Source organism: Haemaphysalis longicornis, unplaced genomic scaffold (genome assembly GCF_048455015.1).
Source record: "Haemaphysalis longicornis isolate Haplotype H1 unplaced genomic scaffold, Haemaphysalis longicornis Haplotype H1 scaffold_1, whole genome shotgun sequence".
Taxonomy (NCBI): Eukaryota; Metazoa; Arthropoda; class Arachnida; order Ixodida; family Ixodidae; genus Haemaphysalis; species Haemaphysalis longicornis.
This window is the reverse complement of record NW_027526203.1, coordinates 438,049,579-438,152,025: the sequence shown is the minus strand read 5'-3', so window position 1 is coordinate 438,152,025 and position 102,447 is coordinate 438,049,579. Positions and strand designations below refer to the sequence as shown.

The 102,447-nt window shown below is 48.4% G+C and overlaps 3 protein-coding genes across 3 annotated transcripts; 1 reads left to right on the top strand and 2 right to left on the bottom strand.

Annotated features, from left to right (window-relative positions):
* Positions 1-1,141: 1,141 nt before the first annotated feature.
* LOC144162116 (uncharacterized) lies at positions 1,142-17,816 on the bottom strand (the record flags this gene model as incomplete). Its single annotated transcript, XM_077692610.1, has 4 exons — positions 1,142-1,367; positions 1,554-1,923; positions 14,515-14,726; positions 17,456-17,816. Coding segments are annotated over 3 exons (837 nt in total), but the record flags the coding sequence as incomplete, so codon positions are not given.
* A 28,583-nt stretch (positions 17,817-46,399) lies between these two features.
* On the bottom strand, positions 46,400-60,847 carry LOC144155807 (natterin-3-like). Its single transcript, XM_077687483.1, has 3 exons — positions 60,723-60,847; positions 53,444-53,649; positions 46,400-48,395 (listed from the first exon to the last, which is right to left on the bottom strand). The coding sequence occupies exons 1-3, from the start codon at positions 60,736-60,738 to the stop codon at positions 48,147-48,149; spliced, it is 471 nt and encodes a 156-aa protein (XP_077543609.1). The 5' UTR covers positions 60,739-60,847; the 3' UTR covers positions 46,400-48,146.
* A 26,148-nt stretch (positions 60,848-86,995) lies between these two features.
* Positions 86,996-98,994, top strand: LOC144155809 (uncharacterized; the record flags this gene model as incomplete). Its single annotated transcript, XM_077687484.1, is given in 2 exon segments — positions 86,996-87,161; positions 98,801-98,994. Coding segments are annotated over 2 exon segments (210 nt in total), but the record flags the coding sequence as incomplete, so codon positions are not given.
* Between the last annotated feature and the right edge of the window lie 3,453 nt (positions 98,995-102,447).

Sequence of the window (102,447 nt, the reverse complement as noted above, 5' to 3'; positions counted from 1 at the left end):
CGAAAATCAAATGGCGAAGGCATAAAGTCGGAGCCGCTGCAAAGTGAAAGCTTCAACGATAAAAGTGCAAACTGCATGCGAGTCGAAGTCCAAGCTGAGACGACCGTAAACGAACCCCTCACTAGAAAGCTGGCCGCTGTTGGAAACGGAGACCAACCCTTCCTAAAAACAGAGCGACTTTTAGAAAAACTCATTTGAGAAGCACTAAACACCATTAAAGTATTAACATGAATTGACCAAAGATTAAAACCTGTATAGTATACTAGCAAGTGTGATTTTTATACATGCCAACATTGTGGGCATTAAGGAAAAATAAAACAACACGCCTTCGTTATTCTCACTGCTCTCGCGCAGCACCGAACTGCCCGGCGGAGAAACACTGCCCACAACGGGTTCCAGAGCGAGCCACGTACGACTCTCGCCGCGCGTGTACATCCTCAGTCTCTTCACAGGGAAGGGGTAACTTTCATAGTACAGGCGGTTATTACGCGAAAAACCACGATACAAACACTACACTGCACTACGCACCTAGCCCCTGGGGCATACACCCGTCAGCGTGTGCCCAGACCGTCTACGGGTGGCAGTTTGCGTCCGCCGGCGTTGGCCGGCCGCGACACTCGCTGAAATGGATGAAGGGGGCTCTCTGTTGCCGCTACACATTTAAAGCCACTGGACTCGACCTGGCGGCATCGGCGCTCGTCCGGTGATCTTAGACGGCGCAAGCCGTCACAACACGGACGCGGGCGACCCCGCCAATGCAACGGGGGAATGCCGGAGACTCGCCGGACATCCTAGATTAACGCACTGACGCAATGAAGGCATGCGCAAATCGACACAGGGGGTGCCGTGACCCACGCTGGTGGGAAACAACGGCCAATGCAAGAACGGCCGAAGGGCATTTGCGTACCCGTGGGATCGCTGTGCGTCCCAAGGGTGGTCTCCCCGGTAGCCTCTCTCGCGCGTCCAGCGTCCCCCGTAGGTAGAGGAGGGAGGCACTCGAGGAACACCACGCTCGCCCCACTAAGGATGAGGGAGTCGCTTGCGCCTCCTCGCCCCGAGTGCAGGGGTTTGGTCCCCACATCATCTTAGTAGGAGTATTATAGCAAGGACAAAAGGAACAAAACATACACCGGAGAGAAAGTGCAGAAAAAGTAATAACGTAATATTTTATGAGTCCACGTAATATAACATAATAAGCATTCAAAACATCAATTCAAACTTTTATTCTGTTCCAAACAAATTATAGGGCTCTTGAAAATCGATGTTCATGAAGCCAGTTTTTTATTACAATCTTATTTTCTTTCAAACCAAATTTCAAGTGTGACGCGCGCACTTAAAGCAACCCGCTATTTTTGAAGCTCGGTATTAGGCAGTTATAGAATATCGTTGCCGTGTTTACGTTACCGTTTACCGTGTTTGCGGGAGTAGACTGCGCAGCGTGAGAGTTACCGCGAACGGTAACTTACCGGCACAGGCTTCACCATCGCCAGCGCTTCCGGTAACACGGGAAACGGTAACGCAAACACGGTAATGATATGCTAAAACTGCCTATTGAATCCTAACGTAAAACAGCTAGACGCTGAGGAAAGAGGAACAAGCGCGGTCGTTTTATTTGTCGCACGGATCACTGATTTTAGGCAAGAACTAACGTTCCTGGCATCACCGTACAGAAGCTGGGAAGTTGACAGACTTGGAGACCAGGACCTCGTATTCCGTGTACTTGAGCTCCTTGCCTTCGTAAGGGATGTACAGGCATTTAAGCGATGGGTGCACCTTGCCGATGGTGATCGTGTCGTTGTGCAAAAGGCGGCCGATGTAGAGACGCTCTCCAGTCTCTGTTTTGCCTCCCTGGATGGCTCCAGACGGCACGGATCCGTTAGACGCCGATATCCACTCAAACTCCGTTCCGTCAGAGACGAGAACCTGGGAGAAAGAGTAAACCGGGGATTGCGCAAGCGTCATGTTTATGAAAATGTTTAGCCACGACGTATAGACCATTTCATGTGTTAATCTTTCATATGATCAGGCCATGCTCTGGGCTGTGTTGCGCATGCGCAGTTACATCATCCTGTCCACTGCGCCAATCATAGATCCGCTAACACAGCCCCCTGGTAAAATGGTTGCCCCCAGGACGAAGAAATTAAAAAACGGCCGAGCCCACACAAACGTGTGGGTCAACAAATTCTTTTACTAAGTGGCACCTGTTTCGGTTTCGGTTAACAGCCCTGGGTAGTCGCTGCGAACGCTTCCGAGACTTTATTAAAGACGATAGTCTTTCTTGGACTACTTAAACCCAGAAATTTTGGTCTGTCTGTGAATCGATTCAGCCAACCGGCCAAAGTAGTACAAGGCCTGCGCAATAGTCTTATATAGTCACAGCTAAATCTACACGTCTAAGTCCGGTGTAATGTTCATACTTGTCAACATTGTTGAAGAAAAACAAAACATTACGCGAATACAAGACAACAAATTAATAGAGAAGTGATATTTGCAGTGTTCCTTTATAAAAAATTATATTTGCTTGATTTTTGCGAAATTAAATATTTCATCAACTGCAAAAAAAAAAAAATTCACTCCGCCGTCGCCTGCTGTCGTCCGCGCCACTATAGCTTCTGGCGTCATATTAAGAAATCTACTGGCAGCAGTTATGAAAGGTTCCACTAGATAGGTTCCACGTTCTGCTCGGTACGCACGTGAAGTAGGGCAACGTGGTTCTATAAGCGCTGAGGTAGGGCGCTTCGATTCACGCGCGTCTCCGCCGTACGGCAGCGTTGGCATCGAGACACCGGGCCTGGAGCAGTGGAACGCGGTAAATTTAAAATGATCTAAGCAAACCTTTGGCGTCTTTACCTTGAGAGGAGCGCGACGCAAGAGGAACAACATGAGAGGTGAGCGGGAAAGCGAACGGAAGCATTTACTTGGCAAAGGTCGATAAAGACTATCGTCTTTTGTCGACATTTGCTACGAAATGAGCCGACACGCGGCCAATTTTTGGTTTCGGTTGTTCACTCCCTCATTTCGCCACCAGGGGGCGAGAAATCGCACATTAAAAACGGTGCCCCAGCCGGCTTGATCACGCTAGCCGCCTTCAAGTCAAAAACTGATATTTCTTCTTGCTATTCTCGTATTTTCAGAATAACAAGCGTAAGGCACGACTTGCAGGACTTTGGAAAACCCGATCGGCTAAAAAATACACCCGTTCCCTTCGTGTGCGTTCCGTCATCACGCTTGAAAAATGCACCCACACATACGTGTGGGCTGGGCTTTCGTCGTCACGAAAATTTTGCTGGACGGTACAGGGTGGCAGGCTCGTGCACTGCAGCGCTAGCAATAAATAATTTTTTCTTGCTTTCTTGTTATCTCATTTCTTCGCGGTTTTGTGCTGGCTCGTTGGTAATGTTTTCTCTCGCCTTAACCTTGAACTAGTTACTTAATTACCTGTGATATTAATATTATTATAATTACTAATTATGTTAAAATCTCACCGCAAGCAGGATGGCATGCTCACCGCTCCTCCTGTTTCAGATTTCCCTCATCGGTGGTTTGATCTGCTTGGCTCCCTGGCCGTTGCAACGTGGTTTCATCGCCTCGCCGCAGCACTGGGCTGCCGATGTGCCTGTTTCGCTAAGTTTTGTCACCACCAGCACCGTCATCTGGCAACGCGGGACGAGCAACAGTACTATAGTGCCCACTATATTCTAGGCACTATAACAGTGCCGAATCAAGTGGCGCGGGAGATAAAAGGCCGGAAGCAACGATCCCCCTCAGGCACTTCACCGCAAGCAGGATGGCATGCTCACCGCTCCTCCTGCTTCAGGTTAGATATATGAACTTTGCTTCCTGTGCTAGGAGTAGTGACTACTGTTTGCTAGCGGTGTCGTGCCCAATAGACGTTTATGAACAAATGAAATGGTTGTTGTGCTTGCCTTCACGGAAAGGTTCTGTGGACTTCATGCGTTTGTTGTTGTCAGGGGACGTGGAAACAAATCCCGGCCCCACTAAGAAAGGTGGTAGTCTTGACAAAGATAGCGATTCTAACACCCTCGCCTCTGTGTTAGAAACTGTGCGCCGAATCGAAGCAGGGCAGCAGACGATACTGAGCGAACAAGCGATAATGAAGTTAAACACCTCACTGAAAGGATTGTTGCCCTTGAAACTAGTGTCGCCTCTCAAAACTCTCCAGTGGAAGGCACTTCTAGTAATGTTTTACACACATTAACAAACCAATTACAGACGGTTACGTTAAGGTGCGACGATGCGGAAAACAGAATGCGACGTTCTAATCTGCTGTTCTATGGGATTGATGATGACGAGAACGAAGATTAGCTGCATCAGAAGAAACAATTATCAAACTTTGCACAGATAAACTTGAGGTGCCTAGCACGAGCATTCAATTCGAACGCGTTCATAGGCTTGGCCGTTATTCCTCCGACAAACAAAGGCCCATAATCGCGAAATTTTCCTTCTACAAAGATAAGCAGAAAGTTCTTTCATCCGCATTTAAACTTAAAGGGTCAACCGTGTCGATTGACGAGGGTTTTGCACCATCTACAAGATTAGCATGGCGCAAACTTGTCGAGTTTGCAAAAATACGAAAACAGAAATTTAACTTGTCTGTTGACAAGCTGCGCATGGGTAAAGAGACATGCGTGTATAATCCCGATTCCAACACTGTTGAGTTTTCATCAAGATAGCTAAAAAAGAGAACATGTTCACATGTCCCCAAGCCGCCTCTGTCACGTCCTACTAATCCTTCTTTAGCCTGCTGCCTAAACAGGATTATATTTGTTCTTTTCTTGAGGACAGCGACACTGATATTTTGGCATTAACCGAGACGTGGTTACATGACCAAATAGGCAATATCGAAGTCCTTCCGGATAGATATAACTTTAATATATACCGACGGGACCGCCGCCAAAAAAGGGGCGGTGGTGTTCTTCTTGCAGTTAAAAAAACAATTTCATCCTTCGTCATTGAAACTGAGTCGCCTATAGAAATAATCTGGGTTTCTTGCATGACTTCAACTAGTAAAATCTTAATTGGTGTTTGCTACCGTCCTCCCGATGCTTCCAGTTCATGTATTGATGACTTGTTTGACAGCATTAACCTCGCTTTGAAGAAATATCGGGGGCATGAAGTTTACCTTCTTGGAGACTTCAATTACCCGCAAATTGATTGGCCTTTGTTGTTATCCACTTGTAGCAGCTCAACTGATTTCTTAAATTTAATTCTGGACTTTAATTTCTCTCAAATTGTAGACAAACCAACCCGGGGACCTAATGTTTTAGATTTAATTTTCACCACTGCACCTGAAACCATAGGCCCGTTATCTTATTTCGGTGGATTTAGTGACCACAAACTAATCCAGTTAACCATTGAAATGCCTACTCCAGAAACAGGATTCAGTAATAAAAAAATTCGCGATTATAGCAGAGGGAATTACGTTTGCATGAACTCTGATTTGGATGTCTTTCTTAATCAAGTTTTTCTGCCCACATTTAACGACCGTAGTGTGGAATCCAACTGGCTCCTTTTTAAGCACAAATTGTGCTCGTTAGTCGATAAGTACGTACCCCTAATTAATATCAGTAACCACAAAACTAACCCATGGTTTAATAAAAATCTTCGAACATTGAGAAATAAAAAGAAAAGATTGTACAAAAATGCAAAGAACGAGCCTTGCGCATCCTCATGGAAAAAATACACCGATTTCCTGAAAGTATATAAGCTGGAGTTAGACCGGGCCAAAACCAAGTACTTTACACAGGATCTTCCTTCTATTCTGAAAAACAACCCTAGAAAATTCTGCCGTACCATTTCCCCTTGTGTTGATGATAATAAAATCTGCTTGTTTGATAACGACACTCCCCTTTCTGATGAATAGTGCGCATCCGCCTTCAACTCATTTTTCACGTCTATCTTCACCAAAGAATATCATACCAATGTGCCCATTGTTAGTGACCTTGATTGCCCTTTTATGGAGGAAATTTATATCACCCCTGAAGGAATCGTCTCTCTCATTAATAATCTAAAAGTATCCACTTCTAGTGGCGTTGATAACATCAACAATAAGATACTAAAAAACACAGTAAACGTCTCAAGTCAAATATTATTTCATATTTTCAAAGTCTTTAATTTCAGGCCAGCTACCCACAGATTGGAAGATAGCCAAAGTCATTCCCGTATTCAAAGATGGCAATAAAACGTCACATGAGAACTATCGACCCATTTCATTAACATGCATCTGCTGCAATTTACTTGAGCACATCATCGCATCGCACATTTTCAGACACCTAGTGAAAAATAAGTACTTCCACAAAAATCAGCATGGCTTCAGAAAAGGTTTCTCCTGTGATACCCAGTTGCTTGAATTTTCCTCAGATTTGCATTTCAACTTAAATAATAACCAGCAAACAGACTGCATATTCCTCGGCTTTTCTAAGGCATTTGACCGTGTTCCTCATTGTCGCCTCATTTCTAAATTATCAGCTCTCCGCATAAACTCATTAACTTTATCATGGTTGCGAAACTTCTTGTCGCTTCGCCAACAGTTCACCGTCATGAATGATTCTTAACTGTAACTGACGTCACCTCAGGGGTACTTCAAGGCAGCGTCCTTGGTCCATTACTGTTTTTAATTTACATTAACGACTTGCCCAATAACATTTCATCATGCGTGCGGCTTTTCGCAGACGACTGTATCATTTATCGTGTCATTAACACTGCCCAAGATCACATTACCTTGCAAAAAGACCTCGACCAAATTAATTCCTGGTGCGTGAATTGGCAAATGATGTTAAACACAACTAAATGCAAAACTATCTCCTTTTCTCGTAAGCATACTCACTCTGATTTCACTTACCATGTAAATAACGCAGCAATATCACGAGCCACTACCTACAAATATTTAAGTATCAATTTCACTTCTACACTTTCCTGGTCCACTCACATTACTTCAATCTGCGCAAAAGCATCTAAAACTTTGGGACACCTGCGTCGTAACCTGCGTAACGCGCCACCAGCCATGCGCAAATTGTCCTAGTTCACATTCGTCCGCCCGCAGCTAGAATTCGCCTCATCTATACGGTCAACTCATCAAAGCTACTTAATCTGGTCGAGTCCATCCAAAACAGAGCCGCCCGTTTTATTTCTCGGAACTCTAGTCGCAATTCAAGTATCACACAGATTAAAATTGACTTTTCATTACAACCACTACAAGTTCGTCGCATGGTCCCTCTTTTGTGTTTGTTTCACAAATACGCCCATAGTGATAACCCATCCCCGCTCCCCCTCGAACCCCCTTCACGCGTCTCGTCACGTTTACATAGCCAATTCAGCTTAGCGTATCTATGGGGAAACACTTGCATTCAATTCATCGGCTCTACCTCGCGCCATATCTCATTGGAATGAACTTCCGGACGCTATCGCTTCTATAACAAACCATGACAAATTTCGTGAACAACTAAATGCGCATTTTTCCTAATCTTTTTACTTCACATGTGTGCTTCCCACATACTCGATAACCATGCTTTCTATCTCTGTTTACAGATTCCTTGAATTTTTCTTTTGGTTTGAGTGTTTATGAATTTTTGAGGGTAACTTTTCATTAAACATGTATAATGATGTCCTGTTAATCTTGTTTTATTTCCCTTTTAGAATGTGTTGGCTATATGCCCCAAGTTCCTCTTTTTTGTATGCCCCCCTTATCCTATGCTCCACTTGAAGCCTGTAAGGTTTTTATAAATAAATAAATAAAAACTTCATTCTTATTTATTTTCCCAAAATCCTATTTATAATATAGGTACTCCTGAAAACAAAATAAAACTCATAAATAATACTTAAAAATGCAGATTTTCTGCGCCTGATGACGTTTTTAAGGTATTCTTACTAGGCGCAGATCATAGGAATAGATGTGTGGGTTTGTTTTCTGCGTGAAATACTCTGAGCTTTCCATTTTCTCTTGTCGAAACATCATTAGGAAGGTGTAAATACACAAAATTTAATTACTTGGGGCCATTTTTTCTAAAATCTTTTTTTTATTAGGAAAGGCTTATATATAGCCAACATGTTCAAATTTAGGGGTTTAAGGCGGCGAAGTTACATCCGGGCCACGAGACGCGTGGTAGTGGAGGGCTCTGGATTAATTTTGAACCTCTAGCCATTTTTAACGTGTGCCGAATATCAGTGCACAAGCCAAGTATTTTCGTGTGCCCATGTACCTGCACATGTAATCAATGTAAATCTCATTGTCATCAGCGTCATTAGCATATTTCAGTTCACTGAAAGATAAAGAGCTCTCCCATTGGCTTAAAACCGCTCTTGTCCTTCCGTTGCTCTGATCATTATATTATACGCCCCGAATATTCTAAATTCCCCCTGCATCCCATCCAGTTAACTGAATTAACTGGCTTGCCCTACTTCTATGCTCGTTATGTGGTAGCCACAGTGTTACCGCGGTTGTTAGGGGTTGTTACCGTGGTGTTACAGGTTGTTAATTCACCTCAAACATGACCATCCCAAGTAATTTTGTTTTCCTTAATTTGAACTATGATATCTTCCGCCCGAGCTGTTCTTTGACAGAGGACAATCTATCGGTGGACATCGGCGAACTGATATGCACGGAAAAGAAAACATATCGTATCCTCTGGAGGCCTTGAAACAAGTAATTAAACTCAAATAAAAAAGGCGTGATCAAACCCGGCATGTTTCGAAAGGTTTACTGGCATTTATTTGAAAAGGAGTGTGGTGTGTGCATGGTGTGTGACCTTCTACAACTCGGGCGGCGTGTTCACTGCGTGAAGACGATTTCATCGTTGGTCGTTCTTGCGTATTAGCAACCTGTTGAATTGCCTTGAAGGCGTTCATGCGAGCCCACATTCCGCGCTCCCAGTGCGGCCTCTAGAAAGGGGAATGGCAGGGAGTGTGGCAGCCCCTGTAAGCCACGCAACCAAAGTTCAAGCAGTTATAAGCTCGAAATAATTCGCTATCCCAAGTTTTCGCTCGTCCTCCGGCTGCTAGCGCGAACATTTCAGAGGTCGAGCTGCTTTCCACTCCGTAATGCCCAGCCGGCACATGCGCAGTGCTTTCCGTGTCTGTTTTTCATCGCTACCATTTGATTATAAGGTTATAATGCTGCCACAAGCGTTTGAGGACCAAAATACCCCTTTCCGTGTTTGCGAGGGTTGAAATACCGAGAGCCAGTGCGTATCGTTCACACAAGCGCACCGGACGAGGTCCTTTGAGAGTCGGATATAAGTTGTGGAACATGAAAACCGAGCGGTAATTTGCTCGAAACATCTCGCTTTGCATGAATACCCTATTCCAGTCAGTGATGCATTTGCTTCATAATGAAAAGAAAATCTTCACAATCCTGCGCCGCACGCGGTAGCTACAGCACCAGGGCCGGACGTTTACCATATATACTGACAGTAGAGAGGTGGTGGCAAGACTCAGCGACATCCCAGTGGTCGGATTCACAAGCCAACTCGTCAAGACAATTGCGAAGAGCCTTACCACGCGGGTAAGCTGGGTCCCGGGACACGCGGGCGGCGGCGGGAACGAGGCCGCCCACGCTATAGGCGAGCGACGAAGCAAGTATCCGCTCCGACCCATCACAACCTGTTCCCCTAGCATGGCACGACCCTGACCCTGCGGACGGCGGAGCCGCCACCAAGCAAAAGAGCAGGATGAAGCTCCGTGCCGCTACACCCCCTGACGCAAGACCCCTGCCAAGAGAACTTCCCAGGGGGGCCCAAGTCCTGGTTCACAAAATAAGAGTCGGGGCTGCTCTTACGGAGGACATGCTCGCAAAGTGGCGGGCATACGTTCCCCGCCGCTCAAGACACCTGAGAGAACCTCCAAAGAACTTCAGAGGGATGACCATCGGGGCCTACTCCTCGCGCCACTCGTCAACGAGGCCCACAATGCAGCACATGCTGTGGGACTGCTCGGGGATCACGGCGAAGAGAGAAGCCAATCTTCCGCCGAACATCGAGACCTAGCCGGAATGGGCATCGCCTCCTGTGGACAGGGCTCACCCAAAAGAGACTCTCATGTCCCTGTGGACTTTCGCAAATACTATGGGGATACACAAGAGGATGCAGACACCCTCACCTCTTAACCGCCTTCCTCATCCCCGACGAGACCTTGAGTCAGTCCTTCCGTATAATACATAATAATCATAATACGTACTAAACGTTTTTACACACTTATTGGCTGAAAAGTACGTAAAAATCTTGTCCCATCGCACACACCTTTGAAAGGCGTTCTGACTAAAAAAACGGTGTAAGGATGAAAAAAGGTGTTCTTGGGAGCACCCCAAAATAAGGGTGTTAGGCTGCTTAACACCCAAAAGTAAATGTGTGAGCAGCGAAGTTACGCATGGTAATGGGAATTGGCTTTGCTTGCTACACGATACACAGATACAGTAAGAACGCACAACAATCGCACTTTCCCCACACATGAATCAAGCAAGAAAACCAACGGAATGCACGGGAAGAGCCGGTATATACTTATGTTAACTTACAAATACGTCTGCACTCCTTGATTTTATAGCCAGCACAGGAAAGTCATACGTTAGAGTCGGTGGGCTTGTCGCAAAAATCAAATAGTTTGGTCTAATTGGAGAATTATGCATTTTAATGTCAGCATATACAACACAACATGCAGAGTTGCAGAAACGTTTTAATCAGGAGCCCTAGAGGGAAAACCGCTGTAGTAATTATGTCCAATAAGTATGAAATTATATAACCTATAAAACACATATTCCACACCTTTTCAGCTCCCTCCAACAGGGGTGTTCCTTATTTCGCCTTACTTTTCCATGCGGTCGTGGCACAACAAAAAATACGTGTGAACACCCTGCAACATTTTTATAGCTTTTGGAGGGATAGAATGCAAAAAACAAAAAGTTGTGTGTGCATTCGGTGCACTCAATTGTTCATACCTTTCCAAAAAAAAAAAGTCTTTTTTTATTGATGAGAGGAACCCATTATTAGACTGAAAATAACGTGTTATGATTCTACTTGATTTACGTCAATTTTTAAGTCTAATCAGTACTAACAAAGACAGAATGTTCAAGCGACTAACATTAATTGTACCCCTGTATAAGTATCGCGCTGCAACTGCTGATATCACAAGGATAGTTTCATCCAGATATCTAGGAAGCCGTACTACTTCGAAATAAGAATCTACGGGGCTGGACTTGAACATTTTCTATGAGCGGGGGAATGTTTTGTATCACACGGTGTTTATATCTATGTATGTGTCCTTATTTATCCATAGCTGTAATCAAATAACAAACACCAATTCCGCACCCTTTCAACACCCTATAGAAAACCGAGGGTTTAGGCTCGCTACGCACTATCGCTACGGATGCGACAGTCAGTTTTTTTTTTCATTATGCTAAATGCTGATCTCGCTTAAGTGCGAATTGTTTCATGATTTATTAGAAATCACACATGAGATTTCACTTCTTGGAGCAGAGTGCCGGCAAGCAGTCGCTGCACTTACAAAAAAAAAAAAAAAGGCAAAAAGGAGACATTCCGAGGCTTTTGAGCGAAGTACGGGGCCGTATGGAATTTTATACCGCTGACGCTGAGGGATCGCTCCCATTTCTTTGAAGCGAGATCACATGCAAGCGCGGCTGGCTAAGTCGTTCTCAGTTCAATACAACGTTTGCATTAGAACCGCTATGTTCCCCAGTTAATTAAAAGGCATGACAACCGCGTATTACAAAGGTCGATTGGATATTAAAGGTTGATGGCCTCGAGTTCGAGACCCCGGCTATGAAACGTGTCGGAATGGATTGTTGCAGATTTCTTGGATATGCACAGGAGTCCCGCACAAGCGGAATTTTGTAAATTCGACCTTTATAAAAAAAATCGCCGCTAATCGGATTATCGACCGTGTGACTCAGCGGTGCAGCCACCGAGCTACTCGTGCGGTATAACTGAAACACGTACCAGCATGCAGTGCGAACACACATGCGCGCACGCACACACGCGCGCACGCACATACACACACGCACGCATGCAGACCCTGCGGACCCCGAAGTTTCTGGCTCATGGTGGTTTAATTTTCACCCACTTTATATCACCTTTTCCTGCTGCTTGCACTGCCCTGCAGTACCATTGGGCAAGGGATGGATTATATGTGGCTGTTTTCTTGCTTCGAAATAACTTCTTCAAATTTGCTCGGTGAGAGTGAGGGGTCTTACGCCCATACATTGTGGGAATTACGGAGGTCCGCCGCGGAGGGAAGAGGGGGGAGGTCCTTCTCTCTCCCTGCGGCCGCACGTGTCCCCGCCGCGGCAGGATGATGGCGGGGGGCGCTGCCGACTCCCTGACGGGACCGGTTTTGCACGGGATCTCCGGGCGGCCTGGTCCGCGGCCGATGACGGAGGAAGGAACTCTTTGGATACCAGCCACCATAGGTAGGGGCCGTATGTACGTGTTGCTCCCTTTTTTTTGGCCTTCCTTTGTCCGCCCTCGCGCCTGTCTCTCCCGTGCTGACCAAGGTGGTTTTGGCGGTGGTAGAGCGCGCGCCCGACGTTCCTTATTTAAGTTCAATCAGGGTTGGCGATTTCCGTGTCCTGGGTGTTCCTTGCTGTTCGCTGCCGCTACGCCAAGTTGGCGGTCCGTGGCGGCGTTCAGTGGAGCTAGCCTTGCCGCCGAGTCTCGAGGGTCGAGCTTGGTCGCCGTAAGAACCCTTGTCCCCCCAACATTGATCGAAGGCTTTGCATGTCGTCCGCCAGCTGAGCCCTGGAAAGCATTAACTCTATGACCCACGGAGGGTTTTGAGTCTTGAGATTCAGTATAGTCCTAGGTGGAATAAATTTGCTGTACGAAAAAAACGGTCAAATTTTCGATAGTCCATTCTGAAAGGTGCGCGAAGCGCATGCAACGGGGATAAATTACTGCAGCATAATGTGGATTAAACGGTTCATAACTTCTAGTTTCTCTGTGACGCAAAACCACCCTCTACTTCAACCAGTCAATTCCATCGAAACAAATTGCGCTCTCTCCAGATCGCAATGCGTTTGAGTGCTCAGATGAATACACAAAAGCGGAGATGGTTACATAGGGTGGTTTTAAAGCGAATGGGCAGTCACAATTTCAATACCGCTAATGTGAAGCTGCCATTTACCAGAGCCGTTCTAGCAGCCTCCCCACGTTCTCAAAAACCATCTTGAAATAAATTTTGAGCCCCGTACTTGACTTCCAGGATACAATTCCGACCGCACAAGATACATTTGAAAGGATGCCAAATCTCGGTTTAAATACTATCGTCTTCAGTTTTTATTTTCACGTTCGTCTGGACAGCATTCATTTAATGCATTCATTAAAACAATTATAATCCAACCCAACCCATCCCACCCACCAAAGCACTCGCTTGCCGCGTACTGGGCGATTTGCCAAATAACGTTTCACGTTAAAACTACGGAAATACTGTAGGTCAGTCTTGTCAATCAAAGGCACCAACGAGGGACTGCGGTGAATCTTTTTAAAGTAGAACGTGATAAACGTCAGTGAGATGTGGGGACTTACTTATGCTTTCAAGTTCATTCTCGTAAATTGGCAGCAGTCATCGACTGATTAGCCCCGGATACATGGACACGACGAGAAAGGGTCGAGTCGACTGGTGGGTTCAGCTACGTCGACCCCTCCTGCGTTTATATAAACCCCGTACAAAGAATCGAGGTGAGCGGACCAGAGGGGTTCCCGGAAAAGGAGGTGCCGTATACTTTCACGTTTCTAACGCGTGTTTCATTTTATTTTTGCTGAAAGGTAGCCTTAAAATCTGTGTGTGGGTTATAATCGGGCTCAAAACTGAAATAGGCTTTAAAGTGCCAGCAACATTGCCCCTCAATCCAATAAAAACCATCCGTCAACACCACGTGAGTCGATTTCGGTGCACTCATTCCTCAATGGCGTACCTTCGTCAGCAGTTGCATAATTTTATGCTGCTGCAATGAGCCTGTCATACCTAGAATGATGAAGTTCAAGACATTTTAAATCGTTAACAGCTTCAATGTTCCTCGCTGTAACTTTATTCCCAGCAGGACCTGCATAAGCAAGTTTATAAAGGACAAGTCATATTTCGCATCCCAAGTTTCATTCGCAAAATAAAATCTCCTTCTTACAGGTACGTGGTGTCGTGTCTTCTGCATCTGCCCGGTAGAGACGGTGTCAAAACATTTTTTTTGAATTTTCCTGCATGAACTTACCCGCGCGTTAGAATCGGGGGTGCATTAGAATCGCGCAAATACGGTATTTAGCTCCTCGCGACCCGCCGATACAGCCCGACGAAACAGTAAACCCACCCTCGCCTGCGAGTCGAACGGACTCGCCCCGACGGCTTTTTGACTCACCGCGTCCGCTTATACATGGGTTCGTTGAGACGAAAAAAAAAAACAGTTTTTCTCAACTGAACTCTCCCTCGTCGGGTCAATGTATACGGGGCTATCGCTACGGCGGCCCTCACAGTCGGTTGAATCCGGCATACAATACACACCTGGTACTTCGCATGACGATACTCGACGTGGCGGTATGACACGGAACAAATGCCGCGGGAGCGGAGCACGGTGCCCGGAAGGAGGTCCCCGCTGTGGAATGCGCGCCCAACCAGGACCGCCTCGCCCTTGTCAGCACCGCCGGACACAACGTTCGGCGGGATGGCAGCCCCGTAGCAGGTTACCCACTGGCCTTTCGGCTGGTAGTGGGGCGCTGTAAGGAGGAGTGAGGGAGTTTAGCAATGCCTTCACATAACACAACCTGGTTGCGGCCGTCTTGCTGCTATAGAGCATCAAAAATGACTTCGTGCTGTATAGTTATCAAGAGAGGAATTTTGCTTAGATCCTTTAGTTGGTAAGGTACCAGACTCGTGGTCCAGTCTTGGTCCGGTCCGCATTAAGCGAATGTTTGTGCGCCCTTAACTTCTTCCTTTCAAACATAAAAAAAAATCTGCGTCTACACGAAAAGTTGAAATGCCTTCCCTATGCCCTTCTTGGCGTTCTCAACAGCCGTCTTTATTTTCCGTGTTCATTCAACGAGCCCCTCATTCCTTATTATATACCAAGCTACATGGATAACTAGGGCGTCGTTTCAGGAAATATCAGTGCTAAGGGCATCACAAGAGGGTGCGCTGCCAGTCGACTGCTCTTGGAAGTCTGTAGACGCTCGAGTCACGGCCTCGGGTCAAAAAGAGGTCCCCTTCGAATTGTCGGAGTTTCGGTGGCCAATGATGTGCCGTACTGGGGAGGAAAACTCCCATTCCTAGGTTCGGAAATTCTCTTCTCTTATCATTTCTTTTCAGGAAGGTTTCTCAAGATATCCCTGCGAATATCCCGGCATTTTCTTTTGGCAGCTGATAGATCTTTACGTGGACTCCTGTTCGATTTTGGCCGTTAACCAGCGCCACCTATGTCTACTTTACGTCGCCTTCCGAACCCAGACGCCTTCCAGAGAATCAGAGTTTCAGAGTAAACTAAATTCCACTGCACCTGCCGCTCAGTAGCATTTGACTATGTATTTCACGTTTTAATTGTACCAAACAGCATGCTTACTTTGCATGCTACGGACGCGAAAAGCAAAAGCGCCCGTGTGTTCGAGGTTTCGGAGCACGTTGAAGTTCCCCAGGGGGTCAAAATTAATCCAGAGGCCTCCACTACAGCGCGCCTCATCGCCTGCGTAGCGTTGGCGCGTTAAACCTCATTATTATAGGCCGAATTTTTAGGCATCAAGAAGCGAGTTTTAGGCGCCAAAAATAGTCAGGCAAAATAATGTTTTAGGCCTCAAACACCGAAAATAAAGGCAAACTTTCAAACGAAGACGTGTGTGGCCTCTGTTTAAGGCAGGGAAAACCAAAACGGTTATTGTCTACGAATCTACAGTGGCATACATGCGCCAACAGTTGAACCTAGCCGTTCAATTGTCCAATAAAAGTGCTGGAATAATTACTATCAATTGGCTTAATTCAACAAGCGCGCTGCTCACATTCATGTCCCATGCCCACTGTCACTTTCTCGACCATCGCATATAAAGAAACAGGCGTAAAAGGGAATATTCGGAAGCGGAAATACTGAATAAAAACGCTACTTTATGCCAGCCTGACGCAATTAAATTACCCGACATACCATAAAAATAGGAGATGAAGATTTATTAAAGAAATTAGGGTGTTCTTACATGAGGGCTGTTAGGTACAGCTTTAAAAATTTTCTCATGTACAATGATATTATTGTAATTGCACCGGCGAGACGTCCCAACACTACCAAATACAGTTCCACACGCTTGGAGAATATTTTTCAAGGGTGTTTTGTAGCGGAAAACGCGTATTTAATGGAAACGCGTATTTTAGAATCCGTCGGCAGTGCGGATTTCAAGGCGTAGGGAAATGCAGCTGTGCAGGAATTCTTCACCGTTGCCTCTCCAATGTGGGAGTTATCTGCTAAAAAAGGCGTGTTCGGTGCTCAACCATGGCGTTGGAAATAGTGTTGCATTCAAGTATGCTTCTATAGAGAGGAGGATTCGACTGTTCATTTTTGAAGAAATATGTTTGGAGAGCACGTGGAACGTATTTTAAGAAAGTAGAGACAAACTGCCCGCCGGGTGGGATCCGAACCCACGACCTCCAGAATGCCCGTCTGGTGCGGTGACCACTACACTGCAGGCGGGGCTGTTCTCTCCTCCGCGTTCTCGGGTATTTGTGTCAACGTATTTGTTTCCTGCTCTTGGGGGTGAAGGCCAGAGCCACTCGGGCGACTCGGGGTGAAGGAGACCTTTTCAACGCCTTGGCCGGTCTAGAGCGTCTACGACATGTCGAGAGTGGTCGACGAGCGTTGAACCCTCTTAAGCTACATATGGCACAACTTCCAGAACAGAGACCCTTGCTATGCATGTAGCGAATCAGAATGAGAAATGAGGGGCTCGTTGAATTAAGACATAAATAAGGGTTGGCAGTCAAGAATGCCAAGTAAAGGTAAGGGGATGATGCGGTAGGTCATTTATTATCGTTGAAACAGATGCAGATTTTTCGAAAGACAGAAAGAAAGGATAAAAAATGCCCACCGGGTGGGATCCGAACCCACGACCTCCAGACGCGTAATATTTTGATCAAATTTGATAAAGCTGAATTCTATGCTGCCAAATGGGCCCTAATTCCCACTCCGACTGATTCGGGCAAAAGGATGGGGTTAGCAACACACGCAAGTCTGCCACTCTCAGTGTCATTAAGGTGGGGGATAGTTGGGGATTATTCATTTCGACTGCGACAATTGGTTACAAACGACGAAGAACAGTGCCACGCCCTCGTCTTGGGAATGTCCTTTCTGTTCCTCTTCTCCGTTTGTAACCAATCAGCGTAGTGGGAATGAATCTTACTCTCGCTGCACTTTGTAGGGTAGATGACATGGTACAAGCAATAAATTAATGAGGCCGCTGCTGCAGACGAGGCTCACCCAATGGCACGCTGATTTCGACTTCCAGTTCGGGGCTCTTGAGAGTAGCGCCCGAAGTGCCCGCACCAACGGCGCTGACGTAGACGCGATAGTTCCAGCCTCCTTGCAGCGGCAGCGTGGCGTTGAGCGAGTTCTTCTCGAGGGACCAGTTCTCGTCGAGGGACACGTCGAGCTCTCCACTCGGGCCCCGGCCCTGCCCCGTCGGTTCCCAGCGCACGTGGAACCCGAGGGCGTCGCTGTTCCAGAGCGACGGACCCACGATGTTGAGCGCCACGTTGCGCTGCTGGGCGGAAAGCACGGACACCAGGCCGGGAGCTTCTGGCGCTGCACAGTCAAATGGGCCACAAAGACAAGATACAATTTGGTGTTATTCGAAAGATGTGGCGTTTTGTAGTGCTCCCAGCGCTTGCCCGGCACCAAACAATGATTTATTCACTGAGATGATTAAACAATTTACGCCAAAATTTAAAACCTCTTTCTAAATCAGGTGTTGTGACGTCAGCGATGACGTTTCCAGGGCAGGCACCGAAACGAATGTTAGTATGTTGACTAAGGCTGCAGCGAAAGGCGAAACGTGTTTTATTGCCTTGTTTACCGTCTTGGGGGCGGGACGATACCGCTCAAGAACCGCTGCCCGCACTGGCTTTGTTTTTGAACTGATTTTCACGGGGCTTATTTTTGTTACGGTTGACAGTAATCGTTTCATGAAACCTGGGATATGCTCGATAAACATAGTCACGTAAGACAATGTCACTTATGCCTGGACCAGTGTCATGTCAAACATACCCAACGCACCGGACGGCTGTGCAGCTATGGTCGTCATAGTACGCGCAGTACGCACTGGTGCTTCTGTGTTTATGTGTTCGATCGTAATTTCCATTTTTCAGCCAGAGTGCCCTCTCCCAGTACCCAAAAGCAAGAGAAAACTCGAAATAGCGTCTCTTGGTCAGACAAGGCACGGAATGGTCGACCTGCTGCGGGCGCCGAGGAGTCACAGAAGGAGCCGATTACTTATGTTGCCATGTCACAACCATAAGCAAGTGACATACAGGGAAACACTGCACTGTTGACTCAGCTGGCGGAAATGCAAGAGCTTCGCACGATCAGAGACGAGAGTGCATAGCTGAGATCCGAAATCGCGGAACCTAAACGAATCAGAGAACGTACACCAGAAAGCCAACCTAGTATCTGCTCCCAAATCAGGGCAACATGAACTCCCCATCCGCAGCCTCCCAGAGGCAGAGCTCCTGCTGTGCTTCGGCGCAGCCGCAGCATTACGGCAAAACAAACGGCATAAAGGAGGTTATACAGGCGCCCAGGTGGGTTCGTGCTAGTGATGACTATGCTTAGCGGCTTCCCCTTTGTAACGGAATGGCGCGTCACAATGACCTTAGTCGTAACGCCACTGTACAATCACCTCGCCATGAAAAAGAAATAAATTTGTCCTTTATGGTATTTTTGTGCTAATCTGACTTCTTAGTTCGAATTTCTTGGAATTTCGAACTATTGGACCGGAACATGGCAACGTCAAATTGCAATAGAGCAAAGTATGTTTGGCATAACAGGCCGGTGTTCTAATTTATTTGGAGATGGATGCGATCTTCGCCGGGCGGATATTTCCATCACTGCCGGATGTAGTTTTCCACAGTGTCCACGCACGAAAAAGCCTCTTCTACTTTTTTAAATTTTACAAACTGTTATCTTCTATAGTTTATATTTTGCTTTTTTAGACTAACTTTAAAGTTTAAAGCCTCGCGGGAACAAAATATTTATTCGTTATAGCCGATATAGCGCGCGGCTCTGGCGGTTTCGTTTCGTTATAAAAAGAATAAGTGTGACTGAAATAAAGCGCAGCCAAGTAAAGTTCCTATTTAGTTCTCTATAGCCGACAATTCGCTATATCAGTGTTCGTTATAACGATGTTCGACTGTATTCATATCTCTACTAAAGTAATACGTATGTAAGAAATTTGCTTTATCTTTTCTCGAAATCAAGGGGATGCGTAATTCATAACATTAACAGTGGACTGGAGCGAAAGAAATTAAGTTATTACTCCTTACCACTCAAAGGAATCAAATTACTATAATTTATAGCAGAAATGTCATTTATCAGATGTATGCTTCAGGGAATAGTTTGCTTTTTATTCTTCAAAGTTCAATAGTGAACTGAACACGCCTCCGCTTTTGCTGCTGTCACTCGAATGAAGCGTTAAGAGGAAGTCCCCAGCTAATTCTAGATCGGGTTACGTTCCCCAGTCCGGGCTCCATTGCTGCAGCTGCGTGCAATCTCATGCCCCGCATATCTCCAGTCACGTCGCACAGCCTTGTAATACTTCCCCGTTTTTATCACCTGCCGGCGATACTCAAAAATTTCATACGCTCTTGGTGAGACTAAGTATAGCTGTCGCAGACAGTCAAGCAGATGTGTATGAATGGGACGCGTCGTCCACCCGTTTCGCTTCCTTTTACAGCATGCAAATTATTTAGACAGCGAAAACACATGTTCGAACTCGATAATTCTCACAAAACTTTCCCCTATATACAAGATATCCACAACATCGGCCTAACGTCATGCGTATGTTTAAAAAAAATGAAGCTGTTAATCAAAATTGTAGACATTTTCCCTCACGAGTTAGCGTAGTCTATTTGAATGGCTAAAATATTGTTTTTATGCTTCGGGGGGGGGGGGAGGTAAGTAAAGGAACATTTTTAACAAAACAGCTGGCTTTGCTGCATCTTGTTCCACTACCAATCTTGTGAGCGCATCACAGAACCACCTTGAGACAGGTTTAGGGAATGAAATTACTTTACAAACATAATCAGTTAGGGAAACAAATTGTGGGAAACAACGGCCAATGCAAGACCGGCCAAAAGTGGCCGAAAGGCCTTTGCGTACCCATGAGCTGCGCTTCCGACGGCGGTCTCTCAGGTGGTCTCCGGCGCACGTCCCGAGTCCCCACCCCGAGTGGAGGGGTTTCGTCCCCACAAGTAAGATAGTGAAACCGTCAACACAGAAATTATTTTCTATGCACAGTGCTCTATTTGGGTAAGTTTTGTCAAAGTGGAACATTTAGTGAATTATCGAGTAATGGGCAATGAATGAAGCCCAACACAACCAACGGGTTTCGTCTTCGACAAAAATTGTGAGCCAAAATTGCAAAACACTAAAGAGCTCGAGAAGCGCATGTGGGGAACAAAAAGCGGAACATGGTACTGTAGCTGTCAATCTTTGCGCGCGCAAAGCTGAATTATAATAGGTCGTTTAACACAAGCCATGTACTCCGTTTAACAATGGCCAACAAAATTGAAGAAATATGGAATATCGTCCCGTGATGATTTAGAAATTTTCTACTGATGAAATTTCAGCCATTGGTGTATAGTGTAAGCCCAAGGTATAGTGTTCTTACTGCCTTCCACTTGACGTTACCGAGCGATTAACAGGACAAAAAAAAAAAAAAAGAAAAGCAAGACTACAAGGATCAGACAGACATATCGCTCAGGTATGTACAAACTGGCCTGCTTACAATGCAGGTTATGCCACCAACAATTTAAACCGGGAAAAGTTATTCGGCGATTATTGTTTACCGTACTGACGCACACTTGCCTGGCACAGCCTCACGATGCCAAGTTTTGCGCACACACACAAAAAAAAGGCGGTTGCGGTCAACACGGCTATCACATGCATGAGGTGCGTTGGGGCCTTGCAGCAAAAGTTCGCTGTTGCAGTAAGATATGAACTCAGCTGCCATAGTTTCCTCCATTATTGGTAGGGGATCTTTAACGTGCGCCGAAATCTCGTACACACCGGCGTTTTCGCTTTTCGCCTCCATCAGAGAAGCGACCGCCGCGGCCGGGAATCGAACCCGCGACCTTGTGCTCAGCAGCGCAACGCCTTAGCCACTGAGCCACCGCGCCGGGTATCTTGTATTTGAGGCACGAAGCTCTCTAGCGCGAGGCGTAAACGAGTGAGTGTCCCGGTGTTTTTTAGTACGCGTTACGAAGCGCTCCATGGCGGGGCGAAACGAGTGTCCTGGTGTTTTTTAGTAGGCGTTACGTTCTAGCGCGAGGCGTATACGAGTTTCCCGGTGTTTTAGTACCGTGACTACATGTGATGATGCTTACGACGACGACATAAGACGCTGACAGCCCCAGCTCGTAAGGGGCTTCGACCCTAATCCTTAAAACTTATAAATTTAAAGACAGGCCGCGGATTCAAATCCCGGACGAGCCCACTTATTATGTTTCTTGCTTTCGTTTAATTTCTCGCAAAAAATAAGGGAAGCCACGCCATACTACCATCCTGGCTCGTTGGTGCACGGGTATGGCTCTCGCTTTGGGTGCGAGGGTTCCCGGGTTCAAATCCCAGACGAGCCAGTTATTTTGTTTCTAGGTTTCGTTTCATTTCTCGCAAAAAAATATGGGCAGCCACGCCGCACTAGAGTCTTGGATCGTTGGCCTGTATTCTACTTCCGGCTTCCGAGCGGAGCGGTGGTAGAATGTCAGGCTCCAGCAATGGGACGTTTTCAGCGAGCCTTTCGGGACGCGGTAGCATGTTTGAAGATGACTGCCAGGATTATGGTATCGTTTTGTCACCGCTGCCAACAAGACCAGTTGTTTTAAACACAGTTTTTTTTATCATGCCGATATGCGGGGACGGCCGTATCACGTCGAATATTTTCAAGATGCGCTAATGGAACGAGGCCTGCTCGGCGAAGTGCTCGTGCTCGGCCCCAATTAGATGAACCATATCTGGGCCGCAACTTTCAAGACTGAGGACGCTTTACAGAAGATGCTCACCGAGACCGAAATAGTCGTGAAAAGACGGGAGTGTGTTGTTATCAACCCGTGCAACCGTGAGGCCCGCGTGAAGCTTCACTGGATGCTTCACCACGTACGAGACGACGACATCAGTGTAGCTTTCTCCCCGTACGGCCACATCATCGCAGGGAAAAGTGGCGAGTGGAAGGCTGCGGCAGCCAATGCAGCATGACATGTGTAGCCGTGCTCAGGCTCAAGGCTGGCAGTGTGTCGCCCGAGTGCCAAGGCGATCGTGGTGGCGCCAGGCAGGGCCCCGCTCTGCCTGCGGTGCCAACATACATACCACATAAGGCTAGAGTGCCGCGTTCTGTAGTGCACCTCGTGTCGTCGCTTCGGGCACGAAGCAATTGAATGCGTAAAAACCTACACGACTGCTGCCACACGCACTGACGACGAAGACAAGCGCGGGATCGTGATGGACGAGGCCGAAGCCGAGGAAATGGCCCGTGAGGCAACTACGGATACGCCACCTGAGCCACCGCCCACCCAGCAAATGCAGGACCAGCACGCAGCTCCCAAAGAAGCTCGAAGCAACGAAAACACTCAGCTTGAGGCTGCACATGCAGTCCAAGCTGGCGACGCTGGAAAAGGACAGCACGATGCCTCCACGACAGGCGCGGCTTCAACCACTGAGGAGCGCGAGCCCATGGAAAACCAGGAGGCCGGCGCCAGCAACACCACGGACAAGCGCCAGCGAGAGGGAAACATCTGCGACGTCTTGAGCACGGAGGTCGCGGTTCCTGACGAGCCGCCCCCCCCCCCCCCTGCCCCCCTTCCCCCCCCCCCAAAAAAAAAAGAGGAAACCGACGATACCGCCAGACCGAAGAACCGCGTCGACAGCAGGGGCGATGCAGCCACCACAGCCGCAAACGCCGTGCGCACCCGAACCGTCGGCACGACACTCGTGGGATGCCACGCGCCGGGATTGTGGTGTCGAGGTATGTGCAGCAGCCGCCGCCAACTAGCGAACAATACGCTCAAGAGGACACTTTGGAGCACCCAGTGGGCTCTCACTTACCTCGACTGAAAGGTGAGCACTGTGAGGTCCGCTTGCTCTAGTTCTGAGATGGCGCCAAATCTAAAGGCTAACCTTCGCGTAGGAAAGTCGAACGTGCACGCATTGCCAGCGAAAAGGCGGTAGCATCAAGTCAAGCGCCTCCTCATAGGGAGTAGCCTCGACATGTTCTTGCGATGCAGGAAACTAAAATTGAAAGCGAAGAGCAAACGGACCGCATGGTGCTGGTTTATGGTGCATTGGACAATGTTTGCGTTTCTTATGCGGTTAGCACGTCCGGTGGATACGCATTGTTGCGCATCCACCCGACGTATACAAACCAATACATACAAACCATACGTATATCCGCATACTAACCAACCCATATATCCACAAATCTAGATAAGCGAAGATATTTGGTAGAAAATGTTCCACTTTAACTTAACACTCTGCTAAATTCGGAAAAACACCCAGTCTCTTTATTGCAGCCTTGTCCTATCCAGGGATATTCTCAAGGGTGAACAATTAAAATATTACACATTGTAGTTATATCGATTCATCGCAGGCTGTCCTGTGCTGCTTGTCGACTCAAGATTAGCGTGATCTATAATAGTGGAGCCCTGCACTTTGAATTAAACACTTCGGGGCTACCGTCTCTTTATCCCCCATTTTTCCAACTTCTACTAAATCGTACTTAACAAAGGTCTTTCTCTCTCTCTGTCTTATAAAAAACCAAAACGCTCAGTCAGGCCACGACGGTTCAGAATAAACACTTTTAAATACTGGCACCCTCGCCTTGTCGCTCAAACTGACCAATAACCCCCGGCCGTAACTTTTCGTGCCCACATCTTAAGCCACACAAGCGGATATGTCCTACGCCTCTTCTGGTCCATGCTGATTAAAAATAGTTGCGCCTAGCCTAGCTCTCGTCACTGCACTTGAGTGCTTGGAAAGCATAAAGGCTCAATGCAGCAACACCGTTCCAAAACGCTCTCTCGACGCCGAAGTAACGCTATCACGTCATAAATCTTAAGACCTTAATGTAGATGCCACCTGCAACTGATTTATTCTTCAAATTCAGTGTCTGAAATGCTTTAAAAAATGAGTGGACAAAGACATTGAGGCCCCGGGTGAGACCCGAACCCACGACCTTCAGGATAACGCTGTGATGCCATACTAACTAGACTACGAAAGAGGATGGGCTCCCTTCCACTTTCTTGGGCGTTTGTTTCAACGTAATTGCGTGGTGCACTTGAGGATGGTAGGCAGCGCTTCTGGGGCAACTTGGGGCGCGTAATGCGTCTGCTGGTGCATACCCGACAGTTGCTGCTATATGTAGAGCAAGAAGAGACATACCCACAGAGGAGCACGTACCCGCAGTGGGCTACTCAAGAGCGCTCTGTTAGCTTGGAACATGTGATACACCAAGAAATCGACTAATTACTCAACCAATTACTCTGCGCACTGGGAGGGTCAACCACGTGAAATCAATGGCAGCGGTCCAAATACTGCGTGCATCATCAGAAGCCTACCAGAGTGTTACATGCTCACAGAAGCATTACCGCTGTGGGGGGAGTGTACACGCTTTAAAAGCACGAATGCATGCTGCGTTTGGCACAATGTCCTGTGGTTGACGCAGCCCCACCCTCGGCTAATATTTTTACAACTACGACTAATAGCCCTGATTGCAGAGTATGTGTGCTGGGCCCCTATTCGCTGTCGTTAATCTGTACCTTCGTCTAGTTCCCGAAATAAGGCGAGGGGTGAGACACGACGACAGGACAAAGGCACGGGTGTGCACAAAGTGCGATGAAGTAAACAAACGCCTTCCTCTACACAGAATGTCACTCGCGTCATTTTTTATTCGCCAGAAGGCTGGTAGGGCGTGGTAGGGGATGTTGATCACATGCCGTCCAATGTTAGGGTGAAGTACTTCAGAGTTGAGATCACAGCCGGAAATGAGGTCTCCAGCTTCCAGGGCATATAGGAGAGCTCGCCGCCAGTTGAAAACTGCCCTTCAAACTCCAAGATATGCCTCGTGGTCATGAAGGTGTTCAGAATAAGGAAGTCGACGAATGCATTCGCAGCGCGCCTCATCTTGACATGCGTGTCATGAGATACGCAGTGTATGTTCAACAGCAGCCGGGTCTTTCCTCGCGGGGATCTGTCCTGAGCATCCACAATTGACCTCAGCTGGCAGACGGCTTCAGCGGGGTCGGCCACTATGTGGAGAGAAGCACTAAGCAGTTTGGGGAGGTGGCGTAGGATTGAGAAAACAATGGTGTTTCCCCTCAGCCCCATTACGCGCAAGCATTCGAGCTTCTTGCAGGCTCGGAGTACGCGAAGCGATTCATCCGGAAGCTTGCTTACTTCGATCTGGATGTGGCGCAGTGTCTTCCTGAAGCTTAACATCAGCTGATAGAATAGCTGTGTGCCCATGACCAGACCTGGACCTTCGAAATGCTCGAGTAACGGTGGCGTGCGGATTTGCCGGTTTAGCAACCATTCTCCACAACCGTGGATCAGGCGAAGCGACTTGAGTTGCAGGAAGCCCTGAAGAGCCTGGGCCATGCTGACGTTGCCTTCATTCCACACCCACCCGATATCGAGCTTTGCAAGGCTAGGGCAGCTCTTTGACACTTGGATCAATCCGGCCGTGGACATCACACTCACCGATAAATGACGAAGGTGGATCAGCTCCTCGATACAGGTCCAGCTTTCGCTGCGAGAAATCTGCTGCAAGTTAAGCTCGAGACGCTGAAGTCGAGGGCAGCTGCAACATATTTGGTAAAGAGCATCATCGTCAATCTGCAGGTGATCTGAGGTGACGAGCCTCTTGAGAGAACGAAGTGATTCTAGCGTTCGGACGTCGTTCGCGACCAGCCTGTACCGGCCCCAGAGCACGATGGTGGTGAGAGATTCGCAATGTTCAAGAATGGCCGGCATGGCCCGATGGGAAAGCCCACTGCCGGGTATCACAAGGCACTTCAAGACACGAAATCCAGCTGACGCCGAAGCTATAATGTCCCAGTTGACGACTTCCATGGTGATGTGCAGGCTGTGCAACATGGTGGCACCCTCGAGGGTTTTCTGCACTCGCTGGGGGTGGGCAGAAAGCCACGGGTCGATGCAAACCAGGGTGAAGAAGGACGGGTCCAAAGCGAGCTGCATCCATCGCTGGGAAACCCAAATAATATCCTCAAGGATTTCCTGGGGTAGGTATGAAAATATCATGAGAATCATCTCTGGAGGCAAGTCATCGAATTCCATGGTGAATGCAAACAACGCAGCGTGCGTGCAGGTTCCTTTTCTTTATCTGCGTCGATTGACGGTGACAGCGTGTGTCACGAGATATTACGCTCGTGTTAATGACGCTGACGATGGCGTTGTCTCTTTGTTTTTTGCCAAATACGATCAGGAAAGAATGTGCGGACATTGGCGAAAGGCCATGCGGAAAGCACATTGGGCCATATTTTTGCTTTTGCCAATGGGTGATCCCGATCACCATGCGCAGAGGTATGACATGGTGCGCCCTGTAGTGCCGTTCTTGGAATATTCCTGTATCCCCTTCGACCGCAATTAAGTGTCTTTATGTTCTCCTCCCTTTCGCTGGTGCAGAGAACAAATGCAGGAAACGCAACGGAAAGTGATGTACTGGAAATCTACAGAAAAACCTTTTCTGACTCCGGTACTCACCACTGTAAACGGGAGAGCCGGAAGTGGACGTGGATGAGCCCGAATGGGGACCATAAAAATGAAATAGACTTCATATTATGCGATAACCCTGGCGTCGTGAAGGATGTGGAAGTGCTCGGAAGGGTAAGGTATAGTTACCACCGTATGGTAAGATCTCGAATTAAGCTAGATTTGAGGAGGGACCGTAACAAGCTAGTACGAAAGAAGCCGATTAATGAGCTAACAGTAAGGCGTAAAGTAGAAGAATTCAGGATCGCGCTGCAGAACCGATACTCAGATTTTACCGAGGAAGCCGAGCTTACGACACAGGAAGCCAGCGAACACCTTACACGCATTATTACGGAGTGTGCAGTAGAAGTCGGAGGCACGATGGCTAGACAGGATACTGGTAAACTTTCCCAGGAGACGAAAGATCTAATCAGGAAACGGCAAACCATGACAATCTCCACCCCAGCCGACAGAATAGAACTAGAGGAGCTTTCAAAGTTAATAAATACGCGTAAGACAGCTGACATACGGAAGTATAATATGGAGAGGATCGAATACGCTGTAAAGAACGGAGGTAGCCTGAAAGCAGTGAAGAGGCGTCTTGGCGTGGGGAAAAATCAGATGTATGCACTTAAAGATAAGCAAGGCAATTTCATCGCAAATAGGGATAAAATAGTCACAGTGGCCGAGGAGTTCTATAGGGATCTGTACATTAGCCGGGACATCCAGGATAATGCCGAACGAGAAAGTAGTTCAGAGGAGATAGACATCCCACCAGTAACGACCGAAGAAGTAAGGAAGGCTTTGAAAGAAATGAAAGGGGGCAAAGCACTATGGTGAGGATCAGATAACAGCAGACCTCTTGAAGGATGGCGGAGAAATTGTACTTGAAAAACTGGCAAACCTTATACGGAATGCCTAAGTACCGCAAGTGTACCGAAATCTTGGAAGAACGCGAACATCATACTAATCCATAAGAAAGGTGACATGAAGGACTTGAAAAATTACAGGCCGATCAGCTTATTGTCAGTTGTCTACAAGGTACTTACCAAGATAATCGCTAACAGAATTTCTGGAACTTTAGACTTCAGTCAACCTAAAGACCAAGCAAGGTTCCGTAAAGGTTATTCAACAATGGACCATATTCACACGATCAATCAGGTGATAGAGAAGTGCGCTGAATGTATTGAACCCCTATATATAGCCTTCATAGATTATGAGAAAGCATTTGACTCGGTCGAAACCCTAGCAGTCATTCAGGCATTACGGAACCAGGGGGTAGAAGAGAATTATGTAAGAATACTAGAGAATATCTACAATGGGTACACAGCTACCAACATCCTTCATAAGGAGAGCAGTAAAATACCTATAAGGAAGGGCGTCAGACAAGGAGACACAATCTCTCCAATGTTATTCACAGCATGCTTACAAGAAGTATTCAGAACGTTGGATTGGGAACAGGTGGGAGTGACAGTTAATGGAGAATACCACAGTAACCTCAGATTTGCTGATGACGTTGCCTTGCTAAGTAACTAGGGGGACGAATTGCAAAGCATGCTTTCCGCACTAGACTAACAGAGTAGAACCGTGGGCCTGAAAATTAATATGCAGAAAACTAAATTAATGATCAATAACCTCGGGACAGCACAGCAGTTTGGGATAGGGGCGAGGTAGTGGAACTGGTAAAAGAATATATCTACTTAGGCCAAGTTGTGACTCCGGATCCCAACCATGAGGCAGAGATAATTAGAAGGATCAGAATGGGGTGGAGTGCATACGGCAGACATTCTCAGATAATGAATAGCAGCCTACCATTGTCCCTGAAGAAGAAAGTGTATGACAGCTGCATCTTACCGGTACTCACCTACGGGGCAGAAGCTTGGCGGCTCACTAAGAGAGTTCAACTTAAATTGAGAACGACTCAGAGGGCAATGGAGCAGGAAATGATAGGTGTAACATTAAACAAGAGAGCGGAATGGGTCAGGGAACAAACGCGTGTTAAGGACATACTAGTAGAAATTAAGAAGAAGAAATGGGCGTGGGCAGGGCATGTAATGCGAAGGCAAGGTAACCGCTGGTCATTAAAGGTAACAGAGTGGATCCCTAGAGAAGGCAAGCGTAGCAGGGGGCGGCAAAAAGTTCGATGGGCAGAGGAGATCAAGAAGTTTGCAGGAATAAATTGGTCACAGTTGGCACTGGACCTGGGTAATTGGAGAATAATGGGAGAGGCCTTTGCCCTGCAGTGCGCGTAGATAGGCTAGCGATGATGATGATGATGATGACTCACCACTGCGTATGCAGAAAGAAATTTAAAAGTCGGGATCCATTCCATTCCGTAAATGTGGATGACCAGCGAAGTATTTAGCACACGATATAAAAGTGGCGTAGAATTTAGGAGAAGAGTCAGCAAGACACGCCCACTTACAGCCGTTTTGTGCTGAGAATTTGCAATGAAATTGGATTTGCCGCAAGGCGTTTTTTGCACATACGGAAGAAAAATGCACGGCAGCCTAGCCTATGTCTGTGCTGCCCTCTGGTCACGTCTTCCGGCAGGTTAAGTAACATCAATGAATGAAATGCGTTCTTGTTGATTGATTGTGAGGTTTAACGCGCCGACGCAACGAAGGCGATGAGGCGCGCCGTAGTGGAGGGCTCCGGATTAATTTTGACCACTTGGGGACCTTTAACGTGCGGCGAAATCTCGTACACCCGGGCGTTTTTGCTGTTCGCCTCCATCAGAAAAGCGGCCGCCGCGGCAAGGAATCGAACCCGCTACCTCGTGCTCAGCAGCGCACCGCCTTAGCCACTGAGCCACCGCGGCGGGTGAGTGAAAGAGGGAAGCGAAGAGCGTGATGCGTGGTAGCCGTGAAAGGATGCCGCGTGTGTGCATTCAAGTGACGCCGCATGGGTAATCGTTGTGGGTGTCGTTTACAGCTTCGCAGTCCAACCACTTTCACAGCGTGGATTGGCGCCAATTTTTTTATATGCCGATGTGAAGGGGCGGCCCTACCGCGTTGAAGATTTCAGGGATGCCCTGCTACAACAAGGCCTGTTCGGGGACGTGATAGCGCTCGGCGCTTATCAATTGAACCCCATTTGGGCCGCCACATTTGCAAGCGACAAAAAAGGTGGGGGCGTGATGGAGATGACTGTGAAGGGGCGGCGGTGCGTGGTCATTGACCCGGGCAACAGAGACCTATGCATCAAGCTGCACTGGATCGTGCACAACGCTCCCGACGAAGAAGTGAAGGTAGCGTTTGCACCTTTTGGACGAGTTACCGAAGTAACGAAGGAAAAGTGAAGGGTGGACAGGTGCAGCAAGCAGTCCCCATGACGTGTGTGGCTGTCCTGAAGCTGAATGTGGGTGTTAAGCCCGACGACATCCCGCACCAGCTGCGTATTGCCCGGGACCTTGCACTAGTCGTCATTCCAGGGAGGCCTCCGCGGTGCCTGCAGTGCCAACGCCAGGGCCACATCAGGAGGGAGAGTCGGGTACCTCGGTGCAACACGTCAGCGGTTCGGGCACAAATCTGCCGACTGTGTGAAGACGTATGCAGCAGTGGCCAGGCATGTTGTCAAAGAGCACTGCTCGGAGATGATTATGGACGAGGAACACTCCGAGGAAGCCACCGGAGCTAAAGGCAAGAGCGCGGAGGCCGAGAACACGATGGAGCCGCCGCCCGACAAGGGGCGGGAATCCAGGACGTGTCGAGTCGCCGAGCCGTCTCGACCTGGCCCTGGGGAGAAGTGATCTGGGGAGGGCACTTCTATCAAGAAAGGTGCAACCGCAACTGGTGTGACAGTGTCAACTGCGACGCCAACTATGGAAGGGGCAGCGAGCGACGAGGAAATGGCTAACGCTGTTAGCGTTGTGAGAAAGCGTAGCAGTAGTGAGTCGCAGAGCCAAATTAAAAAATTGGCCGCGTATCTGCTCCTTTCGTTGCAAATGTCGTCAAAAGACGATAGTCTTCATCGGCGATTGCGAAGTAAATGCCTCCCTTCGCTTTGCCGCTCACCTCTCATGTTGTTCCTCTTGCGTCGCGCTCCTCCCAAGGTAAAGACGCCAAAGGTTTGCTTAAATCATTTTAAATTTCCCGCGTTATACTGCTCCAAACCGGGTGTCTCGATGTGAACGCTGCTGTACGGCGGAGACGCGCGTTAATCGAGGCGCCCTACTTCAACGTTTATAGAACCGCGTTTCCCTACTCCACGTGCGTTGCAAGCAGAACGTGGAACCTATCTAGTGGAACCTTGCGTAACTGTTGCCGGTTGATTTCTTAAAATGACGATAGAAGCTATAGTGGCGCGGGCGACAGTAGGCGACGGCGAAGTGAATTCTTTTTCTGCAGTTGATGAAGTATTTAATTTCGCAAAAGCAAGCATGTTTGATTTTTTTATAAAGGAACACTGCAAATATCACTTCTGTATTGATTTGCTGTCTCATATTTGCGTAATGTCTTGTTCTTCTTCAACAATGTTGACAAGTATGAACCTTACACCGGACATAGACGGGTAGATTTAGCTGTGACTATATAAGACTAATGGGCAGGCATTGTTTTGCTTTGGCCGCGAGTGGCTGAATCGAGTCACAGACAGACAGACGGACAGACATACAGACATACAGACAGACCAAAATTTCTGGGTTTAAGGAGCCAAAGAAAGACTATCGTCTTTAAAAACCTGGAGGGGCCCCCGCTCAAAGCAACGCTACAACAAAGGCCAACGTTCCAGCCGAAACCGAACGTTCCGTCTGGACGCGTTCCGAGGTCGGCGGAAACTTGATAGTGCTGTGTGAAGGGGGTGTGCAAAGGACGTTTTGGGCACGGCAGGCCAACTCGCACGTACTGGACGACCACGTAAGCTCTTCATTGAACAGCGGAGTGTTTCCGAGTAAGCGATGTGTTACCGAAACTTCCACGGTGAGCTGCGGCTAGCTTAGAAAAGGATACCCGTGGTACCCTTGACAACGGGGGTGCAAAGGGGTGATGAGGCCGACGAGGGCTGCCTCATTGCGTGGTTTTTGTAGAACAATTCATGATGCAAGCGGTGGCTACTGTCATAGGCGTGCGCATAGGGAGGGGGTGGGGTAGATTGGTGCGAAGTCTGCTTCATACGTTTGCTCAGACGGACCTGTCCCGTCATTGCTTGAACTCTCCAGAAACATGGCGGTTTTCGACGATGATTGCTGCCGAGGACTCCTGATATGGCTTTGAATGAAGTACATAATTCCCCCTTCTCCTTCCGAAAAGATGCAACCAAACGCAGGCCGTAAAGAGAAACACGTCATTGCTCCAATTTTTGCACCCTTGCGAAGATTCTGAGAAACCTCTTTTAAAAAATAGCTATTTTGTGTTTTTCACCGTCCCGGATATGCCACACGCGTCGCTCAGATCACAAAACTTCTCGTAAAAAATGTTAATTAAAAACGAGCTTTCAAATTACTATTCTTTAAAATTAATATTATTCAAATTGTGTTATGAAGTTACTTATTTACTATAAATAAATTAATAATAAAAATATGGTATTTATTTATTATGACCCATTATAATTCCACGTTATTTAACATTACGGGACGGAGGGGCAGTGCGATGAATCTTTGCTCTCACTAATGGCGAACCCTGTATATGCTTATGTCCCCTGTTGACGCGCAACGCAGTAGACCGAGACAATCCCATGGGCCGTAGAGACCTGCAGTTTCCTTAATCTTTCAATAATTGTTGGAGCATCTTAGATGTAGATAGAATATTAAAAGGAGGTTACTTGAGAATTGGACCTTAAAAGAAATAGACCGGGAAATCCCGAATCTCGTTCGCCCTTCAAGGACTTACCCCACAGTAGAAAACTGCGTGATTTGCGCATTGTAATTTCGGACGAGCTTAGGCACTACACGGCGCTCCAAAGAAGTTAGTTCACTCACCCCCGTATTCAGGAACGTTCCTTAAGTATCACGTTTGCATTTTGACACTTTTGGGCTCCAAACGCGTTTCAGGAACCAAACTTTTGCTGAAAAAGCGGCTTTTGGAGAAGTGAAAGCTCACTTCCCCACTCAAAATTGTTGAGAGGGTGCTAGCTGGGATACTGTACCGGGCCGCGATGGCATTTGCTGGCTTGTCTTCAAAAGAGAAAAGGTTTCGTTTTCTAGCAGCAGCAGCAGCAGCAGTCATCATACACTAACCAACACCGAAGGTTGCAGTAGAGACGCGCGGACGCCAGCAGGCAGGCCTAGTACCTCAAAACTTGTGTCGAACCGACACCGCACTCAGGCGTAAGAACGCACGGTCGTTTGTGGTGCGTGCGAAAAAAAAAATGAAGTGTAGCTACCCATGCGACGTGGTGTCACGCTGCACAAGTGAAACCTCAAGTGGGTGCTACGTTAGCCGTCGGATAGCGCTATCAGCTCACTTCATCATCATCTTCATAACGAATTTTGTTTTCAGCGATTCTAGACGTTTTTGTAGCTGCTGGTTCCTTAAAGTAGTGCTAGTATTCAGTAGGTGAGTGCGTTTCGCCAGCCGATTTTTCAGTAAAAGTTAAAAAAAAACAAAAAAAAAGGACTGATCAGCTGTGCGATTCATCTTCACAGCGCAAAAATAACGGGACAAAGCGAAGCAAAACACTGCATGGGCAAGCGCTGATCAGGGTTTTTCTCCCTTTTGTCCCGTTATTTTTGCGCTGTGTAGATGCATCTGAACCAACTAGCCCGGTTTTCTACGCTACTTCTGCTTAGCGAGTTCGTTACATCAAGGTTAATCGTCGCAACGCCTTCGTTACATAGATGTCGCAAACACATGGGCTTCAATGGCGGTGGAAATGTGGAATTGGAAAATCTCGTTAAATCAAGGAATTCGTTACATGGAGGTTCGTTACATCCAGGTTTAACTATACTGCCTAGCTTGGCGAAAGCGCACACCCGGAGCACACATGGCGTTCACAAGTGGCTTACCCCGGATGCGTGTTTCCAAACGCTTCGCTGCACAGCGCCCCACGTGACATGTGGGGTGTCACTGCGCGCGCTATTCTATTCAACTCCTGTTGAAGGGAGCCTGCCGTTAGGGATCTTGCGCAGTGCGGACGCAGGATGGCGAGCTTCGTCCAAGGAGCGGCTTTGGTGGGCCCGCGTTAACAGGTCAACGTTTGATAACAGTGCAAGCCAGGAATATCAAGTCATTTTGCCCCATCTGCCGTCTGGACCGTCTGCCCTGAACACTATTTTTTTGCACGTCGACGTGAAAGGCAGGCCGTACAAAGTCGAGGACTTCCGCGACACGTTGGTTCGAGTGGAGCTTCTCCCCGAAGTTTTCGCTTTGGGGGCATACCAGATGAACCATATATGGGCGGTGACCTTCAAGGACCCCAGTGGAGCTAATAAGTATGTTGTTGCCTCCGAACTTCAGGTCAAAGGTAGACGGTGCCTCATCATCGACCCGGGCAACCAGGACATCTGCATTAAGCTCCACTGGGTTCTGCACCACGTCCTCGATGACGAAGTGCGACGCGCCCTGCGCGGAGTAGCCAGAGACTGCTGGCGCGTGCCGGGCTGCACCGTGCAAGCCTTGACAACTCGTCTGGTCACCATTCAGCTCAAGGCACGCGTAAGCGTTCACGACATCCCGCAGAAACGTTTCAGAGTGTTTCTTGTACATTGATGACGTGCAATTGCAAAAAAGAAAGTTTGGAACAGGAAAATTACATTAATCTAGGACAAATATTCCAAAACAAAGAGACGAAAGGCCGCCGTTCATCCGCACCCAGCGATAAAAACGGTGTATGGAGAAACTGAGAGAAGTGGCGTTCCCCGTCTTCTGTGCTGTTTTTCGAGATAAAGCGACACTAAAGCGAAGCCTTCTGTGCATCACCGATGGTGCCGTTCGCCTCACTGGTGCAATCCATCGTTGCGCCGAAAACGCCCTGTAGGTAAGCCTGCTTACGCAATGGGTTTCCACAAAGGCACATCAAGCGCTTCAAGAAAAATTCCCCGCATTTCCCCGAGGGGAAGAATGTGAAAGTGCGAATGCACGAGTTGAATTTGCGCGGTTCGGTAATGTTCGCGAAAGAGAGATCACACACACACACACAACTACAAAGAAAGAAAGATGCATTTATTCACAGACACCTATTTGTGTTGTCGTTGTACTTGATTGCTAGAGCGGATCTCAGCTTTGAAATTTCGTGTCAGTACTCCTTTAAGCGGGTGCATTAGCCCTTCTCACGCCCGATTCCTGGCCAATCCTCCACGTGGGTATGTGCCATGTCAGCGGCCAGGCAGCGCGCGCCCATCTCCCCCCGTTGCCAAGGAAGACGAGGAGATTCCTGGCCAATCCCCCACGTGGGTATGCTATGCGGACATTGCCGGTGGACGCAGGTTCAGGGTCGCTTAAGAAGTGCATCGCACTTAAAACAACGCTTCCCGCGGTTGGAATCAAACCAGAGTCCTTCGCGTTATGAAGCCTACGTTTATCAAATTGCACCATTGAGACATCGTCAAAGCAGTTAGGATTTTGGACTTTGTCTTTGACAAAGGCTGCATGCGAGAACTGAGCTTCGCGTTTTAAGCATCTTTGTCTCAAGAAATGAGCTTAGATTTTTTAGCTCTGCTAGCTTCCAGTTTAGCAGACGACAACCATCGCAGCCTACCGCTCGCGATATATGCTGCAGGTCACGAGCCTCGCGCAACTTCGAACGGGCGTCTTCTTCTTCCTTCTTTTTCAGTGTCCCCGAAGGGGTCACATGCTAAGCCAGAAAAGTATTTAAGTCTTTTGGACCAATTGTATTACTTTAAACACTTTTGTTCCGTTTCTCAGCATAAGCAACATATTTGCGAAATGCATGGCAGGAGAACACACATTTCTTCTATAACGTCGCTAGTGTTTGTAGCGCCGTTACCATCTCATGTACTGTGATCGCTGACGCTATCCACGCTGTGCGAGCTGATTGGAAGTGGAAGGGGGGGGGGGGGGGGTCGGTGGAGGCAGCAGCAGCGAACAAGAAGCAGTAGTCGGGGTAGTACGAAGACTGGCCCCCGGGTGCCCACCGCACCACGTCAGGGGGGAGGAATGAAGCGTCACAAGACCGAGTCATTCCCGAGACTCCGCCCTGCTACAGCGCGAGGAAGCCTTGCAGCTGTTGTTGCCCGCTCGACCGGGCGATTCCAAAACGCCGTCAGCGGGACCCGCGCTCCGCACAGGGCTTCACCGCAGTCGCCTGCCACTGGTCGGGCGGGCGTGATCGAGCGAGGATCGTGCCTGCACTCAGGCACGATATCCTCGACACTCGACATCCTCAGCCAACCGAAGGACCACCAGCAGCGACGCCGAATGCCATGGCTGAGCCCTGCGGCCCCCCCTGAATCCTGCTGGTGCTTCACATCATGCACGACATTTCCGCGGAGGTTCCGATGGTAATTTCAACAACTCTGGGACAACGGTGCTAGAGGTCGTGCATAATGATGGACGAACTGAACTACGCCAACATCCGGTTCTTCGACCCACGGGGTCCAATGATGAACTCTCACGGCGAGACTTGTTACCACAGCCGTGTAAAGTACGTTTGCAGCTAGTTCTTTTTGAATTTACATGTTTTTGGGTTAATTTTAAGTTAAAACATATTTAGTTCTTGATTTATCGTTCTTGATTTATCGTTCTTGATTTACGTAATCGCCTACAAACAGCTCGGGGCCGCCATCCCGACTGGCGCGATGGACTGTATGCATTTCTATATTATTCGACTGTACGTAACCCGATCTGTGTACTGCGGAACATTTTCTAATTAAAATGTGTTATCCCCAATTTTCTTTTATTCTAGCCATTTACCATCATTTATTTACATGAATGCCAGGAATACATTGAGGTTTAGTCGTTCCTTATTTCGGCACAATATGTTCGACAGCCACTGCGTTCCTTGAACAAGTCGGTGATGCCCTGCTTGATGGCCGCAAAACATTAATGGTTAAAGGCAGCAAAGCATTTCCTTAAAACGCATCTACCGTATAATAAGTGTTAGCATGATCTTCAACGACGGCTTTTCACGAAATTCTGGACTGTGTTGCCATACATTACAACAGGCGCCCTCACTGTCACCAACGAGAGACGTTGAAAAGTTATCTTTTAAACAACCCGCCTCAGTCAAGTTTTGTTCCTTGAATATCGGGAAGTTAAGTCTACGCGATAAATTGTGCTTGCATATAGTGGCGCAGCCAGAAATATTAATCAGAGGGTGTTCCCTACCGGCGGTAAAAAACATAAAAAGGAAAAAAAAAAAAATCCTGCGCCCGAACGGAATACCTCTTTTTCAACACAGTCATCTTTTAGTTCTGGTTTTCATCATAGTCATTTCAATCTTCGTTTTTGGATTTTGATATATCGATGTGGTGTGTAAGACGAAGCAAAAAAATGTCAAAATTTTGGGAGATGTTCTCACAAAGAACACCCCTCTTCCCCCCCCCCACCGTCCCCCAACCTACGCCCCTGCTTGTAAACCACCGGAACCCACTGAGACACACGTGACAAGCTACTGCCGTGGGCAAGTGCTCTTGTCGAATCGCGTTTCCAGTCTGTAAAACAAATCCTTCTGCGGCAATTCAAGCGAAGCACATCGCTTCGTGTCATTTTATTCGGCTAAGAAAATGCGCGGCTGTAAACATTCTGTTCTACTAATGACTTCTAATCGCCATAGAATAGCCAAAACAAGCAGTTGTCGAGAGGATAGGAGGCGTTTTTGGGAACTCCAACTCTCTGCCCTCTCTTTCTTAGTTTGTACAAATAAAGTCGTCCGTCATCATCATCAAGACACACTTAGCTCCTAATAACAATGGCGATGATGCCATCGATGCGTTTGACAGTTTTAGATCATAGTGACCACCTTAAATCGTACATTTAGGCTTGTAAATTATTCCCACACCCAGAAGGGAGGAGAGGGAGAGCGCTGCCTTTACTAACCCAACAAACCCTGCGATGTGTTAGTCGCGTTTAGTCGTTTAGTCGTTTAGTCGTATGTCGCATCGCCTTCCCACTGTGCACGTTTAGTATCTCGAATTAGGCACGCCACCCACCTTTGATAATCACCTGCAGACCATCCAAAAAGCTCATCCCACAGCTCAATCACCCATTTCGATGCAATAAACCACGGCTGCATTGCTACTGATAACAATACTACTACTTCCTCACAAACAAAAAGAAACAATAAAATCTGGCGCAGTGCCAACATATATTAAGGAACGCTTAGCATGGGGACTCAGCATAAGCTTCCTCAGAGGGATAAAGCATTTTGCCTATGGGCTGTCAATGAAATCATTGTTCACCCGAGTTAGAGAGCCGTTACTTTAGAAATACAACAGCACCTATACCGGACACAACCTAGATCAAACGCGAAACGCGAGAATCAAAGCGAGTGATACTACTGCCGTACAAATCGGAAGCGTAGCAGACGACAAACCCAGAAGTGTCCCGCCCACGGAACGCTGGTTTTGAGCCTCGACCCTCGCGCAGTTTCGATTGGCGCCTTCTTCTTCTTCCTTTTTCGATGCCCGCATCGGGGTCACGAGCTAAATAAGAAAATGGCGTAAAATCTTCTGCAACCGTTGTGTTATTTCTAACATCTTTTCTTATTGTTAGCATAAACAATAGGTTAGAGAAATGCACAACAAGGGGACATGCATCTCTTTTATAACGTCGCTAACGCTTGTCGCGCCGTTGCCAACCCACGTGCTGTAATAGATGACGACATGACACGCTGTGCGAGCTGATTGGAAGCAGGGGCAGGGGGCAGCCGAGGCAGCAGTAGCGGAGAACAAGCAGCAGTAGTCGGGAGAACGAAGACTGACTCCCGGGTGCCCACCGCACCACGTCTCGGGGGAGGAATGCCTGCAGCGGCCCAACGCCGAGTCATTCCCGGGGCTCCGCCCTGCTGCAGCGCGAGGAAGCCTTGCAGCTGGAGTTCTCCGCTCGGCGGGGCTATTCCAAAATGCCGTCAGCGGGACCCGTGCTACGACGGGGAAGGCGCAGCTTCGCCGGAGTCGCCTGCCACTGCTCGGGCGGACAGGATAGAGCGTGGAGCGGGATGAAGAGGCCCTGCACTCAGGGCGACAACCTGGGCGCTGCGCTCGACGTCCTCCGCCAACCGGAGGACACAGTACCAGCAGCGACGCCGAATGCCATGGCCGAGCCTTGCGGTCCCCCCTGGCGCTGCACATCACAGACGAAAATGGTAGGAAGATGGTGGTTGTGATCTTAAACAACTGTGGAATAGGGCTCGCGATCGTTCATGACGATGGGCAACCTGAAATACGCCAACGTCCTGTTCGTCGAACCACTGGGCCCAACAACGCAACGATGAACGCGCCTGTCGAGACTTGTCATCGGAGTCGTGAACATTGTGTTTTCTGGTTGTTTATTTTTACAAACTGCGTGTGTTTTATCATTTTCGATTTACTCGATAGCCTGAATTTGATACAGCTCGAGACAGCAGTCTCAGCAGACGTAATAAACTATAATACTGGCTAATAAGTCGTTAATACCTCATACGATTTATGTACTGCAGAAGTTTTTGTAATTAAAATTTATTGTCTCAACTTTTCTTTTGCTTTATTTCGCCCATTCCACCTGGTTTGTTTGTCAATGATGGGAATATATCGAGTTGTAGTTTTTCCTTTTTTTTCGGTATAGCTGTAGGTTCAACAACCAGTAATGCCATGAATAAGACGCTGATGCCGTACTCGGTGCGTAGGTAATGAATACAAAATATTTCTTCAAACGCATGCGCCGGAGAATTAATGTGAACATGTCCTTCAGAGATAGGTTTTTTTAAAAAATACCTGACTATGTTGCCAGGATTCATAATTAGCGTCCTCAAGGTCATCGAGATGCGTCAATGCGTCAATATTGAGGTATCCCTCTAACAACCACTCTAAAGATTTATCAAAAGCAATCAGAAAAGACAAAACTAAGCGATAAATATCTGCCTAAAAACGAGCGAAATCCACCGGCAGGAATAGCTCTGCATGGTCGTTCATAAATATAAATATTCGTAAAATATAAATATTGGTTTATTGTTGAATAAAACTTATTTTTTTTTGTTATTAGTGTTTGTTTCCTCCTCACCTATAGTCGCGCTTCAATCGCCACTCCTATACTTCACCATGTTGATGCCGCTGGCAATAGATTCTGAACTACTTTTCGTCCGAAGCTTCGCTACCATTTATATTTACCTTGGACTGGGCGCTGGCGCATTCACAAACGGTTGCACGGAGCCAGAGCTACAGGCATAACCGCTGCTCAGAAAGGTACTGTTGGCAAAAATAAAGTTCCACACACTGGAAAAGAAGCGATAATATAGCCCGGAATCGCAACAAAAGTCGCCATCAGGACATTTATTGAAAGCGGTCATCGAATCTCCGCCGCAATGGTAGGCCTAGCACCTTCAGGCAGCTCAGCCGTTCAGCTCCGGCGGCGGCGCGGTCGAAATAACGCCCCCACCGGACCTCCGCACAAAGGGGTGAGGTCATGCCGGGACTCTTTCATATGCGCCTTTCAGGCTGAAAGCGCAGGAAATTGAAACGAACGATTTTCAGGCTGTTCAATGTAATTAGTTATCACGGGCTGAAGTATTTAAAGTGCTGTGTCAGGTTCGCCAGACCATTAGGCATCGATAAAAGCAATAAAAATGGATCATAAAAAGGGACACTGAAGTGATTTGTAAACAATGCGGGATTACGAGCGCAAATTGTATATACGGAGTCCCTGGGCCCTGTTTCGACCACTCTGAGCGCGTTTACGCGAATTTATTTAGTAGAAAAGTCCATTCGAAAATGCTGTCCTCCTCTCTGCACTCTCGCCCATTTTCTTTGGCGTTTTCGTGTGACGTCAGCAGGAGAGGAGCTGGCAATTGGCTGCGCTACTGCACGGCTCGCCAACCTTCCGCGACCGAGTCAGTCGGCCCAACGTATAGTCCGCCGGCCGCCGACGGGTCATGGCAATTCGCTCGATCAGTTGAAACTAAGCCACAACACGTTTGTGAATGGGAGAATGTGCTTTTCTTTAGTTCGTTAGTTTGTACTCTGTATCTAGCTCCAAGTCAAGGTCGCTTCACACAAGCGCTGCACAAGCGCACATGCGACGCTTCGCTGACTGGTACGCCAGAAGGAAAATATAAGGCCTCTTGAAGGGGTAGAAGAGTCAGCGAAGTCAATATAGGTACTAAGGAAATAAAATCAACTGATATTTTTACCGTACAGCGTAAACTAGGGTGCGGGAAGCACTTTTTTGCGCTGGGCGAACAAGCACAGCGGTCAGCAGCAGGACTACGCATCTGCGAACGCTTTTCCGTCTAAGAAATGCAATTGCTACAAGTGAGCTATTGTGGAAACTCGGGGGACGCTTACTGCACGAGCGCACTACAACAAATAGTCACCTAAGCTGCGTGAAATACTAAAACTAAATAAAAGTGTAAACTGGTTATACATTATATACATTATATTTCTATTGTCGGCAGCGCTTTCGCCCGTGGCCGTGCGGTTTGGAGCGTTGGGTGTTAGGTGTATCATCGCAAGTGTTTTGCCCGTCACACGTTCGAATCCCCGCGGGTACAGTCTTTTTTTTTTTTTTAATGTAACTTTTTCGTTTTTCACCGATGGTTTCTATACCGAGTTCACCTTTTTTTGGGCCGCAACGTCCACTGCTCCACGAACTAGTCCGCAGAACTCGCGCAGCCTGGCACTGGCGCGCTAGCGAGTTCTCGTTGGCGTGCTGTTGCCATAAGCACCGACTGCTTGCGGGCAGTGGGCACAGACCAGAATCAACAGACCCTTGGCCTGGTGCGAACACGCTTTTTACGATACATACAGGCATGAGTGAGGCAAGCTCCAAATATGGGGGAAAAGCGCATGCATTTGTGCGTCTGCGGGGACGCGGAGGACGTTCATGCACTGCGTAGGCGTCGGCTAGTGAATGCTACGATTCCAAGCCGTCCTGGGAGGCTTATATTATGCATTTTACAGCCGACAACATGGCAGAAGCGCGGTACTACGATTACTGTAATATTGAGAATGCCCATCCAATGACGCCATCGGATGTCGAACATGTTGTTTTACAGAACCGAAACCGAAACTTGTTTGATTGCTAACCTTGGGCATCGTCCAATCACGGTGCCCCCTCCTCCCAACGTCACAGCTTCGTTGGTGCGGCCGCCGCAAACCGCGCATGGTAGTTTTTCTTCTTTCGCGCTTTGTAAAATAATTACAGATTTGTCAACCGTATAAACGATGAGAAGTGAGCTAACTTGAGCCAGTCTACGCAGTGCAAGCAAAAACGGGAGCTTGACAAATTCACTTCAGTGTCCCTTTAAGCCACGAGGACGAAGAAAGGAGAAAGAAAAAAGCCGCAAACACCATGTAGCAGTTTTGTGAATCACGCGCTATGAAGCCACGGGTCTGAACTCTCGGTTCTGTCGTGTCTGCCACGGCTTTTGCACCGAAGCTGTTTCTGTCTGGAATCCAGCCGACCTCCTCCGGCGCCAGACCAAACGTAGACCAACAATTTTCAGCCCATAGAAAATTAATAAAAATGACAGCAAGGTCCTAGGGCATTCATGTTTGGATATAAGGCGTACATTTCTCCTGAAAACATGTCTTCCCAGCAATGCGTGTCTACATGAGAAGCCGACTTCAAAGGAATCTTTGTAAGATATAGGTGTAAGGCATGGAGGAAAAAAAAGCTTAGGAGAGGCCCCCAGCTATCCCCGCGCATTGGCAAAAGTGTGGAGGAAGTCACGTGTTTTTGGCGGCCATTGTAAGTAGCGTTAGCAACGGCGTCCTAGCAACAGCCCGCCCGCCGTTCGCCAGTCATGGAGGAAAGGCAGCGCCTGCCTTGTCGTCCGATTGCGAAGATTGCTGCTTCGCTTTGCTGCGCTGTGGTCTTGCGGAACTCGAAAAGGATGCTGCGAGTTGCGACTGCTGCGCCGATGGGAATATGTCATTTAATTTCTACTTGCAAGTGCACCTTGTACCGCGTCAAGCTATTGCTCCGGTCGCGATCACGACGCGCCTATTGAAGTGCAGATATCGTGAACGCGCCGTCCCGTCGTACGCGCGGACACCCGTCTGGTAGATTTTCGGGAAGTGATACACGTGTGCAGTACGTAGGCGACTTGCAACCGAACGATTCGCAACTCAATTTTTTGGTTATCGCCGCCGCAATATATAGTTTGCTAGGCCGGCAATGCGCGGCAGTGCTTTTGCAACTGTTACAAGGTAGATTCCCAGTTGATATAATTCCATCGTCCTATTACCTTAGTAGGTGTCCGTCTGTTGACTGGAAGAGTGCTGGATCTGGAATCTGGATCTTTTTGTGGTCTCGCTCTGGATTTCGATTTTCAACGCTTCATACTGCGAGGTTAGTGTATGAACGTTTTCAACTGATATAACCTTGAATTTATTGTCACAGAGACAAGTTGAAACTTGGCGAAAAAAAGTTTATTGACGCCACCCACCCTCTCATTTTTTTTTTACTCAATAAAATGTTTTGCCTCCTCCTCCTGCTCCTCCTCCTCCTCCTTCGCAAAAAATTCTATCGAAGGCACGCGAACAACGGTAAAAACATTCCACAATTTTTTAGCGTGAAATCTGCATGAAGTACTGCTTACCTATATATATAGAACGGCCGTTTAATTGACTAGTCATCTCTGGGATTGCCAGTGAAACTGCAACGCAAACTTGGGCACTTTCCAGTCCGGTAGCCGCATGGCGTTCGCCCACTGTTTGCGGCGTTCTCCATCGCTTGGGCACCTATAAACGGCGGCGATTGCAAACAAAGGATGAATGCACACCAATGTACAGCAATACTTGTCAGCGGAATGATGCACTAACCGGTGGAAAGTGACGCCCAATTCCTTGGGTACCGATCGCGACTTGCAGCCTGGCACCGAGCATTGCGGCATTGTTAGAGCGAGCCGCTTCGCAAACCTGCTGCGGCCACACTGAAGACGTGTAACAGTGTAACCGCGCGTTTAGGTTCACGGTCACGCGCTGCAAAACGGCCTTCTACCTGCCTATCAGCTGATTTCCGCCGGCTCGGCGCTGGCAGATGCAGACGACAAGAGAGGCGATACAGGACGGAGGAGGCGGAGAAGGTGCACCGAGAGAGAGAGAGGCAAAAAGAGTCCGCCAATGGCATGGAGGGCCAATGGTCCGCCATTCGACTTACAGAAATGGCGTTTCCGGCTGCGCTGGGTGTGACGTCAGGGCCTCTCCTAAGCTTTTCTTTCCTCCATGGTGTAAGGGTTCCAGGCGCCGGCGACGCCGGATGTGCCGAACGCAGAGGAGGGAGCGGCAGTTCCGCGAATAAGCCGCTGGCGTGAGGACACAATGTCTCGGGCTTCAGCCGCGTTGCCGCGCTGTTTTGGTCGGCGCGCGTGGTGCGACTGTGGGAGAACGTTGGTAGTCCGGCGGCTCGAAGGGCATTCCGGGAACTTAATTGGCACAGCTGGTTCTGTGGCCCACTGCATGCACGTTTAGCGGAATGGCCGGTTGTAAAACCAATCGGTTCGTCGTGCCGCCGGGGACGGGAGCCTGGAGCTGTTCCTTTGTTGTCCCGTCAACGCGCGGAGTGAGGGCGTGCGAGGGCGAGGGTGTTCGTGCATAGGCCCTGGGTGGATGCGGGAAATGCGACGACTGCAGCGGTCAGCGTATCCTGTGTTCCCTACGCGTTGATTCTGGCGCGCGGTCCAATTAACGGGGAATCGCCTATCAACGGTGGGGAATCTTGGAGGCGCGCCGGGTTTTGTAAAGACGGATGGTTATGGGTTCCAGCTGGTTCGGAGTGGCTGTCCGTTCTTGGACGAGAAGTGTGGGAACGGGCGACGCGGGCCGCGTTCGTGGAAGCTCGTCCCTGCGCTTGCACGTGCCTCCGCGAGTTTTTGAGCGTTTGTTGTGTTTGTTTGGTTTGCTTTTGATCTTTTCCTTTTTTTCTGATGAAAGATACAGTGACCAGCGTTTGAGGGTTACGGGGGGCGTTGCCCACCACGGTTTAAACCTGGATTTGGTAATCCGTCCTATTAGGGCGCCATGTAATACCGATTGGCCTGTGTATCGGGTGTGGAGCCTAAGTAACCCATCAAAACCACGAGACACGAGGTCTCGTGGTCGAATCCTCAGGGTTTTAATGTGCTATGCACGGCCGGCGTATTGCCGGGCTACCCAGGTTCGGCTAGGGAGGATCTCACCATTTTGGGTAGTCCTAGGTCAGGGTCCATCGCTGGCGGGGGTGCCGCGTGCACAAAGTTGTAGCTGACTAAGACTCTCACTTTATTTCTTACTTTGTTATGTCTATCCTCAGCCTGTATATAATCTGTATGTCTTCCATGTAAATATACAGTTTTAAAAACCCTCACCAACTATTGTCGTCGTGTCAACAGTGCCGCAACTATCAGGAACCAACGCAGATCATTATCAAGAAACAACGAACCAATCCTTTACTCCAGGTCTTTGTAAGCTGGCTTTCTCAGATTGTGTGCTGCACAGTGGAGCATTGCCCTGTCGAAGGGAGTTCGGTTGCCGGCCCACTTTTAACTGCAGAACATTTTAGGGGCTCGTCTTGTCGTCGCAGCTCGCTGTAACGCTCGATGTCAAGCGACTGTTGGAATTAGGCGGCGCAGCAGATAACGGACCCAAGTAGAGCCCGGCGTATTGTCATAGAGCGTCCAGCAAAGGCTTCGAAAACCAAGCGGTTTAATTAGACATAACCATTGGAAACTTGTGGACCGCTGGCGCTTGTCATACATCTCCCCGTTGTTTAGCGCAAAGAAAACTTCAGGTACATTTGAGACAAAATATATGTCATTAAATATTACAAAGCAAAATATATGTAATTAAATATAATATATTTAATTAAAATAGATGTATATAAACGCTAGCTCTGTTTCCGGCAGGGGGCGTGCGAGGACTGTGGAGGCGGGAAATTTGAATTGCATTGGGTGGTAGCAATGAGCGGATAACGGCGCTACACCCCACAATGGCGAATCACTGCTCTGCACTTCCGACAGCTTTCCCGTTGAGTAGAACGGCTTTAATTTGTTGAATTCCTGTCCATCGCCGTCGCCTCTTTCCGGAGTCGTGTAAGCTCCTCGGTACGCACGGTGTTTCCCTTCCCCTGACATTGTGTAACTGCGTGCTCTTCGGCTGGCACCTGTGCCGCGCACTACACTCGGATACAACTGTCAAGAAAATAGCGGCGTCGCCCAGTAGGCCATCGCCCACCAACCAGCCGATGATGTCGCTTTATCAACGTGACCCCACGGCCGACAGCCTTGCACCTGCAGGCAGCGCTCGGAGCCAAGCTTTTCTGAATGCGTCCGAGCCGAAACGTAGTTCTTCAGGGCGCGTTCATTTTGAGAGGAGATAAAAACGTTAGCAAAAACTCTTTATTTTCCCGTTACAATGCAACGCGTCAAAGAGTGAGTGAGTGAGTGAAGACTTTATTAAAATCGCCTGCAGGCGGCCTCCGTTACCGAAGCGTCGTGACGCGGCCCTACGTCTTCCCGGCTATCGTTATCTCACCGGCTCATGTTATCTTATCTTAGCAGACCATTCTATGGCAGGCCATGCAAGATAATAACAGACCATCATCCGCTGTGTTGGGTCGCCAATTTGTAGGTCCCCTGTGGCCGTCTCGGGCGGCGACGGAGCCTGGGCCTGCAGGAATTCGACGACACTATCGTCTACAAATTCGGCAGAAAACATTCGGACGCCGAGGGCCTATCGCGTGCACCCGTAGACCCACCGCAACAGGACTCCGATGCAGACGGCGTGTTTTTCATTATTGTGACATGCGACATGCGACATGAGGCACCCGCAAAGTGGCACTTGCAACATGGGGCATGTCCCATGTTCCAGGGCTGTAAGTATTAACTTAGAACAACGAGAAGATATTGATACAGCTCGGGCAGTTTGGGCAGAAGTTGTGCTTATTTATTTAACGTCCGGTGGAAATACATATCAGATCGGAAAAACGGTTCCGGTACGCTAACGTCTACCGTTTGGACACCACCGCGCATGCGCAGAGCCCTACCGTAAACCGGAGCGACTTGGCCGGACGGTACGAGCCGTACCATGCCCGTCGTTCCGAAGCGGACGGCCGCTTTGGAAAAGTTTGGTAGACGTACGCTTGGCTCACGCCTAGTCGAACGGATTGTAAATGTGAGATCGTTTAAGAAAAATGAGGTTGCAACCAGTGAAATCCGCGCGATTCTGACAGCTCAAGCAGCAAGCGAAACACGGTCCCGACCCAACTCCCGTGGCTTGTGTCGTCGGGCGACGCATGTACGATAGCTTGTTTTAGGTTAAATAAAGGCGATCCGGCTACATAACTAGCAACATGGGGCCCGTCTACAAATCGGCGAGTGAGGAACAGGCGGTATCAGTGCGAGGGACTCCCAAATACAACGAAAAACCGGAAGCAGCCAGCCGTATGTATGTACTGAGAGCCTAGCTTGACCTGCTGGCGCCATCTGTTGAGATGCAATAGAAGTAAAATGCCCACTCATGTTCACGCAGTCGCTAGTTCGAATCTCCGTAGGGGCGTTGGCGTTTTTTTTTTTTAATACTGCCTTTAGCGCTTTTGAGAACTGAAAACTAATATTTCAGCACAGGAAATGCCACAGACTCACGAAGAATTGCCAAACGACGTACAACCCAAGTCACTCCCAGTCACGGTAGCATGTCCGCTAGTTACGGTCTGCTATAACTCTTAAAACGAGCCTTCCCGGTACGGTCCGGTAACAAGTACCGCGTACCGTACCGGAAACGTTTTTCCGATCTGCTATAACTCTCTAATATATGTCGAAGAAGCGCAACCGAACCCCTCTGTGTCACAGAAAAAGTCTTAGATGCGCCATGTATGAAGATGTGAAACATTAATGCAGCCAACAGTAATCGTGATTTACAATTTTGGACAATGGGTATTGATGCTTCACTGCTTACTTCAAATTCATTTTCCATGATTTAAGATTTCAAGTTTATTGCACATAACAAAAGCCGGTTGTTATTTTGGTACTCGGTGCAGAATATTATTCTGCATAATGATCAAGAGTAGACAAACAACATAACAAAATGAAACTGTGTTGTGAACGATGCAAGGTCTGTCGTTGGATCCGCAGCATGGCCCATCGATTTGAGGAGCGATTCAAAGTTATCGGCATCCCTGTTTGTAGCTCAGAAGTTTACCGTCTTGCAGACCAGGACCTCGTACTTCTCGTAGCGGTGCTCTTTCCCGCCGTAAGGAATGTACAGGCATTTGTGCGATGGGTGCACCTTGCCGATGGTCAGCGTGCCGGCATGGAAAGTGCGACCAATGAAGAGACGCTCGCCGGTCTTGGTTTTGCCTCCCTGGACAGCTCCACTCGGCACACAGCCCCCTGAAGCCGGTATCCACTCGAACTCGGCCCCGTTTGAGACGAGAACCTGGCAGGAAGAGTAAGCCACAGCTTGCGGGAGCATGTTTCTTGTTTATGAAAACGCTTAGCCACATCATTTAACGAATTTCAGTAACCTTACTTGTGTTAATAAATTTCAACAGCTCCACCAGTTCGATTTGTTCCTCCGGTCTTGACACTTTCATATTTATGTGCATTGCAATAAGTCCTTCGTTTGATGAAATAGTTTACCAGTTTCTTTCCTAGGTTCTCCTCTTCCTAGAGCTACTGCGGACTGTGTGATCATGCATCGTAGTTATGCTTTCATTCAGTATGTCTACGATATCTTCACCCCCTCCGCTTAAAACCAAGACTTCGTTCTGAAGCCGTATTCTAAATTCTTGATCCCGTTTTTTGCGGACTGGAAGTTCGGGTTTCCTACATTCTACTTTTTTTTTTTTTTCAGATCTAACATTCTGGTTTTCACCAGCACTATTCTTGATATCTGCCTACCACCTCGACATACTCCACAATGTTGGCTCACAAAATGAATTCCTTTTCAATTTTCGTTACACCATATAGGACTCTTCCACGTCAATTTCCTATTCCTTTGCTTGCGGAGGAATCTATTTATCGTAGTCAAGTAATTTGTTCCCGAAGATCCGACCAATACACCACCTCGGATTTTCCGACTAAATATTCGAAGATTACCACTGCACTTTTTCCTGCTAGCTTCACTCCTAATCTTCCGTTTAATGCTCCCATCACTACTGAACGCTATTCTTTTTCCTTACACATTGCTAATTAGACGCATGTGTGTAAGCAATCAACAGTCCCGTCATCACAAATAAGTTCGTACTACCTTTAACATTTTACTCCGGTTTGCTGGATTACAAGCGCTACGACACTTTCGCTTATCTAATACCAAAAATTGCTTTTCCGTGGACCAAGAATCTAATCCCAAGCTCCATTCTTTCTCGATGTCCTGGATAGTGCAGAATATGCCCTCTCTCCAACAATGAAAGCCCTCTCCTTTTTATGTTAATTAATGTTAACATGTTAATTGTTAATCTGTTATCGTGTTAATTAATATGTTAACATGTTAAATGTTAATCTGTTTACATGGTAATTAATGCTTCAAATCTTGTTTAATTGCATGGCTAAGCAACCCTCGCTTAGCAGAGTTCGAGTGTTCAACACTGTCAGTTTCAATTTGGAGAGGCGACCTTTTCGTAGTCACAGATTCCTAGCACCCTCTGATGTACCGCACAAGAACACCGTCGTGGTCAGGTGCTACAGAGCTTCTAGGGATCGAGGGCAGTACGCTTCGTTTTATGTTCATTGGGTGATTATGATGACCATAACTAAGCCCTGCACTTCGCAACAGTCGATCATTGGTGTTCGCAGTCGTTCCCTGGATCCGCCGATGCGGGCTCTGTAAAAACAAAATTCTATCAAAATGCGGCACGACGGGGCTTGCAGGCCGGGTAGATGGACGTCTGATTTGCACAATTGTGCTACCAGTGTTCCAGCCGTCGTTTTGTTTCACTACCGCCTGCCAGCGTGGCTGCTCTCCGTGCGCCATCGCCAGCGAGTGAGCAGCGTCATCCGAAGGGGATTCGCCCCACGGGATCATCGAGCACGATGTGGGGCAATAGAGAGTCCGTTTTCGACGGTCCGCTCCGGTACCGGAGGCTCGCTCAGCGCAAACGCAGCCCATGCCGTCCGCCGCCAAGCGCGCCACGCATGCGCAATGGCGCTCCCGCTCGCTGCTGGAGCGGAGCGGACCGTCAAAAACGGTCAGCTAAAACTTGCTATTGTCTCGTGGTTCATTCCTTATTTCGGGCACCCAGTGTCTACTCATTCGGTGAACTTGTCATGAAACTACATGTCGAGTACTTCCGTTATGTTCTTTGAACCGCAGCCCAGCCCACTGCCCCTGATGTTCTTTAGAAACCTTTCCAGTGCAATACACCACCGGAGGGCGGCGGAGGGCGCAGCCCTCTAAGGTCCCTAAAATTACTTACAGCCCTCGGCCGCCCTCCTCCAACTTTTTTTCCTCCACCTTGTGACGCAGCCGGATGTTTCCTCGCCAGCCGCTCTCTCAGGCCTTCGTAAGGCAGTTAGGGGCAATGCCGTAGGGTTCTCAGATGGGCTTTGTCCGTGCCACCCGTTTGGTGTTAATTCATTGAGTGCGCAAATATAAACACTTCTCGAGCTCATTCCCATCCGGCATACGTTCTAGGTGGGCCTAGTGCTGCACCAGGCTGGCCAGATACTGTTCTGGTGAGGGAGGGGTGTTTGTTTTCCACGGAGCCTTCTTACTATGGTTGCAGCTATCTATTGCAACCTCCACTGGTATTCGGGATGTCGCTTTTGAGCGGTACAGGAAGCCCTCCAAACCTCTGAATATCGTATTTGCCCTCCGTAAGACCCCTCACCACCCTTTGGTAAGGAGGCGGGGGGAGGGGCCCTTTTTAGTACTACTCTGATGTTACTGCGCTCGTTACAACTTTCACAGCATCACGCCTCCTGGTTTCCCACTCTGAGTAAAAGTAAATATAGAAGGATTATTCGAACTTGAAATATGGCGAATCCTAACTAGGCTCAGAGCCGCCCGTATCGAATTGCGCCAACAGAACGACATCACTTCTTTACCCGGCTAGCAACTAGCGAGGACAATTGAGCATGAGAAACGCTTTCCTGAGGCGACGAAGGGTGCCAACCAGTATATACGGGTGCCATAGAACTAAAAAACACAGCCCATCGTGCAGGCGAAATTTCTTGCCCCGAATAGTATCATACACAGCACTGATCTCAACTAGAGTTGCTGGATGGCGCTTCGAGCTCTCCCGCGCGCGGCCGCCGGAAGTTCGAGCGCTCGTCCCGGAAGTTGGGCAAATAGCCGCCGTTCCAGCATACCGCATGCTACGTATGGGCTGGTTTCACGCGCATTCCGCCAAAAATGCCTGCTTTTTGCGCCGTCAACTGCACAAGCAGACCAGAGAAGTCGTCTGGGAAGACGTCCCACTTGGAAGTATTACAATATTCTGTACGACGTGCGTGATACGCAGCGAAACGCAAATGTCAAATCAGTGTCGTTTTTAAGCTGTGGCTCTTGTTACGCAGATTCCCTCGCTCTAAGCCGGATTTATACCGTCGTTGGGTGGCAAACTTATACCCTAGTTACACGGCGAAAGTAACCGCAGTTAAGTTTAACCGTGGTTACTAAACTTGAACCGCGGTTATCGCCAACTGCGGTTTTGGATGTTACACACGAAATTGCAAGTTTGGTAACCGCAGTCACTTTGATTATGAGCGCAACAAAAATAAATTACCACACTTTTAACTTCACGATATAAAACAAAAGAGAAGCAGTGTAGACAAAAAGAAATTTCGTTAAAGCATTCGCTTCTGACACAAACGCAACGCACTCGTGCGTGGCGAGAAGAGGGGCTTCCCCAACAGCTCGCAACCGGCTTGGTTTGCTTAGGTCTGTTCAGCTTAGCATCGCGGTAGATATTTGACCACCGCTATCTCTACTACTGCGAATTACAATCCATAGCACAATTTTTCACCGCACTAACATCAATTTTCTCGCATGCGGAAGTTCTTTTTTGCGATCAGATTGATTTTGAAGAGCCGCGATGCGATAAGCTGTTGCTGCCGTGGTCAGGGCGGGTTCGGGCCGCTAGCAGTGCCGTGCGGGCAGGCGCGCCGGCGTGTTTGCAGGCACGGCCGACGCGGCGCCGATCGTTTCCGAGTGCTGAAAACGCTTCAGGATTGCCTGCTATATCCATTTTTGGCGGACGACGCGCGGAATTGACAAATTTAGCATGGCTTTTGTCGTAGTTGATCGGGTGGATCGGGAAACGAGCCGCTGCTGACTGGCAGTCGCGCTGATTGCGAGAGCGATGCAAAGAACGCAAGCGCGTCTTGGGGACAGCTTTGGGGCGCCCGCTATTTGAGAACCTTCGTCTCTTCCGAACGCCAGGTGATTTTTTTTTTTTCGCCTCCGCTGATGCACCGCCACTTGCGTCCGAACTGACTTGTGCGATTTTGAGCACTGCGGCGGCGGAAACTGCGGTTAGCGTGACCGAACTGAGGTGGCCAAGCTCAGTTTGCGTTAACCATGGTTAGCGACGTAACCGCAGTTTCGTCTGTCGTGTAACGCAGCAAACTGCGGTTTTGTCAAACCGCGCTACGGTTAAGCATGGTTAACTGTGCCAGTGTAACCAGGGTATTAAGAAGGGACAAATGGGCTCCATCCCCAGGCAGCAGGCTCTGCAGTGACCACTTTACTGACAACTGTTTTGACAAAACGGGCGCATGAAATCGGCTACATCCTGACGCCGTGCCCACGTTGTTTTCTTTCTAGCATAAATCCCTAGCATAAATTTCTAGCAGAAATCCCGTTCTAGCTGCGTCGTCTTCTCTCAAACCAAGACCCAAATGACATTTTCGTTCTCCTTCGCAATTAATTTCTGCTTCATATTAACGTCGCATGTTTCGGTATAGCATAAGTTGCGATCTGAACGCGATGTGTATAGCCAAAATGCAATAAAGTGAGAAAAAAAATGCCAAAATGCGCCAATGGGGACGCTTATCAGCGCTTGAGAAGCGTAGCAGACGCCCGACTTCCGGGATGAGCCGTTGAACTTCCGGTGGCCGTGCGCGCGCCCAGCCGCGACAGCGGCGAAGCGCCATCCGGCAACTAAGTGGAGATCAGTGATACACAGATACATCTCCGTACGTTACCAAGAACACCTCTATGATCTCACTGGTGAATAATCATGTTGAACACGGTAGCGACAGACACACTCCGTGCCACGGACACAACTACTGTCGAGAACGCAGCAATAGCCATGGCAGCCACCACAACACAGTGCGACTACTTGACCATATTGAGGGATTCACAAGAGGCTTGTCTTAACTTTCTGTAAGGGTTTTCTGAGGGTTGCAGCTTCGTTCTTGCTAATTGGCTGCAGTCATCAACTCATTGCTGTACGAGTTCTGGGGCACTGGTCCGCCATACTGAAATGCACGGCGTGCCCTTGTGTTGACATGCACTATTGGTTGAAGCCTACGTATACAGACCTGGTAACTTGCATGGCCATGCTCGACGCCGGCGTAGGACACGTAACAAGTTCGGTGGGAGCGGAGCACTTTGCCCGGAAGGATGTCTCCGCTGTGAGTGGCACGCCCGACGAAGACGGTCTCTCCATTGTCGCAGCCCCCGGACACGGCGTTCGGTGGGATGCTAGCCCCGCAGCAGGTTACCCACTGGCCCATGGGCTGGACCGCTGCAAGATTGAGTCAGTTTGGTGATACTTTCAGGCAATGAATTGATATATATATATATATATATATAACACAGAAATAGGGGTTGGCAGTCGAGAAAACCTCGGAAAGCAAAGGGGAGGATGTGGTAGATCATTGAAACAGATTAGGAATTTGGAAAGAAAGAAAGAAAGTGAAGAAAAAATGCCCGCCAGGTGGGATCCGAACCCACGACCTCCAGAATACCGGTCTGGTGCGATATTCTGGTATTCTGGAGGTCGTGGGTTCGGATCCCACCTGGCGGGCATTTTTTCTTCACTTTCTTTCTTTCTTTCCAAATTCCTAATCTGTTTCAATGATCTACCACATCCTCCCCTTTGCTTTCCGAGGTTTTCTCGACTGCCAACCCCTATTTCTGTGTTATTTTCAACGAGCCCCTCATTTCCTATTCTGATTCGCTATATATATATATATATATATATATATATATATATATATATATATATATATATATATATATATATATATATATATATATATATATATATATATATATATATATATACAGCAACAAAGTTTTCCTGGACGCCGGTAGAATATACACAAAAATGGTTTCGACCACGGTAAAAAAAGAGAACAGATTTAATAACGTTTCGGCCGAGGGACCGGCCTTCGTCAGATCATCTGACGAAGGCCGGTCCCTCGGCCGAAACGTTATTAAATCTGTTCTCTTTTTTTACCGTGGTCGAAACCATTTTTGTGTATATATATATATATATATATATATATATATATATATATATATATATATATGTAGCGAATCAGGAAATGGGAAATGAGGGGCTCGGTGAAATAAGACAGAAAATAAGGGTTGGCAGTCAAGAAAACCTCGGAAAGCAAAGGGGAGGCTGTGGTGGGTCATAGAAACATATGAAGAATTTTTTAGTCAGAAAGAAAGTGGTGAAAAAATTCCCGCCGAGTGGGATCCGAACCCACGATCTCCAGGACCCTATCGTATACAGTAAAACCTGATTATAATGAACCCGGATAGAGCGAATTATGCTATATATCGAACAAAAATAAATCAGTTACGAAAATACACGCGAAATATATTCCTTATAGCCGGTATTCAATGGTGTGAATGCATGCAGGCAACCAAGTGTGCGCCGCCATATCTGTGGCCAAGTGTCTGTTGCTAGGCGACGTTTTGCGCACGGCCCGCAGATCAGACACCCCTCTTCTCCTCCATGCAACCATGTGAGTGCGCCCACGGCCGGGCTAGAGCAGCCAAGAGCAGCGGCGTGCGCGCGTTGGTAGCGGAACTTAACGTCGAGGCTGGGCTGCATTGTCCTCGCCGCCGCTGCGAAGGCCATATCAACACATCACGCGCCGCCGCTCTAGCCGGCCTTGGTGCGCCGTCACTCGTTACGTCCGGCTCCGCGGGATGGCGGTACTTGTCCATGCTAAGCACGACTATGAAACACATGACTGCTTCACGTTAGAAACTCTATTTCACCGAACGCAAAGTATTGCCTTAAGTTCAATATGAGTGCGATTAATAACATCTCTGTTGACGCCACAGTTTAGAATCGGATTGGAACGGAGCAGATGACGCACGCCGGTGTTTTCTTCGGCGTGCGGGCGCAGTGGCCCAAGCCGCGCCGTGTCCGTGGCGCATCGGCCATGTTTGTGGCCGTTTCCAGTGTTGCCAAGCGAATAAATTGCCCTCTAAAATGTTCAACGCATACCGCCTATAACGAAGTTCACATCGGATATATCGAACTCGGTGAACATAGGATTGCCGCTGAAACGCATGGTCTCAATGCGGTAATTGAGATGTTGATTGGCCGCGGCTGAGACGTTGAGCCTCATGGAGCGACGTGACGCCGGAAACTTTCCGTAACTGAAGGAGAGTGGAAAGCCGGGCTAGTTGAAAATGGTTCATCACTGCAACTCCGCACAACAAAACCGGACCATGGAATTCCTTCGGGGATTTCGTGAGTGTCGTCGACGACCAGGTTGCCGTCACTGTGAGCCCCTCTGACGCAGACACCGTTGTCGATGTCATGGCAGCTGGCGCTGCTGGAGCACCAAAGAGGCAAAGGATGTCGCAGGTGAAAGCCGTCCACCGCTTAATGAAGCGCTTTCGGCAGTTGATATTCTCCGCCATTATTGCTTCGATATTGAAGGACAGGGACTCGAATATTGTGCTAGTTGACGCCGCCAAAATGAAAGGGAAAAGAAGAATCACCTCTTTTTTGCCTAGTAGGCAGTTGAGGCGGAAAGTAGCCTGATATTGCTTGCAATAAATGGGTTGTTTTGGGTATGGTAACGACATACTTAATTGTATTGGGTTCCGCATGCGGGGATGGGGAACAGAGGGCGGATGTCCCGCGTACTGCGAACTCGTAACAAAAAACTCGTTATCGGCGGGTTTCGCTATATTGAACTATTGGATATATCGAACTAATAGCGGCGCATATTGCAGTTCGCTATAACCGGCTTTTACTGTAGTTAACATTATAGCCAGGAACCTTTTCTCTTCGCTATATATATATATATATATATATATATATATATATATATATATATATATATATATATATATATATATATATATATATATATTATATATATATATATATATATATATATATATATATATATATATATATGTGTGTGTGTGTGTGTGTGTGTGTGTGTGTGTGTGTGTGTGTGTGTGTGTGTGTGTGTGTGTGTGTGTGTGTGCACTAGCGATAATTCAAACGAGAAGGGACCGCAAGAATTTGTTTGAATTATTAGAAGTTATCATATATATGACTCGGAGCAACACACCAACTTGTGTTATAATGAAACATTCACATATATTTAATAATACAGCATTCACACACAATACTGAACGGCTTTCACAGTTAAAAAAGGTAATTACGAATGCATGACAGCGTTGTCTCTGCATGAGAGTTCAAAACAAAGTTGTAGATGCCAAAGATCTCGCTTTGGCGCGTGTACGGAGGTAATCGACTTTATTAGCGGCTGTTAGTGATAAAAGGATGCAAATGTGCAGCTAGAACCGGCAAATGCAGCAAATATTTTCCGCGAGGGGTAAGCAAAAAGCACAAATTAAACGAACTTACGCAAGGGAGCAGTTGAAATCATGCGGCTTTAAAATACATTGAAAACATAGCGGGCCAACGAAAATTCTGAACTGTGTTTCAATTAAAGGAAAGTTTGAATTATTGCGAGCCTTCTGTAAGAGCATCTATCGAACAACTTGCTGCCCTTGTCACAATTGCGATTGCTTTATACGGCTGAATTGTCCAGATAAAGGGATAAAGATAGATGGATAGATGTAACTTTATTAGGAAAAGGGCTGGCTCAGAGGCCTATAAGGATGGTAGGCCGGGAAAGGAGGGGGTAAAATTAAGTCCGGCTCAGAATGTCAGCCTCGTGTGCGAAGTCCCAGAGGGAACGCAGGCTCGGGCTGCGTGCGTGTGCTGTGGTGGCGAGATGCAGTACTCGTACGTCGGAACATGGAGTCGATGACGCGCGCGAATAGTCTCAAGTCCGGGACACTCCCACGCAAGATGCTGCATTGTGGGGCGGACCCCCAGGTCGCATGTTCGACAGGTGACGTCGGGATGGGAGGGCTCAACGTGTTCAGGTTGCTGGCGTCCACGATGAGGGATGTAGGCTCGCCATTTACCAATAATATCGTCGGTGAATGCCGCTCCAGCTCGAGCCTTATGGATAAAAACCCCGGCAGCACGCGGCAGCACACTCGGCAATGGATGGGGGTCAAGAGGTACCGATGCGAGAAGCATTTGCCGTCCACGTTGCTTCAGGAAGTCATGCTGGTTGTCGGGGTCCTGGAAGCCGAGGTTTTCACATAAAGCAGCAATAGACTTGTACAGCAGTTGTGTGCTGAGGGTCTTGACGTCAAACCGTTCCTTGAGTCGAATAGTAAGGACGTGACTCCCGTTGTCCATTCGCTCTTGGGTTTGCACAGGGCGGGTGCGTCGCTTGCGACGGTGATCAACTTTTTTCCACAGGTTGGGGTTGTGATAAAGGGAGAAAGAAATAAAAGTCTAGAACTTTCAAACCAACCCTCCGGCTTACGACGAAGATGGTTTAACGCGAAGCTTTCTCATGAGGGATTTTTTTGTTGTCGTCTTGGTTTGGGCTTTGATTCGCAGACGATTTTGAGTTTGTTTCCTTGAGCTTTGGCTTTGTATCGCACGCAGTTTAGACTTTTGATCACAGTGGTTTTGAATTTGACCCTTCGGCATTTGTCTTCCAACCAAGAAAGCTTCGCGTTCAACCATCGTCGTCATGAGACGGAGAGGTGCATGATTTTTGACTGAGTAATTTATTTCGTTATGCATGCCTCAGCATGTATCAAGGTGAAAAATGTTGCCTACTGCCCCACTACGAGTGTGTGGTACTTTGGAGGTATGAACCGCTTATGTAGAATAACCGCAGCAACGCTCGTGTATACACTCCGTAGGCCAACGTTTGGGTTTGGGGCCTGCGGCGTGAATCGGTGCCTGCTCCTTGGACTACAGTGAGTACTTTTTCGAGTGGGTACCGGTTCAAGGTGTTAAACCTCAAAATAACACGTTCGGCGTAACGTTCCAAGACTAAAAATGAGACGTTAGGCCTAACGCCCTGCGACTAACCGTTTTACCACATGCAGAGCAACGTCCTTCCCATTGCACGTCCAGCTGTGTGGGGGTAACGGCTGTCCACGTTCACCTCATAACATGACTTAAAGGGACCCTGCAACACTTTTTCAACTTTTTTTGAAATCTTAAATGCTTGCAGAGCGTAGTCACCCAACACACCCAACACTTAGATTACGGGGTCGCAAAGTACCTCAGCTAAGATTTACGGCTAAAAACACATTGAATAACATGGAAACTCGCCCAAGAGATTTTTCTGTTTTCCGGTCTTGGCGTCTTTCGACCGCTCGAATTACGTCACTAAGGCCATGTAGCGGCTGTTGGCCGGTTTTTCTGCAGTTGCAGCAATGAACGCTTTTTGATAGCAACTTTAAAAATAAAGCCACAGAAACAAGGTAGAAACGGAAGGCGCATCTGGTTCGACGAGAAAATCACGCAGTGCCGCTCTGTGCTGGTGATAACTATAGCTTTCGCAGTTCTACCAGACGCGAAGGAAACAGTGAAAGCGTCTATCGAAAGTGTTGCAGGGTCCCTTCAACGCCTATATGCGTTGCGCCGTCGCACGCTTGCGTCACCTCCTCCCTCCGCTGCGCATCAACCTTGAGCGGAGGGTGCGTGACAGAGCTGTCGCCAAGCTTCGCAAGGAAGCTTTTTAATCTTTCTTCACTCCACCCACGATCATCTTCAGAGAAAGTTGGCTTTCCTGCAGTGCGTTTTTGGTGAACTACAAACGACGCCAATGAGAGGCTGCAAGCTTCTCTTTAAAAATCAGCCATAAAAATCAGCCATCATCAACCCACAACCTCCGCATAATTGGTTCGAACCGCCTATGATTTCGATGGTGACCGCAGAGTTATATAGACACACCGGGATATACGTTTTCCTCCCGAAAAGAGCTCGGGGCTTGTGCTCCAGGCGACATACGCCCCAAGATAGTCGCGAAAACGTTTCTTTAACTTACAAGAAGGCATCGCTTTGCCACTAACAGTACAATTTACAAAGATATCGTACAGAGATTCGGGGAATAGACAACTAATGCATAAAGATCCTTACCAGCCGATGTCCTATACATCGAGCCTCTTTAAAGTCGGTTTCACTACTATAAAAAAGCGGTTCGCAGGGCTGACATGTTAACGTGGACGATAAAAGTATATCAAAGTATGAAAGTCCCGTATGTGCCTATGTAACCATTCATTCATAGCATGCAAGAAATTCTAACTTTTAGGTCATTCGTCGCAGATGCACGCACCAATCTAGCGCCCTGCTGCCCGTGCCGTGTGTTATTTATTCTTATTAAACGGGTTAATAGAAAGGAAAATAGAAAAGAAAAGAAAAGAAAGGGAAAGAAAAGAAAAGAAAAGAAAAGGAAAGAAAAGGAAAGAAAGAAAGAAAGAAAGAAAGAAAGAAAGAAAGAATTGCCGCTCGATAATTTGCGTTCATGTAAGAGCTTGTAAAGTCGCAGCGATATTTACGCCTGCAGGCCTGCAAAAACGAAGTAGATGTTTCATATCACCTACACGCTGCCGAGAGTATAATATTCCGTTTGCGCAGCACGCCATTTGAATAGTGGAGCGCATCCGTTTCCTGACGCTGTGATCACGGAAAGGGCGTTGGTAATAAATGATTGATCTCAGGGGGAAAACAGCGTGGACAATTGCGAAGTTGATGGCAGGCGAAAGAAAGCGTCCCAATATACAACTGATCCTGTTCGAAGAAAAAAAAATTATTTCGATAACTTGGATGTCATTTCGACTCCCCGTACTGCGCACCCTCGCCATCATCCACGGAGTGGAGGTGCTGCCATTTTTCTTCTTGTATCTGCTCCACTCAAGACGAAGGAAAAGCTTTAAGATGTTACCTTAAAGACCGACCTCTGACCCCGGTCTTCTGCAGGAAAGGTGATCCTCTTAGCGACCTTCTCTTCTAAGCGAAGAGGGAATCAGTGTTATCAAAAGGTAAAAGTTGGAGAGGATATAGGGAAGAAGGAAATCCGAAAAAGTGTGCAAATTGTACGTCGGCCTTTAACGAGTGTTGCTCTCGGATAATTTTAATAAAGCGGGAAGTAAAGTTAACGGTATTTCGTGTTTACAGTTACTGTGAAAAAAGTAACGCTGTTACAGTTAGAAGTTCCTTTACTTAAAAGTAATTTGTTACAGTTACAAGTGACTGAAAAAGTATATATAGCTACTGGTAATAAGTTACCAGTAACTGGGTACTTCCAAAGATTGCCCTGAAGTCCGGTGAACACAAAAACGCTCGACATTGTTGCTAGACTATTCATTATATGACAATTTTAAATTGGCAATAGCCATACCGTGAGACCTGACAACAAGCACTGGTCTCAACGTTAAAGGCTGGTCGTTCATTCAAGACAAAAGATGCAAACAGAGAACTAATATATGATAGTGCGAACTCACGTCCAAAGCCGGCCATCCGGTGTTCTGAGTTGGTTGTTGGCTGACACACCGACTGTTTAACGGCTAATGCCACTTATATAACCCCTGACGATCTGGCACAGCGCAGCTTACACTTTCGCGAGGAAATATCTATTTGTTGCAAACAGGGAAGTGGCCTCATCTTTGAGTCCGCGGGTAATATCCGGTGGCGTGCGCAAATTCGCTCGATAAGCGGGAACAAAAGAGGGTGAAATTTCATTTCACCGGTATGCTATCAGGTAATTGTTCCCTGAATCGATGTAGTCAGTTCTAGTCTACTTAAAAGTAGGGAAGGCCCCGGTTTGCAAAAACAAAGCAGATAAGGAAGAGGTGGTGTGGTGAGAAGACTTGCACTGCAATTTTGGCAATTTTCGGCGACGTACATCCTCATGAACATCCCCAATTCAGATCCGGAAATTTTCTCTCAGATAATGAAACAAAAAAGCGCTTGTATTGGAGCGCTTCATCTCCAAATAACCCAGAAAGGTAGTCTGGTATTACAACGTCGCCTTCGAGTACAAACAAGCTCTAGAAGAGGCTAAGCGCATATTTTTAGGGGCGAAGCCCCTTAGGGGCTGTTGGTTTCTCCTTTCGTCGTCGTCGTCGTAATCGTCGTCGTAATCATCGTCTCATGTAGTCATGGTATTACAACACCGGGAAACTCGTTTATGCCTCGCCCTAGAACGTAAGGCGTACTAAAAAAAAAAATCACGCCATATCCACGGAATGAATGATGATAAGTGGGGCGAAGCTCGAGAGGGGGAGATCATCGGTAACCGTAACTCTCCCGTGAAAGTTCGCCCATTACATCATTAAGAAAGACGTAAGACTGTGTGCGTACATTGTACAAATCAACTTTTATTTTGTTCTTTTATTTTGTTTTGTTCGTTTGTTGTTTCGTTTCTTCGTTTGTTCTTTTCATTTCGTCGTTGTCATGACTGGATTGCGAGGTCCCTTCATTTTGACGGCTTTATGATCTGGTTGGTTGGTTGAACTTTATTTGAGCCCATAAAGGGGTCACCATCAAGGCGGCCAATGGGGCGGTCCCCTATTCTCGGGGCCCGTATGCTTCCAGCACCTCCACGCCCCGAGCCACGAGGGCTATGTGGGTCGGGACGGTAGGGCTGGACCGCAAGATCTCCCATCGCTCTTTGGGTGAAGGGTTGGGTGAGGTGAGGGAGGTGGGTGGTGATGGGGGTAGAATCTGTGGGATGGGGCTCTTGAGGGACGTGCACTCTGCAATGACGTGACGCAGAGTGCCTCTTTCTTGTTTGCAGAATGGGCATGTGTCATCATACCGATTTGGAAACATCTTATGTAGCATTGTTGGATGTACTAATGACCCTGCCTGTATTCTTCGTAGTATTGTTTGCTCTTTTCGTGTTAGTGAACGGTGAGGCTCTGGTAGTGCACACCGATCCTCTCTGTACATCTGTGTTATGTCTGTGTAGCTCGTGACCGGGATCGGGTCGTCCTCCCCTCCGCTTGACTCCTCGTGTGCCCGGCGTGTCATCTCTCGGGCGTGGTAGTCAGCGATGGTGTTGCCAACTAGTGAGGAGTGAGCCGGGGTCCACACGAGCTCGACGGCTTGTCCCGGTGGCTCTTTCTTGTTTACGATCGCTAGTGCCGAGGAGGAGATGGAGCCCCTTCGGTAGCTGCTATATGCTTTCTTGCTATCCGTCACCACAACCTCGACGCCGGGTTGAACGAGCGCCAAGGCTATGGCCACTTCTTCCGCAGTCGTGGATTCCCTGGTCCTCGTCGAAGCCGAGACGACCAGTCGGTCTCTCGTTGTCACAACCGCTGCCGCCCGGTCGCTGCCCTTCTGGAGGGAAGCGTCTGCGTAGAGGACGCGGGAGTTTCCCCCCAATCTTCGCGCTAGAGCTGTTGTCCTGGCTTTTCGTCTGTCATCGTCTATTCCCGGTGCCATGTTTCTTGGGAGAGGCTTCGATGTGAGCGCTTCCCGCCATTTTTCTGGTAGTTTACTTGTCGTTAGTGTGGGTTCGACTGTCCATCCCAACTTCTGGAGTACCTGTCTTCCGTGCTCGGTCTGACTAAGCCGTACTCTCTGACTAGAAAGGTGGGCCTCCACAAGTTCGTCGACGGTGTTGTGGACCCCCATCTGATACAAGCGCTTTGTTGATGAGTATATGGGGAGTCCCAGAGCCTGTTTCATTGCCTTTCGTATTAGTAAGATAAGTGCCTCTCGCTGTGTCCTTGTCATCTGCAGGTACGGTGCTGAATACGTAATCCGCGAGATGACGAAGGCCCGTACTAGACGGATGGCGTCGTCTTCCTTGATGCCACGGTTGCGGCTTGCTACTCGCCGGAGCATACCCAGCACTTGCTCGGTCGTTGTTCGGACCTTAGCGATCGCTGCGTCTGCTTTCCCATCGTTCCGTAGCATCAATCCCAGTATACGACACTGTTAGGTTGGCTTGACTTCAACTCCATCGATTTGGACAGTGATACTGCATCTTGTCTTGTTGTTGACACCTGGTTGGACGAGCAAGAGCTCGGACTTCTGCGGTGCGCAGCTCAGGCCACACGATTTGGCATATTCGTGTACCGTCATGGCTGTTTGTTGTAGTGTTTCCTCCATCCACCCTTCAGATCCGGCTCTTGTCGTCCATACCGTAATGTCATCTGCGTAGAAGGCGTGGTCTATTCCTTCTATTTGCTCTAATAGCCCTGGCAGGGGTAAGAGGGCCAGGTTGAAAAGCAAGGGTGAAATAACAGACCCTTGAGGAGTGCCTCTTTCCCCTAGTGTTATGGGGTCTGATTTCGTCCCGCCGATGGCTATTGTCGCAGTCCTGTCCGTGAGGAAGTCTTGAATGTACTTGAATGTTCTGCGCCCGCACCCCGTCTTGTTGAGGTTTCGCAACACGCTGGCGTGCGTCACATTGTCGAACGCTCCTTTGAGGTCTAAGGCTAGGATGGCTCTTGGTCCGTTCTTCGTGGCTTGCTTGACTACCAACTCGTGGAGCTGCACCATGACGTCCTGCGTTCCAAGGTGTTTTCGGAAGCCAAACATTGAAGCTGGAATTTGTCCTGTATCTTCCAGGTATCCCTGTAACCGCCGTAGCACCATTCGCTCCATAACCTTTCCGACGCAGGAGGTCAGCGATATCGGGCGCAGGTTGTCTACTGACGGGGGCTTCCCTGGCTTCGGTATGAATCTTATTTCCGCATCTTTCCATTTGTGTGGTAGCTTTGAGGTCTCCCAGGCATTGTTGATATACCTAAGGAGTTCGCTCGCTGTCTTGCCGCACATGTTGGAAAGATGCTTGTACGTTATGTTGTCCGTCCCAGGTGCGCTCTTCTTGTTGCTTTCATCTATTGCCGACCAGAGCTCCGCCATGGTGAAGGGTCTGTCTAGCTCGCCGTTTTCCGGTCCCTCATACTCTTCGGGTATTGGGTGAACTCCTTTTTCAGTCTGCAGGTATCTCTTCTTGAGTGCCCTGAAGAGTTCGCTTTCGTTACCGTCGTACGTGTTGAGTACCTTGGTAAGGTTTCGGTTGGTTGCCGTCTTGCTCTGTGCCGGGTCTATAAGGTGGCGTAGTAGCTTCCACGTCTTTCCCGCCGATAGCTGTCCCTGTAGTCCTTCGCACATCTTGTGCCAGTTCTCTCTACAGAGCTTCGCTGCGTATTCAGCAATCTGCTTGTTCAGGAGAGCAATACGTCGTGCTAGCTTCCTGTTTCTTCGCTGGCGTTTCCATCTGCGAGTCAGCGAATGTCTAGCTGCCCACATATTGGATAGCCTGGCGTCGACGAACGGTGTGTCCGCCGTTGTCGTGATCTTTTGGGTGAACTTGCGGAGTGTTTCTTGCTGTTTCTTTTCCCACTCCTCGTACTGTTGTAAGCTATGCTCGACCTCTGCTCCTGTCTCCTCGGCCGCGTCATTGCCTTCTCGAGTGTACTTCCGCATCTTGTCCCAGTCTGTAATCCATGCCTTGCCCAGCTCGGCCCGGTATTGGGGACCGTGGACTTCGATGCTTATGATTTTGTGGTCGGATCCCAGATCAACGTCGTCGCACCTCCACTCCGCTTCGAGTGTCCCTGCCATCCATGTTAGATCCGGTGTGGTGTCGTTAGTAACACTGTTTCCGCTTCTGGTGGGGACGCCCGGTTCGTTAAGGAGTGTGAGGTCGTGCTTTTCCATCGCTTGTATGAGTTCCTTGCCTCTCTTGGACGCCATCTTGTAGCCCCACATAGGGTGTGGTGCGTTGAAGTCACCTAATACAAGGAGCGGTCTGTCTTTCGCGAGCTGTTTTGCTTCCCTCACTATCACGTCAAAATTGCAGAGGTGCTTTGCTCCGGGTCTACAGTACACATTCAATATGAACATGTTCCTCGCGCTTCCGATGTCGCGTGCGTGTATCTCTATAAGCGTATGTTCGCATCCGTGTTGCGCCGTGATGTGCTGGGTTGCCGTCACGGTGTTGCGTACGAGGATTGCTGTGCTTATTTCCGATGGGTCTGTGTATGTTATGTATCCTGGTAAGCGCGGCTTCCCTCTCGTCTCTTGCAATGCTATGGCGACCGGTTGCCGTTGTCGATCTTGTCCTCCCATGTGCAAGATGAGTTCCTTATCCTTGTCCCTTATACTTCTGCAGTTCCATTGGTAGATGACGGATACTTCCCTGCCACCCACCCGCTTCTGCGCCCGCCTATTGTTGGGGTTAGGCGTCATTCTTTGTGTTATCGCCTAAGCGACCTCGCCTCTTCGCGATGGTCTCCTTGAGTCTTTCTGCCCTTTCCTTCTTGAGGGATGCGTATCGGTTGCGGACCTCCATGGCGTTCACCCTGGCTGCTAGGCGATCGTGTTTCGCCTCAAGTGTGGTCATGCGGTCTTCTAGTCTCCCTAGCGCTGCCAGAATGGCCGTCTCTCCAGGTGACATTTGGATCTGTTCTTCTGCCCTCGGCGTCGTGTTTGTCTGCTTGTTGGTACCCTGTGGGACTTCCTCGGCGTCCATCTCCTCTTGTTTCTGCGGTCCTACGGTCTGTGTAGGCGGTGTTGGCTTGGGAACAGCGGGGGGAGGCGACCTTTTCCGCGGCATTTTGCGTAGCCCTTCTCTTTTGTCACTCGCTATAGTCTCCTCATGTTTGTTTGATTCTTTCTGGTGCGATTTATTCTCAATTTTCTCTAGCCTACTCATAAGCTCCCGAATTAGCACGTTCTGTCTTTCGATAACGTTCCTTAATTCTAAGATTGTTGCGTTTTCGCTCTGTGTAGCTTGGAAAGGGGTAGGGGATTTGAATGGGGGGGATTCAGGGGGAGAGGGGAATTCAGGGGTACGAGCTTTGGGAGACCCATTGGGCCAGCCCACCTTTTTGTCGGCGTTCCCTCGCTGGTCTCCGGGTCCGCCCCTCGATCTCGAACGTTCACGCTCCGCCACGTTCTCCGCACCGCCTCGACGCCTTGAACCGCTCCGCGCAGTCAACGCCGCTCGTCCAGCTGCTTCCCAGCGCCGGTTCCCTGCCGTCGCCGCCGGCCTTGACCAGGAGCGCCCTTGACGACCGCCTGCGCCGCTCTGTCCCCTGGATTGCGGTCCTCGGCTGACGCTACGCTCTCGTCGCAGCGGTGGGAACTCCTCGTTGTCGTCTTGCGGTTGTTGCTGTTGTCTCTGCTTTCTATCCCACTGGCGCCTCTTAACGACGTATGGGACCTTGAACTTGTTACCGCACTCTCGGTTTCCGGTGGCGTGCTGTCCGCCGCACAGCTTACACTTCGGTTTGCAGCGTTCTTGGTGATCTTCGCCGGGATTCGGCTCCCCGCAGGCGACGCAGACCCTCGTATCCGGGTAGGGGCAGACGTCTGTCCTGTGCCCGACCTTCCCGCACTGCTTGCACACATCGAAGTGCTTGCGGTACAGGACGCATCGCATCAGCATTGGCCCGTACTTGATGTAGTTTGGCACTTTGGCACCGTCGAATAGCACGATGACCGCTGTTGACGTGCCAATGCGGTGCGCCTGTAGCGCAGTGGGGTTGGTCGGATTCACAATGTTCTCGTTGATGTCCTCGGAGGTGTCTGCGACGTCCACCCCCTTAATTACACCTTTCACTGTTCCTTCAGTAGCGGCCCGGTATGTCCACACTTCGTGTGTTATACCCCCGACGACCAGGTTCTTCATTCTGTTGTATAGTCCCGCTCGTCGCTCGTCCGGGGTACTCACGACGATTATGTCCTGAGTCGCGTTACAACAGATCGTATCTGCTCGCGCTTCTTCCTTGGTCACTCCTGCTGCCGTTATTACGGCCATCATGATGGTCGTGGCTCCCGTGCGAGCGATGTTAAGGCCGCCACGTGGCCGTACAATAATCTTCGCTTCTTCCCTGGGCATTGCTGGCATGCGTGCTGCCCGCGTTATTGCCGCCGTCACTCGTTTCGCATAGCTTGCTCTTTCCCGGGGTCGGGATTGATGTTCTGTCGAAACGGACTCACCGGCTTTCGGATCGGTGCCGACACGCTTGGCGCGCCTGCCGGGGGCCGTCCACCCCGCCGTGTCGCCGGGCACGAAGTCTTCGCCGGGTACTTCAACGCTTGTCCTCCCTTCATGGCTGCCGAGTTGCAGTCCCATTGTTGTTGTGGCCGTACTCACGTCCATTTCCGTTGTTAGATCCATAGCGCACCGGCGGAGGCTGCCCGCTGGGGCAGGGGCCGCCCGAGGCGGTCAGACCTAAGCCTAAGCGTGGCGTTCGGTGCACAGAAAGTCCAATAATTCCCAAAATCCGGCTTCCTCCGCGTTGAATCCGGTGTCAATTCGCAGCGGATGATGTTCTGCGACTCGCCGAATACTTTAAAACAGCACAATTCAAGATTTCACTGCGGAAACAAGCATTTCCTCGAGAGCTGACGTGGAACGCGTCCGCTCGCTTCGGCGACCGCAGCGCCCTCCTTTATGATCTGTGAAATGATCTGTGAAATGAAGCGAGATAGGTTCTTGTACTGGCTGCAATGGGAAGATTGCAAACACTAAGTCTATACACGTTCCTCGGATCGTGGTAGGGTTCATATGGATACATCTGAGTGCGTATTTGAAGAAAGAACTTTTATTTAGGGCGAACTTGTGCCCTAACAAGACGAGAGGAAACGAGCAAAGGTCCTTGCGTCTCATTCGATCTCCGAGAACGACTGCCTGCGTACGTGGCGTGATCTCTTGCGTGATCTCCCCCTCGCAGTGCACGTGCGCTCGCGCCTCCGTTGGCGAACACAGACAAGCTCGCGCTCCCGGTGCCGAGTTTGCGCTGCCGGTTGCAGCCGGTTCTTGCGCGTGCAACGCGGCCCACTTTGCGACATCTCCGAAAGCATGCGGCGGTCACGTACCACGAGACACAAGGGATGGACAGACCCATGGCTTTAGGAGCTTCGCCCCTAAAACACCGGGACACTCGTTTACGCCTCGTGCTAGAGAGACGCCTCGCGCTAGAGAGCGTCGTGCTTCAAAGATGAGAGACTTTTTCAGCCAAGTTGTATACCTGTACCCCCTAACGGTTTCATCTCCGTTAGCAAAAACGCTAAGGCGCCATGAATACACTTATACACTGTATGCTTCGCCCCTCCCCAGGTTGCACGTTAGTAAAGATGGCCCGGGACTAACCAGAAGAAATTTTAGGAAATAGTCAATAACGCTTAAAGCAATTACCTTAACTTGTAGGATAGGCAAGGTGATGTAATCCCCACCAGGCTTTAATAATTTTTTTAGTCTCTGCTTTACTGATCATGTTCCTCGAAATGTTTCTGTTCTCAACGACGCTTGCCCTCCCCCCCCCACCCCCCCCCCCTTCTCCACAATAAAAAATGATGAGACCCGCTGCGGTGGCTCAGTAGCTAAGTCCGAGCACGAGAACGCGGGTGCAACTACCGGCCACGGCGGCCGCTTTTCTGGTGGAGGGGAAAAGCAAAAACGCCCGTGTGTACGAGATTTAGGCGCACGTTAAAGATCCCCAGCTGGTAAGAATTAATCCGGAGCCCTCCACTATGGCGCGCCTCATCGCCTGCGTTGTGTCGGCGCGTTAAACCCTTCAATTAATCACTGAAAAATTATGAATTGGGTTGCTACTGTGAAATTTATTCCAAACTTAAAAGTATAATCTCCTCCTTATACTGATGGCATTATTTCCCGTTATTTAAACACATTGAAGTTTTCTCCTGTAAAATTTTCTCGAAAATAGTCTGTGTCATGGGAAGGCGGAGAAACTATAGTGCCCGTACGTATTCAGACCAACCTGCTGACCCGCTTAACTACAGACTGAGAACATTGTTCAGTATTTCCTGGAAGCTTCTTGAAGCTATTATTTGCTCAAACCTAACAGTTTTAAGTGCGAATGCACTTTATAAGCGACCCTGAATTCCGTCGACCGCCGTCCGTCCACATAGCAACAGCTGCGGGTGCGCGCGCTCCTCGTCTTCCTTGGCAACGGGGGGAGATGGGCGCGCGCTGCCTGGCCGCTGACATGGCACATACCCACGTGGGGAATTGGCCAGGAATCTCCTCGTCTTCCTTGGCAACGGGGGGAGATGGGCGCGCGCTGCCTGGCCGCTGACATGGCACATACCCACGTGGGGGATTGGCCAGGAATCGGGCATGAGAAGGGCTAGTGCACCCGCTTAAATGAGTACTGACACGAAATTTCAAAGCTGAGATCCGCTCTAGCAATCAAGTACAACGACAACACAAATAGGTGTCTGTGCATGGCACATACCCACGTGGGGGATTGGCCAGGAATCGGACGTGAGAAGGGCTAATGCACCCGCTTAAAGGAGTACTGACACGAAATTTCAAAGCTGAGATCCGCTCTAGCAATCAAGTACAACGACAACACAAATAGGTGTCTGTGAATAAATGCATCTTTCTTTCTTTGTAGTTCTGTGTGTGTGTGTGATCTCTCTTTCGCGAACATTACCGAACCGCGCAAATTCAACTCGTGCATTCGCACTTTCACATTCTTCCCCTCGGGGAAATGCGGGGAAATTTTTTCTTGAAATAAAGAATTATTTTCATGTAAACAAGCATGACTTCAGAAAAAGTTATTTATGCGAAACACAACTGTTGCTCTTCACTAATGACCTGTTTTCCATCGCAGACCGTAGCCCTTTCATCGACTGCACCAGACTTCCAAATAGCATTTGATACCGTTCTTCTCTAAAAACTAAGTACGCCTGACATTGCCGATAAGGAATGTTTCTTACTAAATCGAGTATAGTACGTGTCGGTTTACGACTGCGATTCACACGATTACCGTGCACCGTCAGGTGTGCACAAGGCTCAGTATTAGCGCTTCTTCACTTTTTCTTATGTATGTTAATGATCCTCCTAACAACATCGCTTCTTCACTTTTTTTTATGTATGTTAATGATCCTCCGAACAACATCGCTTCTTCAATCTGATTTTTAAGTGCAGAGCACTTTAGGGGCTCGCCTAGTCGTCATAGCTCGCTTGCTGGACCCAAGCAGAGCCACATGGCGTTGCGTCGTCGCGGCGTAACCCGGAGGCTTCGATTAGAGCATGCAGCATGCGATTAGAGCAAAACATAGTATTTGCGCTGTTGTCACAGCATAAATACTATATTTTGCTCTAATCGCATGCCGGGCCTCATCATTCGCCAAATTTGCATGTTTGGTCACGATGATTGGTCGTTCTGGAGTATTTTGCTGAAGCCGACCTGCGGCGATTCTTAAGATAGGGGTTCTATCTTAAGAAGAAAGGATTATTGGGCTGGTGGAGGGGGGGGGGGGGGGGGGAATATCTAATATAAACAAATAAGTCCGCTTTGTTTTTTCAGGGCATTTATTTAGTGTCAACAAATATATACGAGTAAAACAAGGACGCAGAAGTGCACAAACGGGCATGAGCGAGCGCTACCTGCAACCAGACTTAATTTTAACCCGCTTAAATGCCCGCGTAAAAACGCCCCGTGAAAACAGACACGGCCAAATAAAAAATGCAACATGCTTTTCAGGCGATAAGGCGATAACATAAAAAGAATTACAGACGTACAACGACGGCATCTAGGCATAAAATGGGGTTGAGGGTCTGGCTGCAACAGCCACCCGGTCTTTCTATGTTCCTCAGTTCCTACTATATGATGTGTGTTTGTGGCCAGTGGGTCACGCTCCATTCTCGGCCAGAATGCGATAACGGGAAAGGAAAGTGTTTGTTCAAGCGCATGCCGGTGGCAGTTTTAATGTGTCCCGCATGCGATTACATACCACCGGCAATCACGATACCCGTGGGTGAGGGTGGAAGATGGTTATAGCTGCTGGCGCCGTCAACGCTAAAGCAGGGTTCACTAGCCGGAATTTCACTACCTTATCGTGTGTTTTTAACTGTGGTTATAAGCTGCAGGGCCACGAGCACCTTTTAAATGCTGGTGCTCCAGAATGCGAAGCCTGAAGTACCAGCGATGCCTGGACGAGTACCATCCAATGTGGAGTATTGACAGGGAACCACGACATGCAATTTGGAATTTATGACCTGCATTAGTCCCTCTGTCCATTGGTGTAAATTGCTATGTAGAGCATAAGTCTTGCGATTGTTTCGTATTTTTACACGATTTGATCATTCTGATGATGATGGTTTGATTTTATTGGCGCAAGGCCGACATGGGCAAAGAGCGCCAAACACAAAGTGATTTGATGAGGAGAGAACACGAAATAAAATCAGTTAAAAACTATGAGCACGGCTGGTGTAAAGGGCCAGGGTGAAGAACGTGAGTGGTTAAAAGATAAATAAGGTGGCTGGTGTATAGGACCAGGGGTAAAACTATGGGTGATATGAGATGAGTTGTAAGAAATGAACTTCTGATAGGAACTTAAAGGTGCGCTGAACAGAAAACATGGCATCATCTCCTAAGAAGTATGATGGGTGTGGTGGAATATGTCGTGTGTGTAGTTGAGGGAAGTGTTTGCGTCGTGTAGTGTCGAGTGCCTTACATTGTATGAGGATGTGCATCACGGATAGGGCCTCTCCGCACCTGCTGCACAGAGGTCTTGGAGATCCAGTGAGAAGGTGCGAGTGTGTTGCATGAGTGTGCCCTATCCGTAATCTAGCCAAGGCGACTTCAGTGTATCTATTGCGTGTGTCGGTGGTGTACGGTACCAAGTGAGGTTTTATTACGTGTAACTTGTCTGTTTGTTCGCTCCAGTGTGTTTGCCATGTTTTGCGAAGTTGTTGTCTGATGTGTGGTTTCACGTCGGTGTAGGGCAATGTGGCCATGTATACTGCATTCAAGAGCGTAGCAGCAGCAGCCATTCGGTCCGCTGCTTCGTTCCCGGCTATACCACTGTGGCCGGGGACCCAGCAAAGAACCAGTTCAAATCTGCGCACATACACCGACATAATATCTTTGATGATCAGATTGACAACGTGGTTCTTCGAAGGCATTGTTGACGACAGTGCCCGCACAACACTGAGGGAATCTGTATAGATAATGGATTGTGGGGTGTGGCTTTGAAGTATATGATTGACAACAAGAAGTACACCGTAAGCCTCTGCCGTAAAGATACTAGTATGACTATTCAGAGTTCTAGTGACACTAAGGCCGGGCCCATGCGCCGCGCAGGACACAGAGGTGGAAGTCTTAGAAGCATCCGTATAAAATTCAGAATAATGATACTTCTCCTGCAAATACAAGAAGTGCTGCTGAATTGCACATGTGGGAGCTCGGTTTTTATCAACATGTGTGAAAGATGTGTCGCATGACACAGGGCGGAGATGCCATGGTGCTATGAAATCTGTTACAGAACTTTGGATGGTGTCTAAAAAGGAGACAGCAAGCTCTGGCGCTTCCTCTCTAACTCTGTAAGAGAAGGGCGCAGAGAACGATGGTCGATTTAAAAGGAGTTCAGTCATGGATGTATCATGAAAAACTGATTTAAAAGGATGGTGAGGCATGGATGAAATTTTAAAAGCATAAAGGAGGTCTGTGTATGCTCGCTGACGTTGTAGGTTCCATTTGTTGCACTCAACATACAGGCTTTCGACCGGACTAGTTCGGAAGGCACCACACGACAAGCGGAGCCCTAGATGAAGCACAGGGTCCAGCAATCTGAGGGATGTTTTAGTGGCTGACCCATAGACAACGCTACCATAGTCCAGTCGTGAACCTATTAGGCTGGTAAAAACACGTAAAAGAAGTTGTTTGTCAGCACCAAAAGAGATGTGCGACAGAACCTTCAGGATATTCATTGTTTTTAAGCATTTATGTTTTAGTTGTTTTATGTGTGGGATGAATGTGAGCTTTTCGTCAAAGATTATACCTAAAAACTTGTGTTCCTTTTTCACAGGAATAGAGGCACCGTTGAGTCGAATGTCTGGATCCGGCCGAATGCCACGCCTCTTAGAAAACAGAACACAAGTGCACTTTCCTGGATTAAATTTAAAACCGTTGCGATCTGCCCAGCCGGCTAGCTTGTTCACACCAAGCTGTACTTGGCGCTCGCAGATAGACAAGTTACACGATTTGAAGGAGAGTTGAACATCGTCTACATAGACTGAACAGGAGATCGATGGTGGCAGTGCCTTCTGAAGAGAATTCATTTTTACAATAAACAAAGTGCAACTCAAAACACCACCTTGCGGCACGCCGTTTTCCTGCACATGAACCCTAGAGAGTGCAGCTCCAACTCGCACGCGAAACGTCCTTTCAGACAGGTAACTAACAAGCGTATTCATCATGTTACCCGACATGCCAAAGGACTTCAAATTGCTGAGGATGCCGTACCGCCAAGCAGTGTCGTACGCCTTTTCAAGATCAAAGAATACTGTCATACAGTACTGCTTATGCAGGAAAGCATCTTTAATATATGACTCTAACGCAACGAGTTGATCGTTCGTACATCGCCCCGCCCTAAAGCCCGCCTGGCAGCTCTCGAGAAGACCGTTGTACTCTAAGAAGTACACGAGTCTCCTGTTTATCATCTTCTCGAGGAGCTTGCACAGGCAGCTTGTGAGGGCGATGGGTCGGTAGCTAGCGGGAGAGGAAGGGTCCTTTCCTTCCTTCAGGAAAGCCACTACTATGGCCTCCCTCCAAGAGCGAGGAATGTGCCCCGAAAAGCCATATTTTATTGTATAGGTGTAAGAGTGTTTCAAGAGTGTCTGGGTGTAGGTGCTGTATCATGGTGTATGTAATCTTATCTGCGCCTGGAGCTGAAGGTTTGCACGTGCTCAGGGCAGCCCTCAACTCATAGAAAGTGAATTCAGAGTTGTAAGAAGATTTTGATTTGTCTTTGTCGTGTAAGGGATTTTTTTCTGTAGATGTTTTGTGTTTCATGAAAGTGTTTGTGTAGTGTGCTGAACTAGACACGTGTTCGAAGTGTTGTGCAAGTGTGTTAGCCTGGTCTTCCAGTTTGTCCCCTGTTGTACTAACTAGGGGCAGGCTGTGTGTCTGTTGTACTTTGAGCTTGCGTATACGTGTCCAGACTTTGTGTGTGTCTGTGTATGAATTAATGGATGTCAAGAAGGTGTGCCAACTCTCTCGTTTTGCCTCACGGCGCACACGTTTTCCAAACGCCTTGGCCCGTTTGAACAAAATAAGGTTACCCGACGTGGGGTACCGACGAAGGATACCCCACGCCTTGTTCTGGGCCTCTCGCGCCCGCCTACAGTCCTCATTCCACCACGGCCTCCTCTGGTTGCGCGGGGCACCAGAGGCGTGGGGAATGGACTTTTCGGCGGCGTCGAGGATGTGCGCCGTGAGCAGTTGGGTAGCTTCTTCAACGTGTAGGTGTCCTATGGATGAGTGGTGTAGTTTGGATGTCTCTGTAAATGTATTCCAGTTAGCTCTTGCTTCATTAAACCTTTTATGGGAAGATGGACTGCATGGGCCTTTACCTATATATGTTAGTGAGGTGGGGAAGTGGTCACTGCCATATGGGTCAGTGCCCACACCCCACTCAAGACATGGAAAGAGAATTACCGAACCAATAGCCAAGTCAAGATTTGAGTATGTATTGTGTCCTATGTAATGGTATGTAGGCTGTTTCTTGTTGAAAAGGCATGCTCCAGAGGATGTTAAAAACTTCTCTATCAGGCGACCTCGGGTATCCGTGCGAGAAGAGCCCCAAAGAGAATTGTGTGCATTGAAGTCGCCTGTTAAGATGTACGGTTCAGGAAGCTGGTCGACCAGCGCCTCAAAGTCAGAGCTCAGAAGTGCAAGATCAGGAGAGATGTAGATGGAGCATACGGTTATCAACCTATTAAAAATTATTGTGCGCACGGCTACAGCCTCAAGGACGGTGTTCAAGGTGACAGGGTGGCATGCTAAGGATTTGCGGGCGATTATGGCCACACCGCCAGACGAGTGTGTGCAGCCATCCCTGTCTTTCCTGTATACCAGGTAACTATTCAAGAAATTTGTGTGTTTAGAATTCAGATGTGTTTCCTGTACACACATTAAACTTGGCTGGTTAGCATGCAGAATATCATGCACGTCGTCAAGATTATTCAGAAGGCCTCTGCAGTTCCATTGAACTATGTTTTCTCTTCCCATTATGATGTGTTAGAGCTACTGGAGCGTGATTATTTATGTAGGGTCTTTTGGGGCTTGGACTCTTGGGAGGGGCTTTCTGGCCTTCTCTACTGACCTGGACGTCGCAGCCCGTTCCTTCCGCTGCGATGAAAGACGGAAGGGCTCGACGTCCATGTCGTCATCTGAAGGCAAGGGGGTGCCCAGCGGACTGGGCCCCCTTGACGAGGTACCCTTTCGGGTGTTCTTTGCCTGTGCTGCCAGTGCCGAAGGCGTGGGGAGCACCACAGATGGCACAGGCAGTGAGGCGGGGGAGGGGGTCGCTGCGACTGCCTCCGTCTCCATCTCGTCCGGGCCCTCGCGTGTGCTTCGGGCCGGTAGAGAGGGGGAAACGGTGGGTGCAGCAGCATCCCCACCGGACGTGGATGCCACCACAGCCGCTGCTGGCTCAGCGAGCGGTGCGGAGGCGGGTTGGGCTGCCAGAGGCAACCCAGGGGGGGGGGGGGGGGGGGGGGGCGGGACCAAGTCCGACTCGCGGTACTGGGTCCCCGCCGAAACCAGACGCCGCTCCGCCCCCCGGCGAGCTGCGTCGGCGTACCTCCCCAGAGGGAAAAAGGCGAACCTCTTCCGCGCCTCTGGGAAAGTGATGTTTTCAGTGACCTTGATGTTAATGATTTTCTTTTCTAATTGAAACTTTTCGCATTTCCTGGAGTAGGCCGCATGTGGACCCTGGCAGTTTACACAAAGAAGTTGTTGCACGTTGCAATTTTCGGCCGGGTGATCGTGCTGGGCGCATTTTGCGCAGGTAAGTCGGCCGCGACAGGTGTTTGTGCCGTGCCCGAACCGTTGGCACTTGAAGCAGCGCCGTTGGTTCGGGATGTAAGGCCGGACTGAACAACGGATGTAACCTGCGTTGATGAATTCAGGAAGGGTCGCCTTGTCGAAGGTTAGGATGAGGTGCTTTGTCGGTATTTGTTTATCGTCTCGGCGGGTGGTTATGCGCCTGACCGCTGTTACGCCCTGACTACGAAGGCCCTCCAGCAGGTCAGCTTCAGATTCATTGATTAGGTCATATTCGGAAATCACGCCCTGGGAGCTGTTTAGGCTGCGGTGGGGCGTGACTCGGATGGCAAGATCGGCGATGCGGGTTTGTGCAAGTAGTTTATCAGCCTGATCCTGGCTACTGACTTCAACAACGATTTCACCGGTTCTTTGTTTTTTGGCTTTATATGATTCGCCGATGACACCTTCAAGAAATTTGGAGACGAGAAATACTGACTTTGAAGCAAGAGGGTTCAACTGGTCAACTGATTCTATTACTAAGAAGCGAGAGTAGTTGTTCGGTTTCGGAATACTCAAGTTGGGAAGTGGTGGAAAGGAAACTTCGGTGCGGCCCCTCTTCGGGGGCCGATCACGTTTGGGGGGGGGGGGGGGGGGTTGGAAAATGCCATATGATACATTGGAAAGCAGGGAGACGGGGGTACTTTCTCCTTTGACCTTACCCTGGTAGTCAAAGAGGTCCCGGAGCTCCCTCCCTGGTAGACAGGCAGGGAGCCCATCGGCCGGAGCTTGACCAAGGCTCCTACGGCCACCGTTCACGGCTTCTAACCCTTCACCTTTCAGCTTCTAGCCACGGTAGGTGACAGCTTAAGTATGGGGGGCTCGGGGTACGCGGTGTCGCCACTCACCGTCACCAAGATTACTCAAGGTGCCCCGTGCGGGGCGATTTGATCATTCGACTGGCAAATGGGAATCGTTAGCAGTCCGGTTTGGGTGAAATATATTAAGGTTAGACGGGCCCACTAAAACCACTGGTACTACGCATCCCCAGTCTCTCCTCTTGGGAGGCTGCTCTGTCCAGCACTGCCCCGCAAGACCAACAACCGCTGTTCGAGCGGGCCCGCCGGATAGCGTCCGCCATTGGAGTTTTGGACTGAGGACCCCACTCATAGAGGCTGCTCTTCGGCTAACAAATGATCAATAAATGTTTTCACCACCACCACCTAGATTTGAATTGATTTGGCAATTATTTCGCAGTTGCTGTTTCCTCACTAAAACAATGAAATCTGAAGAGTTACTTTTGTTCTAGAGGTCAGATTTTCAAATACACAAAACCAACAATAAAAAACTAAGAATACTTTTTCCTGAAGGGGCCTGACGTTAAAGTATTTGTTGCGTTGAAGTGGAGGGGAGCAGTGGAGCTGAGAAGGAAGGCGATAGCCTGTGGTGGAGATGGAGCCGAGCAGATGTGGTGCGTATCGCTTGAGTGGATAAGTTAATGTAAGGGAATGTATTCCACAACTCCCTCTCCTCCCCAAGTGTGAGTCGGAAAGAAAAACACACCTGGCGAAAAGTAAAAAACATTGACGCAATTAGGTTTAAAAAATAAAATTAACACAAAATAATAAAAAGGAAAACAGGCAACGGAAAGACTTAAATGGTCATTCGTAGAAAAACGTGGATGCATTTCGACGGATGAACAGCATGCAGTACAAAAAATTAGTGCCTTTCCACTCTGTGAAGAAGGATGACCTTCAAAGCTGGACGCAGTCCACGGAGCGCAAGAAACAAATTACGTTTGTCGTAATTTGCTATGGAGCATATTTCCTAGGCCATTAGCTGAATGACCCTCTGACGGATCCAAGCTTTGTTCTTGCAGATAAACATGGAACTGTCTGTGTCCCTCCCGCGTCGTAAGCATCTTACTATTTGTGTAAGGCCGGGTTCAGACTGTTGCCGCAACTGACTCGCAATGATTTAAAGAATGACGTTATTTCACGTCTCAGCTAACCGAACTACGTGACATGTCAGTTTTTTACGTCCATAGATCACGATATGAGTTTTGCGTCGGTAATCTGAACTTAGCCTAACACACAAACCCAATCCTCTCTACCACTATGTACTTCGGACAAGTTCCATTGGGCCGTTTAACGTCCGCGTTTAATCTCGTACCAGCAACAACAGACATACCATCCATTAGTACGGGCATGAAACCTATAGCTGCGCGTGCACGCCTCCCATTCTCCCTACCACTATTTTTCACTACAAAACTGCGCACGCATAAACAGGGAACCGGTCATGTACGCGTGCTTAGAAGTGACATACGCCGCGACGGCGGGTTTCAGTCGTTTTAGGGGGCAGCCCTTTGGCAGCCGTTACCTGGGCTTCGCGGGAGCGGTGTTTGTTATGTCTGCGTAACCGAGTGAGCAAGCGCAGCAGCGACGAAAGAAAGAAATTGGAGAGGAGCGTCTAGCGAAGGGTGGAGTGGAGTACGACACATGCGGCGCGTCATCTCTCTCACTGCCTTTCTTTCACACATGTTTCATGTGTCGCCACCAAGGAACGCCCTCCCCCTACACTTTCCCCAGACGCTGTTCCTTTCTCCGCTAATCCAAACTTCTTGGCGTTTGCGCGGGAGGTTCAAACACGATATGCAACAACATGCTCGCTGCTTCCTTGCGCGGGGCTAATCCGAACTACGGGAAATTTGCGCGGGAGATTCGAACACGATTTGCAACATGCTGGCCGGCAGCGGCGGTGCACTGCAAGGTAGCAGCAGAGTAGCGCATGCCGTCGTACGTTCGCTGATCACGCGAACACTTCCTTAGACGCAGTAGAAATGCGGCGTGACCGAGAAGACTCCAGCTCCTGCTGCGCACAATTTGTAGTAATCCTCAGTGCATTTTTAACGCCCATCCATGCTTCAGTTTATTTTCATCATCTTTCATCATTCATCATTTCAATCATCATCTTTCATCATTCATCATTTCAATCATCTGATAGCCGCATACCGCTGTCAGCTGCCACCTGGGCAACTTTACAAGGGGGCATCGGTGGAGGCGAGAAGGAAAATAGTTGTGAAAGAGGTGCCAACGCTGCGGAGGAAGAGCCCCGGAACGGCGCCGAGTAAATCGATGACACCGGAATGAAAACTGGGAAGGGGGGGGGGGGGGGAAGGGGGGGGAGACATATACTGCTTTGCAGTAAAAGCAAGCTATACAGTAAACAAAAGAAGAAAAATTTAGGCACTCAACAACAAAACCAAGGCGGTGGTGTAAGTGTGGTGATATGCATCGATTCATCGATCAGACACCATGTCTTGTACTGGTACATTTTGCTGTCCGGGGAATGGAGAAAGACCGTATGCAGACAGAGGGAAAGGAAGCGGAAAGGTAGCTTAGTTTTTACTCTTTGTTTACACTCGTAATGGTTGGAAAGATAAAAATCACGCACCCTTCCTTCTAAAGACGACGATGGTTGAACGCGAAGCTTTCTCATGATGGATTCTTTTGTTCGCCAATCTCGCACTGCGGGTGTTGCGCTGTTCTGGACGCACGCACCCCTTTCCTAGAATACCCGCAGCAACTGTCGGGTGTGCACTCCGTAGGCCGAACGTTTGGCTTTGGGGGGCATGTCGTCGGTACCTGCTGTTTGGCGATCGCTTGGACCGTGTCGAAATGGAGCAGTCGTATAAACGCCGGCTTCACAACGCGAGGGATCAGGGGTTCGATTCCTGCCACGGGAAACGTTTTTTTTTTTCTTTCACTTCACCCACGATCATTCGTCATCGCCGTCTCAGAAAGTTGGCTTTCCTGCAGGGAGTACTCGCGTACAGCGGCATCAGTGAGGACACTGTAATATATCTTTGAAATGGATTCCCATATGTGGTTGAGTGATGACCTCCAGCGCAGTGCGCATAGGTGCCAGCTCATACAAGACTTTTCATCTATTGTCTTTCTGGTAAAATTTTCAGTTGAAAGCCTGAGATCTCTATGTGTCATTGATCGGGGGAAGTAAAAAAAAAATACTTGTGAGGCACACACACTGGTTGAATTTGCGCGAGCCGGAGAGTGTGAGCCGGGAACCGTGCGCCACGAAATGGGAACAGTGCTGTATAAGAGTCGAACGAGGGCTCTGAGAAAATGCGACGCAGCGTGCTGGGAAAGGGAAACAGCTGCGCCAAAGGAAGGTAGGCTGCTACCACACGTGCAATTAAGGCGCCAGGTAGACCCTTCACGAGCTCGGGTCCTGAATACCCGACGAGCTTCGAGTCTTCCACTTGGACGTCGCGCTACTCGAACCGGTTCCGTCCACTTCTATGGGAGTTCTCTCCTTACAGCCAGGCCTTCCCCTCCTTCAGTTGTGTCCACTTCTGATATTGGCCCCGTCATTCCCTTGTGTGGCTCGCTGCTGCTTCTTTATCGGCAAAGCCGAAATGAGGGCAATCACTTCCTGGACATGTTCCCGCGCTTGCGTCCCCGTGCACGCGTCGTCGTCGCCTTCAACAAAGCGCGTCACCTCACATATGCCCCCCCCCTCCCCCTTCCCCCCTAGAACAGATTTCCAAATAAAAAACTGCACGCGGAGGTGGAAAAAATCCACTCGTGGACACTCGTACTGGCGTATCCAGTCCACAAACGTCAAAACATTGTTTTCGTCTGCTATCGCCTTTATAAAAAAAGGTATAGGCGAGTGTTAAAAGTTTTTGACGTAGGGTCCACAGTAGCGGGCGCTTAAGTGCTGTGCACTAAAACAGTCGTCCTGACTTGTCCACATACCTCACAAACGCTTTTAGTGGCTTACTGAAAACCAAGAGATGTCGCTACGCGACTGAAGACTTTTTTTGCTTGTATTAGATGTAGCGGGCATTCGGTTTTTCATCCAGACAACATAAGCCCCGTGTACATGGACGCGACGGGGGCGGGGTGAGTTGAGTGGCGGGTTCAGCTTACCTCGACGCGTCCGAGTTTATATGAACCCCGTCCAAACAGTCGAGGTGAGGGGAGCGGCGGGGTTCACGGAAAAGGGGCTTCCGTATTTTCACGATTCTAACGCGCACCCTCTCTTGCTAAAAGGTAGCTTAATATTTGTGTGCGCGTTACAATCGGGCTCAAAACCGAAATAGGCTTTAAAGCGACCAGCAGCATTGCCTTGCGCAACGGACACGAAGTACCCGCAAAATCCAACTCAATCCAATAAAAACAATCCGTCAACACCACGTGAGTGAATTTCGGCGCACTGATTCCTCAATGGCATGCCGCTTACCCTGGTCAGCTGTTGCACATTTTTTTGTGCTTCTGCTTAGCCCCTAACGCTTAGAATTATGAAGATCAAGGCACTTGAAATCGCAAGCAACTTGAAATCGCAAGCAACTTCAGTGTTCCCTGCTATAACTTTATTTCCAGCAGCAGCTGGATAAGCAACCTTGTGAAGTGCAATTCATTTTTGGCTTCTAGAGCTGCATGCCAAATAAAATCTCCCTCTTCCAGGTACGTGGTGTCATGTCTTTCCATCTGCGCAGTACCGTCAGTGTCACATTTTATTTTTTGAATTTTCCTGCGCGAAGTTACCCGCGCGCTACGATTGGGGGCGCGTTAGAACCGCGCAAATACGGTATTCTGCTCCCCGCGGCCCTCCGACTCAGCCCGACGAGCGAGCTAACCCACCCCCTGCCTCCGAGTTGACTGGACTCGCCGCGACGGCTCTCTGACCCACCCCGTCCGCATATACATGGGGGTGTCGAGTCCAAAAAACCTGTTTATTTCGACTCAACGCGCCCTCGTCGGGTCAATGTAAACGGGCCTATACTCTCCGCATACAGAAAACCGTTTGAGGGGCATTTTTCACTGAATGTCTTAGGTGTCACTGACTCAAGATCCGAATTTTGTAAAAGCCTCAACGGAAAAAGTTGCGGGAATAAACAGACATCTATGAAATATAGTTGGCAGACAGGACGGCCGACAGTCCGATGGCCCGGAGGCGGCTCTGCCCCCCCCCCCCCCTCCTTCCTTCCCCCGTGAAGCCGGAAGGAGGGAGGGGGGGGGGGGGCGAGCCCCAAAGGGAACGAGTTCAAGCGAACTAATGTTCGCTTGAACACCTGCTATGGATATGTCATCGCAGACATGAAGAAAATCACGATATAAAAGACAATCAGAATTTAGGCTCAAAGTGTTCAATTTTTCAGTGAAAAAAGGCATCATTTGCTGCTGGAAAAAAGCTGGGGGCACTATGAAAACCAAATCTTTCTAATCAAACACCAAATCTTTCTAATAAAACAAACTTGTATTTCCTGCATGACCCTGTTAAGTGTTTTATTTTTGAGTAGCCCGTTATGCAGCCACGAGGGGAGCGCGCTCCTTTTAAATGCGATTCCTTTCTGCGTGGACTGAACCAGAAACTCCGCCTGTTAGTCTGTAAGCCTCTTATTTATAACAATAACAAACAGTGCTGCGAATCGGCCAATCAACAGATTCCCGGGATCAATCCAGTGCTGAGGCGTTTTACTTTCCTTTGAAACCAAACTAGGAATGAACTATAATAGACAGCGTGACCTGGAGTCCAAATTTAATTGATATTTGTGATTAGATAAACTACCAGGACTTCAATTAAAGCAAGCTAAGTATTATGATTGGGGAATTTCTCTTTGGTGTGCTACTAGTCTAGATTCACCACAGTACAACACATCATCACATGTAGTGATCGAAGCTGGCTAATTAGTGTGTAGTGTGCATACATCTAAGGTTATCTAGGACAAAAATTTATCTCGAAATTACACTTTCGTGGTGGCTGCAGCATAGTTGTTCGCTCGGAAGAAGGCGTCCTGGGTATTCCCTTTTTTCTTCTATCTTTCGTCTGTCCTTTGCATTCTTTGTGTTGTAGTTGTTGCCACTCTTATGCTAAAACGAGGGGACTGATATGTGAAGTGCCTTTAGTTACTCCCAAAATGTTCATGTTCATCCTAAATATCTACCACCAAAGCCGCTGAAGCAGGTTCCGGTCCGGAAGCTTGTTTGGAGAGCTGACACGGCCAATACAAAAGGGAGGTAACGATTGAGTACTATAATTTATCGTGAGACCCATTGTTCTATAGAACAGAGTGTCTCATTGTAGGCACGCTAAAGTGTGCCTACAGCGTAGGTAAAAAAGAAGATAAGGTAACTGAGCAATGATTATCTGCTGTTGCAAACAGGCGAAGAGCAGTGGCCGATATCGTAAGGCTGGGTGCATAACGTAGTTAAAGTTCATTTTGAGCATTCTGAGCGTTAGCTGGATGGTTGATTGGGCGCCAAATAAACGGTGATTGGACACTCAATGGGTTTACATAGGCTTGCCAGCATGCGCAGCCATTGCAAAGTGGTGTGGTCACCCGTCTCGGGTGCGGGAGATGGCTGATTCGAACTCCACCGCTGGACACTCACCGGCTAAACAGGGTGCACGCATTCCGCTGGCCCTCGGTTCCCGGCCTTTCCTGGGTGCGTATACTCTTAGGAGAGGCTCGCTAATTGGCTGCGTGTAAGCTCTGGAGTTATTCTGACCCGGCGCGGTGGCTCAGTGGCTAAGGCGTTGCTGCTGAGCCCAATGACGAGTGCCCGCCGCCGCGGTGGCTGCTTTTCTGATGGAGGCAAAAAGCGAAAACGCCCGCGTGTTGAGATTTCGGCTCACGGTAAGATCCCCAGGTGGCCAAAATTATTCCGCAGCTCTCCACTACGGCACGCCTCATAGCCCAGGTGTCACTTGAGTGCGTTGATTGATTGTAGGGTTTAACGCGCCGACGCAACGCCTGCGATGAGGCGCGCCGTAGTGGAGGGTTCCGGATTAATTTTGACCACCTTCGGATCTTTAACGTGCGCCAAAATCTCGTACACACGGGCGTTTTTGCTTTTCGCCTCCATCAGAAAAGCGGCCGCCGCGGCCGGGAATTGAACCCGCGACCTCGTGCTCAGCAGCGCAACGCCTTAGCCACTGAGCCACCGCGGCGGGTCGCTTAAGTGGGTTAGGACTCTTGATCAAATTAATCTGAGATTAGTCTCCACCAATAAATCAATACTTAACGGAGAGAAGAATTTGTGGTTGACTATACACCTAATAGTTAGTAATTAGCTGAATGAAACTTGGACTGATTAGGGTTTTATTCCTGCGGACAAACATGAGGCTGCCTGTCCGTTTACTTCCTGTAGAAGCCCATCCTGACAGCAGTTTACAACTATGCAATTGCAAAAGTGGATAAATCTCGCCGTAATGTTAGAGCCGTCATAGTGATGTAATTTGCTCCGGTATGATTTCGATAAAGCAAGAGTTACAGTCGTTTTCTGTAGCCATACTCCCGGCGTAGACGGCCATGTATTGATAGCAGCCGGGAATTGTGCACCTTTTGCAACTTCGCCATGTACGGTTTCCGAGGGCACCTGAGCACGCAAGACGTCCTAGTGCAGATACACGAACTGGTGATGAAAAAAGCCAAGAACCCGACCCCGAGGGTGATCCTGGCGCTAGACCTAAAGGGAGATTTTGACCACGTAACCTACGACAGCATACTCCGTAATCTGCGAGAGGCAGGGTGCGGAGAGCAAACGTTCAAGTACGTCCGGGACTTCCTCAGTAATAGAACGGCAAAGATCAAGATCGGGGACGAGACGTCGCCACCGATATATAGAGCTGGGAGACAGGGGCACCCCGCAAGGGTCGGTCCTATCGTCCCTGCTCTTCAACCTGGCGCTAATCCCACTCCCAGCCCTGCTCCAAGAGGGCATTGACCACGCCCTCTACGCGGGCGACATCACCGTGTGGACAGCGGGGTCGGAGAGTTGGGTGGAAGAGAGAGACCCTTCAAAGAGCGGCCGACACCATACACGACTATGCAAAGACATGCGGTCTCGACTGCTCGGCACAAAAATCAGAGCTTCTAATCATAAAGCCACGAAGAAAGAAAGGAAAGCAAGAGAAGGTGTGTATTACCATAGACGGGACGAACATAACGCCGACCCCACAAGCCCGAATCCTGGGAGTGATCTTCCAGAACAACGACAAGGCGGCAGCGGCGCTAAGCAAGATCAAGACCACCACGGAACAGATGACGAACATGATCCGAAGGTTTACAAACAGGCGAAGAGGACTGAAGGAAGACGACGCGCTCACGCTGGCCCAGACGTTTGTGACGTCGCGCATCGTATACGGGGCGCCGTACCTACAGCTACTCAAGAAAGACAGAGATCAACTGAACGCGATCCTACGGAAAGCAACAAAGGTAGCGCTAGGTATCCCGCGACACTCGTCCACTGAGAATCTCCTAGGCATGCATGGCCAAACACAATACGATGGAAGAGTTGGTAGAAGCACACCTGTCTACCCAGAGAGTACGGCTCAGCGAAACCTCGGCGGGCTGAATAGTACTGGCCAAGCTGGGCTGGCAAGAGGCCGACCACACGGAAACGGGACCTTTACCCTACCTTTGGACGCAGAAAATCGAAAGCAAACCCCTGCCCCGAAACATGAGACCGGGTCGCAACGACGGGCGCAGAGCGTCCAGGATCAAGGCCCTCATCGAAACGCTAAGACAAGCGGAAGAACAAGGAGACGCAAGGGGGGTCACCCTCTACACGGACGCCTCTCTACCCAAGTTTTCGATGCGAGCCGTGATATCAGTCACGACGCAAGACGCGTGCGCCTCTGTCAAAACGGCGTTCCAGGAAGAAGCGGAAGAGGCGGCAATAGCATTGGCGCTCACGCGGCCTAATGTGGGCAAAATAATCACGGATTCGCAGAAAGCGTATGGTAACTATAGAAAAGGGCAGGTGTCTCTGACGGCACTCAGAATACTAGAGGGAGGAATACGCCGCATACCCGAGCAGGAAGTCGAACTGGTATGGACACCGGCTCACTCAGGGCTGGAGGGCAACGAACTCTCCCATCAGCTGGCCCGAGAAATTGGATACCGGGCAGACGAGCACAAGCCGCAGGACAGAACGACTTACAAGGAAATCACGAGCCACTACAGGGAATGCAGACGGCGGTACCCTGAACCGCACAAAACGCTCAGCGGAGCGCGCAGCAAACAATCTATATGCAAATACAAGCAGGATACTTCCCGCACCCCTATCTCCAAAGCAGAATGTACCCCGAGAGATACGAGAAAGAGTGTAGCTTCTGTGCGCAATTGGCACGCTCCGGCACGTCATCGGAGAGTGCCATTTCACCAAGACCATCGCCCCCCCCCCCCCCACTTACCCAACCCTCCACCACCCTCCCCACACCCCTTAACGAGCGATGGGAGACCTTGCTAACCAGCCCCGCCTTGGAAGACCAGCTCGTCCTGATCTCCAGGGGCCAGGCAGCCGAGGAAGCATATGTGTCCCGTGAAGAGGGAACCACCCCAGCCGGCACTTAGTCGCCGCAATTTTGTTTGGCTCAATAAAGTTGTACTCTCTCTCTCTCTCTCTCTCTCTCTCTCTCTCTCTCTCTCTCTCTCTCTCTCTCTCTCTCTCTCTCTCTCTCTCTCTCTGAATTAACTAATCATGACAAGTAAATAAAACTCGGCACAGTGCTACAGTCGTCTTAGTGCCCTATTTCAGAATGATTTTTTTTTGTCAGTATAGCTACATTAGATTAAGGGCTACCGAGCACTCACCACGAAGTTGGCTTTGCCGCAAGATACCGACACATCCTGTCGGGGCACGCAGTTTTGGTCAGAGTTCAGCCTATAACAGCTCCGCTGGGATAATTTCGTCTCTCTTTGGCGGCCAACAGCGCAGCAAGTCGGCATCGCGCTGCAGCCGGGGCCGCCCTGCGACAGGTAAAAAGCCTACTTTCACGTACAACGCATATGTGCGTCGGTGGTTCTACGCCCGGTCATGGCGCCCTTTTCCAGCGGTGAGTCAACGGAGGTTATTTGTCACTTGTCGAACCTGAGAAAGGGACAGAAGTGAGGAGAGAGATAGACGGAGGGAAAGAGATTCTCCTGTACTGTGCATACAAGGGTTTGCACGAAGTTGAAAAAACAGCGGCCTTACATGAGCATTGTTCCTCCATCCCGGCGCTGCTCGCCGATCAACGGTATCTCGAGCGCGTCCCCCTCACCTTCGCGGTCCCGACGGATATATTGACGAGCGTCAGTGATAGCGCTCCCGTCGTACATCGGCGTCGTTCTGGCGGGACGAATGGCCGGGGGTAAAGGTGAGCTTTCCGTACAGTCACTAGCGTTTCCTTTTTCTCTACGAGCCAATCAGATTTCCGGCCATCGGCCTAAGCATTTGAGTATATTTTTATATTATGTGTCAACAGGAACCGGCTATTTAACGAAGGCGCTTTCATTTGAGTGAGAGCGAGCCTGCGGGAACCAGGCTACAAATGTGACTGTTCCTAGATGTTACGGGGCTCAGGTGGGCAACGCTTTATAGCGCCTTCACCCCAGAACGATGATGACGACGACGACGTGCCTGGCGCAGACCTTGCGCGAGCTCGCTCATGGTTTCTATGTACAAAATGTAAATATATCGTTTCATCCGATTGCATCGTTCGTCACGGCACGTTTACAGCACAGCACGTTTTTCGCAGCGCCTGCCAGGATCTTACTCCCCACCAATACCAAGTTATACGAGCGATTAAAAGCCGATTAAACATCATCAGTTGGAAAACTAGTAAGGATATAGGTGGGTAGTTATATCGGATAATCCTGATGTTTGATTTCAATTATTCGACACGTCCGGATATACGATACATTCCATGAGACATGTTATTTGCATACCTCTTAAAACACGTAACTAAGCCTTATGTGAACGGACGTCGATGTAATGATTTCGAAAAAAAAACATTTGCCAATTGAAATAAATAGCCTTTCCAGAAAAAAATCCTGTTCGATCGTCTCCAAGGGTGTTGTATAACATTAATCACAGCATTATATCACAGTAAAGCTACTCATTCGTAGTCATCGTTTATTATTTTATAAATAGGCAGCACTCGGCATGCTACGCATGACCTTATGTATAATGCGGCACTACTGTCGCACTTTTTTTTTTTCGAACTCCATTGAGGGATGCAGACTACCCATGCAGGTCAACCGAGTGAAAGATCTGGTGAAATCCTGGTTACACGGAAACACAATACCCCTCTCAGCCCCGATTTTTTCTTTTTATCGGAAATATTTTCGCTGCGTGTTTTCTTTAATGTTTGGACCCTATAGGCTTACGAACGAAAATTGAGATTGTGATGCAAGTAATTAGCGATTACACGCATGACATCTAATTACTAGAGGACAGATTTTTAGGCGTTAAAAACGCGTTTTAGGCGCCAAAAATAGGCAAGCAAAACAACCTTTTAGGCCTCCAATGTAGTAAATGTATGCACCATAAATTTTTACATAAATGCAAATGATTCCAAACGAAGACGTGCGCGACCTGTATCTACAACAGGAAAACGAAAACTTTTTTTGTTTTTTTTTTGTTTTTTATGCATGTGATGAGTCACATGAAAGCAAAACAAACCTAGCTAATTTCTGCGACACTCTTTAAAGGCCCCACTCACGTTATCGCGTTGCTGTTCCGATAGTTTGACAAGTTAAATCAGCTCGCTAGGCGCATTGTTGGTAAAGTTACAGCCAAAAAACCGAAATGTAAGCAAACAGTCACCGTACGTTCGAGAAGCTTCCCTGTATGGCGGACAGGCTTAGACCCAGCTGCGTGAGCTGAGCTCCAAACTAGCCAGCTAAACGTCAGCTGTGAAGCTCAGCTTCTCTTGCCCGGCTTCTCTTTGGCCAGCTGAACTTCCAACTAACCATTTTTAAAGCAAAGCTTTCTACCTATACCAGCCAACGGTTCTTTCGCGGCGTGCGGAACAATAAACTCCCAGCGCGGCGGAGGCGATGGCTGGGGGGGAGGGGGGGGGGGTGCGGAGTGTTTCATTCCCGGAGCACACTGTAGATGGCGCGGCGAATTCCCCCAGCGTTCCCCGCGCGGAGGTGCCTGCTTGCCGTCCGGCGCGTCGGCGGTACGGCCTTGTCGTCTGCTTTATCGAGGTTGTTTTGGGCCTGTTTTGGCGCAGATTCACGTCCATTGCGCGCTTCCTTTGCACAGCTTGATTAACTTGTTATACAGCACCTCCTGGGTAAGCCGGAACCGACGGAATTAAGTGGTCGTACGGCAAAGACACGTTAAGGATTGGTTCGCAGGACGGGAAAACAAAATGTAGAGACCACATACAGACATCTGGCCGCTAGAGAAACACTACTTTTTGAGCACTGTTTGCCACGAATGGGACTCCATTTTTCTAAACTGATGAATACCAATTCCGTTGTGTTTTAAGAGGTATTACAAAAGGCGGAAGGAGCAACTGGTCCTGATAAATATCGATTATAAAAGTTCCCTCAGCCTTTATCACAATTCTCAAACTTAATAAACTAAACTAGTTTAAATCAGTATAAATGGGAATCACTAAGCTCATATGCCGAATTGTTTCGGTGTCTACACGTGTGTCGCGCGGTGGTGTAGCCCCGAGCTAGCACATCAGGATGGCTAGCTTCCGCTGTCTCACCCTTCGAAAGACTCTCCTCTCCGTTTTCTTTCTGCCGACGCACGGCCGGGCTACCGCGGTGGCGTCCACCGCTCTAGCCCGATCGTGGCCGACGCTGCTGCGTTCGGGATGCCACCCCAGCAGATTCCAAGTAACGGCTGGCAGAATCTCTCGGTTCACTCTTTGTATAGCCACGTGTGTGAATTCAAGTGACGTCGAATGGGCAATTGTTTTGGGTGTCGTTTAAAGCTTTGCTTTCCAACCACCTTCACAGCGTGGATTGGAGCCAATTTTTTTCGTAGGTATAAACTTGAGCATGGCGGTAGCTTACCTTTCCAACGGCCAGACGTCAGTTAATCTTATTAGTAAGCCACCGTGTCAGCTTACTCCTTCAGAACCACGCGTGTAAAAGCAAAACCGACAAACGCTGGCTCAGTATCACTACAGGCGTGCGCGACAACGTCGTCGGCGGAAAACTTCTGTCGCTCTCTCGCTATTTTTCGTCTGGTTCTTTGTGCCCAACCCATGCAGGTATGTAGTGCTGCCTCCTACAGAAGTGACCCTCATCCCGTGTACCTAAGTGGCTAAACTAGGAAGGTTAAACCATGCTAGGTCGTCTCTTAGGGACACAAACAGAATTCCCTCTCCAGAGGAGGATCCGGCCACCCTGGTGTAGTAGTTGCCCGCCAGCTCCCATGAATAACCAACTATACTCTCGGCCCTCAGTCCCCAGCATCTGTAGAGCACCTGTCCACGGCGGCGGTCAGAACTGCGATACAGCACAAGGTGCTAAGAACCTCTGGGTCCGGAAAGGCCGTCATTGGAACCAGACCTCGGCAATGTTCAACGCACGCACTCTGACTAGCAAGGAAAGCTTAGCTGTACTAGAGGAGCTTTCTGACATAAAGTGAGGTATTATAGGGTTAAGCGAAGTTAGAAGGATAGGAGAAAGCTTCGTGGATCTCACTATCGGGCATATTCTGTACTACACTGGACACGGAAGGCAAGTGTGACGGACAAATAATGTGGGAAAGCGGTAACAGACAGTCTAGCATAGGCTATATTTTAGTATCCAAGACAGTTTACGAAAGGTTGCAGGAAATAAGGATAGATGAAAATGGAACAAGCAGCTTAGGAAGCGACCACAAGCGGCTTACCTCGTACTTTGGAGGCGCAACCCGGACAAATTTAGAAATAGGTACAATCGGAGGAACCAATTTGAACAATGAAAAGATAAAGATCAATCGCTGATAGAATGGAAAACGAAATCAATAAATACCCAGACAAAAATTGGGATTACGACGAAATGATTGCGTTCATAAAGGGTAAGATGAATGAAGCAAAGCAACGAAACTGATGGAGAGGGGAGAGAAAGCCGAGAAGCTGGTGGAATAAGGAAATAAAAAAAAGGCTATTGAACAGCGAAAAAAGGCGTCGAGAGAAAGTAACGAGACGAAAAGAACTGGTATGGCACCGGAGGTAGTGAAGGAGAAGGAAAAACTAGAAGTGCAGAAAATGGTGCAAGCAAAGATGAAGCCGTAAAGCGAACAATGGATGGCAGAAGTACGGAAGAAGGACAAAAGCTCATCCAAGAAGTTTAGGAACCATGTGAGATTACTAAGCTCAAAAAAGGATATCCATCACAAATTCTTGATTGATGAGGAGGGGAAACAGTTAGAAGGAGAGCACGCGTTGGCGCATATTCATCGAATGATTAGTGAGAAGTTTAGGGCAATAGGGGTAGACAAGCCTGCACCGATAACATCAGCACCACAGAAGACTGCGGAAAGGGAAATAAGTTTGACAACCTTGATTGGAAAAAAGCAGAGCAAAAGGTTTCCCCCCAGACACAGCAGTGGGCCCGGACGGAATACGAATGCAACTGATAAACCTGCTTGGACCTAAAAGTAAGGAATCGTTTATGAGGGCAATAGATAAGGTTATGCAAACCAAACAAATACCAGAGGACTGGCTAGAAAGTAGGAGGAATTTAATATAAAAAGACAGAGGCGACAAAGCCAGTATTGATTCATACAGACCACTCACAGTGACGTCAGTGGTGTATAGATTCGTAATGCAGGCGCTAAAATCAGAAATTCAAGCATGGATCGAAGAAAATGAAATACTTGGGGAATTGCAGAATGGATTTAGACAAGACAGGCGATTGGATGATAATTTGTTCGTTATAACACAGTGCATTGAAATTACGAAAACGCAGAATAGACCATTAACGATTACGTTCTTGGAAATTAAAGGGGCATATGACAACGTAAACAGAGAACTGCTGTAAAGAATGCTGAAACTCCAGGGATTAGATGACGAGTTAATACAGTTCCTTATAGCACTCTATAAAGACAATAGAGTGCACCTTACATGGGAAGGACAGAAATGCGCCCAGCAGGTCAAAACCCATCTGGGACTGAAACAGGGACGCCCTTTGAGCCCAATACCGTTTATGCTTTACATGGTAGGGTTAGAAAAGAAACTGGAAAAAAGTCGAGTAGGGTTCAGCCTAACCTCTATGCTGCAAGGCGAAGTGGTACAACAGCGTATCCCGGGAATGTTATACGCAGACAACATTGTTCTTTTAGCTGATAACCAGACCGATATGCAACGCCTAATAAATATTAGCGTCCAGGAAGCCACCGACCTAGGGTCAAATATTAGCGCATAAACCTGCAACAGGCTGTATCCCGCCTTTCCCTCCGCGTGGACGCCCTCGAAAAAAAGATTTGTACTGACCAGTGGGGCGGTTCGCCTAGTTCTGCCACCTCCAACGACACTATTTCCGACCTAACATCTAAACTTAAGGTACTAACTGAAAAATGCGACGACTCTGACAACCGCCTCCGTCGTTCTAACCTTATATTTTTTGTATTACCGGACGCCGACGGCGAAACGTGGGACGAATCCGAGGGCAAGACTGTCTCATTTTGCTCCAAAAATCTTTCGCTGAACATTAACAGCCCTGATATTGAACGCGCGCACAGGCTAGGCCGTTTTCGCCCCGAAAAAAATCGACCCATTATCATTAAACTTACGCACTTCAAAGACAAGTCAAATATTCTTTCAGCTGGACCAAAACTTAAGGGTACTTCATTCTCTATTCGCGAGGATTTCTCTGAACGCACACGACTTGCCCGGAAGAAGCTTCCTGCACTCGGCAATCAGTCCGACGCTTCCTTAAAAATACGATTTGATCGGCTCATAATAGGCGACAAACATTTCATGTACAATGCGGAGTCCGATAGCATCATCGAACTGATATCATAGTGGCCCAAGAGTGCTTCCAAGCCTTTACCTCGGCATTCCCCAGAGTCATCATGTCCGACTATTCCTACCTACAACCCCACCTTTCATACTATGTCTGCCATCCTCACAAACGTACGCAGCGTTGTGCCGAAAAAGGAGGCTGTGGAGGCCCTTCTTGAGGATAACTGCACAGACCTCGCTGTTTTCACCGAATCTTAGTTGACCTCTGATGTCGACAACCATGAGCTTCTTCGCTGCACTTCGTTGTTTACCACGTACCGACGCGACAGGGTTGGTCGGAGAGGTGAAGGCGTTCTGGTGTTTGTGAAATCCAGCATAGAATCCAACCTCCTCACTACGAGCTACGAACACGAAATTTTGTGCATCCGTATATCTGTCCCTGCATGCACGAAGATCCTGATCGCCTGCTACCGGGCCCCCTACTGCGACCGTTCTTTCATTGAAGATATTTCCTCCGTCGTCCTTGATTTGGTTACCCGCTTCCCACGGGCAAACTTAATACTTTGCGGAGATCTTAATTTCCCTGATATTGACTGGACTAATTTCACGGCCCACACACAGCAGTCTAGGGATTTCTTATAGTTTGCCCTTCTTTATAATTTTACACAATCAGTCAATGAACCGACTAGAGGTTTGAATACGCTAGACCTTATCCTCACTTCAAACCCGGAACTTATCTAATCTGTGTCGGGTGCTAACGGCCTAAGAGATCATAGCATTATACTGTTCAACATTTCGAGTCACATACCTAGGCGCCAACCTCTTAATAAGTACATCCGTGACCCCAATAAAGCTGACTTGTCTCTTATTAAGGAAGAACTTCTACAATTCTACCACCAATTCAACCAGAGTGCGTTTACCAGATCGATGAATGAAAACTGGCTGTTGTTTAAAAATAAAATCTTAACCCTAGTTGACCGCCACGTGCCCCTCGTCTGTATTCGCGGTGATGCGGATAGGCCCTGGTATTCTATTACCATAAGAAGATTATCACCTAAAAAAACGCCTCTTCCGGGCGGCGAAGAAATCTCCCTCTTCCTTAAAATTGGAAAAATATCTTTCCACGTTACACGAATACACTGAAATGCTCCTCGCTGATGAATGATAATGAAAAATCGGGAATAATGGTTTTCAATGACGCTACCACTGACCCAGTGTCTATCCAGCAAGGCGAATTACCCAGAGTGAAGGAATACAAATATTTAGGAGTGTGGATAAACGAAGGGGATAACTACTTAAGAACTCACGAGGAGCAACTTAAGGGTAAGGGAAAGCGAAACGCAGCTATAATGAAGCATAGAGCTGTGTGGGGATATAACAAATATGAAGTAGTGAGAGGAATGCGGAAAGGAGTAATTGTTCCGGGTCTCATATTTGCGAATGCTGTACTCTGCCTAAAATCAGACGTTCTATCAGGCGTTGAAGTGAACCAGAGAACGGTAGGCCGCTTGGCCTTAGGCGCGCATGGAAAAACAATTAACGAAGCGGTACAGGGGGATATGAGCTGAGCGTCGTTTGACGTTCGAGAATCACAGAGCAAAATATGTTTCGAGATGAGGTTGAGAGCAATTGATCAAAGAAGGTATGCAGCTAAGGTTTTTAGGTACCTCTAGAAAAGCGTGGACACGCAGTGGTTGTGCCTAATCAGCTTTTGTGCCTAATCAGCTTTTTGTGCCTACCCTAAGCAACGCTAGTATTAGACCAAGAGTATAAAACATAGGTATATTAGTCCTTTTTGGCAAGATGACATGTCAGCACCCCGCTACAAAGGGGAAACCAAAAGCAATCATCATCAAAGAACGCGGGGTGAGATTTGTAATCCACAGAGAAATAGCAGCGAAAGTGGGGGAGTTTTTCAGCATTAGAGAGAGAGTCGGGGCTATTGGCATTAAGCTAAATAAGTGATGGAGGTTAAAGACAGTACAGGCATATGCGCCAACAACCAGCTATGATGATCAAGCCGTAGATAGCTTCTACGCGGACGTCGAATCCGTAATGAAGAAGACAACAACGCACTTCACGATTGTGATGGGAGACTTTAACGTAAAGGTCGGTAAGAAGCAAATAGGAGAAAGGTCAGTGGGAAACTTCGGAATAGACAATCGCAACAGTCGAGGAGATACACTGGTGGGATTGGCAGAGAGAAGTAACCTGTGGTTAATGGACACATCTTTCTACAAACGAAAGAATAAGAAATGGACATGGAAAGGTTCTGATGGTTCAACCAAAAACGAAATTGACTTCATTCTAAGTGACAACCAGGGCGTCGTCCAAGACGTAGAGGTGCTAAGTAGGATTCGGATCAGCGATCACAGGAAGGTTAGATGCAAGCTAAGGCTGAATATTAGAACAGAAAGAACGAAACTAAGAAACCCCCCATGGAATCAGTCAGAGCCAGATCGCGGGAGTGGAAAAAGATTTTCAAAACAAATTTGCGCTGTTGAACGAGCAGAACGAGGTTAGTGTAGGCAGGCTTATTGACAACCTAACAACGGCACTCAGTGAATCAGCAGCAGCTGTGGGAGAAGCAACATGTGGAGAACAAACTGAAAAAACTAAGAAAACGAAGCAACGAATTGCCATGCGTAACGACATGAAAGTGTCAAGTACGGTGGATCGGATTGAATTAGCCGAGTTCTCAAAAGTGAGTAACAGAAATAAAACAAAGGAAATTTCTGCATTGCAGTGATTTAGGAAACGCTGCAAATAGGGGGAAGCTTGAAAGCAATTTCGAGAAAGCCAGTCATCGGCAAAGGCAACCTGTACGCACTCAGAGACGACCAGGGTAAGATTACGCACAACTTGGACGCGATAATAGGCGTAGCAGAACGATTCTACACCAGGCTGTATGCCAGCGACGTTAGACGAGAGAAAACTATAGATAGTACAAGCTCAACTTGCGATGTCCACTAGTAACGGAAGAGGAAGTTCGAAAAGCTCACAAAGGCATGAAAATAGAAAAAGCTGCAGGTGGCGACCGCATAACCGTGGATCTTTTGAAGGAGAGAGGAGATATTGTACTGGAAAGTCTTGCTGTACTATTTTAGGAATGCTTGAAGCCTCAAAAAGTGTCCATAGCCTGGAAAAACGCCAACATTATTTTGATCCATAAGAAGGAAGATCCCAAGGACCTCAAGAATTACCGGCCCATCAGCCTACTCTCAGTCGTTTACAAGCTGTTTACCAAAGTTGTAGTTAGCCGCATAGGTGACAGCCTGGAATCCCAAGAACCCAGAGAGGAGGCTGGTGTTAGGAAAGAGTACTCAACCATGAATCCCATCCACGTCGTCAATCAAGTGATAGAAAAATCCGCAGAGTACCCTACACCCCCTTACATGGCATTTATACATATGAGAAAGTGTTTGATTCCGTACTCACCGCAGCCGTATTAGAAGCACTAAGAGACCAGGAAATAGAGGGAACCTACATAAGACTTCTAGATGACATATATAAGGAATGCAAGGGCAGGATAACCGTCCACAAGTCCAGCGATAAATTTCCGATCCGAAAGGGAGAAAAAGGGGATACCATCTTGCCAAAAACTATTGACAGCATACCTGGAGGGGGTATTTGAAAAGGTTGACTGGGAAAACATAGGATTAAGGATAAACGGGGAATCCTTGAGGTGTTTTAGATTTGCAGATGACATAGTCTTGCTGAGTGAAGCTGCAGAACACATGCCAACAATGCTTGAGGACCTACAATCAGAAAACACGGCAGTGGGGCTAAAAATAAATATGAATAAATGTAAAGTAATGAGGAATGAGCATATCAAAAACGTCATCTTCAGCTTACCAAAACGCTAGAAGAAGTAAAAGAATATAACTACCTCGGACAGATGGTTAGTGCTGACCCCGACCACGAGAGAGAAATAAGGTGCAGAACAGGTATGCACTCCAAAATAATGAAAAGTAAGCTACCTCTGGCACTCAAAAGGGAAATCTACAAACCGTGCATACTGCCGGTGATGACATGCGGAGTTGAAACTTGGCCCCTTACTAAACAACTAGAAAGCAAACTTAGGTCGGCTCAATAGCCATGGGACAAATAATGTTAGGAAGAACACTCAGGGACAAGAAACGAGCTAGCTGGATCAGAGAACTGAATTTGACGATATCATAGTTCAAATAAAAAAAATAAACTTGGGCTGGTTGCGTAGTGCGACGGACCGACAACCGGTGGGCAATTAGGATAACTTCGGGGGTAAATTGTGGGCTCGAGTAGCGCAGGACGGTAGCGGTTGGAGGTGAGTGCAGTGAACCTGGGCAGGCTGCTGCTGCTGCTGCTGCTGCTGCTGCTGCTGCTGCTGCTGCTGCTGCTGCTGCTGCTGCTGATGATGATGATGATGATGATGATGACGACGACGACGACACAAAGGCGCCGACAGGAGTCCTCCAATTGTACCAAAAAACAGCCGGCCTAATGGCGATCCATTGGCTCAACAGCAAGCGCACTGCTCACATTCATGTTCAAAGGCCACTGTCCCTTGCTCTTCGTCGAATATAGTAAAGCAGCCGTGAAAAATAGTAGTTGAGAGCTGGTAATAATGATTAAAAGAGCGTTAGTTTAGGCCTGCCAGATCCAGCACTACAGAAACAGACACAAATATTGAATGCAAGAAAGACGACGATTTATAAAGAAATTAACATGGTCTTACATGAGCACTCATGTGAGGTACACTTATAGTAGCAGTTTTCTTATATACAATGACATCATCCGAATCGTTCAGGCAAGACGACCCAACACTGCCAAATACAATTCCACTTGTTTTACGAGCATTTTACAAAAGGTGTTTAGCAGCAAAACAGATTTTTGATGGAAAAGCGTGTTTTAGGGCCAGTTCACACTAAAGTTTAAATGCAGAAGCGCAGTGATGCTTCGCGGTTGGCTCTTCCGTGTAGAAGTTATGTGTGCTAACAAAAGCGTATGCGACGCTCAACCATTGCGTTAAAACTTTAGCTGGATTTGGTTATTTTTCTAGAAACGGGGATGCGAATGCACATGTTTGAATAAATCTGTTTAGAAAGCACGCAAAACATAGCCGAAGAATCACTGTGAAAATTGTGGAAACAATAGCAAATTACCACCATCTCCAGATTTTTGGATTCGAAATTGTGCCTGTGATCACAGAGAATGAGCGTCCCATTCCACTCGCGCTAGCGGTGGTTTTCCGAGAGTTGGTTGTACAAGAGGACCAGGGCTCCCAGCGATACTCGATGCGAGATGCTGTTCCTATAAGCGCCGATTTTGAAATAGGGAATTTATAGGCATTTATACACATTTAGGCACAGACCGCCAAAACAGGCATTTATCTGCACTATAGAAATACCATTAAAGCATTTCTTAACCTCGAATTCATGCTCATATATTAAAGTAGGGCAGATAAAAGCGCAAGGAAATAAATAGGCAGTTGCCTAAAATTTGGTCTCTACTAATTAGGTCAGCAGGCAAGTAAAATTTTATAATCCAACAGAAAAAAAATTGTTGCTTGTTTTTCTCAATTTCAGAAAGCACTTAGCCCGCATACAAAAATGAATCAGGTAGTACAAGTATTTTTAGATTTACACCAATGTCATCCAATATCGATTTCGGTCTTTGGGGTCACCCCGACGTAAGCCTAGTCTTCACTGCAATGCCTTCCTATTACTAGCGTTCAGCTGTAGCAAAAAACGAGTGATGGTGATATCTATAGAAAGATGCATTCTCAAAGAACTATATATTTCCCAGAAAACGATCTGTTTTCATTTTGTTTTCAGGTTTCTAGAATTTTGCTTATGTCCCAAAAATATATAGGCCACCAGGGCCGAACGTGATACACCTAAACATGAAAGCCACCATTCAGGTCAAATAAAAGCATTTTGAGTTTAGAGTTCAATCCTCTATTTGTCCTATCATGGTCTGGTTTCTGTGAAAACGTGTTTATTAGACAACTTTATTGCGCCGAACGCGTTGTTTTGTAGGTTATTTAATGACGCGCGAAATGAACGCCTCCCAGTCCACGAACTGTAGCGCTTGTGTTCTTTCATGGCTCGTAGGGTACCGGTGGGTCACATGCCGCTGGGGCGATGTTCCGGAAAACGCTGAGCCCGGCGGCAAAGACAAGGGCGAGACCCTCTACGTTGGGCGCGCTGTTCACCAAGACGACTTGGTTCCGGGCAAGGTGCACCCCTCCCACAGGCGCTGCTACGTGGCTTACAGAGGCGTCGAGTGGAACTACGGCGAGTACGAGGTCAGCACAATGTATATGCACCCGCTTGGGCGGCTATTGTGCGCGTTTATAAGAGAGCCCGCCTTGCAAACCCAGGAAATGGCAAGTCCATCAGCCTCTTTGTTGTACGACGGTTCTGGACTGCAGCCGTTTCATTAGTACGAGCACGTATAAGCACACGTTTTAATGAAGTGAAAATAAGACAAAAAAATCATATCAGGAAGGTCTTGATAAAAACAAGGGCTTCGTAAATATGCACTTTTATATCTCGCCATGGAGAAACTTTGCAAAAAGCGATCATTCGAAGAACACGATTTTTAGAGCGAAACCTTTATCACTACAGGTACAAATTTCCCAGATAATGCCTTGTTCTGTCAGTCTGACCTTTCAAGCTCAATGAAGGTCGAGCCAGCGCCTCATGCGGCTCTTTAAGAGTGAAAGCGTCTAATCGCTCGTTCGTTCCAAATGAGGGGACATGCCGATGGGGAAGGGGGGACGAGTAAGGAGGGTTCGTTACATCAGAAAGTTCACTGCGCATTCGCGCTAAAACCGGTGACTAAGCCCGCAGCAGCGTCTATGTTTTGTTTTGCGTTGCAATTGTGTTCGCGTTCACTACGCTCTCTTGGTGCAAAAAAGAGCTATCGCTCGACAAACTAGGTTGGACTGTGTTCAATCACGCTAAAATTTTGTTATAGCGTGGTTTGGGTTTACTCTGGAACCTTATATACAGTCTAGTCCACTTAAAACAATATCCAAGTGCCAAGGAAATCCCATCGTTATAACCGATGATTGTTATATGCGGGTCGCGAAATAAAAAGACGTAGCAGAGCTCAAAACATTTTATTTGCAGGCAAGCAAGGTTGTACTGCTACCTATTTGTGGAAAAGAAGCCATACTCGGTCAGCTTTGTTTTCTGCACATAAAGCCGGCGCACATCTTTTGCAAGCGCATCTATAGGTGCTTCACTTAGCTGAGCGAAGGGTCCTTGGTGGAAACGAAGCCCCTGAGGGACTGTATCACGCGCTCGGCCTCCTGCGAAGGTGCCACCCGAGTAGGCTGTGCAACCGCGTCGTCAGAGTGGTCACTGCCACCGCTGTCCGCAGCACGCATCCGCGCAACGATCGCTTCTTCAGTGAGGCACTCAGACGTTTCCAAAACACCGCCCTGACGTCTGATCCGCGGAAAAACAGAGGTAGTTGAAGAGGCACCCAGTCAAATTCAAAGCAGGAGGCACGGGGACGGGGCCAAAGCGGCGGCATCGGGAGGGTTGTTTGGAAGGAGAACTGTTCCCCTCCCCTCTCGCTTCCTCGTAAGCTGAGCAGTTGACTCGCTTTCTGAGGGGTGTACGGGTGTCGGCGTGGTTGGCGCGGAGAGCCGGCGGCACCTCGCATTTTAGGTGCTTGCTGCAACCCGATTCAGTCGTTATATCAGATATCACGGCACTGGAGCATTGTAATAAGCGGTTTATTTTCCCGTGGAAAGCATACAAAAGCGGACGGTGGCATAGCTGTTCATCGTTATATCCGATATATTGTTATAAACGGTATCGTTATAAGTGGACTCGACTGTATTACTAAAGGTAGTAAACACTGCTAAAGTGCAATCCGAATATTGTTGAGGCCTTCAAAGACCCCGGAGATGTACCCCGTAGGTGTAGCGTAACGTGTCCAGCACAAAGCCACCGGAGAGAAAACAATGAGCCATTCGACCCTGTGAATGTGGACGACCAGCGAAGTTCAGTTACGAACTCTGCGCCGCCATAACTTTTTTTACTTCTACTGGAGATGCGTTCGTAGAACGACCCAGGCCCTGAACGTAGCACGGAGGCCGCACCGCTGTAAAAATTAGCGCACCGACAACGCCGACGGTGCGGGACGTACTCGGCCGGCAAAGTTTAAGTTTCTGCCCCGACGAACGCTTCCTTGGGTAGCAGCCACCTATAAACAAGCAAACAAGCAAACAAGCCCACATACAAACAGACGCACACAAACGGTCGCCTTGCGCTTCAAAGACACGAGCATTAAAATCATGTTGAAGAGAGGAGATATAACGCTAAAAAAAATGGCCGCGTATTGGCTCACTTCGCTGCAAAGGTCGTCGAAAGGCTTCTGTAAATATGTCACCTCTATCCTCAGTCTCTCCTCTCTATGAATCTGTCATCCTCTGCCCCAACTCCCACACCAGCAGGCGTTCCGGTGTCCACCCCTAGGTGTGACAATTTACGCCTGCTGGTGGTCTTTCCTTTCCTTTTCCTTGACAATAAATTCATTCATTCATTCATAGTCTTCTGCCTTCCGCCGCACGCCTCTCACGCTCTTCCCTTCCGTTTCGCTCCTCCCATGACAAGCACGGTAGAAGTTTGCTCAAGTCAATTCAATTTTCCGGCATTTTTAAAATTTTCTACCGTGACAAACAACCCGATGTCTATATTTAATTAAAGGAATGCTGCTACTGTCCATTGTATACTTAAAAGGACATTGAAGTGAATTTGGCAAGCTTCTGCTTTTTGTTTGCATTGCATAGACTGGCTGAAACTTGAACACACTTTTCATCGTTTATCCGGTCGATAAAACAGTATTTAATTTACAACAAATACTACAATGCGACCTTTGCGGCGGCCGTAAATACTAACAGCAGTGACGCGCATACCAGATGCGACGGTGATTGGACGATGTCCAAGATTAGAATTCAAACCAGCTACGGTTTCGGTTCTGCGAAACAACACGATTGGCAACCGAGGCTATCGTTGGCTGGACATTCTCGATATCTCAGTAATTGGCACACCGCGCTACTGCCATGTTGTCGGCTGCAAAATGCGTCAGATAGGCCTGCCAGCACCGATTGGAATCGTAACTATCACTAGCCGAGGCCTATACGGAGTGGAAGAACGCCCTCTCCATAACAGGAGACGGTCAAATGCGATGTGATTTGCCCCCTGTGCTGGTTCACCTACCGCAAAAAGTGCTTCTCGCAGCTTGGTTTTACGATGTGCAGTAAAAGTTGCGGTTGATTTTAATTCCTTAGTACGTGCATTAACTTCGCTGAGTCTTGTCGCGCCTTTAATTGGCTTTAGATTTTTCTACCCGTACCAGTCATCGAAGCGCCGCATGTGCGCTTTGTGTGGAGCTACTTGGAAATACCTTGATACGGTCTACAAACTAACAAACTAAATGCACATTCTTCCTGGCACAAATCGTGTCGTGGCTTAGTTTCAACTGAGCGAACGAATTGCGACGACCCGCCGGCAGCCGGCCGACTGAACGCTGGGGCGTCTGATTCTGTTTAAGGGTGGGCGAGCCGTGCAGTAGCGCAGTCAAGCCAAGCCATCTTGGTAGAGCGTCATCTTGGTAGAGCGTCTTGGTACTGTAGTCTTAGGAAACCGGCAAACAGAATGCAGAGAGGCGACAGTACTTTCGAATTTATTTTTAAAGACGATAGCCTTTCGTGGTCTACTTGAACGCGGAAAGTTTGGTC

Coding starts and splice junctions, on each gene's coding strand:
- LOC144155807 (XM_077687483.1), bottom strand. Junction 48,396..53,443: donor ATGGCCATGCAAGTTACCAG/GTCTGTATACGT, acceptor TCTTCCTGCCAG/GTTCTCGTCTCAAACGGGGC.